Here is a 142,092-nt window from a genome sequence, read left to right on the forward strand (position 1 = left end):
CTGGAAGCAGGGGCTGGCCAAGGGGCCCTGTGGTCAGGGATTATTGCTCCCAGCAGCAAGTGTTTAATGGTTTTCATTTACTTGTATTTGGAAGAGGAAAGGCTGAGACTTCCTTACAATAGAGGCAGAGAAACAACGTGACTAGTTGGCCCATTTTACGGTCAAGAGGGAAACCAGAGCTCTCTCAGGGCACGCCCATCTTGAAATGGCTCTGTGCCCAAACAAGGGAGGCTTTCCTAAGTGCGTCTTGCGTCTTAAGTCAGAGTGCCCTGTGAGGTGGTGGCTGGCTTGTGAAGCTGGGCTCACAGCTGGTGTGACCGCGGGCATCACTGTAATGTAGCACCAGCTACTTACTGCTCTGTGGTCACGTTGGCACTGGCATCTGCTGGGATTCTTTAGTCAAATGCTCCTTTGAAAATTAGCAGTATGGTAGATGAGAAATATATAAGGATATGGAAGTACTGAAGGATCTATCTCCTTTCCTCCCTTGAAGAGAGTTTATACGTCTCTTTTCTAACATCGGTAGGCTCTTTGTGAAAATCCATCTGGTATCCATCAAAAAGAAACCCTCACATTTTAAAAGTTGAGTTTCTAAAGGCCACAGTCATGATTATAACCCAATAAAAACTAGAAATAAGTAAGACTAAGGGCATCTGGATGGGCTCAGTTGGTTAAGTGTCTCACTCTTGATTTCAGCTCAGGTCTTGATCTCAGGGTCATGAGTTTGAGCCCTGCTTTGGGCTCCATGTTGGGTGTGGAGCCTACTTTAAAAAAAAAAAAAAAAAGGCTAACTTCCTGCCCTTCGATCTTGACTATTTTGAAATTAAAAATGCATTCCTGGATAATTAACCCTATTAAGGAGGGAATCAAAAGGGGGATTTCTGTCTCAAAAGAAATGAAAAGGAGAACACTTTATACCAAACCTATGTGCCATAGCGAAAGAGACATCCAGAGGAAAGTATGTAGCCTGAAATAGCTTCATTATTAAAGGAGGTGGAAAATAAAGATGATTTTAAGAAGTTTGGAAAAAGTACAACAGATTAAGCCAAGAGGAAACAGAAAGCTGACTTTAATGAAATAGAAAATAAATGGAAAACATTAGGAATATAAATTTAAGTGCTACTCCTTGGAAAGTGCTAAACATAGAGGTTTACCACGTATCATCAGAAAGAAATGTCTGAGCAAGGATCTGCACCTTCACTCAACGGAATATGATGCGGTCATGACAGTTATTTTAAAAGCATTTGTAAGAGGATTTGAGTGAAATGTTCGTGTCCAGTGAAAAGTGCAGAATCAAAAATTTCATTTATAGAATGATTATAACTATGTGAATATAATCTCCCACCTCCCTCCTGTCCCCAAGTTGTGAAGAAAATTAAGTCTGGAAAGAATACATCATCCTAGCATGGTGCGAATGAGGTGTTGATGCTCATGACAACACAAAAGGACCTTGAAAACATTGTGCTTATCTGGAAGAAGCCAGTCACCGAAAGACCGTAGATCATAGGACTCCATTAATAGGAAATTTCGAGAGGCGGCAAATCTACAGAAATCTACAGAATTTTACAGAAAGTAAATTAGTGGTTGCCAGGGGCGGGGGTGGGGGGGTTGGGGGATTAAGGAGTGACAGCTTAAGGGTATGAGGTTTCTTTTTGGGGTGATGAAAATGTTCTAAAATTGAACGTGTGATGTTGCATGGCACTGAATATACTAAAAACCATTGAGTTGTGCACTTTAAGTGGGTGAATGGTATGGTATGTGAACTGTATCTGAAACTGCTACCAAAAAAAAAAAAATCGCAGTGGTTATCTTGGGGGATGGGACTATCAGTGATTTTTCCTTTTGTTTGTCCACCCTCTTCTGTAATTTCTAGATTTCCACGTTTTCCAGGTGTAATTCTACATTACTTGTATAAAGGAAATGGTAATAAGCTACAAAAACACTTTAAAGGAAGAATGTTAGCTTTTGGCCTTTTAGCAGAAAAGACAGTGATGGGAAATCTGCTAGCCTACCTTCTGAGAAGGTGCGGGGAGGTCTTGTAATCCTACAATCTGGAGATGGTGGAATTGTGAGCCGCCGTCCCAGACATAAAGTGGCGCGGGGCTATTCTTCTGTAAAGTCAAGGAAAATAAACCATCATTTGTCTGAGCTCTCTTGGGGGCGGGATCCCATCTCAGGGAAAAGGCGGGGCGGGGTGGGGGGGGCGCGGTCTGTGGAACCAGGGATGACGAAAGAGCCGGTTTCCAGCGCAGTATGCGAAGAGGTGTCAGCCTCGGCTATCTGAGTGCTGAATTAGAGAAAGCTGTTACTTCGGTAACTTCCTGTCATTGCCCAGCACTAGCTGGTGCTGAGAGCCGCCCTGTCCTCTCAGCCGAGCGGGGCGATCCACAGCCCTTCCCTGGCCCTTCCCTCCTTGTGACTGGTTCACATCTGCCTTTGGGCTTCGGGCACAGCGTCAGTCTTTTCAACTGACGCTGAGATGTCATTTTAAATAGCATCCTCTGTCGTCCTTTCTGAAGATGGGAAACTCTTATGCTGGACAGCTGAAGACGACGCGCTTCGAAGAGGTCCTGCACAACTCCATCGAGGCATCCCTGCGGTCCAGCAGCCTGGTGCCCCGGCCAGTCTTCTCCCAGCTCTATCTGGAAACAGAGCCGCAGCTCTCCGCCCTGGAAGGTAGGAGATACGCTGGGGTAGGTCCTGCGTCTGGTGCAACTCCTGTTGTAACAGAACAGGGAACTCGCTCCTCTCCCCTCTGTGTGGAAGAGTCTAGGAGAAAAGAATTATTAGAAAAAGAAAGGTGCACCTACCTTTTTCCTTGGCTAAGACTAAGTTTCGGCCATAAAGTTACAAGGAATGCAGTTATTCATTGGATAACAGGGGGAAGGAAGAGGGCTGCATTGGATTGTCGTGAACTGGTTGTTACTGATGCTCTCATTAGAAGGTTTGACTTTCTCATTTGGGTAAGTCAGAAATTTTAACATGCTTTGGCCCTTGGTGATATTTTTTTCTCTCTGTCCCAGGATTCATGGCCGTATCTTTGCAAAATAGTCTCTAGGTGGTTTCTCTTTGTGGTCGCAGATATAAGAGCCCTCTAGAAACTTTGAAAAAAACCAAGAACAAACCCTTATGAATTGAACGTGTGCCAGGAATGAATGAATCAATTATATTCAGGCATGAGGACAACTTTAGGATTTACTTAGCTATCCAGAGAGTAAAATGGTTGTGTTTTCAATCTTTAGTGTGTCTCTTTAATAGCCATGTGTTTTTTATGTCAGAAGTAACCCCACAGCAGTCCATGGAACTTTTGGTCAGTTTATGCCTTCCACTGGAAGTTCCCTGCAGACTTCACTTCGATATTGAAGGCAAAAAGTCCGTTGTTTGAAACAAAAATAAATCAATTAAGGCATGCATGCAGTATGGCAGATCCTGTATTGGGGTAGTCAGCATGTGTGTGGGTCAGTGTGTGTGTGTGTGTGTGTGTGTGTGTGTTGGCAGGGTGTGGGGATGGCTGGCTGGGAGGGTTGCACATAAGGGAAAATGAGGCACAGAGCTGCTTGTGTGGAATCTGATAGTTCCTTATTCTAGCAGGGACACACAGTTCCTTGTGTCCATCTTTGAAACATCGTTACAATGTTAACTTTACAAACAGCCACAGTAAAGACCTAAAAGAGCTGGATGAGGGTCTGGGAGAAACTGGACCATGCTCAAAAGCATGAATTAGGAAAACCAAGAATTCTCTCTTCATATCGAAAGCACATTTTCCAGCAGGGGAAGCGTCACTGCAACACAGGGAGGAGATGAGAAATGAGTGGGGCATACAGCCTGTGTTTTTGGCTAGCTGACAGACTTATGTAAAATGTATGCATTAAACAGTCAGCCTTAGCTACTTTCAGTACTGAAAGTCTTTGTTGCTAATGATAAATTAATGATGGTGACAATGATGACTTAGTCCATGTGAATGGCACTTTAAAATCTACAAAGTTCTTTCCACCTGCACCTACTAAAGTGATTAAACCCCATGATTTGGGACGCTGGGAGATGGGTTTGCTTGCAGGTTGCAGTGTCGAAGGAGTGCCCGAGTCAGGGAGTTGCACCCTTAGCTTTGGCAGCTCTGTGATAGAAAGGGGGCAGCAGGTGGTTAAGTAGGCGGGGTTGGAGGTGGTGTGGTGCTCACCTGTGGGGAGAGAGGGGGAGTGGAGAAAGCCCTGGGAGGTTCCCTGCCAGCTTTTCCTTCTGCCTAAGATCTCTGCGGACTACCTGGGAGGCTGCATCTCGAACATCCTGACTTGTTAGGATGCCTTCCCCTGCCAGTAGGGCATTGGGCATGTGGCACTTTCCGGGGACAGCTTTGAGGCATCCCCTTCTCATGCCTCCCGTGTTGAGTGCTGCAGGCGCCCCACCAGCTATTGGTGCAGCCCCCCTGTATGAAAACCAGAGCAGACCCTCCAGCTTTTCCTGTTCGTCCGCAAACAGAATAGAGAAATCCCGAGGGGCAGGAAGGACAAAGGAGGGGTCTGGTGGGAAGGGGAACACTCTCTTTTTTAGTTTGCTGGATGTCACCATGAACTGAACACACAGCTCTCCCCCTGGATTCTGTGTTATAAAACTTGGCGCCGATGGCTTGTCCTGGCCACACCTTGTTTTGTCTGTCTGTCTACCAGGGTCTCTTACTGCTGTCCTTCCTCAGACAATTACGTTAAAGATGGTTTTTATGGCCAGGCTGCTGGTATCCTAAACACCCCTGGGTCTGTTAACATCTTCCGTGTTCCCGAGCAGGGGCCTTATGACTTTGTTCCCTGGATTAGAGGTCTTACCACACCTCCTTCCAGGGGAAAAGGCTTTTAAGGGCTATTTACTTTTTTTTTTTAGTTTTTAGAGAAAGACCAAACAAAACAAACTCCACTCCAGCATTTTGAGATAAGTATTAATTAATTAAACAAGATGCGGTTAATTCTTGCAGCCTCACCCTCCTCAAAATGTCATGTGGTTTCTTCTTGTGGAAAGGAAAGAAAATTTAGCTCTGCAGAGTGAAGAAGTGGGACAGCATCTCTGGGCGTCTGTGTTTTCATGTTAAGGTTCTCAGCTTCAAATCCGGTTGGTCTTGTCTGACGCCGTGGTAATGCCCCCCCCACCCCCCCCCCCCCGCCGTCCCCCCGACCTTGGCCAGCAGTCTGGTCTGGTCTGCTCCTGGCTGTAATAAGTCTCCTCACCCTCGCCACTGCCTGACTGATCCCATCAAAGGCCCTGGGATGTCTGGTGTAGACCTTTGATCTTTGAGGTCTGCTTTCTCATCCACTGGATTCTGAGCTCTTTCTTTGACTTTCTGAGGCTGAAGGACCTCCTCTTTCATTCTTTCAGAGAGTCTGAATTCCTCTTCCATTTGGCTTTAGCAGAATAACTGCAGACAGGCATTCCTGTGTGCCCTCAGAGCTCCAGGGTCTCTGAGTTCTTGCTTCTTCTTACTCAGACTGTTGGGGTCTTTGCCCTTCCCTCCCAGCCTCTGGAGTCTCGGCTCCGGCAGGAGAGTGGGTGGTGCAGCCGAGCACTCTGTGCCGCCCACTCCGTAGGTGGCCGCAGGACAGTCCCAGCCCCCATGGGGCCCTGTGCTGCGTAGCTGGCGCCTGGGGTCTGGGCGGGACTCTGTCACTTAGGCTAAAGCCACTCTACGCCTGCATTTAATGGCAGGAAGGAAGCATCTGAAGGAAGCTCTGGAGTTTAGCCCCACCACCTCCTTGTGTGCTTCCTGGGTAATCTTTTTATGGTCTTCCTGCCACCTTGGTGTACTCTAGGCTCAGAAAGACGAGATACCAGGGTTCTTCACTTCCCGCTCTGACCTACCCAAGGTCATGGGCATGAGCTGGCTTAGAATGTTCAGTTTTTTCTGCCTCTTGTCTCATGGGCACCTTTAAAATGGTGGCCACTGTACTGATTAAATCACATCAGGAAGACTGCAACGCTGAGGGCTGTATTCCCCCACATAGACTATAGCAGCTCAAAGTGGCCCTATATAACCACCTCATTTTAAAGATGTGGGATCTGATGCACAGAGAGGTTAAGTAACTTTCCTGTGGCCACACAGACAATGGCAGGCTTGAGAACTGAAGCTTGAGTTCCCTGATTCCCAGCCCCTCTCTTTCCACTGCACACGATTCCATCACTAACCTAGAACCACTTAACCCACTGGATGGACGGAGGGTGCGAGAGCCGAGGAAGAGGAGGTAGGAGAAATGGGAACACAGAAACGAGCACTAAAACAGGAGGCAGAGAAACAAAAAAGAAGAAAAACTGTCTTCCAGCCCAGCCCATTTAAGGATGCTTGTAATGACCCTATTCCATGAAGAAGGTTGCATGCTAGTTACTAAATGACATTTAAACCTGGACAAGTTGTGAAGGATTTTGGCCAAAAATGTCTATTAAAAGGAGTTAGGATGATACTTCCATAGCTTGGGAAATTCATTTAGATGAACCCCCTTCTCGAGCAGTGCTGGGTAAACAGGGCCCGAGGGTGTATGCCCATATCAGCTGGGCATGGGTCTCCCGGGCACTGCCTCTGCACGAGCATTTTGTGGGGTGCCTGGGTCACAGAGATGAGCGAGGGCAGGGACCCCACTCTCTGGGAGCCGAGAGTTGCGGGGAACGACAAGAAGCTCTTTTACCGCCGCGATGGAGTAGGGAGCAGTGGGATTTCCACGGCCAATCCCTGGCTCTTCGGGCCAGTTCCATGTTTGCCAGGACTCCTAAAATGCGACTGCACTTAAAAAAAAAAAAAAAAAAGTTTCCTAAAGTCATAACATGCTTGGCCTTGTTCTGGAATGGCACTTTGTGTGTATGTGCCAGATTTGGGTGTGTTTGTATTTCTAGTCCTGTCTATGCATCCACTCTTCCCTTGGGGATAAATAGACACATAGAGTTTATATGACGGAGAGGCAGTTCACACTGTATTTTGTATTCTAAGTGAAGCCGGATAGTCAATGGCAGAACATCAGCCGCAGGACATGGGCCTCACATGCACCTGGGAACCTCCTGGCTGTGCTTCTTAGCAGGTCACCGAAGAGCTGTGGGCCAGTTATCGGGTCCCTCTCTGTAAAATGGTCTATATCTTAATCTTTGGCACCTCCCGCAGAAAGATTTTTGGAGTGCTTCATGTGCCATTCTTATCAACCAGTTATGTCTGTATTGAAGCCTCGTGCGTGAGCAGACTCAGGCAGCTCTGCTGGATGGAAAGAGAAGGAACCTGAATTTGAAGTCATGAGGCCAGGCTTGGAGCCTGAGTCCGTGACCTTGGGAAAGTCCTCTGACCTCAGCTGTCCCCTCTGAGCAGAGAGAGGCATGATGCCTGACTCCCAGCGTGTCTGTAGGGATGGGTTAATTATTAAATGGCTGAGACTTGCTGACCCCTTGCTTCTGCCTGTCTCCTCCCTCCCCTTTGCCACTTCTAGGTGGTAGCCGAGTGGACAATGAGGATGAGGAGGAAGAGGGAGAAGGGGGACTGGAGCCCAACTGTCCCCCAAATCCCTACCAGATGCACCCTCCACCTGAAGGCTGCTGTACCATGGACGGTAAGGCTGGCACCTGGGCTCCCCCGAAGCCCAGAGTCTGCAGCTGTGCACCGGTGGGTCCCCTGTGCCCCTGGCCCCTGGCTATACCACCCCGGGGACTGTCAGGCTCACCAACCCTCGGCGCTCTTTGGATAGCTCAACTTTACAAGTGGATTTGGGTCCAACGGTTCATTTTTCTACATTGGTTGTTTGGAAACTAGAATATATTTCCCAGTTCGGGTCTGCTTGTGCTGACGTTTCACTCAGACTGATTAGTAAGAATAATCTTTGTCCGCGATCGTAATTTACTATTGAAGAAGGCAGATATGTGTTCTCTCAGGAACCCTGTAGAATCAGTATGTTACTCCTGTTGCAGTGTTGAGGAACCAAGGCACAGAAATGCCAGGTGGGGGGGCACCTTGGTCTGATGATAAGAGCTCGTGCTCTGCACTCAGAGAAACTTGGAGTAAACCCCTGGCTCTGTCACTTACTAGCAGGACAGACTCTCTGAATGGTGTACGTTCATCTGCCCTGTCCCCATACCAGCTGAGTGATGTCACTAGTTAGTTAATTCACTAATGATTGGGGTCCCCACTCTGGAAATATGGAGATAAAAGGTACAAGAGCTCCCAGTTTAATGGAGCTATGTAGGTAAGCAGACACTTTGCACATGACGTGGAAAGTGCCGACAGGGTGGGCTGGGCAAGCAGGGGTGCCTGGGAGCACAGGAAAGGTTCCTTACGTGGGTGGAGAGTTTAGGGAAGGCTTCCTGGAGGAGGTGGCCTGTTATCTGGGTTTTGGAGGATTAGCAGGAGTCTGGGAGAGGGTTGGGGGAAATTGGGACATTCCAGACAGAGAAACAGCATGTGCAGAGGCTCAGGAGGGTGAGAATATAGGCCATCTGGGGAGTTGCTAGCAGCTTATTTAGGTAGGGGTCTGAGGTGTGGCTAGGCAGGGCTTGGTGCAGTGGTCAGATGGGGTGTAGAGGTCCCAGGTGCCCTGTGTGTGGGCCTGGACTTGACCTTGTGCAGGATGGCGGCGGGGGAGGCAGTCAGCCCTCACCGGGGCTACTGTTCCAGGGAGAGAGAAACCGGCACAATGGCTCTTCATGAGGTAGGACTTCTAGTGTCCACATGTTAAAAGGTCACCTAATTAAAGAAGGAAACCGTGAACTGTCCAGTGGTCATGATAGTGATTTTCAAAGAATTCTCCAAGTCAGTGTAGTAAACACTCTGTCCATGGCCTGTTTTCCTCCAGCTCTTCAGAAGGAAGGGCCCAGGCCATGTAGGTAGAAGGCCTGTAGGGTGTTTGACCTCAGCCTCAGGACTTTGCTTAGCTTCCCTAAGACAATGAAGGGGAACCACCCCAAGCTGAGGGGTGGACCTGGCTACATCCCGGCCCACCTCTTAGCAGCCTGAGCAAATCATGGAACCTCTCTGAGCCTCGATTTCCATCTCTGCAAACTGGGGGCTGAATCACTTCCCCAGAGGTGATGCAATGAGAGCTTTTGCAGAGCTTAACCTGGTCCAGTGCCTGGTGCACAGTGGATACTGGCTCCGGGCCTGCCAACCTCCCTGCCCCTCAGGGTCCCTTCGTGGCCCTCCCCCGGGGGCAGGTGGGAGACTCTGGACACAGGTGCTGTAGATGGTGAAGCAGGTGCATGCTGGCGGGGTCTGTTCACACTGTAGAGTGTTGGCAGGAAAGCCTTGGGACCGTCAGGGTCATGTTAACTCTCATTGTCTCAGTCGGTAACTAAGGATGGAACCGACCCAGGAGATGGGGCTGAAGGTGCCCTCATCCAGGAAGACCTGGGAGAGGACCCCTCCAAATAAATCTCAGCTGTTTCTTTCCTTTTATTTCCAGATATTTTAGGGCACTTATTATCCGAATGGGAAATATATTTAAAAACTCTAAAATACAAAATGTTCAAAAGGGTATAGAGTGCAAGCCTCCTTGATGATCACTCTCCTTGTGTCCTGGTCCCAGTCCCATCCCCAGAGACAGCCAGCATTACCAGGCTCTGGCTCTTCCTTTGTGACATTTGCCTATTCCTCATACATGTGAGAAATGCAGGGTGTAAAATATACCACGTTACTCACAATTTCTTACGGATTTATCTTGTATACATTTTAATTGACCACCACTTGTCTACCGTTTTTCCTGCTGAGTTTCACTTGTACATGAATATTATATGGTGACACAATATCTTCAGAGAAATTAACATGCAGCAAGTGTCCTGAGTAGATATGGTTATAATTTTATCTCTTGGAACTAATTTTAAAGTCAGCCGCACGCAGAGGTGAGGTTTGTTCCTGACAAGATCTGGAATGTCCTCCCTTTGCCCATGCAGAGCCTGGTTCTGGGGAAGCCCCTTGGCGCGCATGTGAGCCCTGTCCATTCCTCCTAGGGTTCTGCCAGGCGGGGAAGGACCTGCGTCTTGTCTCCATTTCCAGTGAGCCCATCGACGTCCCTGCAGGCTTTCTCCTCGTGGGGGCCAAGTCCCCCAGCCTGCCGGACCATCTCCTGGTGTGTGCCGTTGACAAAAGGTTCTTGCCCGATGATAATGGGCACAACGCTCTTCTTGGTAAGTCCCTTCTTTGTGGTTCCATCTGCATTTGGGGCAGGGACAAGGGAGGCCTTTGGGGATGGAGGAGCAGGCCGCCTTTGGGGGCCTCTTCATCAGCAGGTCCTGGCTGGCCCTGTTTGTGTTTTTCAGTTGGCTATTCCAATTCTGTGTGGAATTGGAATGTAAATGAGATTTATTTTAAAATGTGACGAACTTCCTATAGAGAACCTGTCCTTTAGAATTAACTTTTTTGGATGTTTGTTCGTCACACCTTTTCTAAGTGCCTACCTGTGTCAAGAATAGGATACAGACCTGTCCTGGGTGGTTTCAGAAGCCATCAGACATGAGGTGGAGGGAGAACAGGGCCCGAGTATGTGTTCCTGCTTGCAGAACAGTCATACCTTCTCCATAAAGTAGGGAGTGATTCCCACACGTGCTCTTGGCTGTTCGGCAGTCTGGCCCCTTCACCAGGCCTGGTGTCTCCTTTGGAGGAGGACCAGGCAGGTGGAAGGGCCGTAATGATCTGGTCCAGATGTAGCATCAGGAACAGTCTTCACTGTGGAACATTTAAATTTCGCGCTTGATCCAGCCCCCAAAGCTGAGTAGGTACATGCACGTCAGTGGTATTTATTAAGCACAGTTTATGTCTGAGGCATCACGTAAAGGACCCGAGGGGAGGAGAGACGGAGGGGAGGACAAGAATGGAGCCACAGAAAACAAAGAAATGGTTCCTGCCTCGAGGAGACGCGGCGGTGGGTTAATGCTGGGAAGCAAGGCAGGTGAATATGGGTTGCAGGGACACACACAGCTCTGGGACAGTGACCCGAGAGAGAAGAGGTTCAGGCCGGTGTGGGCTTATCGTCACTAGTTCTTGAAAACAAGAATAATCCCGGAAAATTCACTCCGCCCGAGAAGCTCATGGAGTCCTTCCATCTTAGGTTTAATTTGCTCATCGAGCCCACTCAGGATGCAGCCTGCTGGTAGGACAGTGCTGGTGACTTGGTCAGCGTTTGATCTGGTGGCAGCCGGGGCTCCAGCTGAATTCCACCACTTTGTGACTGTAAAGGAATTGTGAGGGCAGTAAATCAAGGAGGTTCTGGGTCTTGAAAGGTGGAGACAAGAATCTTTCAGTGCATTGGCCGCCAGCCCCCAAACAGCTCTAGCTCCTCAGGGGGCCAGTGCAGAGGAAGTGGGGTCTTTGTTAATTGCTCGCCAAAAAGCCATCGGAGGTAGGTAAGGAGGGCTGGTTGGTAATAACCGATGCTTTCTTCTTTTAAAATAACTTTATGCTCTCAGCTTGTACACTTAACACTGTTTAGGTTTCCTGCAATTAACCCTGATGGCTGCACAGGGCAGGGTGGCCCTGCAGCCCTCCCCGGGGCCTGGGCTCAGTGCTTTTTAGTGATCTATAAAATGGAAGCTGTGAAGCATCTTGGGGGAAGGAATGGCTTTAGCTCCTAATTTATAATCCCCCCCAATCTATAATGAAGGGTATCGTGTTTTAGTGACTTTGAATCAACCGAGGGATTTTTGTCTGAGAAGATGAAAATCTAGGTGTATGTTTCCAGTTGTTGACGGTAATTCATTGAAATTGGCTGACAGCTAAGACGGAAGAAAACACTGAACTAGAATGTTCATTTTTTTCCTTTTAGTGTAAATGAGTCCTGTGTTTATTCAGCAGGCAAAGCATTGAGCGTTCATGGAATGTAGACCCCGGATGGCAGGTGGGCTTTCAGTTCAGCCCCGGGGCCCCAAAGTCAAGTCCAACTGGCTCCTTCCCTGGGGGTTTGTCACCTGGTACGAAAGCTTCAGGCAGACAGGGACTCAGCTCAGAGAGCTGCAGAAATAAAGCTTAAACTACATCTCCGTGCCGCATGCTGTAGCTGGGGGGCTACGGAAGGGCGCACTGAGCCCCGGTGACGGGAAGGGTGTCTCCGAGGGTGTGGTGTTTAAGCTCGGCCCTGAAAAACCAGTGGAGTTTTGCCAGTCAGAGAATGATAGCAGCTAAACATTAATAGCAGCCACCTTACTGAGCACTGACCGTGTGTCAGAAACTGCTCAGTAGGATCACGTAAGCCGGCGCGGTGGGTACCTTATTATCTGGCATTTGTATATGAAGAAATAAAGGCACAGAGAGGTTAAGCGACTTGCTCAGGGTCACCCAGCTAGTAAATGGCAGGTCCTGAATTTGAATCCAGGTGCTCTGGCCCTGGTCTCATACTCCAGAGGACGGGGTGCTCTCGGGCAGGAGGGGGGGCCATGTGCATGAAGGAGGATGGTGTGCTGGAGAAACAGGGTGGAGACTGGGTATGGGGGCTGCTTGGGCCCCGCTTGCGAAAGGCTACGGTGCCCGGGAAGTCTTTTTTTTTTTTAAGATTTTATTTATTTATTTGAGAGGGGAGAGGGAGGAGGAGCAGAGGGAAAGGGACAAGCAGACTCCATGCTGAGCAGGGAGCCCTACACGGGGCTCGATCCCACAACCCTGAGATTATGACTTGAGCCGAAACCAAGAGTTGGATGCTTGACCAACTGAGCCACCCAGGTGCCCCAGGAAGTCATTTTTAAACTGTCGAAGTAGAGAGAAGACTATGATAGTATAATGTATTTGTTTTGTCTCTTCAGCAGTTACTAACACAGTTGCATTTCACTCCCTAACTCTCCCTTCTCTACGTTCTGAATTATTTGGAAGCAAATCCCGGACCTGTCATTTCATCTGTAAGCATTTCAGTGTGTATCTCTAAAAAGTAAGGGCTTTTTGTTAGAAATCCTGTACCATCATCATATCTAAAACATGTAACAATCATTCCATAACATCAGATATCCAGTGTGTTCAAATTTTGTCTTACAGTTTTTGTTTGTTTGTTTTTACAGTTGGTTTGTTTGAATCAAAATCCAAACAAGACTCTCCCAAAGCATTTGGTTGACCTGTCGATAATTTTCTCTTCTTGTATAAGCCCCTCCTTCCTAGTTTTCCCTTAACAGTTTCTATGTTTGGGAACGTTCAAATAAGATGATTGCTATGTTTTTAACTTGCATTTTAGAACGATCTCTTGGAGCTCACATGAGCAACTGATTTCTTCCCCCCACCCTTCCCAAGGGAGAACTAGAGGCTGGGGAAGTAGTTCTGAGCTTTATTGTAGGATTCTAGAGAATCCCGGGGTCTTGTTGGTTATGTTCCAAGCCTGCTAATGTACCATCAGCATTAGCCCATCTTTCCGTGCCCATCGTCCCCATTCTGTTCCTGTCTCATCTGAACCCCGACTCGGCCCTTAAGGCTTTGCCCGCCGCTCGGGTGTGGCATGTGCCCACCTATGAAGGCTCCATCCTTAAATAGAGCTCGGAGCCCCTCTTGAGGTCCGACCTCGCCTGCCAGGCCCCGTTGAGCCCTGCCTTGCCAGGAGGTCTTGCCACAGAAGGGAGAGCCTGGCTCCGTGTGCACGCACAGCAGCTGCCATCTGGGCAGACAAGCCCGGCTAGACGGGGACCTGTGGGGGCAGCGATGGTGCCACCGTGTGTGGTCACGAGAGACTCGATTTTATGGACTGTCTCTTGTGCTGTAGGACATCGAAGGAACCGTGTCTCTCGACTCTGGATGTTTGTGCCTGGGAGTCTGAGGATTCGGGCTGCATCCCATGCTCTCTGTCTTCTCAAGAGATTATCAACTCCCCAGTCCTGAGGCAGATTTCCAGAGAGAATGGCTCATTTTATGCATCCTTGTGAAAACTTTTATTGCCTTGCAGACAATGTTGTGAAAAATTAGAATTACCTCATGTGTTCAGCTGGGGTGATTTCAGCCATTTCCCCGGTCTCCTGGGACTGGTTGGGAAGCCGTCCTGCGGTTTTCTTGATCAGCCCCTTCCGTGGTCCCAGATCACCTCTCCGAAGAGCAGTCTATTCTCCTGGCCAGAAATTGTTGCCAAAGCAGGAGAACACTTTGCTTGCTGCCTCCCTAAATATTTGCTGGACCCGGTTCCCCCTTCTGAACCACAAGGAGGGGTTCCTGATGGTCTGTGTTTCCCAGCCCTGCGTCTGAAAGGGAGCCGAGGTTCCACAGCCCACGTTACTCATGGAACCAGGGCCTGACATCCGTGTAGCTGCTTCTGGATGCCCGTGCTGGCCTTGGCACGGCGCTCCTGGCATCCCACAGCCTTGCAGTCATTCTTGTCCACCCATCTTTTCAACACTTGGTGTTGGAAGATTTCTCGGGGCCTCATTCTTTGATGGCAGTTGAGCTGTGCATATCTTAAGGCATCCAGATTGGAGACAAAGGCATAAATAAAAAACAGTAGGTTATTATTTCAAAGAATATGCAGAAATCCTAAAGTGTTCACATGGATCGTTACGTTGTTTCTCCTGCCTTCCCTCCCGATATTTACTGACTGTCTACCATGTGCTGGACGCTAGTCTGTGCACATAAACGTACATGTACACACACAGCCCGCACCTACGTGCACTCACACCATGATGCCGGTGCTTTGGGGCTCAGGGATAGTTATGGGGGAAAAAGACGTGAATTTCGATAAATACAAAAGAAGCAGTTACCGTGGTCTTCTGAGCAGTATAAAGAGCATTAGGAGGTTGAGAACAGCAAGCTTCAGCCCTTTGGGTCAAGGAAAGCTCTGAAGAAGTGGACATTTGAGTTGGGCATTGGGTGACAGTGGGACACACACAGGTGGGGCTTCTGTAGGAAGGAGCATGAGCCTGGAGGCAGGAGGGTGGTGGGAGTGGGCAGGGGGGTCCAGTTGGCGATTTGGCAGAGCAGAGTGGGGAACAGGAGTGGAAGCTGGAGATGGGGGTTGGGTAGGATTCGGGGTGGCCTTGGATGTCATGTCTGTGGGTCTACACTCCGTTCTCGTGCTAGAATGGAGCGACACACTGTCTGCATCCACTTTGGACTCTTACATAACCTCTCTGGTTCTCAGGCTTCCCCAAAGAAGGTTTTGCTGTCCCGACTGACTAGTTGTTATGCCAGTAAAGCTGAGTGACCTGTCTAGAGGACAGCAGAGACCAGAATGTCCCTGGTTCTCTGTGCACGTTCATTCCCTTCCTGTCCCCTTAAAAACAAGTAAATGGAGAGCACGGTGTTTGACATTTCTTGGTGCCTTGTCTCTTTGCTCTGGTGCACAGAGAATGGATTCTGGAAGGTTTCAACCAACCTGTACCCATCCCGTGGCTCGACCAAGAGACTTGTCCTTCTTTCTAAGGCCTTTGAAGGAATATTAAATTTGCTTAGAGTAAAAGACATCAGAAAATCCAGTAAGTTTCTGTAACATAGATGTCTCGTTTCCCCGTGGAGATGTGGTGAACCTTCACTAACATGTTATTTTGAACGTTAGCCAGAGGCCTCGGGAATACCCTGTTTAAAAAAGCAGAGTTTGTGCACATGGCCATATGGCCCTCCTGGGCAAAGTCAGAGTGACCTTTGTAAACTTGCAGTCCCTGAATATGACAAAATAGATTAGTCTCAGCTTCAGGGGCTCCCCTACCAAAGGACTTTGTACCATAGAAACCAGACGCACCAGTGGGCGAAGCGAGGTCTTAAGGAAGGCTTTCTTGAGATGGTGGGTGTGAACACCAGCAGCTGTAGGGGGGAAAGGCAAATCAGCCCGTTTCTCCTCTGTGAGCCAGCGGTTCTGAGGATGGTTTGATTGGACTTGATAGTTCATAAAGCTCTTTTCATGCGTACTCGCTGGATTTTAACTGTTCATAGGAGGTAGTTTTGTCATGGGGCAGCCTTTCTGGAGCCTCACAGCTGGTGGGAACCTCAGTCCCTCCCCAGGAAGGCCCATTCGGGCCTCAGCAGCGGGACTCCAGCACGGTGACGGCCAAGCTCTTGCAGACGGTCTCCGCTCCCTTGGCTGCCGGGCCCCCAGCATTCCCTTGCCGCCATTCTGGCTGCACCATGGAGCTCTCCTCATTTCTTTTCAGCAACTCATGGGATCGGGGTGTGATCTGGGGCTCCCAGGAGGTCTCTCAGTGTATCCTAGGGTCGAGATTCCGTGACTGGAGATAGGGACGTACCACCTTGTTACAGGTACTTGATCAGTGTAGACAGTTGAACATGACAGTTCTTGTCTTGTAAAGTTTGCTCTGTGTAACAGGCTTTAAAATCTGCCCCTGGGGCAAGTTCAGTCTTCCAAGCTTGGCGGGGCGGGGCGGGGCGGGGCGGGGTGGGGGCGGGAGTTGTCCATGACTAAGTCTTCTTGGTCCTTCTTCTGTTTGAGTCGAGGTCATACTGACCCCTGGCCCAGCATAAGGTGCCAGGGACATTTGCCTTGTGGAATTTTCTGGTTGGTGGCACAGAATGAGGATAAGAGTTTCCATTTTTTTTTTTTTTAAGATTTTATTTATTTTCGACAGAGGGACAGAGTGTACAAGCAGGGGGAGAGGCAGGGGGAGAGGGAGAAGCAGACTCCCTGCTGAGCAGGGAGCCCGATGCGTGGCTCGATCCCAGGACCCTGGGATCATGACCTGAGCCGAAGGCAGACGCTTAACCGTCTGAGCCACCCAGGCGCCCCTCCATGAGGTCTGTATTATTTGAAGAGGATATTGAAGGTAAGTTGGAGACATTCATGGTTTGTTTCCTCCCCCAGGTTTCTCTGGGAATTGTGTTGGCTGTGGAAAGAAAGGCTTCTGTTACTTCACAGAATTTTCTAATCACATAAATCTTAAGTTGACCACTCAGCCCAAGAAGCAGAAACACCTGAAGTATTACCTGGTCCGCAGTGCACAAGGGACTCTCACCAAAGGACCTCTCATTTGTTGGAAAGGCTCAGGTGAGCGCTTGGGCTTTGAGCAGGGTTGGGTGGGTGAACCAGGGGGTAGGGGTGGGGGTCTTCCAATAGGGCCCAGGTGCCAGGCAGCAGGACTTTGAGGAGAGACTGCTCTGCAGTCATGATTGCAGGCCAAAGGTCAGCCCAGTTCCTGGGCTTCTCTCCTCCCTCCTGTCTCCCCGTATCACCCATGGCTAAGTCATCTATGGAGGGAAGAGGGCGGTGGTGGGGGGGATGGATTTTCAGAGGCCCAGCCATAGGTGGTCCCTGGTCCCTGAGATACCCCCCCTCACCCAGTTGTGGAGGGACATGTCCCAGGAGGGGTCTCTGCGAGAACCTTTTGTCCCTCACTTGTCTGCGTTGGCTTACTTCTGGTCGCCTGGCCTCCCCCAGCCAGCTGCTGTGAAGAGAAAGAAGGGCTTCATGAGGGGCTGGCTCTGGGCGTTCCTCCCCACCCCTCTCGTCTTCTTAACATCATTTGATAAGTATTTCTTGAGCTCCTGCTGTGTGTCAGTCATTTTCTAGGTCCTGGGAGGCAGTGGTTCTTCCACTGTGGGACCAGATAAGAGTCTGTGATCGCTTGCTGTGACCAAGTTCCTCATCAGCTAGATGCACCACACTGCTGGGGTCCATCTTTCCGGCAGAGGGTGACTTTCAGGATGGAGTGGGGGGAGCCGGGTGTTGGCTTTTCCTCTCCTTCTGAGTAATAGTCTGTTCTTTCCTTGGACTTGAAGGGCAGCGATGGGGTGACTCATTTGTGTCATCTCAGATGCTCACGATGCCTCCCACTCCTGATAATCAGAGCTGTCCCCCAGACAGATTCCCCTGGCCTTGGCACGGAGCACCCCTCCCTCCCCCTGAAGCAAAGCTAGGAAGGTGTTGGCACCATTTGAGTTATCTAGGTATCTAGCTCTCTTGTGGGACAAACTCCACTCTAGAAAGCATTTCAGAACCGGTGGGGAATTGGTTTTCACCCGTGCATCTTGCCCCCTTAGAGTTCAGAAGCCGGCAGACCTTGGCCAGTACTTGCTCGAGTTCCCTCTTCCCCCCCGTGGAGAGCTCCGGGCCTCTGGCTGCCTTCTCCAGTGAGCCCATTCCTGGACCGACGCCGAGCATCCCGATGGGAGCCCAGCCTGCAGGTGAGCGGTGGGCAGCGAAGCGCCAGAGGTGCTGGATCTGTGGGCCTGGCGTGTCCCCCCGCATGTCCCCGGTGTGTCCCCGGCATGGCGGCTCGATGAGGCAGCCACACATTCTTCAAGATAAATAAGAGGCGTGCTTTGTCTTCTTTCCCAAAGTGCCTTTGTGTTTCATCTTGAATTTGTAGTAGTTTCCGGCACAGCGTGCTATGTTTTTCATTTGGAAAGATGTCCTTCGTTCCTGTTGGCTACGGAAAGTGATTCCCTTGGTGGTTGTGTGGTCTGATCAGCATGATTCAGACACAGGGCAGCTTGCTTCAAAACCATGCTCTGAACCCCTTCATCATGCCACCTCACCCACAGGAAACGTTTTGTGCTACTCCCAACTCTGGAGTGCCTTCTAGACCATTCTGGCTGATGTGGGCATTTAAGCAGTGCAGTGAGGCTCAGAAGAGCAGTACCCCCAACTTCCCCCAGCATTATCCTCAGGCCCGGGGAGCCCCAGGCCCCGTGAGCATCCTGGAACTGGGTGACTGCAAGCCTGACAGGTTTCCTGAGCATGTTCGGTACAAGCCTGAGCTGGGAGGGTGAGGGGGAGGTAGGCAGAAGAGCCTTGTGTGCACCCGTGGGATTCAGGGGCCCCCCTGGCTCCTCAGGTCTCCCTGGTCCTGCTTTCACCCAGGCCGTGCTCATTAGAACAGGAGTGTGTGTGCGTGTGTTTGTGTGTTCTCAGCAGGCAGAATCACTTCTTGGCGTAAAGCTCGTTTATAAAAATGGAAGAAAAGTAATTTCCTGCTAGCTGGGCTCACGGAGCGTCCTGTGAACTGACTTTGCGCCCCCCCTTCTCTCTCTCTGCTGCCAGGACCAGCCTCTGAGCACCCCTCGCTAACGGCAGCTGTGGGTCCAGCTGTTCTCAACGGCAGAGATTCCCCGAAGCACCAACAGCTGGTGAAGAACGACCTGTCGGCCATGCCGCGGCCCTCGGCGCTAGGTGCCATTGCCTGTCCAGGGGGGTCACGTTTTCCTCCGGGCCAGGCTGTTGTAGGGGTTGCGGGAGCCACTGTGCTGGGGCCATGGCGCCTCCTGGAGTTGGTGTGGCATAGAGGGCGAGTCAGGACCAGCCAGCAGGTGCCTCCTGAGTCTTGGAGGCCATCCAGGCCCCGGTGCTGGGTGGGACCGCAGCTTCGGCCACCGACTTGGGTGATGGGTGTACGCCAGGAAGCAGTGGGTGGCCAGTCGCCTGTGGGCTACGCATCAGGAGGGCTGTAGAGTTCTGGAGAAATAGGGGGCAGCGTGGTGTCAAGGGAAGAATGTGGGCTCCCAAATCAGATAAATGTGAAATCGAAACTCAACCATGTCTCTTATTAGTTGGGGGATCTTGGACAAGCCTTCTGACAAATCGTTGCCTCATCTGGAGATAAGAATTATGCTCTTAGGGCAGCTGAGAGGGTCAGATGAGGGGCTGTATAGAAATTCAGGGCACCTCTGGAGGGCTTCCTGGAGGAGGACAGCTGAGCTACTACTTACAGTTGGGGAAGCAAGTGAGATGGTAAGGGAGGGAGCGTGGAAGAGGATGAGGAGGTGAACGAAGGGGTTAAGCAGACCTTCTGCTAGAGCTGAGGCCATGGAGTCTGACTCTGGGCTCTGTGCTTGCCCCTCCATGCTCGCGGGAGCCATTTAGTGAGCCAGGCTTCCCTCTCTCCTCCTCCATGCACACAGCTAAGTGGATTTGGGGATCCAAGACTATCCACTGGCAGCGCCCGTAGCAACTGTCCAGCCCCACACTCTGGTAGAAGAGGAACGTGAGGCCCAGAGAGGCAGCCCAGGCTCGCCCTGCTTCCGTTACGTGGCCAGCAGAGGACTTCCCTGGTGGGAGTCTCCCTCTTAGTTGAAGGACCAGTGTCTTTTCTGAATTGGACCTGAGACTCCCCAGTCCTAACCAGCGTGGGATCCAAGGTCAAGCCTTTGTCCCTCCTCCTGCAGAAGGAGCCCCAGGCAGGCCCCCACTTTTCTTCCTGTGACTGTGAGGTGCTGAATTTAGGGTGGCCAAGGACCAAGCCTCTGGGACTGTGACGGCAGACCTGACCTGTGACACCTGCCCTGCCCAACCTTCACCCAAGCAGCAGGGGACGAGGGCCTTGCTCTGGTGAATGAGGAGCGGTGTGGGAAGGAGAAAGCCCCCAGGTCCGTAGCAGCACTCCAGCCCTGCTGGAATCTGGCCCCAACCAACCTGTAGAACCTCATTCATTCCCTGCTGTTTCTGCTCAAGACCTCCATACTGGGGCTGTGTGGGAGGGTTCAGTGCCCTCCCTGTCCTGTCTCTACCCCCTGGCCATACATCATGATCTCCAAGCATTCTCCCCACCCCGCGGCTAACCGTGCCTTTCAGGACGTAGCTCAGGTGTCCCCTCCTGCAGGAGGGCTCCCTCCCTCTCTGGGATGCCCCAGGTGTCTGTCTCCCTTGCCTGGCCATGTGTGTCCTGCAGGTAGTGAAGTTCCCGAGAGCAGCGTCGGTATCCTCCCCATCTCGGGGCCCCTGGTGCCCGGCTGCCGTGGATGCTGACTGAATGGAGTTGTTTTAACAGCATAGCCAAAATGTCACAGGTCCTGGACCTTCCCGCCCGCTCTGGGGAGAGAGGAAATCAGGTTTAAGAAACTGTTTCTGAAACTACAAGAGGTCTTGAATATGGGCTTGAGGGCTGTGGCTCAGTGGTTCTCCGCGGAGAGGTACTGCCCCCTGGTGGGGGCTGTTGGCAGGTGCCCAGGATCCTTCCTTGGTGGTCCCACACTGGGGGTCCGGGTGCTCCGTGTCCTGCAGTGAGTGGTCTGCATAATGAAGAATTGCTCACCCAAAGTGCCAAGTAGTGACCCCCTCCCCAGTACCGGGAGCCACCGCGAGAAATGGTCCACATTGGGAGCGCAGGGACAGCTCCTGGGGCCATCACTTTGGCAGAGTTGATGAGCTGAGTCCACACTAGGGGCGGCTAGAACTTGTGTCCCAAAGGGGAAAATATGTGTAGACCTTCTGTCCTTAGTGTCGAGGCCCAGCGCCTCCTTGGTAGTTTAATGTGGTTTTCGGGGCGCTGGCATCTTCACGCCTGTGGGAGGGCTTCTGTTGGCACTGGAGGACGGATGTTCGGGCAGTAGAAGCTGTGGTCTGAACAGAACGGCCGTGATCATAGCTGCCTCCCGCATTGCCGGTGGGGGGTGGTCGACGGAGCCCACCTGCTTGAAAGCTCTGTGTAAACAAAGTACCTTGTATTTTAACTTTTTATTCACTTTATTCTTTTCTGATCAGTCTAAGGAAGAGGTGAGAATAACTTTATTACCTTGAAGAGACTCTAGAGCAATAACCCTCAAACCGCAGAGCACTCAGGCATAGCCAGGGCGCCCGGGAATAGTGGCAGTTTTCTCCCTCTTGTTTCCAGAGATCCGGTTCTATAGGTCAAGGCAGGGCCCAGGAGCGGGCAGTTTTAACGAGCCTCTGCTGCTTCCGTCCAGCTCCTTCTCAGACCACATTTACAGAAACGTTGCTCTAAACTGTGGTTTTCAACCCCGGTTGTGAGTTAGAGTCACCAGGGAGCTCGGGGCCCTCACGATGCCCGGGCTCCCCCAGGTGCTGGGTTTTGGTTTACTTGGGATGGATAGGCTTGCGTCCAGGCATGGAGAGATTTAAAGCTTTCCCAGGTGAGTTTATCATGCAGTCATAGTTGAATGTATAGCTCTAAACGTCGGGGAAATTTTGTGTTGGATTGCTAAAAAAAAATATGGTAACCAATCCTTGATGTTTTGAACATCAAGCACGAGTCACGCACATGCTGTTATCTAGAGTGGGCAGAAATGACTCGACAGCAGCAGCGAGCACCGAGCACCAGCTTCTGTTCCCCTTGATTTTTTTGGTCTGAGGCTAGCGGTCAAGGCTAGGGTGGGAGTCGAGCACAGATGGAGCAGTACTGCCCCCCAGTGGGGAAGCTGTGATGGTGGATTCAGTGGTTGGTTTGCAGAAACGCATCCTCTTACTGGAATGTTCAGAGGAGGACCCGGAGGAGGATGTGATCTTGGGGGCTGCCAGTCAGTGGGCCCAGACTCTGTGCTTTATATGCATGCTCTTTAGTCTTTATCAAACCACCTTTCACGGTCAGGTTTATGATCCCATTTTAAAGAATAGGGTGCCGAGGCTCAGAGATAATGCTCAGCACTTGGGTGGTTTGGAATGAAATGTTTACTGAAAGGGACAGGATGTTTCCTCACACCCAGATGCTTCACTAAAACAGCTAAGAACCATTGTAAAGCTCTGATGTTTAAAAATTGCAGATGTTCTCCAAATCAGGGGAATGTTTTGAAACTCGTCCTTAGTGACAGCCTAATCTGTACTCTGAATGTTGTCTAGGTATCTTATCAAACTCCGGGCCCCCCAAAAAACGCCACAAAGGGTGGTCTCCAGAATCTCCATCAGCTGCAGATGGTGGCTACTCCCAGGGTGGTGGGAACAGAGCTAAGTATGGTAAGTGACAGCGACCTTGCCAAAAATCCAAGACTCGGGGGCTGGTGGTGGTGCTGGTGCTGAGGCCCGGGGTGGGTGTGTGCACGTGCACGTGCACACCGTGTGAATTGGCGAGGATGTTCTAGGGGGCAGACTTGGGTATGACCGAAGGGTCTCTCATATGTTGGAGCTGCACAGCAGAGCCCAGGGTCCTTGTATAGCAGTAAGCTAGCTCCTTGACCCTAAAGAAATTTAAAAGGGGCTTGCCTGTCACGTGGCAGAGAGATTGAAGAGGAGACTGTTGTTTGGTGGGGAAGGTTGGATCAAGTGACCTTAAAGATGCTTTGACCTCAGGAATCTGTGATTCCAGGACTCAGGTGTTCCCCTAAGTAGGGGTAAACATCAGGCTGCAGCAGATGTGTAGGCTGGCCTGATGTCGGGTCTGCCAGAGACGGAGGCCCGTCCCACGCGTCTTCCTAACACTCTTGGCGTGTTTCTAGAGAGCGCAAGCATGTCCTGCGTGCCCCAGGTTGGCTTGGTGGGACCAGCTTCGGTCACGTTTCCTGTCATGGCCTCCGGAGAGCCGGTGTCCGTTCCTGACAACTTGCTGAAAATATGCAAGGCCAAGCCGGTGATATTTAAAGGCAAGTATAGCAGTGGGACAAGTGGTGGAGGTCGGGGAGCCTGGAGGAGTCCGCAAGGAACAGGCAACAGGCTGAGGCCAGGGGTGTCCTCCTGAGAAAGCTCTAAGACCCCGCCCAGGGCAATGAAAGTACAAAGCAGACCAGTCACTAGCGTAGCCCCTGATCAGATGCCAAGAGTTCTAGAGCTGGTCACGGTTTTCCACAACGAGCCCGGGAGAAATGATTCGGTTCCATGATGTCCATCTGTTCGTTCATTCACGCATTCATTCATTCAACCTCACTGAGCTGCTGCCCCATGAACAGGCCCAGTACGAAGCACCAGGGATCGGAGACGGATCCATCAGCCCCCTACTTCAAGGACCCCTGGTCGGGCAGATGGTCCTGTTGTCACCCTGGGCCACTGGTATATTTTGACTATGAAATCTGACTTTGGGAAAGGAATGTCTATGTTCACCCTGTGGAAGCATAAAAGAAAACTAGATTTGATCTGTTTTGTGACAGTTGGCGTCCAACGTATGCTGCGTGGAGGTAGATGTTTGGCTCAGCTAAGGAAGTCCCTCTCCAGTGAAGCAGGAGATCTTGAAATGTGAAGCTTGGGTGGGACTTGTTTGATGATGGTTTTCACTGGTCCCTCATGCTGGCCTATGATAACACACACGCGTGCATTCCGATCCTTAATTAAGTTAATACTGTATTTGGTATCGTGTTTGTAGGAAGAGAGGAGAGAGGGTGGTGGGAGAGTGGGAGAGAGATCTTACAGGCAGTTAAGAACTAACAGAGGCACTCCTTTTTCCTAAAAAACCAAAAGTGGACAGGGTATTTAGGAATAAGGGTGCAAATCTGGGTTTTGGACTGGGCATGAGACAGGGCCAATATCCCATTGGGCCCTATTAGCTGATTAAGGTGGAGGTCAGCATGCAGCAGCATTACCTGTGTTCTTCGCATGGCCATCTCGTGTACGTGGTAGGCCCTGAGAACACAGTGATGGGAAAACAGAGCACGGTGATATGGGCAGGACCTGCACCTGCACCTCCCCCGAGCCAGAAGCCCCAGGAAAGTCGGGGTGAGGGTCCAGCAGACCTGTGTCTAATGGCTAACGACCTCAGATGGAGACCATCCTCCTTGTTCCTCAAGTTCACTGCACTTCCTGGCGCAACTACTCTGTTCGAGCCATGAGCTCTTTGTAACATGCTTGCCTCCCTGGCTCTCCCCTCCCGCCCCCACCCACCACATGCCCAAACCCCACCTGTGCTTTAAGATCCACCCCCGTGCCTTCTCTGTGAGACTGCCTTAGTTTCTTTTTCACCTGGGCCCCCATACAGCTTGAATCATAATGTTGGTGAGCAGTGGCACCCCCTTTGTGGTCCCTGGTCCAGAGAACCAGCCCCCCCCCTCCCCAGGACCTATTAGAGGCGTGAACTCCCAGGAGCATCCCAGAATCACAGTCAGGCCCCATTCCTGAATCCTAAGCTGTATGGTAGGGTCCAGCACTCTGTGTCTTAGGCTGCCTTTCAGGGGATCCTCATGCACCCACAGGTTTGAGAAGCAATTCCTTGAGGGTGTGAACTGTCTCAGTCATGAGATTCTCCCTGGAGCCAAGCACGACGCCCGCACGTAGCATACAGCGGGCGTTCAGTAAGTGTGTGTTTGGTGCGTAAGTGTAGACCGCCTGAGTACAGGACAGCACACACGCATTTAGCACATCTGATCATCTCAGCAGCCCCACGGGGACTGCGTGTGTTCACCCCATTGTACAGATGTGGAGACTGAGGCTTAGCGATGTCACACTTCCTGCCCAGGGCCCCCCCCAGCTGGTGCACGGTGCGGAGGAGAGTCCAACCCAGCCGGGCTCTTCCGCCTCTGGGGGTTGTCATCAGAATGAATCTATAACGTGCGCTAAAGTGTTGGTCAAGTTCTGTCAGGGCCTGGAGCCTCTGGCCTGTACAGTGATTTATTTTCCTAACCCAGCTTGCTCAAGAGCCCCGGGAGGATGGGAATCAGTATCCCACGTCGGGGAGTCGGGGCGGTGGGGGGTGGCTGGTTGGCAGGCAGTCAGCAGAGAGCCAGAAGGTGCTGCTTCCACGAAGCGTTCTGTTGTCCGTGCTGAGGAGCGGCCCGGGGTGACGCTTCCGCCACAGGCCTGTCCCTCTGGGCCGCTCACGTGTGAGATAAGGCAGTGAACACATGCCATAGCCCTGGTCCGTTATCCGAGCCACTGCGCCAGCTCAGCAAGGGCCGGAAGTCCGAGGTCTCCCCAAAACGGGGCACGAGAGTTACCCCAGCGGCATCTGGCCTGCACTCTTTGGCCCCCTTGTGTTTGGAGATGCCACACGCTGTGCCCACTGCCAGCTGCCGAGCGGACGTGGCTTCTCCTTCCGCAGGCCACGGGAATTTCCCTTACCTCTGCGGGAACCTGAACGACGTGGTCGTGAGCCCTCTCCTGTACGCATGCTACCAGAACTCGCAGTCCATCTCTCGGGCGTATGAGCAGTATGGGGCCTCCACCATACAGCCCATCTCAGAGGAGACACAACTCCTGCTCACCGTCTACTATCTCGTGCAGCTGGGTGAGTCTCCCTCCCATTGCGCGGGAGTCGCTGGTACGCTAATCAGTGGAGTGGGAAATGCAGAAGCTGATCGTGGCCCGTCACCCGGAGCCCTTGTGAAGCCACGGGGCCTGTGGGGATGGAAGCCCGGGGAACGTGCTGATGCTGCAGTCAGATCAGCGCCCGGAGGGCCTGGGCAGGGCTTAAAGTGGGTCAGAACCTCTGGAGATAATCCAAAAACCATGCACCTGCCAATTCAGATGCGCAGAGGGATCAGGGAATAAAACAAAGGCTCTGCCCTCAGGAGAGTATATTCTAGTGGGAGAGGAGCCGTAAACAGGCAGAGCGTATGAGCAGGGAGAGGGAGCTGTGTGTGGGGGGGGATTGGCTCAGCGACACGGAGAAAGGCCTCTGTGACGAGATGGTGTTCAAGGGGCCCGAGGGGGAAGGGGGCCCAGAGGGACCCGTGAGGAGGTGGGGGAGGCAAGGGAGAGGCCCGTGAGGGCTGCGGGCCAGGCCTGGTGGCTGTAGCACAGGGGGGGGGGGGGTGCCGGCGGAGGGGCAGGGCCTCGGGGTATGGCCAAGAGTTTGCACTTTAGACACACTGACAGACGGCTCCGCGTCCGTCAGCTCCAGCTGCCCTAGCAGAGTGCCTCAGCCTGGGGGCTTAAACGGCAGACATTTATGCTTCAGGGTCTGGAGGCTGGATGCCCAACATTCAGGGTGCCAGACGGTCGGGTTCTGGGGAGGCTTCCCTTCCTGGCTTGCACACGGCACCTCCTCTGTGTGCCCCCGGGCCCTTCCTGGGCACATGCGTGTGGGGAGAGGGACAGAGGGTTCTGGTGTCTCTATTCATACCACCACCGGTCCCACTGGACCAGGGCCTCACCCTATGACCTCACTTAACGTCAGTCCCTCTTTAAAGGCCTTATCTCCAAAGACAGTCACAATGAGGGTTATGGCATCCACATATGAATTGGGGAGGGGGAACACAATTCAATCCGCAGCACCTCTGGAATGCATATGATCTGACCTTCACTTTCAGAAGACCACAGCGGCTGCTGCGTGGGGCTGGGTGGTGCAGGGGCTGTGTTGTCCCAGTGAAAGTGGGAGGTGGCTTTGACCACTAAGGGTCACGGGAGGGTGGTGCTGGATTTTTTTCTGAAGCTGTGAGGGCGGTAGCCGTCTGTCTGAGGGAAGGGAAGGAAAGGTGCAGCCTGGGTTCTGCCCTGAGTCCCCAGGTGGATGGTGGAGCCAGAGGGTGAGCATAAGTTCTGCCTTGGCTGTTTCGAGTTTGAGATGCCTGTGAGGCTGCCGAGGGGCGAGTTGCAGGATTTGGCTGGACAGGACTTGAGCCCCAGGGAGAAGGTACAGCTACAGGTGTCAGTTTGGGGAACACTGGCCCAGTGATGATCTGCACTGAAGCTGGGAGACTGGAAAAGAGCCCCTGGGAGAAAGGTGCCGATGTTTGAGCTCCGGGGCACCCCAGCAGTCAGAGATCTGGAGGAGGAGGTGGATGGGGAGCCGGGGAGGCACGTGGTTGGGCGGAACCTTGAGAATGTTGCCTGGAACGGTCAGGATTCTGGGAGAACATGGCGTGTGTCCTCATGATCCACAGTTCATGCATCAGTAAGCCCTGCTTCGTCCCAGACCCACCCTTGTCCATCGTCCCCATCAGGCCTTCCTTGCCAGGGAGCTGCTCTTATCACGTCTGTTACAAGTGTGAGTCTGATCGTATCTGTTCTCTGCTGGAGCCTGCCGAGCTTTCCTATCACACACTCAACCCACACTGGTTCCAGGGGCCACGTGACCGGCCTGCCTCCCGCAGTCCCTCCAGCCCTGCTGTCCTCCAGGCATACCAGTCTCCCCTGCTCTGGCTGTTCCTTTGCCGAGAAACGCGCCTGCCCAGGACATTTGCACGACTACTGCTTCATGGCCTCCGAGTTTTGGTTCGTATGTCATCTAGAGAGGCCTTCTCGTCACCGTATCTAAGACAGCGCCCCCTCCCCAGGCCCCCGTGGCTCTGTCTACTGTTTATCTTGTGTTTAGAGCACTAGCACCCCCAGAAATTACATGCCATGTGTATTTGTTTACTGTAGGTGCATGTCCCCCGCTTAGGATATAAGTGCTGTGAGATCAGGATGGTTGATTTCGTTCTCGTCTGTGTGTCCAGCAGTACCAGCCATGTAAAGTTGGCTCTCAGCACATGTTGAAGGAACAGTAGACACAGATGCAGAATCCCCTGAAAGCATTTCAGGAGAGGGACCAGCCCCCTGAGTCAGTGAGGCCAGGAGCGGAGTGAGGGCTCATTATTGGCCATTGGGTTTGGGTGTCTGGAAGCCATTGGCCCCCCTGATGATGAGTGTGTACGAGGAGTGTGGGGACAGAAGCTGTGCGTGCGCTGTGGGGGGTCGGAGAGAGGAGGTGAGGAAACAGGCGTGGTGAGGGTAGACAACTCTCCCAAGAGCTTTGCTTGGTGACGGTGATTCCACAAGGGGGTGTGGGCTCAGGGGCAAGATTTTAGAGATGGGAGGTCTAACAGCTAATCTAATAAAATCGTGGCCTAGCCAGATGAGGGGGTGGTGTGATCCCCGTCGTTCAGGTCAGGAACCAGTATCCTAGGATAGCTAGCTCTCGGTCTGAGCTGGTGCTGGGTAGAGCTGGGAGGGAGCACGTCTTCTGAATTGAAGTGGGGTGCTCTTTCCTCCAGCTCACCCAGGTACAAAATTTGGACAAATGCACCAGAAAATGTCTATAGGAAAGAAATGCTAGAAGTATTCAGTCTCACTAGGTATCTGAGAGGCACAAATGAACAAATCAAGTAATGTTTTTCCGTGAAATTAACACCAGCGATGGTATGGAGTGGATCTAAGGGTGCAGTAAACCCATGGTGGGTTGGCACACTTGGACCACCTGGAAAGAGCCCGATCATGTGTACTAGCTGGCTCTAGAAGCCCGGTTTTGAGAATTTAGGAAGTTAGTAGGGTCCATCCCTGAAGACGTGTGTTGTGGAGGTATTTATAGCAGAGTGGTTATTTGGAAGCAATAGAAGGATCAACAGTGGAGACACTGCTGAGTAAGTGGCGGTGAATCGCTCGAAGGGACCCGGTGTGCCCAGCGACAGTGCTGGTTCCGGAGACCGCAGACAGCGTGACACCCGGCTCTGCGCACAGGGGCGGGGAACGAGACAAGCCCTGAAGTCGGAGGCTTCAGTCCTTAGAGCGATTTAGAACCTGTCGCTGAAAACCAGACTGAGAGACGGGCAGGACGAGCTGCGGCGTGGTTAGGCTGGGGAGCGCGTGGCTGCTCGCGTGCCCTCCCGGTGCTCGCATCCCAGCCTCCCGGCCTCTGTAAGACGGTGGAGCCCGAGTGATGCGTGTTGGGTTACTGCCGAGCCCGCCCGCACGCACCTCCCCAGGCCCGCGCTCCGTGTTCGTGGGCGGGCGCTGAAGCCTCTCGGGCCGTCTTGTCGTTACCAGCAGCCGACCAGGTGCCCCTGATGGAGGACCTGGAGCAGATCTTCCTGCGCTCGTGGCGCGAGTCGCACCTGACGGAGATCCGGCAGTCCCAGCAGGCGCAGCCGCAGCGCTGCCCGCCCACGCCCGGTGCCGCGGCCCCGGTCAGCTCCGCGCAGCTGCCCTGGCTGGCGGGCCTGGCCGCTAGCTCCGGCAACAACAGCGTGCACATCATCGAGTGCACCTACTCCCTGGCCGAGGGCCTCTCGGAGATGTTCCGGCTGCTCATCGAGGGCAAACTCGCCAAGACCAACTACGTGGTGATCGTCCGCGCCTGCCGCAGTCCCGCCATCGACTCCTGCGTCGCGGTCACCGGTGAGCCCCGCGCCCGAGCGTGGCGGCTGCGGGAAGAGCAGCTGTGTCCTCTTCTTGCAGATCTGCGCACTTTTGCCTCTTGTGGCTGGGGTTTGTAGCAGCAGTCAGTTAGGGACTGCGGTCAGTGCCCTCCTGGTGCGAGGGGCGCGTGCGCTGGCTAGCGTGCCGAGGTAGGATTCGTTCCTCCTTCGAGTGGAGGGTGAGCATCCCCATTTCCCCCTAGAGAGCCTGGGCAACTCTGGAGCCCGGACAGACGGGGTGGAAAGCCCGGCTCCACGCACCTGGTGATGTGACTGGCCCCTCCCTGACTGTGGCCCTCCGTTGCTTCAACTAGCTAATGCAGAACAGCAACAACAGCGATCTTGTATGATGTAGATTAATGAGTCAATTAACTCAATTAACTAATAAATTATACAAGTACTTATTGAAGCCCTACTATGTGCAGCCGCTGTTCTAAGGGCTGGGGACACAGGCACAAAGACAGTGAGGTCCCTGCTTCCCCGGAGCGGACATTCTGGTGGGGGAGGCAGACGCCAGACACAGCGCAGAACATCTCGGGTGGAAGGGCCAGGGGATGGAGGATCCCATTTGGGAAGCTGGCTATTAAGAGGAGTCAGGAGAACCTATCGACAGAGGTGACGTTGGAGCAGGGGCCTGAGAGAAATGAGGAGGCAGGCGATGTTGCCACTGGGGACAGCTGTGGGGCTCCGCAAGACCATGTGGCAGCACTCTGTGCCTCCCACGTTGTAGGGAATCAGGAGGCCAGGGCAGAGGATGGGACTAGGCCGTTGTCTGGGGATAGGGAGAGAAAGAGAAAGAGAGCGGTGAGCACAGACTCTGCCATCAAGGGGCTCACGTGCTAATTCTAAGTGGAGGGGCCCAGTGAAAGTTGTTTGTTTTCCAGGAAAATACCAAGCCCGAATTCTTTCCGAGAGCCTTCTCACCCCAGCGGAGTACCAGAAAGAAGTCAATTATGAGCTGGTTACGGGGAAAGTGGACTCCTTGGGGGCCTTTTTTAGCACCCTCTGTCCAGGTAGGCTTGTAGTGAGACAGGTGTAAGTTCACAAGTGGGAGGGGTGGTCCTCTCGGAGCCCGTTCCCTAGGACCTGCTGAGGCCGGCCTTGGTTTGGATGTGCAGGGTGACCCCTTCATTCTCCGTGTTAGCATTTACGACCCTTTCTGTGGTGGTCTCTGGCTGGCCATCTTCCTGCACTGACTGGGTTCTCCTAGGTGGGGGGGGGGGCTTGGGGTTCCTGGTTTTTGGGGCACACGAGGGTCCTGTGCCTGTTCTCCTGTACCTCCCCAGCCCTGTGCACTGTGGCTCCCTACCTCCCCCTCTGAATTTCTTGAGTCTATATGTTCTATGCTGTGAATTCTGTGCCTTCCTCCCTTCTTTGCCTGGCTCCTCACCCCATTTCCTCCCAGAAACTTCTGCTGACCCCTCCTTCTCTAGGATGGGCTCGGACCCCTTCCTCCTGTCCTTCAGCACCTGGCTCTTCCTTCTGTCCTGGCACCTACCACCTCACAGTGCAATTTTCTCTGACATAATCGCCTTCGTTACTAGGCTATGGGCTCCTCGACTGGATGGGCCACGTCTTCTCTATTTCCATTACCCCAGTCCCGGGACAGTGCCTCATACGCAGGTGTCGCATGGAGGTTTGCTGAGTTTCACTGGGATGGAAAACCCATTTCTGTTGTTCTCTCTGTTTTGGGCAGAGGGTGACATTGACATTTTGCTGGACAAATTTCATCAGGAAAATCAAGGCCATATTCCGTCCTCACTTACTGCCTCCCCTGTCACCAAATCAGCATCCCTGGATGTTGGCGGAGCTCCGGCATGCACGAGTGAGTGATGTGGGGAGCCCGCGGCCAGGATCTGGGCTGACGAGACAGCACCCAGGGGGCGCCAGGGGGGCTATGAGGAAGCAAGGCAGGGCATTTTCTGAGCATCAAAGTGGACTGATAAATAATTTTTATTTTAGTCTTTAAAACACTAGTAGTCTCATCCTACCCTGAAATGGATGCTTGTACACTTTTCCAGAGATGGCATATTTCTCTGTGTAGATTTCCACCTTATCAGTGCATCATTGAAATACGTTATGTATCCCGAGTTCCCGAAGAGCTGCGATGGTCTCCCTCTCTTCCAGAGAACTCGCAGCCTCTTCCAAAGTCCTGTCTCAGGGTCAGCTTCCCTGGGATGCTGTCTTTGTCCCCTTCAGGTAGAGAAGGTCACCGCCTCTGTGCTCCCTGAGCACTGTTGATCCTTTTATTATTAAATTCTGAAAAGTATGAAATGTACATAGCCCAGAGTAGGCACTTGATAAATGTTGGTGTGATCCCCCTTTGGTCACTCTGTGCACTAGGCAGGGCCCTGCTGCTGGATTCCCTAGCAGACGTCCAGGGTGTTGGCCCTCTACATCTCACCTTTATGGGGGCTCTGGTTCCAGGTTACAGTCTGGAGCCCCACCACATCCGGCCCTTCCAGCTGGCCGTTGCTCAGAAGCTCCTCTCCCATGTGTGTTCAATTGCGGATTCCAGCACTCAAAATTTGGACTTAGGATCCTTTGAGAAGGTGGACTTTCTGATTTGTATTCCCCCCTCCGAAGTGACCTATCAGCAGACCCTGTTCCGTGTCTGGCATTCAGGTAAGGGGCATTTGGGGGGGCAGGTTGTGGTGTCTGTGTGGGAAAAGCTTTGATTCCCTTAATTTCAGATTTGGAATTGAAATACCAGTCTTTGCCTCTAAAGTAGGTAGGGCAAGGATTAATACCCCCATTTTATAGATCATGAAACAGATACTCAGAGATAGCAAATTGCCTAAGATTTTATAATCCATTAAAGCAAGAACCATGACTTGAATTTCCACTCTCCCCCACTCAGGTCAACAACCCATGTGTTGATATCCTGCTTCAACTTCATGTACTTTCCCTGTGCTTTCAAGGGGATGAAATATTAAAAACACAAAGAGTCAATGTCTTCACTCAGAGGATTTGTTTTAGGGTTCTGTAACCTACAGCTCCACGGCCTTCAGGCTGGGAGATGATTTTGCTGGGGATGGCGGGGAGGTCACACCAAGCCTAGGATCACCAGCCTCATGAAGCCAGCTTTGCTATACCCCCTGGGTGGGCCACTGTGCACACACCTCGATAGGAAACAGGCCCGCCTCTTCGCCCAACTCCTGCACAGACATACGTGTGATCACGGTTTGCATGGGGTCAGGTGCCCCAACTCCCCCACGTCTCACACATCCCCGTAGCTTTGGGGCCGGCCAGAATGCTAGCCAGATAGCAGGTGCTCACCAGGTGTCTGTTGAGTGAATGAGAAACTAGTAACAAGGATTTTACTTGTCATGGATTACTTGTGATGTATTTTTACCACGTTATAGGGGTTTTACTGGAGCTTGGCTTGGAAAAGGAGCGCATGACTAAGCAGAGGGTTGAACAGTATGTTTTGAAACTTGATGCCGAAGCGCAGACGAAATTTAAGTCCTTTCTGCAAAACTCCTTTCAGAACCCACATACGCTCTTTGTCCTAATCCATGACCATGCCCACTGGGATCTCGTGAGGTGAGAGCGGCTTTGGCATATGGCAGGGTTGACGGGTTCCTTCTCTGAATTAATATGTGGATGACACTCAGGCCTGTGGGTACAAGCCTTGACAAGATGAATGATGTTGGGGTTTTGGCATTTGTAAGCAGATGCCATGGATGTATTCCAGAATCTTAGAGCTGCAGATTATCTTGGGGGACATCTAGTGGAGCCTCTAAAAGGTGCTGTCATGATCTAAGGCTCAGGGTCACAGGGCTGGGGTGGGGGCAGGAGGGTGTTAGTACTGAGCCGGCCTAGAACTAGGGCCTCCTTTTCTGTACCCCACCTGGCGACAAGGTGCCCCCTGGTGCGGGGAGGGGATCCTGACTGGAATAACTCCCCTGCTGATGGAGACCCCACTGGCTTCAGTACCGAGGGTCGCAGCTGGTGTCACCCTTCTTTAGGGGCGATTTTATGGACTCAGTTCAAATGAATGTAAATCTAGATGCATTTTAGATGCTGTCAGGCTCGGAGTCTGGCAGGATTCCTGATTTACTAGGATCTGTCATCTCCCTAGACTGGCCCAAAGGTTGTGCATTTAGACATTACCACTGACTGGGTGGGGAGGGGTGAGGAGGGAAGGGAGATCCTGGGTCAGATCGCAGAGGAAGGCTTTGATTTCTCACGGATGCAGAAGCATAGGGCTGGCCAGAACCTCAGAGATCACCTATATGCAGGGCATGCGATATGAGGTCCCTGCATGGGCTCGGAGGTATTTGAACGTCCTGAGTTGTATAAAGAGCTATCTTGTGAATACTCATTTGGGGGGTAGGATTCTCAGAGTAGCTGCCTGCCGCCCAAAAGCCGAAGAGTTTTCTGTTCTGCTGGGTGGCTAGGACAGAAGGCTGAGGCCATGGCCTGCAGGGAACGGCTGAGCTGCGCTTGTATCCTGGGCCCCTGGTCCAAAATGCTTCCCCTTCCTGGTCCTGTACTTTTCAATTTAATATGGAATGTACCATTTTATATTCTGTGTGGATCGTTTCAGGTCAGAAGGAATTTAGGGGAAAGAATTTAAGGAGACAGGTACACACTCAGATGGGGCCAAAGGAGCATTCCTGGGTGAGAAGCCCTGCTCTACAGGACTGGGTGGATCGTGGACCTGGCTAAGTTTTTAATGAGCAACGAGGGTCAGGGGAGTCCCGGACAAGTGCCCGCAGTGTGGTCTTTTTTTTTTTCCTTAAATTTTCCTGGGCAGAGCCAGAAGCCTTGATTACTTGTGCATTTAGGGGTGGGGCTAGTTAGAAATGTATTCAACTGCTTGATCTTTGTAAAATTACAGAGCAGTATGCGTCATTCCACTCACTGTGTCTCCCCCGCCCCCTTTCCTCCCTCAGTAGCGCCGTTCATAATCTCTATTCCCAAAGTGACCCGGCCGTGGGATTGGTGGACAGATTGCTCAATTGCAGGGAGGTGAAGGAGGCCCCCAACATCGTGACGCTCCACGTGACTTCCTTCCCTTATGCGCTGCAGACGCAGCATACCCTCATCAGCCCTTACAACGAGATCCACTGGCCTGCATCCTACAGTAATGTGAGTGCCACGGGGCTGCTAGGCCTGGTGTCCCCGTGACCCTTGAGTCGGGAGAAATTCTGTTTAGTAAAAACCTTGATTAACTGGTGTAGTTGGGGGTCAAGAGGGTCTCCTGTTTCTTGGATCTTTGATGTGACCCAGAGTTAGATTTAAACCCTTCCTGGTCTTTAGACACTTTCCCAAAGGACATTAGTTATCTTCCCCATCTGAGGACATGTAATGTTTAGTCTAGAAGCCTTGGAAAGGTTCCTGCTTTTCCTCTCCCCACATCGTTAAGCTACAAGGCTCAAAATCCCCTTCCTCAAATGGAACAAACCTCCATAAAACCTGGTGAGGTTTTGGTTTATCCCCTGCCTTTTCTCATCAAAATAGAAGGCTACAGCTGATAATTTGAGACTTCTGAGAATAATTGGAGAATTCTGGGTGGTTGGATTCTACTTAATTATACAAGTAACAAGCAAACGTCAAATTCTAGACTTTTTGGGGGTGTCCCAGACTCATCTGAGGGACTTACAAAGATACGGATGCTTGGCTTCAGTCCAGCAGACTTGGAATCATTGGTGGTAATACCAAGTGTTTCTGTAGCACTTCCGTGAGCTAGGGAGGCACTGTTCTGAGTGCTTTATTGTATGAACTCCTATAGGGGGCAGAGGCTAGGATGATCTCTGATTTACAAATGGAGAAAATGAGGCAGAGGAGGGTTGAGCTAGGAATGTTAGGTCAATGGGAGTGAAATTGATTAGATAAATGCATTTCTTCCTGCTGATTTTAATAGCAAGCTGAACGCAAGATGGTTTATTGGCCTATTCCTAAAACTAGCTTAAAATTGTTGGAAAGAAGCCATTTTAACCAAGAAAGTTGTGGATTTAAAAAACAAGGCTGATGTGTTTCTTGGCAGAGACACTAGGGTCAGATGAATGGAAAAGTCTTGACTGATATGGATGCACCATCCTTTAAGTATAGAGTGCTCCGTGCTCTGGGTCTGCAGAGGGAAGTAATATATAAAACGTCAGCTGCAGGACTGCAGAGTCGGCACAATTTATTTTTATTTACAAGATTCTATTTATTAGAGAGAGAGCATGTGCGTGTGTATGCACATGAGCTGGGTGAGGAGAAGAAGGAGAGAGAGAATCTCAAGCAGACTCCATGATGAGCACGGAGCCTGACATGGGGCTCAATTTCTCGACCCTGAGATCATGACCTGAGCCGAGATCAAGAGTAGGATGCTTAACTGACTTGAGCCATCGAGGCTCCCCACATCAGCACAATTTAGATCAAGACGCCTGGGCCAGCCATCTACGTGCCCAGCGTGTGAATCTCTCCATCCCCGCAAATGCAGTGTTTGTGTGACTGATGTTCTTCTCTGTTTTAGGGAATGGACTTATATCCTGAGAATAAGAAGTACTTCGGGTTGTCAGAGTTCATTGAGTCCACCCTTTCGGGACACAGCCTCCCTTTGCTCAGATACGACAGTTCCTTTGAGGCCATGGTCACAGCATTAGGAAAAAGGTACACGTCTCTGTTGGAAGTTACTAAAATGCTCAGGAGTCGAGTGTAAGCTGAAGAGTGTGCAGCCAGAGAATTCCAGGAAGGGGGCCACCTTCCTCCTTTCTTGGGTGACTCTTTCCCTCCACTAAAGGGATCCTGGTTTATTTCTTGCCCTGCCTGTGGGGCCAGTGATATCTGTCATGCCGTTGTTCCAGAATGTTTTAGAGATGGGAATGGGCAGTGATATGTTGGAATGTGGGAGGGTGTGCTTGGGCTGCATGCAAATAGCTCTTAGGCCAAAAGGGGTTCCATGGTCAAATGTGTTTGAGAAACCTTACATTTAAGGTGTTCTTCTCCATGAGAGTTCTCCGAGCCTTCTGTTGCCACACGTGCTGTCAATCCTGAGGAGGAGGCTCGAATGGGCGGCATCTCTGGTGTGTGCCCTGGGATCAGTATTCCCCAGAATGCCTTTTGAGACGCTGAATCCCTTTCAGTTTGGGGATGCTGGTGGACTTAATCCGCTCTCCACCTCACACGTGGGCAGCTGGGCGCTCATACGCTTGCTCAGGGAAGGAGCCCTGCCTCTGCCTCTCTGCCCTGCTCTCCTCATGCAGCAGCTTCTGTTGGGTGCTTGGTGAGCTGTCACTTTGGGCCCAGTACTCGACGTTTATTGCCTAAAATATCCTCATGGCAGCACAGTGGAATAGGTACTGTTATCCCTGTGTGGCAGAGGAAGGAATGGACTTAAGTTGGGTCCCCTGTCCTAGGTCACGTGGGAGGTTGGTAGTGAAGCCAGACCTAATCCTTGTCACTTGACTCCAAAATAGTGGAACCACCAAGCCATATGGAGCAAGGTCTCATGGCCAGAAGGCCAGACTGGCCGCGGGACCATACATTCTGGCTTTACACTTAGGAAAATGTGAGTTTTAACCTTTGGCAAATCACTGAACCCATATGAACTTCCGTACCTTCACCTATGAACAAATCTACTTTTCTAGTGGCTTCTCATGAGAGTTTGATGAAACGGGAACACGTGCTGACTCAGGAATAGTTGTGTGCTGGGAGGTCAGGCTCCAGAATCACGCTTCCTGGGTTCGAGTCCTGGGTCTGTCACTTACCAGCTGGGAGACTTTAGGAATGTTTCTCATTCCTCTGTGGGGAGAATAATGTCTACCAGATGGGGATGTTATGAGGAATAAATGAATTAATACATACAAAACTTTTTTTTTTAAGATTTTTTTTATTCATTTGAGAGAGAGAGAGAGGCAGAGAGAGCACAAGCAGGGGGAGAGGCAGAGGCAGAGGGAGAAGCAGGCTCCCTGATGAACTGGTAGCCCGACGTGGGGCTCGATCCCAGGACCCTGGAGATCATGACCTGAGCCGAAGGCAGACGCTTAACCATCCGAGCCACCCAGGCGCCCCTAATACATACAAGACATTAAGAGCATGCCTGGCACACGTTATTACATGCTCACGGCAGCTGCAGCCAGCACCGACATGGCTTTGTCCCCACCATCACCGCTGTCACCATCGTCCTCACCACTGTCCTCTTCCTTTCTTGCCTCTCTCCCCCTCTGCTGACCAGGAAGTGTTGCGCAGAGATTAAGATTTCCATTTCACTAAGTGAGAATAGGATAGAAAACTCTGGAATGTTGAGTCCTGGAGACTCTTAGGACCGCCTAGGAATCATTTAACCCAGCCACCCCACCCCGTCTTATAATTGTGGGAATTGAGGTCCAGAGAGGGGAAGTGATTTGGCCAAGGGCACACATCCTGTTTGTGGCAACCTGGATTATAGCCAGGTTTGATGTTCTCTCCACTGTGCCATGCTGCCTTTCCCAGGAATCCTCTATCTGGAAATCTCTTGAAACAGGCAACTTGGACAGAAGGCACTAAAGGTAAGAACACATTGGTTACTGCCTCTTGTCACGATGTGCATGGCCAGCCTGTTGATTTGCCTTGTGTTGCACACAGACCCTAGCATGTGACTGGGAAGTCTGCTTGCAAGACCATGAACTTACTGGTATTTAAGAGATTTAGATACTTAACAACTCCCATTTTTATTCCAATATGTTTTCTGTGGAGCTTCCTATAGGGCCAACCACAAAGGCTTAGGGGTAGGCACATTCTACCTATACCTGCTATTTAGAGCTGGGCTAATCCCTGCCTCCCACACAGTAGTTCTTTTTCTCTTTTTTTTCTTTTTTTTTTTTTAAACAATAGCGTTAGTGAGGAATAACTGACATTCAGTAAACTGCAGATATTTAAAGTGTTCAATTTGGTGAGTTTTGACATATGTAAACACTGGCAAAACGTTCACCACAATTAAGATAATGAACAAGAGTTTCCTCCTACCCCTTGGTAATTATTCCTTCTTTCCGTTTCTCACTGTAGACTATTTGCATTTTTCTGGTGTTTTATATAAATGAAATTATGCAGTATATGTCAGTCGTTCACTCATTTCTCCAGTGACCGATGATGTTGAGCATCTTTTCATGTGTTATTTGTCATTTGTATGTCATCTTTGGTGAAATGTCTCTTGATGAATTGACTCCTTTATCATTATGAAATGACCCAAAGAATATTATTCTTTGTTCTAAAATCTACTTTCTCTGAAATTAATATAGCTACTCCAGCTTTCATTTGATTAGTGTTAGCGTAGTTTATAATTTTCCGTATTTTTACTTTTAACCCACTTCTGTCTATATTTAAAGTTGTTTTCGTATAGACAGTGTATAGTGGGGTCTTATTTATTTATTGCATCTGACAGTCTGTGACTTTTAATTGAGGTGTTTAGACCATTTACATTTAATGTAATTATTGATGTGGTTGTGTTTAAATCTACCATCTTACAATTTTTCTATTTGTTTCATCTGTTCTATGGACTCCCTTTTTCTGTCTTCTTTTGGATGAACTGAGCATTTGTGATTTCATTCTCTCCACCACTTGCTCATTAGCTGTAACTCGTACGTTCTTTTAGGTGTTGCTTTAGACTTTACAGTATATATTTTTAACCTATTTTCTACTTTCAAGTGATATTATACCATTTCATGGATAAGGATCTTACAGTAGTATATCTATTTCTCATCTCTCAGGCTTTGTGCATCTATGCTCGTACATTTTACTTCAATATGTTATAAACTCCACAATAAATTACTTTTGCTTTAGATAGTCAATTATCTTTCAGAGATATTTAAATAATAATAATTCTTAAAAACATCTTTTATATTTATGCACATAGTTACTACTTCCAGTGCTTTTCATTTCTTTGTGTGGATTTATCTGGTTTTGTTATCCTTTCTGAAGGACTTTTTTTCAACATCTGTAGGGAAGGTCTGCTGGTGATGCATTCTTTAAGCTTCTGTGTGTCTTTATTTTTACTCATTTTTGAAAGATATTTTCCCTAGGTATAAAATTTAGGTAGTTTTTTCTTTCAGTACATTAAAGATGTTGCTCTACCGTCTTCTGACTTGCACTGTTTCAAACAAAATCTGCCACCATCACACCTTTGTTTCTCTCTGTAATGTGCCCTCCCCTCCCAGCTCCTCCCATCCGCTGACCAGGCTGCTTTAAAAAATATTTTAATTTGTTACTGGTTTTAAGCAATTTAAGATATGATTTGGTATAATTTTCTTCATGTTTCTTGTACTTAAGTTAATTGAATTTTCATTACGTCTGAGGAAAAATTCAGTCATTATTTCTTCAAATATATTTTTCTACGTTCTCCTTCTCTCTGTTAGAGTAATCCAATAACACATATATTAAGCTGCTTGAAGTTGTTCCATAACTCTCTGATGTTATTGTTTTTGTTTCCCTTTGTTTCATTTTAGATAGTTTCTATTGCTATGTGTTTTCACATTTACTAATCTTTTTTTTCCTGCTGTGAGTCATATCCGGTTTGTTTGTTTATATATTTTTTTTTATAAAAGCAAAGGAGTCTTATATGACAGGAAGAAATTCTTCTCCTAAGAGAAGAAGTTGTCTTCTAAGAAAAGAAGAAAGACAATTTCAGGTAGCATATGCATGAATGTATATGCACATTGATGAATTGATGATAAACATTTACTTGTGTTTGTTTATTAATCAGGGTTCTACCTTGCAAGTGACAGAAACTCAACTTGAACTACCTTAAGAAAAGGAGAGAAATGTAGTGAGTCATGAAATAAAAGGAGAGGTTGAATAAATAAACCACAGAATGTCAGAGATGCAGCTGGTTTCAGGAGCAACTTAAGTTAGGTATTAAACACTGCTGTGACTGTGTTGTCTTGTCTTTGGTACCTCTCTTCGTGTTGGCTGTATTGTATCTCATTGCACTGGCTTCTTCCATGAAAACATCACCCCTCATTGCTGCTGAATTACACAGTCTTCAGCTTCTAGAGGGGGACTGATTGTTTTAAACATTGTTTGAAAAATTCCAAGAAAAGACTGATGACCTGTCCTGGGTCAGGTACCCATCCCTGAATGCATCTATTAATGCTGGCAGGGCAGGGCAAGTCCAAGTACCAAGATGGTAGCTCCCATGAGAATTCAGGGTCCAGTTCATCTTCTCTCTCAGGCTTTTTAGTTTTGATCTCTAGAATTTGAGTCTTTTTTATATCTCCACTTACCATTCTTAATCTTTCCTGTAGTTTCTTAAATGTATGGAATGTAGTTACAATAATTGTTTTAATGTTCTTATTTACTAATTCTATCATTTGTGTTATTTCTGAGTCAGTTTCTACTGATTGATTTTTCTCCCTCCTTATTAGGGGTTGTATTTTCTTCTTTAAATATCTGGTAATTTTTGAGAGGATTCCAGACATTGTAAATTTCACCTTGTCGGGGCTGGATGTATTTGTATTCCTATAAATCTTCAGCTTTGTTCTGGGATATAGTTAAGTTACTTGGTGATGGTTTAATCCTTTCAGGTCTTGCTTTAAGCTTTGAGCTTTGTTAGACAGGACCAGAGCAGTATTTAGTACAGGGCTTGGTCCCACTACCAAGGCAAAACTCTCTAAATATTCTATAATGTTCCACAAATTCTGAGGTCTTCCATGCTGGCAATGGGAACAGGAATTATTCTAAACCCTGTATGAGCTTGAGGCATTGTTCCTTTTAATTCTCTTGGATGATTTCTTTCTTGGCCTTGAGTAGTTTCCTCACCTATGTGCACTGATCACTACTCAACTGATGACTTGGGGGACACTCTGTAGCTCTCCTGAGTTCTCTCTTTGTGCAGCTTATTCCTCTCTGGTACTCTCCCCTGTGAACTCTTGCTACTCGATTTCCCTGGACTCCAGTGCCTTTCCTCAAGTCAGGGAGACCACTGATGCTTTGCCTCGGTTTCCCTTTCCTGAGCACATTCCAGAAACTTTTTCAAGGAAGAAGCTGGGGGTTCCTCCAATTTTTCCATTTCTAAGGATCACCGTCTTTCACTTCCTGATGCCCCATGTCTTGAAACACTCTTGTTTCATATATTTGTCCAGTTTTTTTGTCATTTCAGATGGGTAAATATGGTTCCTGTTCTGACTCTCCTTGTCCTTTGAACAGAGTTGAATGCTGGTACTTCCCACCATATCAGAGATGGGGAGAAAGTATGCTTCCTCCCAAATGACATCCTGCCCTTCTTCATCCCCCTTCATCCCACCTTGCTCAGGGTGACAAGGGGCCACCACAGTGCGGGCAGTACTGTAGGGCAGGGGAGACCATTCCTTTTCCACCCTGCTCTCTTCCTTTCTTCTTGGGCACTATTTGGCCAGTGCACCAGGGGCAGGGCAAAGCAGTCCTTGGACTGCTGAGTCCCCTTTGTGCCAGAATCTGCAGATCAGTCATGCCTTCCTGAGACAGCAAGCCAGCTCTCCAACTTATAGAATCCATGATGTAGTTGAAATGCTAAGGACAAAGAATGAAGAAAAGGAGGAGAATAGTAGACAAGAGAAGACCTCAGAAACTCTGTGGAAGGTGACTGATTGCCCTGATAGAACTCTCAGGGTGGCATGGCCATGGTAAGGGGCCAATCTTTGTAGATCGAGAAACTTTTTTTATCTTCGCCCCAAAAAGCCACTGTGTCAGGGGATACATTCCAGAGAAATAAACCCACAAGAGCATCATGTGTAAAGCAGATGTCAGTTTGTTCCTACAGAGAAACACAGTGGCCTCCGGGGATGGCCTCCAGATCTGTTTCTGATGTGTGGGTCAGAAGAGTGCCTGGAGGGCATGTGGTCTTGGCGGGGTCACCACTTTTTTGTGGAAACACAGATGGTAACAGTTTCTGAAGCCCAACTGGGGTTCTTGATTTGACTGAGTATGTTCTGATTTGTAATTCATCTGTGAAATCACATCTAGTTACATTTCTGATTACTCATTGTCCTTGAAACAGACGCAGAAGTGTGCCTTCGGATGGTCGCCCTCAATCTGGGGAATGTGATTGCTGCGCTTACATGCTGATCGCTAGTGGTTCTATTTTCAGTGGGAACTGGGGGCAGATTACTGTACAAATTAAGCTGATGAGAGATGAAACCATCGTTTGTTTCATTCACTCCTCTCTTTGTTCGTTGCACAAATATTTATTGAGCCGCTATGGTGCACCAGGTGCTGGAAAGCACAGAGAAACAGCAAACCTGTGCGCTTCTTTCCTAGCTGGAAGTGACAGAGCAATTTTTGATTTGACTTCTAAGGAAGGCTTCCCTTTCAGGTTTGAAACAACCAGCTTCGAAAGGAAACACAACCAGGATGCCACCTGGGGGTCACCGTGCCCGCATCGCTGGCTGTGTTGGGTCCCTCGTTTGCTGGGCGCAGGCCCTGCTCCTCCTCCCGGAGCACTCCGGGCGTCCTGGAGGTGGCCAGCAGCCCGGTCATGGCTCCGTGTCTCTGTTTGTTGCAGGTTCCCCCGCCTGCACAGCGCGGTGATCAGGACCTTTGTTCTCGTGCAGCACTACGCGGCCGCCATGATGGCTGTGAGCGGCCTCTCGCAGATGAAGGACTACACATCGGTGGAGACGCTGGAGATCACCCAGAACCTCATCAACTCCCCCAAACAGTGCCCCTGCGGCCACGGGCTCATGGTCCTGCTGCGGGTGCCCTGCTCGCCGCTGGCGGCCGTGGCCTATGAGCGGCTAGCCCACGTGCGGGCTCGCCTGGCCCTGGAGGAGCACTTCGAGATCATCCTGGGCAACCCCAGCTCTGGCATCACTGTCGGGAAGCACTTCGTGAAGCAGCTCAAGGTGGGCGCTGGGGGCAGGGACAGGAGGGGTGGAAGGTGCCTGGGAGAGTAGGGGGGAGGGGTGATGGTGTGGTGATAAGCACCTTGGCCCCCTCCATGCTTGGCCAACCCTCTGGCCGCCTCTCTTGCCCTGTCCCTACCTGCAGTACTAAATTACTTATAAATGTTGCCCCCCGCCCCCAATGCATTGTCTTGCTCTTTTTTTTTTTAATGATTTTATTTATTTGAGAGAGAGAAAGAGTGAGCGAGCACGAGTAGGGGGAGGGGTGGAGTGAGAAGCAGGCTCCCCGCTGAGCAGGGACCCGGATGCGGGGCTCACTCCCAGGACCCTGAGACCTTGACCTGAGCCGAAGGCAGATGCTTAACCGACTGAGCCACCCAGGCGCCCCTTGTCTTGCTCTTTTAAACTTCTGGGCTGCCGTGTGCCTTTCATTCTTCCTGGGAGTGCTTCTCCTCCTCCTTGGTTTAGCCAACGCTTATCGGCCTGCAGAACTCAGCTCCTGTGGGGCTGACGTGGTGCTCCCTGCCTGTTCTCTGGCTCTTTCTCCAGGCATTGGAGGGCAGGGACCACCCCCATAGTCCTCAGGCCCCCCCGCAGACTAGCACAGTGCCTGGCCCCCAGCTTCTCACTGAACCCACAGAGAGGTGAGGGAAAAAGTAGGAGGGTTACAAAGAATCCTGAGAGAAGAGGTGAGCAGGAACCGAGGGAGAGGCATGGCTGAGAAAGCACAGTAAAAAGGTTAGACCAATTGAGGATATGCACTTTTCTTCCCGAGGATCAGGCAGCACATATTCTGTGGATCACTAACACGTGCCAGGCAGTGTGGCTGGGAATGCAGCCGTGAAGCAGACGATGTGCTTATCTGTCCTTCTCACGAAACGCTTTCAGTCAGGAGGAGGACACCATAGATCTGTCAGAGCTGGGCTAGTCCGAAAGAAAGGAGTCTCCCCGCCTTATTGCTTTTTAATTATCTGCAGATGTGGCAGAAAATTGAGGACGCGGAGTGGAGGCCTCAGACCTACCTGGAGTTGGAGGGCCTGCCGTGCATCCTGATCTTCAGTGGGATGGACCCTCACGGGGAGTCCTTACCGAGGTCAGGGGAGGGGGCTGTGTGGCCCTGGGGGTCTTTGAAGAGCCAGCTGCCTGTACCCACAGCTCTGGGGGTGGTCGGGCCAGGCTTCCAGTGCCCAATGGCAGGTGGAGTCTTTACATTCAGAGTCATCATAGAGTTGTGCATTCACCATGACAGTTTCCCAGCCTGTGGCACTGAAATGTGTCTGAGGTCTGGGCAGCATTTCCTAATTCTCAGACAGGCACCATTTGGGCTCACGGGGTGGGATGGCTGTGGCTGGGCCTGGTGGGTGGAGGTCTTCCAGCTGGGGTTAGGGTTTGATGCCTCCCTCAGTTTCTCCCGTGAGGATCACCATGTGCATTGGGGATGACTGTTCTGTTTAGGAAAGTATCTGATCATCTTGGGGGTCAAGGCTCCACTTCTGGTATCTCGCTGCTGGGATAGCAGGGCCCTCCCGGTGTAGGAGGTGTTCTGGGAAGTGGGGAGGCAGCTGATGCCCCTTAGGAAGAGCTGGTTTCCACATACACAGCTGACTGTCTCAAAGGCTGTGTTCCTTTGGAGACCACGGCCACGGAGAAGTCAGCTGCAAGCCCCCTCAGTGTCTCCTGGGGTCTCTAGGCCGTCACACGGACAGGTAGACACTCAGGACAGAAGGTCACTGGGCCTCCAGTAAGGCAGTTCCTTGAATGGGTGGCAACAGGTTGGCTCCTGAAGATTTACTTAATACCATGGAGAAGAGCAGGTGGCCACGCACATCTTTCCGGGTATAACCAAAGAGTAAGAACTGACATTTATTGGGTTCCTGTCATGTGCTGGCACTGTACTGGATTCTTCTCATGTGCTGTATTTCATTTTACTCTCACTGCTATCACCCTGAGTGAAGGTAACATTTGTGTCCCCTTTGAGCAGTGAAGAAATGGGACTTACAGAGATTAAGCCTGGTGGACCATGGACTCTCGGCTGCCCGACTCCAAAGACGGGGATCCTTCCCCTGGGCCACCCCACACTTACACGAGGGCTACTGCACACGGTGTCCTCACAGGCTGGGTAAAGGTGACTTGATTGTCATCCTATCCCTAGCATCTAGCACAGTCCTGGCACATTTTAAGTGCTGATTGAATAATTAAATGTCCACTGACTGCATATAGTCTTCAAACAGTGCACTTAGATGGCTATTAATATTAATTCTCATCTTTCAGATGAAAATCTGAGTCTGAAAGAGGTTGCCCAGCTTGTGGAAGTTTCTGGCCCTAGAAGTAGCAGAGCTGGGGTTCAAGTCTGCTTTTCTTCTGGCCTGAAAATGCTCTCTCGATGACATGCAGGACAGGGCTGAATCCATAGCAGGTGCCCCAGGAGACTTACTGTTAAACTGACTTGGTTGCCAAGGGCTCACTGTACTGTGATCTGCTTTTCTGTTTGCACAAGTCCTAGGGCCCTAAAGAGGCGGCCGGGGGCTGGTCCCAATCCCCATTCCCCCCAGCGCTGGGAGTGGTGCCTCATTGTAGAAGACACTCAATAGATACCTTCTTGTTCCCTCCAGGTCTCTGAGGTACTGCGACCTGCGTCTGATAAACTCCTCCTGCTTGGTGAGAACAGCCCTGGAACAGGAGCTGGGCCTGGCTGCTTACTTCGTGAGCAATGAGGTTCCCTTGGAGAAGGGGGCTCGGCACGAGCCCTTAGAGAGCGACGCGGAAAAGCTGAGCAGCACAGACAACGAGGATGAGGAGCTGGTGACGGAAGGTGAGGGGTGGCAGGTCCACCTTGCCTGCTCATCTTGGGGGCAGCCTGCCCTTGTGTGGCCCTGGGGCCCGTCTCACGGTCAGCAGCTCCGATGAGCACTATCTGGATACGTCTTTGCAGGAGATGGCACATCCCTGATTGCATTCAGATTTTGCTCCCCCCCCAGTTTTGGTGGTATGAGAAAATGGAAACCCCGATTGGTTCTTCCTAGCTCTAGAATTCTTAGAGAATAGGAAGGAAAATTGCAATTTCTCAGGACTCCGTTTCCTACTCGGTTTGACTAGTCAGTGACTTTACTGCCCCATATAAGCTTTGCTCGCGTATTTCCTATGTGAACCAACAGGTTGGGTTTATTATGAAGTTTGATGAGAAAAGGCCGGTTTCATTCCAAGACATGAAAATCCAACACTGTATTTTAATAGGACACGTAAATCAGAGCAATGCAAGGCATCTGACTTGTCAACAGTGCAGCAAAAAAAAAGACAAAGCTGTTTATAAAAGCATGGGACGCGTTTGTGGGGTGTGATGCAGGGTCGGAAGACCCGCTTTCTCTTCCCGCTGCATCTGCTGGCTGTGTGACTTGGGACACGTCGTGCTTCCTTTACTGGCCTCAGATTGCTCACCTGTAAGACAGAGACTAAAAGGCCTCCGGGACAGACTCTGCTGGAGCTGTAGCAACCTTGCACAAACGTGATTGTGACCCTGACCTTAAGATGCCTCAATCTCCCCGTTGCCCGTGGGATGAATCCGCATTCCTGGCATTTTACAGCCTACCTCTCTAGTCTCACTGCTTCTCACGCAGTACCCCATGCTGTTAGTCACACTCAGCTCATCAGGGTTCCCTGGCTGTGCTCTGCTCTTGTCACCTCTGGGCCACACAGAGGCTCTCCCATGGCTTCAAGCTCCCCCTCCTTTGTGCTTCACTTAGAAACCCCTGCTGGCCCTTCAGGGCTCAGGTCGGGTCACTCCTTCCAGAAAGTCACCTGCTCTTGCCTTTCTGTGCCTGGCGGGAGCCTGGCCTCCAGGCTCCCAGGTCTCTCTCTGCACTCCTTACATCTGTAGCTGTGGTTTGTGAGAAGGGGCCTCCATGAGCCATGAATGCCTGACTGGCCTGCATTGCCCCCCTTCTGTCTCCTCGGGGCTCTGTCAGAGGCGGGTGCCTGCAAGATGGTAGCTGGGTGGCTCGCTGGATGGATGTATGCATGGATGCATGGATGGGTGGGTGCATGGATGGATGGATGCATGGATGGATGGATGCATGGATGGATGGATGCTAGGTGTGAACACACTTTGCAAACTCTGAAGTACTGGGCGAACATACGAGATGACGATTATGAGGCGTTTTCAGCATGTGTGTCTTGAAACAGGCTCCACTTCGGAGAAGAGGAGCCCGGTGAAGAGGGAGAGGTCCTGCTCCCACGATTCGGTGTCTTCGTCCCTCTCCTCTAAAGCATCCAGTAAGTCTCCAGGTGGGAAAGAGTGCACATCTGGATGTTTCTTTTGAGATTTCAGAGAATGAAAAGAGATCTTTATTTTCACCTAGAACTGGAAAGATAAGGGAATCTTTGAAGAACTGGAGCTTCTTAGAGATTGTGTTTCTGGATTGGGGTCTGGGATGTGAGGAGTTTGGGCAGGACGTCAGAGTTCCTGGGAGAAGATCATGGACTCTTGTCTCCCTCGGTGGCCTGTGCTGGGCAGTGTCCCCTTGCTGCTCCCCCGGCACCTGTTGGTTTAGGGAATCAGTGTGCCCTGGGGGAGGAGAGGGGCTGGGGTCAGGTGTTCTTGTCAAGTCTAAAGGCAGAGAGAAGTGGACACAGATTCCCTGGGAGAAAAGCAACAAAAGGTAACAGGTGGTCCCTGAGCCTGGGACCCAGACCACAGGGAAGTGTGGGTAAAATGCCCAGTCTCTGCCTAAGGGATGCTTGGTGTCTGGGAGCAGTCAGGACTGGCCCACGTGAAACAGCATTGCGGTCTTCCTGTGCAGCCATTACCGAGAACTGACTTGGTATCCGAGTCAGGGCAGAAAGATAGAGGAGCTACAAATCCGGCAGAAGGGAGACCTAGTCCTCGGCTCGGGGTAGTCAGAAAAGCCAAATGCTGTAGCCTCTGGTGTCGTCTGCCCCAAACAATATAGGGAGCTGGCGAATGGGTGAGTGAATGAATCTGTGCTATTCAGAATAGAGAGGAATCGTGCTTTGTTCTTCCCCAGTCCTGGTGGGACAGCTTTCTAGAAGGTTCTGGGGACACACTGGTCTGTGCAGCGTCTTCAGGAGTAGAATGTCCAGGCTATGAGCGAGGCTCTCTCCTTCTGCAGTTCTTCATTTAGGTGCGGTGACTTTCTTAGCCAGGACTCCTCGGAAGAAGGTCCTGAGGTCTTAGGGGTCTCTGACGAGATGCTTCTCATGGCCTCGGCTGCCATACATTTCAGAGATGCGGGAATGGAGGCCCAGGGAGGTGAGACTTGGCCGCAGCCACCGAGTCAGGGTGGAGACCTGGGTGAGGGTGGGTCTCATCTTTATAGACTGACAGTTTCCCTGGATTCAACTGGGGACAGACCAACTGAGGTTTGGGGGTGGACGGAGAGAAACGTCCATGTGGGTGTCCATCCTCAGGGTCCTACTGGGCTGGCCCTCACAACCTAGGGAAGCAGATGAAGGCATTGGGGTTCCCTTGGTCTACTTTTGGAATCTTGTGCCTCTTTGATGTCCTTCAGGCCCATCTGTCCCCCTTGTCCCAGGCCAGTGCCCGAGTCCCTCACAGCCTCCCCATATGTGCTCTTCGGGCTAGTCCATTGACACTGAGCCAGTCGCTTCAAGTGCCTTGCCCAAGCGCGGGGTATCTCAGCAGGAGCCTCCAGCCGAGGGGGACTGGCCAGTGCTGCATTTCCTCCTTCCGTGAGCCGTCTGGAAGGGCGCTAGATGCAGCCGTGGAGCCGAGTGGTAGGGCCCTTGGGGGGAGCTCAGATCCAGAGGGGAGGTTGCCTGAGCAGCGTGGTGCATGGGGTGCAGGCTGAGCCAAGTGCTGCAGGGTGGCCGGAAGGCCTTTCTGAGGCAGGCCTCCCTGGGTCTGTCTTCTGTCCACACCGTCTCCTGGGAAAGGACAGAGTTAAGACAACGATGCAGTGTCCCGTCTGCCCTGCTTTCTGCGGGCCTGAGCTCTGCAGGGCTGCCGTGAGCTGCCACGCGAGCCGCCACGCGAGCCCTGGTGCGTATGGCTGGGATGATATGAGAGAGCAGGGTGCTGCCCGGTATGTGGCCACACTCCCCGAGGCCTCAACGTGGTGCACGTCGGGGAGGGGAGGAAGGAAGTCCTGGTTTGGCTGGCTGCTCTGCGTTTCCTCCCCCGATCCTTCGAAAAGCAAGGTAATTCCAGCGTTTGGTTAAAGCCTCCTGAGTCCTGAGTCCCACGCGGCTCCCTGGCAGTTTGCACGAGAAGCTGCCACTGTGCTGGTGCAGAGGCTAGATGTGAACTCCCTGGTGAGGTGAGGGACAGCGGGGAGCGGCGTCCCGGGAACACCTGCACGGGGCGTGTGCGGAGCTTGAGCCCGGTGCTGTGGAACAGATTGGGTCGGGGCTTGCAACGGAGAGGTTTTGAGGCCGTGTGCAGGGTGCCGGGGTGAGTGTGGGGTGAAGTCTCGCCCCGTGACACCGGCTCGCTTTCTTCAGCAAGTCGTGGCTCTGTCCTAAGACAAAAGTTTCTGTGTACCCAGAGGGGGGATTTCGTTTTCGTTCGTGGAAGTTCCCAGTGATTGTCAAGTACGGGTACTTTGTGTCACAGGAACAGGAGTGGTGGGCGGTTTGGCGAGGGTCCTCCCTGGGGCGTGACTGACAGGTGCATCCCTCCCCAGGCTCGGCGCTGTGCGGCGAGTCCTCGGCTCAGCCCGGGCCACCGTCGCAGGGGGAGCGGGCCAGGTCGCCACAGCCCTGCGGCCCCTCAGAGGAGGGCAGGGCCCCCGGGGAGAGACAGAGGCCCCAAGCGAGCCGGGGGCCACCGGCGGTCATCAGCAGGCACAGCCCTGGGCTGGCCCCCCAGCCGGACTCCGGCCTGAGAGCCAGCCAGAGGAGCGTCCAGGTGTCGGTCACGCCGTCGTCCTCCCAGCTCTCCTCCTCGGGCTCCTCCTCCTCGTCCGTGACCCCCGCGGCCGGCACGCTCGTCCTGCAGGCCTCCCAGTGCTCCATGACCAAGGCCTGCCGGCAGCCCCCCATCGTCTTCCTGCCCAAGCTGGTGTACGACATGGTCACGGCCACCGACAGCAGCGGCCTGCCCAAGGCCGCCTCACTCCTGCCCTCCCACTCGGTCATGTGGGCCAGCTCCTTCCGCCCCCTGCTCAGCAAGACGATGACGTCCACAGAGCAGTCCCTCTACTACCGGCAGTGGACGGTGCCCCGGCCCAACCACATGGACTACGGCAACCGCGCCGAGGGCCGCGTGGACGGCTTCCACCCGCGCAGGCTCCTGCTCAGCGGGCCCCCCCAGGTGGGTGCTGCCTGGCTGGGGCCTGGGCTGCGTGGGGGTTCTCGTGTTCACGCCCGCGGGGGCCGGTTTGGGGCTGACAGCACCCCCTTAGTCACATCTTGCCATTCTGATGGCTGACCCCACAGTGGGCGGGGGCTTGGGGGTCGGGACCCGCCTGCCACCCACGGCTGGCTCACGTCCAGCCTCGGACCGCAGGTGCTTGCCTCGTGGGATGTGGGGGCGGAGAGCTTCTCTGTGGGTGCTCCTTCAGACCCTGACTCTGCTCTTCCCACATTAGTTCATTTGGTCCCCACGGCCAGTCTGTGCCAATTAGAACCCACCCGGGGTTCTGCACCGGAAGGTTTTGGTGAAACGTATTGGGGAGGCAGGAGGCCTGTCCCTATCCCAACCTCTCACCTCACTGTATTTTCCTAACAACAAAAGACGTTGCAGTTGTCAAAATGGGAGACATCTGCCAAGTGCTGGGAGCGTGTGAAGATGACCGTGTCAGGTCTTGGAAGGGGCTTTGTCAGAACAGTGCAGAGGTGGGAGGTGGGCTCCGGAGTGGGCTCGAATTCTGCCTCAGACAACACCTGGCACCCTGGGCAGGATCCAGCCTTCTCTGTGCCTCAGTGTCCTCTCCGAGAATGAGGAAAAGAGTAGCACCTGAGTCAGAGATGTGAGCAGTAAATGAGAGAATAACCACAGGGCGCCTGGAGTACAGCCTGACCATAGAGAGCAGGTAACTGTGGGGTCAGTTACTGCTGTTTTCATCCCCCATCAATACCGTCCTGTCCCGTTTCATGATGGCTGCCTTTGGACTCAGCCTGTTAATTTCCTTACAGTCTGCTCCAAGAAATGCAAACCCGCAAAAACATGTACAAGAATTTTCATTTTAGGATTGTTTACAATAGTCAAAAACCAAACTGGAAACAACTGAAGTTCCATTGGTCAAGGTCGGTTGAATAAATTTGGGCACGACTGTATCACACAGTTCAGTCATAGAAAGTTGGAGGTAGATCTCTAGATACTGACACTGAAATTGCTCTAAGGTTTTAAATTGAAAAATTTGAAATTGAAATTGAAAAAAATCAAGTTACAGAGTAATATATACACAGTGTAATATCAATTAGGAAAATAAGTATTGGTGTGTATGTATATGTCTCTGTGTGCGGAAATACCAAAAAGAAATCCCTGGCGGAATTGCCACTGAAGAGGGTGTGGGCTTTGTAAACATTCTTCTTCACCATCACTCTGTATTTTTCTTTTTTAATTTTTTTTAAAGATTTTATTTATTTGCGAGAGAGAGAATGAGAGACAGAGAGCATGAGAGGGAGGAGGGTTAGAGGGAGAAGCAGACTCCCTGCTGAGCAGGGAGCCCAATGTGGGACTCGATCCCAGGACTCCAGGATCATGACCTGAGCCGAAGGCAGTTGCTTAACCAACTGAGCCACCCAGGCGCCCGTCACTCTGTATTTCTTGAATGTTTAAATGAATGAGCATATATTAACTTTTTATAAATTTGAAAAAGGGGATCCAGGTTTCTCCATACTGTCATATGTTATTGAATGTTATCTTAAAAAATTTCACCCATTTGATAGGTGAAAAATAGTATATTATAGTTTTATTAAGGTTGAATATATATACTTATGGGTCACTGCTACGACTTTCACAGTGATTTTTCTGGTGTGTTTCTCTTATTTACTTTTCCTTTAGGCATTTGACCTTTTTCTCTTGCTTTGCAGGAGCCCTTTAGAGATTATAGATGTTAATCCTTTGTCTATTATTACATGTATGGCAAGTATTTTCTCTGAACGTTCACCCGGTCTTATTTCATATTTTCTTTTCTAAAGTTAGTTATTTCTGTTCATCCACATTTGTTGAGTACAGAGTATGAGCCAGGCATTGAGCTGAGAACTTAGAAAGCACATTCCCAGAGTAACAGGGTGGGAGGTTAGCCCACAGGTGCCCGTTTAACCACCTGTGACCAAAGTGAACTAAGACTCAATAGTGTCCTAGCCTGGTGTGTGGCTGAGGGAGCGAGGAACTCTAAGATACAAGAAGAAAAAGCAGGAAGAGAAGAAAAATCATTTTCTTTTCCTGGCCTTAGGAGGAGAGAAATGAGATGCCAGACTTTTAAGTCTTGCACAACAGATTTTGTTCTCTTATTAGAGACCTATCGATTAACGCAAGATTAGCAATCTAATTATGCAAGATTCTTTTTTTTTTTTTTTTTGAGAGAAAGAGTGCAAGTGCATGGGGGGGAGGGGCAGCAGGAGAGGGAGAGAGCAAATCTCAAGCCGGCTCCATGCCCCGCACAGAGCCAGATGCGGGGCTTGATCTCACGACCCTGAGATCCTGACCTGAACCGAAATCAAGAGTTGGACTCTTCACCGACTGAGCCACCCAGGTGCCCCCATACAAGATTCTTCTAAGACATTATTACGCTTTATATTGTCAATTCATCTTTTGAAGCAACCTTTCTTCAGCTTGCTATTAAAGTCCTATTTCTAACAGCTTAGAAAATGTGGCCAATTAAAAGTAGAGATGCATTGCCATGATTTATAAGCAGGCAGGTCTGCTGCTCACGGGAGTCCCTCTGTGGCCTGCCATCCTTCTTTAGGTCACATTTCCCCTCAAATGGCTTTGCATCCCCCTGGCTCTTGCTTTAATGAGGTGAGGTCTTGGAAAGAGATAGGTGACACAGAGCCTGTCCGGTGCTCCAGCTGGTGCCTGCACGTAGACAGGCCATACTGAGCGTTGGCTCCAACTCCAATGTCTTCACAGATTGGGAAGACAGGTGCCTACCTGCAGTTCCTCAGTATTTTGTCCAGAATGCTCATCCGGCTGACGGAAGTGGATGTTTATGATGAAGAGGAGATCAATATCAGTGAGTTATGCATTGGTGACACGTGGGCTTAGAATCCTCTTTAATCAGTTTCTCGGGTGACTTGATGTCTTTTCCCATCTAGATGGAATTTTCAGATCAGTGATCCCACTCATCCCGGGGGCCTTGAGGGGTGCTTTTATCTCTCCCTTGTTTGCCGTTGTTTTGCTCAATATCAGAATAGCGCTGGGAGGCCTTTGTGGAGATAACACATTGCTACACTGAAAATAGCTGCTGTTTACTGCATATCTTCCAAGTGTCCGGCACTGTGCTGGATACTTTACATAAATTGTCGCATTTAACTTTCTGCACATCCCAGTGAGAGTAATTGCTTATTTCCTGATAAGTAACATGCTCAGGCGCCCAGCTGGGAGATGGCAGAGCTGGAGCTGAACCGGATTTGGTAGCTGCTTCTAGAAAGCAGGGTTATCCATCAGGGGAATTTCCCACTCAGGCAGCTGAGTGCATAGGTCCACATCTTAGGGCAAAATGGAAGTATATGATATGTGGCGAAAAGCCATTTCTCCTTATTCAGGGAACAGAATTTGCCCTGATTAAGGTAAGACTCCCTTTGAACAGGTGTTTGATGCTCCACTACCTCCTTGTGTGGCCTCCAGTGGCTCATCCACTTGGTCTGGTAAATGAATCTGTTGCTTTGGGAATTAAAATTTGCGTGAGGAGGCCTGTCTGTGTTGCAAAGAAAGGGAATGAGTAGATTGCACTGAGCATCTAAATAGCACTTGTCTTTATTTTTATTGTATACATTTGAAGTGTACAACTTGATGATTTGATATGTGTATAACATGGTGAAATCACCACGACGATCAAGCTAATTGACATGTTCATAGTTACCATGTTCACTGCAGTGTTATTCACTGTAGGCAAGATACACAACACAACCATGTGTTGTCCGTTGATGGATAAATGTCCATCAGCAGATGGATGGATAAAGAAAAGCGTGGTATATACACCCAATGGAATATCATTCAGCCTTAAAAGAGATGAAAGTCCTGCCATTTGCAAAGACATTTCTTTAGATGTTCTTGACTGTGTTTGAGTTTTGACTTGGAGAAAATTTGGAACCAAGGAGGCTCATCCATAACTTAGTCTTTCCTTTGAAGGAAAGAGGAGGGAGGCTCTTCATCCAAGCTCTGAGCTTTCACACCTCCCCCCTCACAGTTTGGAACTGAATTTCAGATGAAAATCAGACCTGTTGAGTCTCTGTGTCCTCAGTTTCTTGGATATCCCAATGACAAAGACAGGATTTGAGCCCAGTTTGTTCAACTTCAAAGCCCATTTTCTCAGAAACTCTCCTATTGCCTTGGTTTTCTCTTTGGGAAAGCATGGATAATTGCTGTTTTAAGGGGTGTTGTGAAGATTAAGATACATATGAAGCACTGAGCACTTATTACACACGCAATAAACATGCCTCTCCCTCTTCTTTGTTTGTTTCTTCTCTGATGGACACGCACTCTGCCCATGTGTACATACCATGGCTATAAAGATCAATACATTATGTAATTTTAGTTGGACCGTCTAGATATTTTTACTTTTTTAGCCAACCAGCACTGAATGAGCATCATAGATTATACCAGTTATGAGGTAAGATGTAAGATAGAATTTGGGCCATGAGTAGTGTTAGCATTCAGAAGGGAGAAACCAGTGGGCTTGAACACTTAGGCTTTCTAGAGGTGCATGAGGAGTTGGCCATATGGCTGTGTAGCATTTAGATGTAAGACAAGAACGAGAACTATGTTAGGTTCCATTGGCAGTGGGAACCAGTATGCTGCATATGGGGTGGGGCTTGCTGGGGGGATGTGCAGAGCAAGCAGTAGGTATATTGGGAGGAGCTGAAGTCAACATGGGAGCCAGAAATGCAAACCCATCCCACAGGAAACACAGCACAGGCCATGGATAAGAGGTAGACCCAAAGGCACCTCTTGCTTCCTTGGAACAATCCTGAGAATGCGGTATGTTCCAGGAGCCTTCCAGATACAGTAGCATCCCCTGGTAACCCACAGACTCAGCAACAGCTCTCCCGCAAGCATCACCCGTGTACACATTTAAAAATCAATCATTCTCACTTCCTAGTTTGTCACCTGTGTTTCTACCAATCTTACAGATCTCAGAGAGGAATCAGATTGGCATTACCTCCAGCTCAGTGACCCCTGGCCAGACCTGGAGCTGTTCAAGAAGTTGCCTTTTGACTACATTATTCATGACCCGAAGTATGAAGATGCCAGTCTGATTTGCTCCCACCTTCAGAGCATAAAGAGCGAAGGTCAGCCCCATAAACCTCCACCTTCTTCCAGAGTATGTAGGAAGAGCCTCTTAAAGGGCTGCGCTGAACTGTGTTGGCGATGAGCTCAGTTGTCTGGTGGTGGGAAATAACCAGCGGTGCCTGGCAGAAAACTGAGGTCACTGCCTCAGTGGACAAGGACGGGCTCTTCCCGAGAAGGCAGGCTGGCGGCTCCGCACATGCGGACAGTGATGAGCGCGCTCCTGGGGGTGTGTCATGGTCAGAATATCCTCAAGGTCCTGGTTAATAGGGGATACGAGACATGGATGTTAATGTATGAATTGGGGTTGTCCTAATGAAGCACACATATTTCCCTCTCTAGCCTCAGTGTCTTGTTTTCCCCCTCCTCCTTCAGGGACCACTGACTTTCAGGGTATTAGCACCCTGCAGGGCTTCAGGGTCACCGTCAGCAAACACCGGATATGAGTGGGCTAGTATGATTTTAAGTGCAGGCTAGGAAAGTTGGGTGAGTGGAAAGGGAAGGAGGATACTCACCAGTCTCCATGTCACACCAAGAATTCTACCTTCTCTCTATCTGAAGCACTTTCACTGACCAATCCTTCACATAGACCAGTCTCTAATCCAGGTTTAGGGTTAAAATCTTCATCTGGCTAAGTCATTTTGGCAAACCAGAGGCGATTCATCTGCAAAACGGTATCTGCATCCGAGGTTGGCAGTCCATGTGCATTGTCCTGGAGCGCATCCTTGAATCTGTGTCTAAGACATTTGTAGGTCCGTCAGGAAGACCCCGTGTGAACAGAGTCTGTCGGCTTCTCCCGCGGAGTCTCGGCTGTCTCGGACCGGGTGCAGTCACGGGAAGCCCTATTACAGCACCTCCGTTCCTTGCGATCGGAAGAGCAGCGCGGAGGGCAGGCTTGCTCCGCTTGCAGCCACCCTGTGACGCTGGCGTTTCCTGCAGACAGGGGCACGTCCCGGAAGCCCGAGGAGCTCTACGTGCGGCGTCAGACGGCGCGGATGAGGCTGTCCAAGTACGCGGCGTACAACACATACCACCACTGTGAACAATGCCAGCAGTACATGGGCTTTCACCCCCGCTACCAGGTAGGCCGCGGGGCCTGGGCCCGAGTCTCCAGGAGCCCTGGAGCGGGCAGCTCTCCCGCACGCTGCGTTTTGGCCGACACCCTTGGTTCTCTCTCCTCCTGATGTTTTCAGTTTTCATTCCAGAGCAGGGTGTGGAACGTTCTGGAAGCCTTTGCTTCCCGGTCTACGTGTATCTCCAGGTCCCTTCAGTAATCTCCAGAGTTATTGCTGACAGCACAGAAACAGTGATTCTCCTGGGATTACACGTTTACTAGTGGCAGAGTTAACTGACTGTGCATGTCTTCATTTTCTTGATGTTCTAGCAGTTTCTGAAGTGAGTTCAGTGCAGCAGACTGAGTGCTGATGTACCAGTCAGAGAGATGAATAAACTCTGTCCCCGTAGTCAAGACTCACAGTCTGGGGATGGAGAGATGCACGGGCACAAAACCTCAGAACAATGAGGGGCTGGCAGGAAAGGCAGTACTGATGAAGCACAGAAATTAGGTAGAGAAGGCGAGCAGTGTGCACTTACTGAGCACCTACTGCATGCCAGGCAACGTGCTAGGCACTTTTGATATGTCAGTACTTCCTCTAACCTTTTTACGTGCTAGAAAATGATACTTTAGACACTCAGGTAAATGGATAAGGCTACTGACCCCGGGCTCTGGCTGGTCACCTGGAGGTGTCCGTGTTTAAGCTACACCTTCACCCATTCAACACCCACCGGAGAGGAAACTCTCCTGTCTGGTTTCTTACTTAATTCCCACTAAAACCCTGCAAGCCAATAACATTATCCCCATTTTATAAATGAAGATACCGTCTTGGGCGGGGAGCAGAGGAGAGGGTTTTGAAGAATCAGTAAGGATTTGTCAAGGGATGGAGGCAGATAAGAGAGGGAACCCTTGTCACCAGTAGAGGGGAGACATGGGGTCTCTGGGGGAATTAGAAGTGATTTTAGTCGGGCATCGCTGGACCCTAAAGTGCAAGGGGTGGGTGGTCCCAGGAGAGGACACTGGGAAGGTGGGCCAAGAGAGTACACCACAAAAGGCATCAGGTTCAGTCAGAGAAGGACAAATACATATGATCTCACTCCTATGTGGAACTGAAGAAACAAAACAGATGAACGTAGTGGGGGAAGGGAAGGAAAAAAAAAAAAAACACACAGAGGGAGGCAAACCATAAGAGACTCTTAACTCTAGGAAACAAACTGAGGGTTGCTGGAGGGGAGGTGGGTGGGGGGAGGGGGTAATGGGGGCTGGGCATTAAGGCGGGTACATGATGGAATGAGCACTGGGTATTGTACGCAGTGGGCAAATCACTAAATTCTACCCCCAAAACTAATAATACATTCTATATGTTAACTAAATTGAATTTAAATAAAGCATTTTAAGAAAAGACATCAGGTGCTGTGGGGAAGGCGGAATGGGGACATTTTCAGGGAGAACTCCAAGGAGTGGCCTAATGTGGGCAAAGCTGCATTTTGCAAGTTCACGGAGGGCCTGTGAGGCCGGTCATGAAGAAACAGATAGCAGGCAGGATTTTACAGTTAGTGTTTCATTTCGGACCTAAGTAAGGGAAAGGGGAGGAAGGAGCAGCTGGGGCAGCTGGAGGTGGTGGGAGCCATTCAGACACCTACAAAGCCCCCAGGGGTGTGCAGGATAGCTCACGCCCTTGGCTGCTTCCAGAAGGCTCTGCGGCAGCCTGAGCACGGGCTTGCCAGCTCTGTCCCTTTTGCAGAGGGGAACAGCAGATAGTGGCTTTAATTTTCCCAAGTTTGCCCGGCCTGGAGCTCAGCTCTCACTGAAGTAGCATCAAGACTGATTTTTTTTAAACTATTCAGTTGTACTGGAGACAAAATTAGAAAATGCATATGAGCAGTTTTTTAAAGAATTAAAAATAGTAATTCTGTTTGTTCCAGATAAGCTGTCCGAACATTTCCTCCTTGGAGATGAAATTTTTCTTTCAAAGCAGAGAAAATATAAGTGAAAACGTTCTCTTAGTTTTGAAATTTAAAGAACTGGAGGAGGCTCATGGGTTTTAGTCACGGTCACTTCGGTCGGTGTCCAGAGTGAATTAACAGAACCGAGCTCTGGAGACCCTGGGCTCCGGCTGGACTGCGCCCCCGTGTCCAGGGGTGCTCAGATCTGGGGGCCACGGTCGCAGGGGGCTCAGAACCAGGCCACGTGAGGAGTGCTGAAGGGCACACGCCCGCTCCCTGCTGGCCTTTCCAGCCTCAGTTCCCCCTGCTGTCTTTCCCCCTCTCTCAAGCCTCCCTGATCTTTTTAATGAAGCTTCCTCAGTTACATCCCCCTTTGCTCCCTCCCCAAGTCAAAATCTATTTCTGTCTCCTCTCTGCTCCCAAAGGGCTCTGTGGTTCTAGTGGAGCCACAGTAGGAGTTTATAGTTGGGGTGTCGTGTGTGGCCTGCCTTCTCCAGGCCTTGGGGATTCTCAGGAGTGCGGCGCACATGCTAGTTGCCAGTCTGGGGAGGGGCTGTCCACTGGAGGCGGAGGGGGGTCAGGGAAGGAGGCTTGGGCAGAGCCATGTGGCACGGGGGTGGGGGGGTGTCACACCAGGGGGCAGTGCAGGCAGACAAGGGATGAGGGGATGGGCGGGTAGGCCTGGGGATAGGAGTGAACCCAAGATCTCTGAGTGTCAGTTTCCACATCCATACAGTGGGAATGGGGACGGTACCTGCTTCATAGGATTGTTCGTTACGGCACCATAGGGATGGAAGGGGGCCCAGACAGAGTGAGGGTGACAGAAGTCTACAAGTGTATGCACTCACCGACACGGTTTTATTAATATGTTGCTATGCATAATGCCTGTGATGGAAAAATACATTTACTAGAATTAAAAAATGAGATCTATGGTGTGAAAGCTTTTGTTGGTAACCTAGCATGCCTCTGGGTCAAATCCAGAGTCCAGAAGGGGTTGGCGTCTACAGGGGCGTCACTGGGTGAAGCACGATCAGAATTAAAGATGGGAAGGTCTCCGTCTGAGTGGGTGTGGGCTCCACTGTGTCTGCCCAGTAACGAGGCCTGGGTGTCCACACTTTGTACCGGACTCAACCTGTGGTGGGTTTCTCGTGCTGTGGGGCGGTGGCAATGAGCTTTGTGTTGTCATGCCCGCGATGGGCCTGGGTTCTTCTGGGAAGTAACACCGGACTCTGATGACAAGCTCTGTCCTTTCCCCTCACACCTCAGCTCTATGAGTCCACCCTGCACGCCTTTGCCTTCTCTTACTCCATGCTAGGAGAGGAAATCCAACTCCACTTCATCATCCCCAAGTCCAAGGAGCACCACTTTGTCTTCAGCCAACCCGGAGGCCAGCTGGAGAGCATGCGGCTGCCCCTTGTCACAGACAAGGTACTGGCTCTGAGTCCAGGGGGTGACATCACAGTGGCTGTGAGTGACCGTGGAGCAGGAGACCGGAGCTGCCTGATGAGTCAGGGGCAGGTGGGGCAGGTGGGGCTGGATACGGTGATTGGACTTGGAGGAGGCTGGGGAGCGCTTGGGCTTTAGGGTCACTCCGACTCCAGTTTGAACCTCGCTCTACCACTTTTGAGTTGTGTTATTTGAACCTGTCCCCGAATACTGCTGAGCCTCAGCTCCCTTATCTGTGAACTTGGGCAGTAGTAATTCTTGCAGGAGCTTCCGGTGAGCATGATTTGGAATGACCGACGTAGGACACCTGCACAGTGCCTGGATGATGACAGGTGCTCCGTCGATGTTCATCCCTTCCCCACCTTGTCTTTACTGCTGTCACAGAACATTTGAAACAGGCCAAGGTAGTAGAATAGTGTAGTGGTCCCTGCAGGCCTGTTACCTAGCCGATACTACTAGCCTAGAGTCTCACAGCCAGCCTCGATCCGTCTGTCCTTCTGCCTTCCTCTGTTATTTGGAAGCGAATCCCAGATGGTGCATCACGTCATCCATAAAAGATGAATTTTCTCTCTTTTGAAGAGGGTGTTCTTCATAACTCATTGTCTCTGTGACCGGTATCCTTAGGGACGCTCCTCCTAGGGGTGCCTGCTTTGGCAGATCAGCCCGACACTCTCAGGGTCAGCTTGCTGCCCTCCCACCAGCCCCAGCCAGTGTCAGCCTTGTGTGGAACGCTGCTTTTCCTTCTCTGGGTGAGAGGGCCAGTATGATGGGGTTTGAATTGCCTTTCAGACCCAGCAGGCTTCTACCGAGCGTTGAAAACATTTGTAAACAACCAGTGGGGCCTTTATTATAGGGTGTCTCCTACTCCGTGGGCTGGGGTGGGCTGTTGCCCTGGTGGAGGATTTCTCTGTTACCCCCCTCACTTTTCCAGCCAGTGCCCACCAGAACTTCTGGGCACCAGCTACATCACAGCCTTGTAGTGGGTGCTCTGAGGAACTCAGAAGGAGTAGAAGACCTAGCTCGGCCAGACTGGAAGAAAACCTAGTTATTTATATAAAAGATTCACAACCCGAGTGTATAAGGAGCTAGACTGTATGGATAAGGGATTGAGGGATTTAAATCATCCAGAATAACATATACTCAGCACATAGTCGATGCTCATTTGGCAGGGTAATGCATTTGGGTAATTGATAGATGCTAGTTTGGGTTGCATAAGAAAACCATTCCCAAATGAGTACTTACTTAGCTTCTGATTCTCTGGGCTAGCAGCTTGGGCTTGGTCCCGCCGTGTGGTGACCCTGGCTTGGATGCGCTCACTCATGTCTGTGCTTAGCTGCCAGGTCGGCTGGGGGATGGCCGGGGAGGGTGGTTACCGTGGGGTGCCCATCCCGTCTCTGCTCCCTGTGGTCTCTCCTCCTCCAGCCGCCAGCCCAGCTCATCCGTGAGAGGGTTCTAAGAGAGGGCAGAATGTGTCCGTCCTCTGGAGGCCAGGCTTGGAACTGGCATACCATCATTTTCACTGTTTTTTTTGGTAAAAGCAAGTCCCAAGGCTAACCTGGATTCTAGCCTCCATCATTTGATGGAAGAGGCTGCAGAGTCACTTTTCAAAGGGAGGGGAGTGATTGTGACCATATTTACAAACACTTCCCCTCATTATTCCTGTGTTTTCCAGAGTCACGAATGTATAAAAAGTCCGACATTCACTCCAACCACTGGCCGTCACGAACATGGACTCTTTAATCTGTACCACGCTATGGATGGTGCCAGCCATTTGCATGTGCTGGTTGTCAAGGAATATGAAATGGCTATTTACAAGAAATACTGGCCCAACCACATCATGCTGGTGCTCCCCAGTATCTTCAACAGTGCTGGAGTTGGTAGGCATTGTTTAACTTGCCCTACTTGGTAAAATTTCTGTGAAGGGAGGCTCGGGAGAATATTCTGGAGATGAACATGCTTAACATTTTTCATCAAGCTTTTTGATTTTTAACGCTGCTTTGATCTGCTGGAATATTCTTTCTTCTTTGATGTTTGGTTATTGGCTTAATTCACATTCTCTGTGATCAGCAAGGAGAAGCAGACAGGTGTGTGTGCAGGTTGGTGACGGAGATGAGAACCATCGGGAGCTGGCTGGTCTCAGGGTGGGCCTTGATGAGCCGCTCTAATTCTCACCGGGGCTCTGGTCCTGTGTGGGTGTCCCCGGAGGACAGACCGGAGAGTGGGAGTGGTTTTGCCCATTTCAGGTGCTGCCCATTTCCTGATCAAGGAGCTGTCTTACCACAACCTGGAGCTGGAGCGGAACCGGCAGGAGGAGCTCGGGATCAAGCCACAGGACATCTGGCCTTTCATCGTGATCTCCGACGACTCCTGCGTGATGTGGAACGTGGTGGACGTCGACTGTGGTGGGGAGAGAAGCAGGTGAGACGCCTCCCCCGACCCTGTTCCTTTTCAGTGGGGGAATCTCAGCCACCATCTGAGGACCACAGCAGGGACACCTCATCTTAGAAGGCATGGTGTGTGGTGGACAGGGCCCTGCATGGGGCAGGCTCCTGTTCCAAGCCCAGCTTTATTTTGAGTTTTTAATTGTGTTGATGTATCATCAATACAGAAAATCACACAATGTATAGTCACTATATGTACCTACGGGGTTGTCTGGGTGGCTCAGTGCATTAAGCATCTGACTCTTGATTTCGGCTTAGGTCACAATCTCAGGGTCGTGAGATCGAGCCCCATGACGGGCTCCCCGTTCAGTGGGGAGTCTGCTTCTCTCCCTCTCCCTCTGCTCCGCCCCTCCCCTCCTTCTCTTCAGGCACATGAGCACTCTCTCTCTCAAATAAATCAATCAATCTTAAAAAAAATAAAGTATCCACAAAAAATGAAAGTATGATACATATCCAGAAATTTTCACACACTGGACACCCATTTAACCAATTCCTGTGTAAAGAAATGGAACATCACGAGTGCCCTAGAAATTCCCTCCTGTAGCCTTCCAGACCCTGCCCCCTACCCCTAGCCTAACTCGTAAGGCCCAGGTGTATTTTCATTTGCTGTGTGACATTAGGGTAACAACTGAACTCTTTTTGGGTTCTAGTTTCCTCATCTTTTGAAGGGCACTAAGACCTGTGCTGGAAGTTTGTCGTGAGGGTAACTTAGACTCTGAACGGCATGCCTGGAGGTGGGCAGGAGGGCAGCATGGGTGGAAAAGGCTCGGTAGATAGACTCCCAACATCACTGGTAAAATAGTTCCTTTTGTGATTTTGCCACATGAATATTTCAGTTTAGTGTTGCCTGATTATTTTTGGCTTTTTTTTTTTTTAATGTTTTTAAAGATTTTATTTATTTATTTGAGAGAGAAAGAGAAAAAGGAACAGGGGAAGGAGCAGAGGGAGAAGGAGAAGCAAACTCCCCCCTGAGCAGGGAGCCCAGTGAGGGGCTTGATCCCAGGACTCCAGGATCATGACCTGAGCCGAAGGCAGACATTTAACCGACTGAGTCACCCAGGTGCCCTTTGTTGTTGTTTTCTTTTTAAGAGACATTAGGTTCGTTTACTTCTTTTATGTTACTGATATCCTAATGAAACAATGACCACTGATCGCTGTTTTTCTAGAAAAAGGTGTTTTCTGAATGATAGAGCTACATGTGGCTTATGGGAGTAGCAATTCCGCTTTGCTTCCAATATTCTCCCAGACATTCTTCCAAAGGCAAGAGCTTGGCCAAGGGCTGAGATGGGGAGAGAACTGGCTTTCATTCTGCCTTCCTGAATTCCATTCTGAAGCAGCAGTTAACGTCCTGGGGTTTGGGGCTGGCCAGGGCCCTGGGGAGTTTATTGAAGCCCCTTGGTGGGGGAAAAGCAAGCTGGGGTCCAGAAGAGTTGAGCCGCGTGCCTGGGCCCAACTCCTCGCCCTGGAGCCCCTGCCGTCAGCCCCCTCCCTGTTGTCTTCACGGACCACAGACACTGGCAGTCCAGTTGGGGTGGGCGTTGGTGCACTGCCTTCTTCCTTCCCATCCCCTCCCTGGAACGCATGGTGGAAAGCTTGGCGCTCTCCCCACCGCTTGACCTTCAGGTCTGCAAACCAGAAATGCAAAGCGTTTTAGCACGGGATGGGAAGAAGGGCTTCGGAGACAGCATTGTTTGAATCCAAGTCCTGTCGAGTCACACGGGGCAAGTTACTCAGAGCCTCTTTTCCTCATTGGTAAAATGGGGGTGATATGTCCATGGCATGAGATTGCCGTGAGGATAAATGATAGTAGATGTGACGTGCCCGGGATGGCGCCTGGCACTCGGGGGTGGTCGTGACAGATTCCAGCCAACCCCCCCTACCTACCCACACATAAGCTCCCGTTGGAAAGCAGCCCCCAGGCCGGAGCCAGAGGGCCTTGCTGCTCTTGGCGCCTCAACCCAGGGACGTCAATCTTCCTCTTTCGAGCAGGGAATTTTCCTGGTCAGAAAGAAACGTGTCTTTGAAGCACATCATGCAGCATATCGAGGCGTCCCCCAACATCACCCACTACGCCCTGATTGGCATGCGGAAGTGGTCCAGCAAGACGGGGAGCGGTGAGGTGCGTGAGCCCTTCTCCCGCTGCCACGTGCACGACTTCATCATCCTGAACGTGGACCTGACCCAGAATGTGCAGTACAACCAGAATCGGTGAGTCCTGCCCGGCTGCGGCCATCAGCACAGCCCGCGGGCCCAGGCCCTCCAGCCCATAGCATTGGTCTGGCCCTGCTTTCAGCCCTCAGGTTTAAAAAAAATTTTGCATCGTATAATTTTGTGGAGGGGAGATTTGCATAAGATCATGCAATTTCCTTCCTCAGTCCACGTGATACTTTAGTGACAACATATGTGCTACATTGTTTCTCTTGCTTTTTTGTCTCCTTCTTGGAATACATTGCTTTAAAACTGAAAAGTAACTTCCGTGTGATACTCTCTCCAGGTCTAGTCACAGAAGCGCTCACATCTGAAGCATAACCCACTTGCTAACACTTATCAGGCGTCTCCGTAGGCCAGGCGGTGGGCACACAGCCAAGATGGCCCTTGTAGGAGCGTCGATCTGGAAGCCAGGCCGCCCTGCTGGGAATCTGGGTTCTGCCACTTACCAGCTTTGCATTTTAGGCACAGGCCTTCCATCTCTGAGCTTTGTTTTCCTTGGCTGTAAAAAGTGGCTCCTGTTTTTATTCCGGGCAGTTTGTTGTTTTCTCTTTAAGTGGTAGATGAAAACCAGTGTCTGTGGAGTCCCTCGCGCAGGGCCTGGAGCATCGGGTCAGCCCATGGGCGTGCTTCTGTCCTCTTAGCCTTGGGTATATGCTGCCTGCCCTGGTGCAGACAAGCTACAGCTGGGCCTGCTCTCTTTGTTTGTTTTGCCTTATTCACATGCCTCTGTACGGGAGGAAGGAGCCTACCCCACCACTGGACGCCCCCCCTCCACAGGGGCACACCCTCCACGTGGCTGGTGGGGTGTGTGGGGGGTGGGCGGCTGCATCCAGTCCTATCCGCTCCCTCCTTTGCTTCTGAGCAGGTTCATGTGTGACGATGTGGACTTCAACCTGCGCGTGCACAGCGCTGGCCTCCTGCTCTGCCGATTCAACCGCTTTAGTGTGATGAAGAAGCAGATTGCAGTGGGTGGGCAGAGGTCCTTCCACATCACGTCCAAGGTGAGTGCACCCACCGAGTCTGCTGCCAGGGCTGCCGTGGTGTGCAAACAGGCTGGGAGCTGGGGGGAGGCCGGTCCGTGGCGTGGGCTTGATCGCTGGCTGGTGTGAGTAAAGGGTTTTAATTGGGAGCCTCGGGAAGGGAAACATGCTGTCGGGTTTCTCTTGAACTCAGGTTCTCATCAGCACCTAGTACACATCCCGCCCGCACTCCCACCGCCGACCTAGCTGTCCTGTCACTGTGCTCTGTGCTCACTGGTCTGGCTTCCCTGTTGGACAGAGCTCCTGGGGGCGCGGGGCGCCATGCTCATCAGCGGGCACCCGGACAGGGCCTGGCCAAATAACCGAGCGCACCAACAGGCTGGCTCAGTAGCTGTGCTGTCTGTGCATGAGCCAGCCTCCTGGTGGGGAGAAACGTGGTCTGATTATGGCCGTGCTAGCTGCAGAATTTGAGGTGCAAAGTCGCAGCAAACCCTCAGAGGTCTGTGTCTTCCAGGAAGCCATATGGGGCTGGCATGCCTCTCTGATCCCTGGGCCAGAGCCCCATTCTCTGCTTTTTCCTTCCATCTAACTTGAATGTTGCCCTGATGCTGGACATCAGCCGGTCCCAGTGCCACCCGCCTCCTCCCAGCCTCTGTCCTTCCTTGTCTCCACTAAATCCTTATGTGGTGGCTTACTTATCCTGAGCTGGGCCAGGTCTGAATTCGGATACCAGTCCCCAACCCCTACCCATCTGCCCCTTCCGATCAGCAGGGAGTGAAGCCTTCTTTGAAAGGGAAAGTCCATGCTCATTTCTCTTAAAAAGTAGCAAGACATTTAAATAAAAGGTCCGTACCTCCAGAAGAACTTGAGAATCATTAAGTCCTACCCACCCCCACCACTAAGATTTCTTACTGAAATCTTAAATTATAAATTAAATTATAATTTATATATAAATCTTAGATTTATAAGTTTAATTTTTAAAATTCTGATCTTTGTCACATTAAGTCTATCAAAGAGCCTGATGTGCTTTTTTTTGAAGATTTTATTTATTTGAGAGAGATCGACAGAAAGAGAGATCACGAACAGTGGGGAGGGGCAGAGGGAAAATCAGACTCCCCGCTGAGCAAGGAGCCTAATGAGGGGCTTGATCCCAGGACCCTGAGATCATGACCTGAGCTGAAGGCAGACGCTTAACTGACTGAGCCACCCAGGCACCTGGAGCCTGTTATGCTTTTCAAACCAATTTTTCTTTATATTCCTCAGTATCATTTTTTAGCTTATATATTTTATCTTCATTCCTATTTTGAGCATCATCTTCTTTTCCATTGGGTTTAGTTGCATGTTGATATATATAGGAGAGCTGGGAACATTTGGTAATCATTCATCTGAATGAAATAACTTATTTTCATTTACTCATTAAGTATTTACTGAACACACCGTCCCTTCAATCAGGAGTGTAGAGCCTTGCAGCTGAGGCAGATGTTAAGTAGGTAGCGAGGTGTCCTTGTGATAAGCACTGCTGGGGTGATGTTTGTCACAGGGAGACTTCCCTGTGTGAAGGGTGGGGGTGGGAGTCTGTGTGAGTGTCCCTGAGAAAGTGACATTAAAGCAGAGACCCGGGGGTGGGGGGCTGGTGAGAAACGGCTTCATATCCAGGTTCAGGGAAGAATCTGGGCGAAGGAGCTGAGCGGCTGGGGCGAGGAGGTGAGTGTGGAAGAAACATAACGGGCAGGGAGAGTGGCAGAGATGGGCTGAAGAGAGTAGGCAGGGCCTTAACAGCCATGGGAACGTTCTGGACTTTCTGTAGGAGTAATGAGAAACCACTGATGGGTGTCCAGCGGAGGATTTGATGAGTTTGATTTATGTCGACAGTCCGTCTGGCTGCAGCCTGGAAAGCGTGTTGGCTCTGGAGTAGGAGGTGGTGGGAGAGGATTGGCAGGGGTTAGCAGGAAGTGCAGTGGGGGTGGGTGGGAGGCGGATACGATCTGGGGGCCAGGAGGAGGCCGAACCTGCCCAGAAGTTTGCATCCTTGGATTTGGGGGAGAGTTCCCAAGCTCCATGGGTTCTCTCGATTTTTCTAGACCAGACGGCCGGTTTTCTGCATGGAGTGATCACTGTAGCAGTTCTTCCTGATCACATTCATTAGTTTCACACGTCCCACTTGGGGAAAAGCCCTATTTTTCTTAATAGAGAATTTTATGGTTGAAGGTTGGGTTCTCCCCTGCCAGCCCTACCCTGCGACTGAGTCTTCCCGGCCGGGGCCACTCCCCCCACCCCCAGAATCCTGGCTGGGGGGAGTGGCTGGGAGCGGCTGACCCCACGCCTCCCCGCACAGGTGTCTGACAACCCCGTGCCCATCGTGCCGGCCCAGTACATCTGCGCCCCGGACAGCAAGCACACATTCCTCGCGGCCCCCGCACAGCTGCTGCTGGAGAAGTTTCTGCAGCACCACAGCCACCGCTTCTTCCCGCTCTCCCTGAAGAACCACAGCCACCCTGTGCTCTCGGTCGACTGCTACCTTAACCTGGGATCTCAGGTGACTTTCAGAACCACCACCCCCGCCGCCCGCCCCCGGCTGAGCCCACGAGTCCACCATGTTCCTAAAACAGATGCGCCACCGTCCAGGACTCGGACTTGTAACTGCTACTGAGTTCCTTTGCCTCTGGTGTTTACCTCGCTTTATAGCTGAGAGAGTTTAAATGCTTAGCCCCCGATATCATAAATTAGGAATGAAAGCCGACTCTGATGCCAAAACACTTCTGATGCTCGGATGAATTAGTGAGTAGATAATCGGGAGAAATTTCCTGGAATTGATTTTTAGGATTTAGATTTGAAAATAACACTAAATATCGTCTCTGCACCTGCCCCCCTCCCCCCGCCGCCAGCAGCCTTGAGCTTGACCAAGCAGTTAGTCTTTGTTGGATGCAAAGCCCTAGCGTTATGTGGTTGAGAATTTCAGGGAAAACAATGGTTTCTCTTGGATTTCTTCTTTTTCAGATTTCTGTGTGCTATGTGAGCTCCAGGCCCCACTCTCGAAACATCAGCTGCTCTGACTTCATGTTTAGTGGACTCCTGCTGTACCTCTGTGATTCTTTTGTGGGAGCTAGCTTTTTGAAAAAGTTTCATTTTCTGAAAGGTAACTGCTCATACCTTTTACTCTGGACCTTGATTTGAATGCCTTTCATTACCCAGTGCATCTGAGGAGATGACTTCTGGTCCTCATCCTTATTTGCCTGTGGGTAAACGGAGGCTCAGAGAGGAAATATGACTGCCCCAATTATCCAGGAAAGTACAAGAAGGCTGGGATGCAATCCCAGGGTGACTCTCATTCCCTTGTACCTGCCTTGGTAGAGACCAGACACATCCCCTTTCTTTTAGGCAAAGAGATAGTTTCACCTTCTGTGTTCCTCTTCAGCCCAGATTCTTAGCATCAGCACCCAGTTCCCTCAGTTCCTTCCTCCTGGTACCCGAGTTCTTCCTCCTCGTCTCGGCGGTGTTGCCTACTCTTTGCCTTTTACTCTGACCTCCCTCCTTCTGTAGCTGTTGTCATGCTAGAGGTGTTGAGAGTGACAGACATTGATTCTATAGGACATAAAAAAATGGTTTCCAGGCAGCTGGGATCCCTCACCGATCTGCACTTAACCCTGGGCGTCTTCACTCTGACTTTCTCGAGCAGGTGTTTCCTGAGCACCAATGCTCTATAAGGCTTGGGAAGTAATAAGAGGTTTCTAACACAGTCTTTGCCTTCGGGAAACATTTTGTGTAACAGGAGGACAGGATGTGTGGGTAGGAGGGAGACAGACCAACAGAATGAACGGATGAACAAGCCAGAGTGATGGATCGATGATTCGAGAAGTGGAGAGGAGGGAGAATTCCCAAGGCTGGGCGGGGAGCGGGGGTTGCTGCGTCGGGCCTGGATGCAGGCAGCTTGCGTGGGATGAGAAGGTGGGGTCCCGCCGGGAGGCGGGCTAGCACAGGGCAGTTCACACAGGGCTGGAGCTGGGACCACTTGGTTTGTGATCAGACCCATGTGTCTGCTTCTGGTTCTCTCCCCTTCCTTCCCCCTACTTCTTTCTGGACTTTCTTCTGGCCTCCCCAACTAACAATCGCACTGTGTGTCCTGTTAAGATTATGAAGCGTTCCAAAAGTCACAGGAGGCCACCTGGTGGTCTGGTCCTTTCCTCCCAAGCAGCATCGTGTTTCCTTATTGCAAGTAGAGTGCAGGCGGTCGCTTGCATTTGGATAAACTCACCTGTTTTCTTCAACGCCTCTGCCGTTGCTCGTGCTTGTAGGTGCCACCCTGTGCGTCATCTGCCAGGACCGGAACTCCCTGCGGCAGACGGTGGTCCGCCTCGAGCTGGAAGACGAGTGGCAGTTCCGGCTGAGGGACGAATTCCAGACCGCCAACGCCAAGGAAGACCGGCCGCTCTTCTTTCTGACGGGGCGGCACATCTGAGGGCGACAGCAGCGGGTTCTCTGCAAGAGTGGAGCCTTCAGAACCTCATGCGCTTGAGGCTACAGGAGATCTGAGATCCCTGGGTGCTCGAACTGGAACGGCCCCGGGACTGGTGTGCTGCCCCCTTGTGCTGTGTGCTGGGAACCCTGGGCCGGGACGTGCACGGAGTCTTAGCGAGAGCAACGAGGAGGAGTTGGTGGTGAGCAGGAGCGCAAACCCATGCCTGCCGGTTACCGGGCCAGACCACGTGGCCCTGGGCTCTGTTGAAGCTTGTTTCATGAAGAACAAACTGTTGCCTGCTGTCATGTCATCCATGTGCTTCCATGGACAAACCTGACTTTTCTCTTAGTGCTAAAGGATCGCTCTTGGATTTTCTCACAGAGGTGCCAGTATTTTGGGTGAAGGATAGGATTTTGGCTATGTGGGTTTCCTTATCGCCTACTACAAAGCAATATTCCAGAAGAACATTTTAAGTACAAAGGTTGGAGATAGGAAGAAACTAAGGTCATTTCCTAAGAATTATGTAATTGCCTACAAGTTTGCTCTTCTAGAAGCTAGCCCAAAGGCATCAACTCTAATAAAGTAAAGCAAATGGTTTTACGTCAGAGCACATATGATTCTATTAAAATAAAATAGTATAGGGTCAATACCCTACCTCTTAGGGCAAAAGTGAAAAGAAACTTTCTTTAAAACAAAAAGGGTTTCAGAAAGGAAATTAGGGTTGCTGAGGTTGACCTGAAGAGACAGACTTTGCCTTACAAAGGAAAGAGGACCAAATCGCTTGCTTTGAAACAACAAACACAACCAAAGCGACATAGAAAATAGTTGGTAAGAGCTAAACTTCTGACTGTAATTTACTGAAGCTCAGTTTTTCGTTCCTTAAATAGCTTGTTTTCTCTTATGAGTTCTTGGCCCCAATCAGAGTGGAAGGGGGCAGAGCAGAGAAGACAGCAGGAATGTTCCATGATGCTCACCGGTCCATTTGTCTGCCAGAATATGTATCAAGCCAGCGCGTTAGAGTCTCCAACCACAGGCCACGCGTTGGACCATGTGCTTTTACAGTTAGGATCCTGCTTAGTCCTTCCAACAGCCCGCGTGGGTGCAGTTATTCTCCACTTGGAAGACGAGAGGGTTCAGATGCAGAGGGCATATACCTCTCTAAGATCACAGTGCAGGAGAGGAGCAGAAGGATGGACGAGTAGACTCCTGCATCCTGGACCAGAGTCTGTCTTGCCCTGCACCACAGTGCTTTTGGAGTGTCCCTAACTGAAGAAAGAATTTAAAGATATTTAGAAATGAACCATCAGAAGGCATTCCGACACATCCACCTCAGACATTTATAAGCACTCTAATGGATAATCGTCCAAGAAGAAATTATTTTAAAAGATGATGCCAAAGAGTTACTTTTTTTTTCCCCTAAGGAAAAAAAAAAAAAGCCCACGAGTATAAAAGATTAGTTCAATGTTTATAAAACGATCACTTTGTATATGCCATTATTCCTATCTTGGAATAAAAACTTACCTTCTTTAGTTATATTTGTCTTTTGTGAATAGCAGCTTCTGTGCTACTCTTCCCATTTTTTTAATTTAAACTTGAAAAAAAAACCCAAAATATTCTTGTTTGTTCCAGCCTTATAAATAAAACATAGAGTGCACTTATGGTTTCTTTGGTAAGTATTAATTGCATTATTTTGAGAGGAAATAGTGTGGCTAGTGATCTCCAGGGGCTCCCTGTTAAAATCTCAGAAAAGACAGTTTTGGAAAGGAAATGATAAATCCATAAAAATAAACATATATTCACATGTGGGGGAATCCCTGAAAGAGAAAAGCAGACAAAATTAGGTGTACAGAAGAGCAGAAATGAAGGAAAGCACAGCTCAGACCATGCAGAGAAACCTGCATGGGAAGATGGGGTCAGGGGTGCTGTGTGCTTCAGAGTGGCTAAGGAAGCTGGAAGGGGGCCTGGGGCATTTGTCAGGGTGATTATAGTTTAGGGCAGCTGGGCTATTCGATTCCTTCCAGCTCTTCTGCAACACTTACAGATGCCACCAACGTGGGCTGAGCAGGTGGCTGTTGCTAAGGCAGAGTGTGGAGCCTCAAGGAGGAGGGCATGGGGGTCCAGACTTTTGTGAAGACAAGCTTTTGGCACACCTCTCTCCAGGGCATTGTCCTGTCCCCCACAGTCATGTGGGGGCAGTTTATAGTAAACAAAATAAGCAAACAGGAACTCTCTAGTCTGGAAATCAACAAAAAACTAAGACTCCTGAAAAAGTAAATGTTATATAGTGAAGGGTGATAACCTCAATAAAGAGTCAATAAAGCAAACAGAATCCTATAAAACAAGTGTGATTAAGATCAGAACACAGTGAAATTACATGGTATCCAGAACAAAAAAGATGGATTATAGATCTTGGAAATCAAAACTAAAACCTCAGTAGGCAGATGAAATAACCAGACAAGCTCAAGAGTAAAGTAGCCGGAAGGTGCAGCTGAGGCGTGGGGATGGTGTCTCTGAGAAGGCAGTAAACAGGAATGTTGCTGATCTGTGCTAACATTTGACTGTTCCCCTTGCTCACGGCACATTAGCCATCTGGCTCTCCTGGCCCACTTGGCCACTCCCAGGCAAGTACCCACCTCAGGTCTGTTGCTTCCTCTGCTCAGAACGCTTCTTCCCTTCACATCACTCAGATCCTCATAGGTCCCCTCCTTAATGAGGTCGTCCCCAATAGAATACATTTTGTTTAGTGTTTTATTTGTCTTTCCCCATGGAAGTAGGAACTTTGTAAGACAAATTCACTGCTGTGTCCTTGAAGACTTGAATATGCCCAGCAAATGGTAGTGCTTGTGCCCATCAATGGGCTCTTTTCTGTCTTAGGTGCTTCCAACATGGGAGCTGGGAGTGGGAGTGGCTGGTGATGGAGGAACTGATAAGTGAAATTGAGTTAAAATTCTTGATTTAATGGGATGGGATTGATTAACATGTTAGCAGAAAAGAAACATTTAAATACATGTTAAAAAAAACAACGGTAATCTCTGGATGTCCAACATCTAAAAAGTAAAGGGAGAGCGACACCAAAAAAACCCAGTGTATGTGGTACAAGGGAAGAACAGGCTGGGGAGGGGAGAGAGAAGAAACTTGGTAAATAAAGTAGTTGACAGAAACACATCCAAATGTATCCCTCATCACAATAAACATAAATGGATTAAATTCACCTAATAGCAGCTGGAAGCTCTGAGACTGGGTTAGGAAAGCTAACAGAATGGGCTTCAAAATTGTGTTATATGCAAACAATGAATCATGGAACACTACATCAAAAACTAATGATGTAATGTATGGTAATTAACATAATAAAATAAAATTAAAAAAATCCCTTTTGAAAGATAAAAAAATTTTTTTTAGAAAATTAAATGGGTGAAGAGATACTTTAAAGTTCAAAGTTAAACCCAAAGAGATGATAATGGTCACAAAACTTTGTAGTTATGCCAGCACTGCTGTGAAATCTAGAAAGCCAGAACAGGAAAAGAATAGGGTAATAATGGAATAGTTGCATAACCATGATTGGAGACTAGTGCATCTCTCCAGAAATACAGACAGAAGACCAATAGAAATGAGAGTCGACTGACACAGCAACATGTGTGATTTAAAGTCATTAACCTCCAAAGAGGAGAGAATTCCTGTGGAATAGAAATTCCAGGAAACGTTCTGGAACCAGACAGAGGTGATGGTTGCATTACATTGTGAATGTGCTAAATGACACTAATGGTAAATTTTACCTGTATTTTGCCATAATAAAATTAAAACTTCCAGAGCATTGGAAGATACTGAAATCTGTACTTCTGCAAGACCAGAAATAATAATCACCCTCAAACCAGATAAGAATAATAAATACACAGACGGTGGCTCTTTTTTCCTGAATACTTCCAGCAATTTGAGAACTCTTGCAGTAAAGGAAGAGAAATTGGGCTGTAAGAACAACGTTCACATGGATGTCAGAGTTCTCCCGGCAGATGTGGCAGAGAGAGGGCATGGAATTTGAAACCCAGAGACTTGGTTTCATGCCTTGATTCCTTTGCCAGGTCACCTGGCCCCCTGGAGAATGTGTTAGCTCTGAAATGAGTAACAGTTGGTAGCAAACATTTTTGAACACCTACTATGTGCCAGGCATTTAACTAGGTGACTGACTGCTTATTATTTAATCAACAATACTCTGAAGTAGATACCAATGGGAACGTCTTCAGATGAAAAAGCTATGGCTCAGCGAGTTTGAATGACTTGTCTAAGATCACACAGCTATCAAGTGACAGAACAAATCTAGATTCATGCCTACAGGTGTAAGCATCGTTCCACTAACATCACAGCTGCTTTCCATCTTGAGTAATTTACTTCCACCAAATGTCACATATTAGAAAGGCACTGTTGGCTTCAAAGGCTCTCTGTACGATAAAAGTATGGATCCAAAATTCTTTCATTGGGAGAGGTGTTGGGTTGCCTGTGGGAGGTAGTGCTGGATGCCAGCATATAGCCAATATATTACATTATGTACCATCCTGAGTCTGGGCAATCTCAGGATTAATGTTTAGAAACGTTTTAATAACAAGATTTGCATTAAACCTTCCAGATCTGGCTTTAGAGTCTGCAACAGCTCTTTAAGGAAGACATGAACCAAGGGCACGTCCAATGTCAATGGCTTTCGTTTCTTTTTTAGTCTACTTGCTTAGGCAGACTTCCCAGCTCAGAAGGAATTAGCATTTTAATTAACAAAACAGTTGGAAAGCCAGTGCAGTTTTCAAGCCCTTCATGTCTAGAGAAGAAACAAGAATCCATGACTACATTTGTCATTCACTGAATATACTGTCCCAGTTTCCCTTTGCCTTTCTTTAAATTTCTCTCTCTTGGGATCTCTGGCCACTCTAACTCTGGTTCTTGCTCTATAAAAGGATCTTTCCCAAGGGTGGCAGTCCACCCTACTAAGAAGGGTGGGTTTGGTTGCTGTTTTGGGTTGAATCACATCCCCGAAAATATATCCAGGTCCTAACCCTGGATACTTAAGAATGTGATCTTATTTGGAAATAAGGTTGTTGCTCATGTAATTAGTTGAGATGAAGTCATACTGGAATAAAGTGGGCTCCTAATCCAGTATGGCTGGTGTCTTAAGAAGAGAGTGAGTAGCAGAGGAAGGCTGCCATGTAACCATCAAGACAGAGGTCGGAATGATGAACCGGCAAGCCAAGGATTGCTGGGAACCACCAGAAGCTAGAAGAAGCAAGGAAGGATTCTATTCTCAAGCCTTTGGGGAGCATGGCCCTGCTGACACCTTGATTTCGAACTTGTAGCTTTGAGAACTGTGAGAGAATAGATTTCTGTTGTTCTAAGCCACATACTTTGCAGTGCTAGGAAACTCATACAGGTGGGCAGTGCATCCTTCATCTTTCAAAGTTTGGTGGAAGTGTCCTAAAATTCTGGCACTGATGGGAAGTCATGGCTGTAAGACTAAGGCTGATGAAAGGAACACCTTTGGGGTCTCTTGATCTTAGCCAAGCAAGCCAACGGTCCAGCCAACCACACAAACAGCTTAAGTTGTTTAAATACAGAATTAGAAAGATAATTTGCATTTGGTGACCAAGAGCTTCCTTTATATTAATGACAGCCACTACTAACCGAGCTCTTTCTGGTGCTAGGTACTACACTTTCAAACATTTTTTCATATTTATGATACCATTTAATTCTTGAAACCCAGGGGATAATTGTTACGATGTCTATTTCACAGACTCGACATGAGGCCCAAGCAGGTGAAGGAACTTAAGTCACACAACTAATAAGTGACGGAGGATCCATCCCACACTCTGGGCTCTCTGGACGATAGGGGGAACTTAATTTCTACTTGAAATTTGTTATTTAGATATACAAACAATATTATACCAACAAATTAGAGGAAAACAATCCAGGTTTCCCCGCCCTTCACCAGACATCTGAGTGTCTGCTGCATGGCAGGCATCATTAGGTTCAGATCCTGGCATGAAGAGAACAGAAACCACCCCTGTCCTCGGGTCACTCGTGCCTCCTTAGCAAACCCACCATTTTCACTAAGGGCTTCTTCATTCTAGACCTTTTCTCTGCATCTGAATGATTTCTACATAATATCATCATGTATTTTTGTATCATGTTCTTTTTTAATAGTACAACCATAATGTTTATGTTGCTGAATAAGATTTATACTTATTATTTAATGGTGGCCTGACAAATAGAATTTGTGGAGTGGATTATCATGATTCACTCAGTTCCTTCATGTTGAGCCTTTTGTTTCTGTTGTCCTTTGGCCATCAGACTCTTGGGAAGCAGCAGGATGCACTGGTGAGCCTTATCGCTCTCTCCCAAGCCTGGCCTTCGGTCCCTGAGTTACTAAGTAGTGGCAGAAGAACCTTCCTTAACTTCTCTTTGCTCTTGTTTTCCCACATAGAAGGTGGCAGTGGTCATGAGCGTATTCCCAGGATCCCCAGAATAAATAGTAGTTTGGCACCCTCCTGCTTCCAGGTCAGTCACACATCTGTCCCCCCGCCCAGGGTGGTCCCAATGCCTGGCGTCAGGCAGTCATGCTGGCCTGAGGCCAGGGGAGGGGAGTGGGTGCCCCCAGGCCCTCCCATGGCTCATGGAGTCCTGCTGGGCAAGACTGGAGAAGGTTACTACAGCTCATGTGACGTGACAATGCAGTAAGCTTCTGGAGCACTGTCCTTTGTCATTTGCGGAAATTCTTAGGACATCTGAGCACACCACTGATGAGCATAAAGCTACAGGAGAATGTGGTGGACATCCAGGAGAGTGAAAAACAGCAATAATAAGAACAGTAACAATGATGACAAAAATATGCCAGTCAACATTTATTATTTATTATGCACTAGGCACTGTGCTAAACACTTTAATCTTCAAACAACTCTAAGAGCTGGGTACTGTTCATCTCCATCACACAGAGGGGAAGACCGAGGCTCAGCGTGTAAGCGACTGGCCTGCAGATGCACAGCTGATAAGTGGCGGGGCCGGGGGTCCAGGTGAGTGCATCTGACTGCAGAGCTTGAGTTACTTATGGTAACATTGCTTGTCTGAATGCTAGATGACTGAGCGGTCAGTCACTGTTTGCTTCGTTCATTCTTCTGTTTCATCCAGGTCAGCGTGCCTGGGGGATCCCCGGAGCCCGAAGCTGGGTCCATTCAGGGGGGCTCCGGGGCTCCCTGGGGTCATGGCTCCATGCGGTGGTGCTCTCGACACAGGGAGCCTAGGGCTTTCAGGAAGAGTTTTCTGAAGGAGGACGATACGACGTTGTACAGGACAGGGGTCACCGCTGAACTGACGTAGAAGAGCGTGTTTGTCACCAGGTAGAAGTAGTGATAGAAATTGTAGAGTGTCCTGGAAGAGAAACCCGGGAGGTGTGTTAGAGGACCTGCACCTCCTCACAGGGTCCACCCCTTTCTTCTAGAGAAAGCATCTCTCCTCCAAAGGGCCAGGTGAGGAAGGCCTGTTTTCTGCTACTGGGAAGCATGGTGTGAATTCGATAAACGGTCCATCAACACCAGCTGCCCTTGGCAGGTGCGCTCCACCCAGCCTCTGAGTCCCCGTTCCCCGTGCAGTTCTCGGTGCCCTGCGCAGTGAAGGGTGCACCTCGTGATTGACAGGGGCTGTCTCCTAGCCCGCTGGGACGCCAGGAGCCTTGTGCTGCTGGGGGTGGTCCAGGAGACGTGGCTTCCCTAAGAAGTGAACGTCTTTCTGAGAAGCCATGTTCCTCGCCACAAGGATTCTCAGCTGTGGGGTGGGCTTTGCATATGCATTTGAATGTAAGGGGCACTAGTTGCCCTCGAGGATGAGGCATCTGTTGACACAGCCATTTCCTTGGAGACTACATGGATCTCTCTTCTCTTGGATGTTTGCTTTCCACTTAGGATCAGAGGCATAGTGATTTCCCAAAGGAAGACAGTAGATTCTCTCCTCTTTTCCAGTTGTGTCCCAAAAGGCATACGTGGTCTGGTCTCTGTCTAAGGGGCCCTTGTTAGCTCATGGACTCAGGGAGGCTCTGAGGCTTCCTTCCCTCTCCTTGCAATAGCAAGGCCCTCCCCCTGCTCCCCCACCCGAGGGCCTCTCCATCTTGTGGTCAGGATGCCCATAGCCCTGGTCACCACTGAGACTTCGCACTCACATGACCTTATCAGTTCGGTGAAGTTGCTAGAAAACGCCCCGTTCCCCACCCCCAGCTCAGAGCGTTTGAGGGCACAGACTGGGCAGGACCAGCTAGAATGGAGGCCAGAGTTCCCAAAGACCCAGCAACTGGGAATCCCTGTGGAGAGCATAGAAAGTCCCAGGCCCAACCCAGTGGCCCTTTGCCTACATTCTTGGATCCCTCCGCTGCACCTACCCAGTCCACCCGTCATCGGAAACGTAGCAGTACATGAGCCTGCGGACGTGATACGGCATCCAGCAGAAGACATACACAGCCACAATGGCTCCTGCAGAACAGGTCGGGAGGGACAGAGCGACAGAGAGCAAACGTTCCCACTTATGCCATCTCCAGGGAGGAAGATGCCAAGGTGACCACAGCATCTCCCTGGAATTTGTTCCCACAATCCAGGGGTTGGGAGGGAACTTCGAGGCTATCTGACATTCTGCTCTGAATCTGAAGCCAAACCTGATGTTACCCTGATGTCTGGGTGAATGCCCACTTTAACCCCCACCTGTACACCAACATGCTTCTAGAAACTTCTAAAACCTCTCTAACCTCCTTCTGACCACCAGAATATACTCTAGAAACCAGGGCTAGATGTTCCCACCTGATTGGTGTCTAACGGCAGAGACGGCTGAACTTAAATGTCCTTCTGCCTCATGAAGCCTCTTCTGTTCCTTTTTCTGATTGACTGATGGTCCACAATCCATCTGGCTCTCAAGTCATAAGCCAGATAGTCTGTTGACTTTTCCATCACTCCCAGATCCAATCGATTAAAAAGCTCTTCCTTAGCATCCCTTGATTCCGCCCTCCTCACCTCTACGGCCCCACCCTAGGGGCTCATATCTCCCGTCCACTGGACTGTGACAGCACTTTCCGAATTGGCCCCTTTGTCCCTACCCTTATACCCCTCCCATTCCCTCCCCTACACCTGCCCTGCCTGGCAAATCCATTCTGTAATCCTGTGTGGCCTCTGGACCAGGGCATCAACATCAACTGGGGACTTGGTAGAAATGCAGAGTCTCGGGCCCACCCAGAGCTACTGAATCAGAATCTCTGGACTGGGGCCCTGTAGCCTGTGTTTTCACAACTCTCCACACTGTTCTCACGCGCACAGAAGCGGAGAAGCATAGCCTGCACTCCAGAGACTGATGAGTGAAACCTATCTCCAAAGCAAATCTCCCTGCATTCTTGGGCATTGACTCTCTATGCTGCCCGTTTTCTATAGAGGAAAGTCCACGCACGTCATGGGCTGCCTCTGTTCTCGTCACATCACATGACATTTATCTCTTGCATTGCCATCCTATGGACGACACTGGGGGCATTGATGAGAGCAGACCCTGATCTCTTATTCAATCTTCCTAGACCTTAGTGAGTGCCTGCATTACAGTAGGTGTTTGGAGAGGCCTGTTTTCCTGTGCCTCTTAATGTTTCCCCTACAAGGCCAAGTTGACCTAGATACTTAGAAAAACCAACCAACAATCAATGTTGTATCAGGGAAAGCAGGGAGTTGGTGGGGAACTGGGCTGGGGACCCAGCGGGTATGAGTCTTCCAGTCCTGGGCAGCAGTTCCCTAACTATAGCTGCTCCTTGTATCCATCCATAGGCTGGACTCCCTGAAAAGTAACCGGGTATCTGCTTGTCTTTATGCATTACTCCCTGGAGCAGATGGGGGTTTCATGTACAGAATTCCCATTCTAGCCTTTAATCATACCACCAAACCCTGTGGTCATACAATTCCCCTGGGGCATAGAGAAAAAAATGAGGCCTGGAGAGAGGTAGTAACTTGCTCAGGGTCACTTGGCCAGGGGCTAGGGGAGGCATCCTTGGAGCCCCAACTCTTCCACTCAGGGCAGTGTTACTGAGTACTTAACTGAGAACCTGGACGCTGTGCTGGAGACGGCGGAGCCGGCAGGAGTCCTTGTGTCTCACCAGGCTGGCCTGGCCCCCCAGGGGGGGTGTCCTCCTCTCCTCACTCGTTAGCTCCACGTGGCTGGGGGTGGGGCTGCCCGGGGCAGAAGTGGATGGCACCTGGGAGCAGAGGGCCACCAGGTGGCTCACAGTGACCCCGTTCAGGAAGGCAGTTAATGCCAAGGGGAGCACGAAGGATACCAGCACATTCACCTGTAAAGGTAATTCCATGGCTTATGGTGGTGGCACCAAGGCTCTGTGATGCTCTGGTCATCAGGCTGTGCCCAGGGCCCAGGAATCTGCAGCAGCAGGAGGGGGGAGGGCGACAGCAGGGCTACAAGATAAGGTTGAGAAGCTTCTCAGAAAGATGGAAAAAAGCAATAAAAATAGGAGAGACAACAAGAACATTTGGGATTAGTTGAGGGCACTCATCGTCTACGTAATAGTGGGTTCTAGAAAGCAAATAGAGAAAACAGAGGGGAGGAAATAGTTTTTCAAAATAAACCACATTGAAGAAAGTTTTTCTAAGAGAGAGATATAAGCTTCCAGATTGAACGGCTGCTTGGGGGCCCAGAACCATGGATGAAAATAAGCCCACATCGAGGCCTGTTCTTACGACTTTTAGCATGCTGTGAGTAAAGAGAACCTTGAAAACTTCCAGAGGGATAAGACAGGGCACATACAAAGGTTGGGAACCAGAATGGCATTGGACTTCTTTAAGGCAACGGTGGGAGCTGGAAAACCGTGGAGTGATGCTTTACAACTTGTGAGGAATTCTGTGCCCGGCCATCTTATAGTCCATAATCTGGAACATTTTCAGACATGCAAAATTGCACTTTTTTTTTTAAACCTTCTGTGGAACTTTTCTCAGGTCACAGGAGGTTACAGGAGAATATATTCCATCAAGATAAGGTTGTAAAGCAATAAAGAGGGAGACCCAGGATCCAAAAATAGTGTATGTGGCAGAAGAGCAGAGTGATGGAAGATGCTGCTGCACATCCAGTTAGATTGGAGCAGGAGAGGGGGCTCCAGGGGCGACTGGAGGATGCAACTGACTGTTGACTGGATGGGTCTGGACATACTGAAATAGTATTTATGCTTCTAGTAGAGGAGTAAAACATGCCTGAGAAATAGATCACAGGAAACTAAGCCAATTGAAAAAAAAAGACCATTATTGATGGCAAGGAAGCAAAGGTAACATTGGGAAGGAAATATAATAAAATATATGACATGGTTCATTTGTGAAGAACGTTTAGCATAGTTGCAGTACGTAAGTACTGAGCGTAAGACGAACCTTATTATTATTGCACTGGAGGAGCCGTGAGAAGTGTGTGTGGATGCGGGACGAGGAGGGTAGGGATGCAGTGCAAGAGAGCAGAATGCTCTTTCTCTCCAGTTAGAAGACACTGCATGAAGTGTAAAAACTGCAAAATCAAGCAGGCATGTTCTTTAGAAATATGTAGGCAAAGAGCAGCAAAAGCTAAGGGTGGACGGTAGCTGCCCCTCAACAAGAGAATATAAATCAAAGTGTGAAAGGGCGGTAAGGGAACAGCGTTTTATGTTACAAGCCTTGTGACGTAATTATTGGTTGATATTTTTTGACTTTTGAAAAACAAGCTTTTTATATAATACCTTGTTTTTTAAATGTTTAATTTTTTAAAATTCTAGGTATATGGGGTGCCTGGGTGGCTCAGTCGGTTGAACGTCCGACTCTTGGTTTCAGCTTAGGTCATGATCTTGGGGTCGTGGGATTGGGTCCCATGTCAGGCTCTGCACTGAGTGCAGAGTCTGCTTGAGATTCTTCCCCCTCTGCTCCTCCCTGTGCTCATGCTCTCTCTCTCAAATAAACAAATAAATAAAATCTTAAAAAATATTCAAAATCTATGTGTTATAAGGTTTTTCTTTATTGGTTCTGTGTGAACATTTTGTTTTAAACTGAACATTTTAAGTTTTTGTTTTTTTAAAGGATTATTTATTTGTGCGGGGAGCAGGGGTAGGGGCAGAGGGAGAGAGAGAGAGAGAAGCCTCAAGCAGATTTTGTGCTGAGTATAGGACCCCACACGAGGCTTGATCCCAGGACCCCAGGATCACAACCTGAGCTGAAATCGAGAGTCCAACCCTTAATCGACTGAGCCACCCAGGTGCCCCTAAACCGAACATTTTATTCTTTTACTTTTTTTCTGTTTTTTTTTAAAAGATTATTTATTTATTCATTTGAGACACAGAGATACAGAGAGAGAGAGAGATCATGAGCAGGGGGAGAGGCAGAGGGAGAAGGAGAAGCAGGCTCCCCGCTGAGCAAGGAGCCCAATGCAGGGCTTGATCCCAGGACTCTGGGATCATGACCTGAGCCAAAGGCAGACACTTAACCCTCTGAGCCACCCAGGTGCCCCTTTCTGTTTTTTTTTTTTTTTAAGATTTTATTTATTTATTTGAGAGAGAGAGAGAGTGAGCGAGCCAGAGAGAAGGAGCAGGGGAGAGGGAGGGAGAAGCAGACTCCCCACTGAGCAGGGAGCCTGATGCAGGGCTCAATCCCAGGACTCTGGGATCATAACCTGAGCTGAAGGCAGATGCTTATCTGAACCACCCAGACACCCCTAAACTGAACATTTTAATAACATTTTAAAATCAGTACAAAATATCTGGGTTAAGTGCTGTACCTTTTTAAGGAGTTATCACTCAGTGCTTTTTTCTTAACGCATGCTCACAAATCAGCAGCATCAAGAGAAAAATAGAACACTAAGTGACAGTCATTTTAGTTTGTTGCAGAGCCAAGCAGGGTTTTATCAGCAACAACATACTTATTAACAAATTGTAACTTTGATGCCCATCAAGACAGAAATCTAAGGTAAAAATATATTCATCAGTTAGTAATTAATCTTTGGGAGCTTTGAAATACTAGACAATTTTTTGTACTTTCAAAAACTATGAGCAATTTTTTTGTGGTCAAAAAGCACTGATAAATATGGACAGCGAGCGATGAGACACTAAAAAGGAAGGTGGACTGAGATAATCCTAATTTGAGTTTGGTTATTTTGTTGTGTTAACATAGACTGTATGTCTCAAGTTAAATATTTTTTAATATACCATTTGTTGAATAATGCTGTTACTGTGAAGGAATTCACTACGCATAATGTCAAAAGTTTGCCCCTGGCACATTTCACGGTTTCTATTGCATTGGTCAGTTTGCACCACATAATGTAAACTATGCAAGCAGTGTATTCACAGCACAGACCTTGCTTGGCTCTCTCCCTGCCCTAAGCCCAACTCCAAAATAGCTGCAGCCTGGAAGCTACCACCCTAGTCTGTGAAAACTGGTGGACCTTGGCTACCACGCCTTTTGAGCATGTGGTTCCTGGTTCATTGCCACAGCCATACCAGGGTGCAGAAGGGAGCTACACAGTCAGACCTAAGGCAGGAGCTCCAGTGCTCTGACTATTCAGCTAGATCATTCTGCTGCAACTCAGAATCTGCATGGAGGCTGCTGGGACTCGATGGGTGCTCTAGATACGTGGCTCTGTGGCTGTGATGTGCTTGGGCCGGCATGGCGGAAGGCAACGTGCGGACTGGACCGATGGGGTCTCAGGGCATGATTAGTCCACCTGACGTGGTAGGAGCAGCCCACTATTGTCAATGGGGCCCCTCCTTCTGACTGCGGTCTAGAGTCCCTGCATGACCAGTTTCGTTAGTGTCATTACTGTTCTGCTTGCTGGTGTGTTTCTGCTTTTGTTTTTGTCTTCTTTATCATCAGGTCCAGATTTGGGTAAGGAATGTGACAACCCACAAACATGTCTGATATAGGAAGTGGATTTTTAAAAATTAGCGATCCTACCTTGTTGCTTCTGAGTAATTCTCCATAGTGACCATAGTAAGCAACTTCTGAAGCCAAGTGGAATGTTTCCTAATCAGGTTTAACTTTATATTTTTCCAAATTCTTGTTAAGGCTACAATTAATATATGTATTTCTTCTGAAATCATTAATATTGAATATTCAGGCTTTGCTTTTATATCTCCACAAAATCCCATTAAACTGGATATCTCTGCAGTGAGGCTGAATGAAGATGGTTAGTTTTGATGATAAGGAAGTAAAAGGCTGGAGTGGATTATGAAATCTATATTTTTACAGCACCCCTCCCCCACAATTCTTATGCCCAGTGACGTTTGGTCATCACTCTTGCACCACTGGGAAGAGCGCAGACTTTCAGAATTAGTTTTGAATTCAAATCTGGACTTCTCTTAATGCCTCATCTTTGCCAGGCCTCTCCGCAAGTCCTCTGTAAAATGGAGCAGTGAGACCCAAATTTTCGGAGTCGGGGGCGGTCGCGAGTATTAGAAGTGAAAACACCGGCCCTTTAGCAACCCCCCCCCCCCGCCCCCTTACCTGAATGAAGACCCGGAGCGTGGCGCGGCTCACCAGCACGGTGCACACTCGCGAGGCGGGCTCCGGCTCCCCGTCAGCCGTCTCCAGCTCGTACTTCTGCCCCATGATGATCGCCATGGGCAGGGCGAGGCCGAGCGAGGCGGCCCAGACGAGCGACAGCAGGCGGCGGGTCCGGCGCGGCGACAGCAGGCGGCGGGCGCGCAGGGGCTGGCACACGGCCAGGCAGCGCTCGGCGCTCAGGCTGGCTACGCTGAGCACCGTGGTGTAGGCGCACAGCTCGCGCACGAAGTAGTAAGCGCGGCAGCCCAGGTCGCCGAACGCCCAGGGGTAGTGGAACCACACGAAGTTGTAGAGCTCCACGGGGACGCTGACCAGCAGCAGCAGCAGCCCGGAGAGAGCCAGGCTGAGCACGTGGTAGCGCAGGCGCCCCGGGGGCCCGGCGCGCCCCTTCAGCACCACGTGCGCGGACAGCGCATTGCCCGCCGTGCCCAGCGCGAAGATGAGCGCGTAGAGAGCGGTGAACAGCACCTTGGCCCAGAGGCGCGTGTCCACGCCCAGCCGGGCGTCCAGGCTCAGCGCGGGGCTCGGGCTGGGCCTCGGGGGCTGCGGGTTGCTGCTCTCCATCCCGCTCCCGCGGCCGGCGCTCCCTCCCTCTCACTGCGCGGAGACCGGGCGAGCTGCCCAGAGAGGAGAGCGAGCGCCTCCTCCTCCCCGGGAACCTCCAGGGTGGGAGGACCCGCCCCCCCCGCCCCCCCCACCCCACCCCCCCAACGGTGCCCCTGAGCAAACGCCGGGCGGGATGGGACAGCGAATGTGAGCCTGTTGGCTGCGTTTACATTTCTCCGTTCAGTTCAACCCACAGAGGCGCTGGGTGCTGGATGGAAGGTGATACAGGGGCGTTGGGCCTGACTTACCAGCTGTGTGAACTTGGGCAAGTTTTTTAACCTCTCAACCCACTTCTGCATTTAAAAACTATTGTCTACATTGCAGAATCTCTGTGAAGATTAAATGAGCCAATCTGTGAGAAAGCTCCAAGCCTTCAGCATAAATAGGCAACCCGTGGGTACCAGGCACCTGGCCCGCTTGCACGGTGCTGCTATGTGCATGTGGTCCCAGAAACAGCTGGTCAAGGACTTGCCAGAACGTTGGCACTTTGCTGTTACTCTGCTTGCTAAAGGGCTGTTTGAACGCCACACTAACATCCTCCAGGGATTCCTTTGTCACTGGTAGATGCATCCTCAGGGTATCAGGCTTTCCAGGCTTTTAGGATGTCATTCCCATGGAGCAGGGTGAGGAAGTGAAAAGGGTGTGTTAACATGCTTTAAAACCTTTCATTGGTCTCTTTCCTTAACCCTTGTAAATGCCAGAACTTTAGAGTTAAAAGGCCCTTGATTATCTTGCACTTAGAACCCCTGATCCTTACTAGAGCCAAACACAGGTCTCCTGATTTTTTGTCTTTGGCAAAGTTGTATGCCCCACTGGTAGTTTAATCTTCCATCCAGATATATAACCTTACAGTCACATTGTGGGCTAAGGATGCAACAAGTGGATTTTGGGGGGACACGATTCAGTCCACAACAAGGATTCCATACATGAGTTTTAGACTAATTTTCTTTGAAGCAAAAATCCTATATTAATAAATTTTTTACTCTTTACTGGGTTTCATGTAGCTCAGTAAGGCCTGTCGGATCTGGAAAAAGGCAAGTTGCTGCTTCCCTTTGGAAGACTTCTCCAAGTACTCAATCTCCCAAGGTCTAGACTGGAACGGTGGAGAGGACAGGAAGCTTGGGCTCAGGAGAGGTGGATAGGAGCCTCGGCTCTGCCATTCACTAGCTGTATGTCTCTGGCGAGCCATCAGCCTCTTACTTTAGTGTGTTAGAGCACTGAGCAGATAGGAGTCTTCAGGACTGGAGTCCCTGGGCTGTCACTACGGGAGTTCAACCTTAACTCCTACATGGTAGGGAAGTTCAAAGACAAAGGGAGTATTTCCTGGTTTTTCACTTGTGGCCCTTGTGGGAGTGTCTAAGAGGTGAAGGAGGTATTGTTGTCTTTTTAGGACAGCTCTCGGTAAGCATCCTCTGTCATGTAAGAGGAAAGTTTCCTCCGTGGCTTTGATGGATGAGCCTCTCCAGCCTGGTCAGAGGCAGCCTGCAAAATGCAGTTACTGTGGAAGTGAGGAAGGATCAGCCCCATTGACTCACCCCGTGGGTTCCCCCTGTGACCATGTCAGAGGGCTCACAAGTTCTCTCTTCACCTAGGGGACCACAACAGAGTGACCAACGTGCCTTGTGTTTGTAAATCTCATTTGCAGTCCTTCTAAGCTGAAAGTCTACTCAGAGAGTGTATCCACTCTCTGGATGCTCTGGGCCTATAGCTTGCTTCTTCCATCCCCATATGAACCTAATTTTGCCTTAGAATAAAAACAAAACATCACTTGTGTTAAGACTGGTTTCAGTCTATATTGGAAGACTGATCTCTGATATCCTCCACTGTCTATGTTAGCATCAAAATCTTGGCTCTCCCGTTGAACCACATGCCAGGCTAAATGATTCCACCTCTAATTATGCCACATATAACTCAGAACCACTCAGTGCTAGAGGGATTCCCCAGGTGTGGGCAGCTGTAGAAGTACAGCAGTTCTGAGTCCAGGGATGCCAGAGATGGAGAGATGCTGTTTTGGGCTGTTGGGTCAATCATGTAAAGTATTAATGAGGCATCCTGGCCAGGGCCAGGGGGTCTCTGAGGCCAGGACCCTTTGCTTGCTTTGTGTGCCCGGATTCCTGACCTTCTTGCCTGTTATATGCAAGATATAATCAAAAGGGCGGCTGCTATGGACTGCTTTGTGTCTCCCTTCCCCAACTCGTATGCTGAAGCCTACGCCCTAGTGTGGCTGTATTAGGAGTAAGGAAGTAATTAGGATTAAATGAGGTCAGAGGGTGGGGCCCTGATCCCATAGGATTAGTGTCCTTACAAGTGGAGGTACCAGAGAGCTCCCTTTCTCTCTGCTGTCTGAGGACATGGCGAGAAGGAAACTGCCTGTCAGGAAGAGAGTTCTCAGCAGGGGCCAAATCAGCTGGTGCCCTAATCTTGGACTTCCAGCCTCCAAAACTGTGAGCAACTGAATTTCTATTGTTGGAGCCTCCCAGTTCGTGGTACTTTGTTGCACTAACACAGCTTCCAATCCCTATGCAGCTTTGGATCCTGGTGCCAACCGATGACCTGGAGAGATTATTTGCTACTTGAACCTTGAAAAAAAAAAAAAGAGTTGGGCGCCTGGGTGGCTCAGTTGGTTAAGCGACTGCCTTCGGCTCAGGTCATGATCCTGGAGTCCCGGGATCGAGTCCCGCATCGGGCTCCCTGCTCGGCGGGGAGTCTGCTTCTCCCTCTAACCCTCCTCCCTCTCATGCTCTCTGTCTCTCATTCTCTCTCTCTCAAATAAATAAATAAAATCTTTAAAAAAAAAATAAAAAAAAAATAAAAAAAAAGAAAAAAAGAGTTAATGCCTGTTTCCCTCACTCCAGGATTGAGTTATGGTAGGAATTTCTGACTCAGATAAACAGAGTTTACCTTCACAGCAACCACAGGGTGTATGTGTGCGTGCACGCACACGTGTGTGTGTGTGTGTGAGAGAGAGAGAGAGAGAGAGATAGGCAGGCATGTGCACGCACACACACACATCTTCCCTTCATTATGCATTGCCATATCTGTTCTTTATTCTTCTCCGCTCTGCCCAGGGTTCTCTGGCTTCCACGTGGGTTCAGCTCGTGGTGGACAATGAGAAAGTGGGAGGAGAGAGTTGAAGGTTTTGTTCCTTTCACTTCCTCCCTGCTGGATTACCATGGATTGGCCCCAACCCTTGGCACCCTCCACCAAAGCCCCTGCAGTGGTCTCCTCCAGCTACTTCGCGAACTAGCCTTCGATGTCTGCTGTCATAAATGACAGTAAACTGGGTGGCTGCAGACAATGCAAAGTAAGTACCTTACAGTTCAGTAGGTCAGAGGTACAGGTCTGGCGGGGCTACCACCAAGGTGTTGGCAGGGTAGGGTGTGTTCCTTCCGGAAGCCCTAGCGAGAACCTGTGTCCTTGCCTTCCGGTTGCTGCAGGCTGCCAGTGTCACTGCCTTGTGGTCTCCTCCTTCTCCAAGTCAGCTAGGTCGTGCCAGATCGCTCCCGTGCTGCCATTTCTGCTTCTCTCCTGCCTCCTCCTCCTTCTTTTAAAGACCCTGTGATTATATTGGGCCCACCTGATACACACAGCAAGGATAGAGACTGCAGTGACAGGCAGTGGTGATGGGCGTGCTCCAAGCTTTGCAGCGGCAAAGCAGGAGGAGGGTTCGGGGCGACTAGTCAGGTGATTGTTTGGAGATAATCCAGAACAGTCTCCCCATTTTAAGCCCAGCCAACCAGCAACCTTAATTCCACTGCAGTCTTAATTTCCCTTTGCCGTGTAATGTGACCTCCAGGATGTGACATGGACACAGGTTCTGGGGATTAGGATGTGGACACCGTTGGGGGCTGATACCCTGCCCCCTACACCTGGGCTCAGGCCACTGCCCCCTCTTCTTTTCCCCAGCCCAGGCTGGCCTTGGCCCCTCCTCTGGCTGATGCTGGTCTTGTCACAGCCCCCTGGCAGTCTTCCTCAACTCTGCCCATATCCTGTCAAAGGTTTCTTTAATAGGTTTCCTTAAGGACTCAGCTCAGGTGTCCCATCTGTTTTCTACTGGGACCTTGACGGATCTAGTGTGTACATGATAAAGGACTCTTATCCAAAATACACACAGAACTCTTCAAGCTCAACTATAAGAAAACCAAGAACTCGATTAAAAAATGAGCCAAAGACCTTCGCAGACACCTCAACAAAGAAGACACACAGGTGACAAGTAAACATATGAAAAGATGCTCCACATCATAAGGCATCAGGGAGATGCAAATTAAAACAACCACGAGGTACCACGATGCACCTATCAGAATGGAGAAAATCTGGAATACTGACAATGCCCAATGCTGGCGAGGATGCGGAGCGGCAGGAACGCTCACTCACCACTGGTGGGGGCGCAGAACGGTGCAGCCACTTTGGAAGACAGTTTGGAGGTTTCTTACAAAACTAAACATGCTCTTCCCAGACAATCCAGAGATTGTGCTCCTTGGCCTTTACCCGAAGGAGTTGGAAACTTATGCCCACACACAAACCGCATGTGCGGACAGATGTTTGTAGCAGCTGCATTCATAATTGCCAAAACTTGGAAGCAACCCAGATATTCTTCCGTAGGTAAATGGATGAACCAGCTGTGGTCCATCCAGATAATGGAATAACAGCTCTAAAAAGACATGAGCTATCAGACCAAGAAAGGACACGGAGGGCAGGAGGGGTGAATAGGTGGGGCGCAGAGGATTTTTAGAGCAGTGAAACACTTGTGTGATACTAAAAAGGTAGATACATGGTAGTACACGTTTGTCGAAACCATAGACCATACCGCACCAGTAATGAACCCTAATGTCAACCGTGGACTTCGAGTGATATTGATGTGATATTGATGTCAGTACAACGGTTCATCAGTGGTAAGAATTGTACTACTCAGGTGCCAGGATGATGGTAGTGGGGAAAGTGTGCATATATGGGAACACAGTATATGAGAACTCTCTATACTTTCAGATCAAATTTGCAGATCAACCTAAACTACTCTAGAAAAATTAAGTTTATTAGAGAAAAAAACCCTACCTGACATGACTTTTTTCCTGTTCTGTGTCCTTGCCACTGTGTGAAGGATTGTTGGAGCCAAAGAGGAGTAAGGCCCGTTGAGGGGTCTCCACAGTAGTCGGGATGATGCAACACAGACTCACAGGTAAGTCACCTCCCTGGCACGCTCTAAGTGTTGGATGAGGAGGACTCTCTCCACTTCTTCCTGGCCAGGGGAGCCTCCCTGAGCCTGTCTCCTCTTCTGGGAAAAAGCAAACCTTGATTGATTAGAGGTGGCATGTGTGAGCAAACACTAGGCACCTGGAAAGGGCTCAGAAATGTCCATTTTGACCTCATCCTTTCCCTCAAACATCAAAGGATGGAGGACTCATTATGGGGTGGACAGATCCAGGAAGGCTCCATGGAGGAAGGAGGTCTGACATGAGCCCAGAAAGTGGACAAATTTGAAAAGAAAGAGAGGAGGGGAAGGGCATTCCAGGAAGAGGTCAGAGCATGAGCTAAGGGGAAATGGGAATGGAAAAATCCAGTGTTCTTGGGGAGTTAGCAGGTGCCTCGCAGACTCTGGCCTGGCAGCCGGGGGATTCTTCATAGCTGGGGGGCACACGGCCGGGCAGGTGTCTCAGGGGAAATTCAGCTTGGTCCTGGCCACGGCCACTTGGGGCACTGATGGAGTCTCGGGAGCTGTAGAGCAGGAAATGATGGAGAGTCAACAGCTGACAGAAGCCCCTAATAAACACAGGCTCAGTTTCTTCTTCTGTAAAATGGAGCTATTAATGCCTACATCAACGTTATTGTGAGGATTAATAGTTGCTACTTTTTTTTGAGAGTCTAACCCACGCCAGGTAGGCATTGTGTCAAGGACTCTCCACACATGGCCTCAAGTGTCCCCACAAGAACCCGAGGAAGGAGGGACTTTATTTTTATCCCTGTGTTTCCCAGATAAGGAGACAAAGGCTCTTAGAGGCTGAGGGAATTGCCTTGAGTCAGCACTGCTGCTAAGGGGAGGGTCAGAGCCAGAGCCCAGGTCTGTGTGACTCAGGTTGTGAGGCCTGCGCGTCATCTGTGGCTCCTGGGCGCCCCTTCAGTGCTCACGTCCCCACTTCCAGGCGGACCGGCCAAACCAGGGCTGGCCAGCAGCCAGGGCGTGAGCCTGCCTGGGCTCGGAGCTCTGAGGACCCCGCTCTGGCTCGTCCCTCCGGGAGCGTCCACAGGGCTGCGTCCTCCGAATCGATGCCGTGACATCGGCCTGCCGTGTTCAGAGTAACTTCTAGTCTGTGCAGGCCGTACCTCCACCAGGTTTCCGGCTAAACGCTGAACACGATCAGGTGTAATGACTCCCAATCTTATCACTCGTTGGTCATGAGGTTCTTAAAATATCTTGACAGGATGAATTAAAAATAGTAAGAGTGGTGGTGACCCAGCTCAGTAAAAGTGTTTTAAAGTGTGATTCTCTCCCTTATAGTAAATGACACTCAGGGTGTTCAGACTATGGGCGGTGGCAGGGGTGGGGGCGGGGGTGGGCACCCGGCTCTGAGGCTGTGCACATTGGTCCCTTGCTAGCACTCTCTGTGCTTCTCTGGGTGAGCAGGGCCAGGGGCACCAGGGTGGCCAGGACTGTGGTGACCTGGAGGCCTGGGATTGAGTCCCTCCCTGCTCCTCCCCGGATGCAGCACCCGGGGAAGCCACTGCCCCCAGAACCTGTAAAGGGAGGGGCACTTTCACCCCTCGCATTAGATAGGACACACCTTTCCTTTGTTCTAAACTTCACTCGCCCTACCAGCCCAGGGGGGCTCGGGCTCTGGGTCAGGTCCTCTCTGGAGGGAAGGAGAAAGAGCCGTGAAGAGTGAAGCCAGAGAAGGCTTGGCCTGGGAGGAGTTGCAGAAGTGGGGTTGAAAGACATCAGGAGGTGGCTGGCCTTAGTGTCAGGGTCCCCCGTCCCCCGTTGCAGGGACATGAGGAGGAGCAGAGCATGGAGGGCGAGGTCCTCTCTCGAAAGAGTTGAGTCAGGGAGCCTGACTTGTCACTATTCTAAAGCCCCTTCCTTTGCCCTGCTGTGCTCTCAGGGGGCCACCCTCTCCCTCTGGGTGGGATCTCGAGGTGCTTGTCAAACCAGGTCAAAGCCCCTGCACCTGCCCGTGCAGCACGCCCTCCGCCCCCAGCCTTGCCCAGGAGCTGCCCCCATTTTATGCCCGCCCTCGCACCCTGCTGCAGGTCCCGCCAAGCCTGGGGCTCCCGTGAGCCCAGCCCATCAGCACGGATGCAGGGCTCCTGGTAGGATTAGAGCTACACTTGCAGCACCGTATTTGAAGTCAGGCTGGCTCTGCTCTGCCACTGCCCGCTTTGTGACCCAAGGCCGTTCTTCAAGCTCCCATGTTGCGTCTGTAGCCCTATAGGGTGGCTGTGTCCAATATATACCAGAATGCGGTTGGAGTACTTAGCTTGGCGGGGGTGGGGGGAGGGGGAGGTATTCGAAACAGGTGAGCTGTCGCCGTGCCTGATGCTGCTGCGTGTGATGGAGGGGACAGCGGTGGCCTCTGGGGGAGGGTTCCAGAAACCCAGGCTTCCTGACTCCCCGAGGTGTGCCCAGGCAACTCACAGGAACGGGATTGGAGGAACAGAGAGAAAGGATCCCCGGGGCGGGGGTGGGATCCAGTGGTGGAGGGGAACGTGAACACTCTGCTCCCTGCACTGCGGGAAGCACGGGAGGCAGTCTCTCCAGCATCTGCTGCCCTCAGCCCCCCACCTCGGCCCCTTAGAGCTGTGTGCCCTGGGGGGACTTAGTCCATCTCACTGACCGGAGCTGGGGTCAGGGCTCCCGCCCCTATTCCACCGAGCTCACGCAGACTGGCGTGTGTGGGGAATCTCTGCATCCTTCAGGAAACAGGAGGTGTCTCGGGTTGTTTGCTAGCCAGTCCCCAGGTGGGAGAGGATTTGCAATTCAACACTCTGCTCTTTTCCTGAGCCTTGTGACTTGGCCGGGCTCCTGGCTGTAAAGGGAAGCTGTCTGCTCTGGGCTCCCTCCGCCCCCCCCCCCCCCCCCCCCAGCCTCCCAGCTCTGGAGGGGGTGAAATCAGCCTCGTTGGGTCACTGATCTCTGGAGCTGGGCAAGTAGACAGCTAGCATCCTGCGGGCCGGGCCATGGAGGAGCAGGACCGTGGCGGGTCTACCTGGGAGCCCCCGCAGGGCAAGAGCTCCCCGGATTCACCTTGGTCGTGGGTAAGGGCCAGGGCTTGGCCGGTTTTGCACTGCGGGGGGGCCCCCTCCCCCCCCCGCTGGGAGCGCTGGTGGGGCCGCGGGGGACCGGGCTGTGCCCAGAGGCACTCACTTAGGATTGAGGCAGTCACATTTCTCCAAATAAGAGGTGGGACCAGCTGCTCCCCAGGGGCTCCTATGACGTGGAGATGGCATTTATAGAGGAGGTTTTAGAATTTACTCAAGAATTTAAAGGCTTTTTTTCTGTGCCTTGGATGGAAAATGAACAGTGATTGCTTCGATCATCAAGACAGGGGCGCAGGGTGTTTTGCGGGCTTCCTGCCCGCCAAGCAGAGAGCTGGGCACTCATGCTGCCTTCCGTGTGCGTGCGGATGAGGAGGAGAGGCCCCGAGTGTTGAAGTGACCTGCCCTCGTGCAGTCATGTAACCATGGTGTCCCAGAGGCTGTGATGTGTGTGCTGTAGGCCCCCACCAACCTCCAAAGCCAGAGGTAGTACTGTCCTGCCCTTTTGGAGCTCACCCTAGATGCCAGGGCTTCAGTTCAGAAGTAGATATTTTCAGTTTAAGCCCCAAAGCAGTAGAGGGTGATCAGATAACCCCAAGTAGAAGTGGGCACTGGGCTGTGGCTTTGGTGAGAATTCATGACTTGCTGTTTCTTCCAGAGGCCGGGGGGTTTGGTTGCCGTGAAGATAATGTGTGAACACCACCCCCACCCCGAATGGTATCTGGGATGCCCATGACTCTCTGCTTCTTGTCTTTAGCTGCACAAGGCTGGGGTTGTGCTGGAAGTTTCTGCGTGACTTGGAAGCAGAGAGAACTGGGGCTTTCTGCCTCTGAGGGAAATAGAGTGAGGGGTGTGGCATGCACAAGGCTGTGGGTTCCCCAAAGCACCTGTCACTTCAGTCACGTGCATCCTCAGGGTGGTTCCTTCCCCTCCAGGGGCAACAGGCCCTGTTGGGAAGTTGCTGTGGGTGATCAGGCTGAAATGCAGTGGTTGCTGGACCGAGAAAGGGGGCCCGGGGTTCTGCTCCCACCTTGGCCACCATTTGCAGCTGGCCCCTTGGGCGAATATTTTCTATCCAGGAGTGGACAGATGCTGGCAGAAGAGTTCCCCGAGGCTGATCACTGACCCTCTCTCAAGAGGCATGCTGAGGACAGGAATGGGACCACCCCCAAGGAGTGCGGTGTGGACCAACAGCACCCACACTCTGATTAACTAGACTGGTTCTGTGGGTAGTTGGGGAGCAAGATGGCCGGGTCTTGTTTCCATTCCTGGAATGGCTCTCTCACCCAGAGCAGCCCCGTCTTCTGCGAGGCACGAGGGCAGCACTGCTCCCCCATAGTGCTCGCCCACATCCATGATGGGGACACCTAGTCTCTGCCGCCCTGGGTCACAGGTCTTATTATTGTGGGCATCTCTCTTGTACGGCCCATGCAGACACTGTCATTCCCATTTGACAGTCGAGGAAACCAGCTGTGAATTTGGGACTTGCCCACAGGAGCTCAGGGGCTGCTGGGAGGTGGGGACAGGAAGCGGGTCCCCTGGGGCCAGCACAGGCCCTGTTATCGAATCCTGGGCACTCTATAGATGCTGTGATCTGGGGACGCTCTGACAGTATCCGTTCTTTATTTGTACGTTTTGGTTATTAGTTATATTTCCTGATTATAAAAGCATGTTCATTATAGGAGAGTAAATAAGATAACGAAATGCCAATCATCCACTGCTCGGGGAGCCTAGGAACTTTGTAAACAGAGGTCACGCTTCAGCTCCCTAAAGGCTCATTCTAGTTAAGCCACAGAAAGGATTTCAAGTCCACCTCTTGTCCTTTTTTATTCTATAACTCTCTTAGCCCCCACCCTGCCCTGAGCGCTTGATGCAAAAGCCCCAAGCCGCATGGCACCTGCTGTGTGACTTTCTGCCTGGGGTGGGGCGGGGGAAGCTGGGGAGGCCTCTCTGGCAGGAGAGAGTGATGGGCCGGGCCGGTGGACGCTGGAGCCGCTGCCCTGGCTCCTGCAGGGTCTCCGCCCCCAGACGCAGGGTCTGCAGGGGTCTGGGAGAATCTGACCTGCGGTGCGGAGGACGGCAGCTCCAGTGAGAGGGCTGGCCTCCTGCTGCTGCTGGGGGCAGTGGTCCCGGACTAGCCCGTGGAGGGCAGGGGAGGGCCAAGTCCAAAGTCAGGCTGCAGCGAAGCAGAACTGGAACGCAAAGCAGGAAGTTGAGGCAGACACTCAGGTGGACTGACTGCAGTGCGGGAAGGCTGAGGAGGAGGCTGCAGTCTGGAGAGCCGGCCAAGCAGGGCGGGCGAGACTGGAGCTGTCGCTGCCAGGGCCGGGAGCCCAGGCTGGGCTGGTTGCTTCTGGAAAGGGTAAAAGTGGCCCAGCCATAGTGGAGTGCTTTCATTCCTGGGGCTGGAGAAGGGCAGCTGATAGAGTTCTGAGCCCTCGGGGACACCTGTTAACTTGGCACCATCTACCTGTGGCATTGGCCGTTAGCATTCCCAGGGACTGTGGGCTTCATCTCCAGGCCCTGAGCATATGCAGAGCCCTATGGGGTGCAGAGGGATGGGTGAGACCTGGTCTCTGCCGGCAGGAGGTCAAGGCAGAATGTGAGTGGGTGGGCCTGCTCTCCACCAGCTGCCAAGTTCACAGGAGCACAGATCAGGAGCAATTCCAACTGGCAGGGCCAGGGAAGGCGACTCAGAAGCTGACATTGGAGCCAGGCCTTGGAGGAGAGTAGGGTTTCAATAAACAGAGCACAGGGGGTGGGGTGGGGGGGCTGGAGGGATGGAGCCTTCTAAACTGAGCGTGAAAAGAAGGCTGGGTTTTGAGAGGACAGGGTGTTCTCCTCAAGCTAAGGCTGCAGGTTTTGTTCCTCAGGCCATTGGGGAGTTTATTACTCCTTAGCAGGGGCGTGCATGGTGCTTTTCATCTTGGTCAGGCGCCCAGGCTGTGAAAGTAAGCAAGCAGTGGCCAAATATGTGGGACCCAATGTGCAACCAGTGTGTGGGGGGGTTGTACAGGAGCCATAGGGTCTGGGCTCAAGCCCCAGTTTTGTCACTTACAAGTTTTGATTTCCTGGAGACTTAGTTTTCTCATCTGTATAATGGGGTGTATGCAACCTAATAATATAATACTCACAGGTACTTGGTAAATGGAACTATTACTAGTAATGACACTAAACCTGAAAAAAGAGCCTGTAGTTATAGGTTGGGCTGAAGTATCATGTTGAAGAGAAATCAGATCAGTTACACTTGGATCGTTGGTCTTAGTAAGCGATGTAAGGAGGAAGGACACAAATCCAGACACTTTGTCTCCTAATATGGAGAATCTGGAGTGCAGTCTTCATTCCAGGTGTTTTAGCTCGGCATTCAAGGCTTCCCCAAAGCTGGCCCCCCCTTCCTTCTCTTGGCCATGTTCTCTGTTCTCAAGTGCTGCCCACCAAGTGCCTTTCTTCAGAGGTGCTGAGCCAGTGGAGTTAGCTGGGTCTTCAGGGAGGTGACCCTCAGGAACCCAGACCCATCTTGCCACCTCCAGCCCCTGTAGACCTGGGGCTGGGATCTGGGTCTCAACTGCCACAGTATGTTTGCTGCCTGGACTTCTTTGACAATGCTGACTGGAGACCTAGGCAGAGGCCAGACAGTACCCCCAAGGGCTCCTTTTTTCCGGGACTTCTGGGGCCCAAGCCCCTGACCGTGGTGGGGACATAGGAAGACGGACTCAGGGAAAGGGTCCACCTCTCCCCAAAGCCCCAGATGACCTGAAACACTTGCTAACCCACTCAAGAGCCTTGGGTGGGCCTGAACCCTCCCAGCCTGGTGTGTGTGGATGGGGGAGAGGGGCAGAGAGGAAAAACTGTAGGAAGCGATCCTCATAGCCCTCCCTCCTGGGAAGCAGAGTTCTGGCCGCCTTGCCCCTCCTCTCAGGGTCCGGGGCACCCCTCCATCCCTCCTTCAGGTGGAGCGGTAGGGGTTTCGGAGCGCCCCCTGGAGGCAGTACTCTGCCATTACAAACAGCCAAACCGCCAACCCTCCTGTAATACAGCCCAGCGTGAGGCCCATGTGACTTACTTGTGAAGATTCAGAAGTTAGGATGAACATGGTAACTCAGTGGTGCACAAAGCCAGCAATCACTGGGTCCAATCTGAATTCCGCACCATCATATTTTTTTTGTGATTTACCTCCTTGCTGCAAACTGCTGTCAGCATACGCTCTGCATCTCGCACAGAGACAGGGACCGTCCCTCCTCTTTCTCAGCCCACTGCCGTCCGACTCATCCTTTGAGCCCCAGTGCCGACGCCACGATCTCTGAAAAATTTCATGTAGCCGTTGAGGCTGCCCCCCCTTGCGTTAGGTAGCAACTGCATTTTATTTACCCATGTTCTGCATGTTTCTGATGGAGACTGATTTGTTTCCTTTTATGAAATCAGATTCGCAGGGTGACAGGCCCCAGACATTGCTTTTAAAATCTGCCTGCAGCTAGCACCTTCCCCTCTCTGCCGGTTATGTTCAGTACTTATTTACCCACTCTTACCCACTCCTTCCCGCTGAGCTGGGAGCTCCCCAGGGCAGCGAGGGTGTCTCTGTCTTGGTGTCCCCACAGCACCGAGTGCAGAGCTGGTGTCAGCCTGGGTCAATCGGGTTCGAATCTGTTGTTCTGATGTAATTATGTATTGTACCCCCTTTTGCTCTCAGAAGTGTCTGGAATGGAATGATCACCCTGCCTGGCACGTACCTGTAAGACCACACCTGTGCCTGGCTTTGCTGCAGTCCCTTAACCCACAGCTCATTCCGAAAAGTCCTTGCTCACTGTCACTCAGGGGTGCCAGTCGCCTCCCCCACCCCTCTGGTCAGGGCTGGAGCTGGGTGGGGGCTTTGTATGGTGGGTGACGTGTTTCATGCAAAGATTAGCATCTCAAGTCAGTGCAACAGGCAGAAACTGTGCGTGGTCCAAGTCTGTTAGGATGTGGGTCCCCTGCAGCCGCCATCCCTGGGCACGTCAGCAATGATGTTTGGGGGAGGAGATTAAACGGACTCCCTGTTCGGGTTCACAGCCTAGCTCTCGAGCCTGCTGGCTGGTGACTGACCTTCCGTAGCCTCATTTCTTCATCTGCAAAATGGATTTCCTGAGACTAAGTGGGTTAAAATCTGTGAAGCACTCAGTATGCACGTAACTGGTGTTGTCTCTTATCAGATGCAACACGGGCATGTTTTCTGGAGCCTTGGAACAGATTTCTGTTCCTTCTGCGAAGCCTGGCACGGGGGCTTTTTGGCACAACATGATCTCTCTCCTTGAGCGTTCTACTCACATCAGGAGGGTGAGCTATTTACTCTATGAGACCCACCGAGGAAGTGAGACAGTTGGGGAAACAGCAGCTCTATACTTTCTATTCCAGACCTTTCTGGGGAATTACCCCCAGGAGTGAAAACCGCAAGAAGAATCACCATGCACTCTTGAAATTATTACTATTTTTCTTTCCCTCCCTCTCTATTTTGCCAACGGTATAAATAACTAAATGCATTTAAATTGAAAGTATGTGTATGATGAGGGCTCCACTCTTTGCCAACAAGAAATGTATTTTTTTTTTGCCCATGTATATGCACTATTGAGAAGCAATATGCCGAGATGCTCAAGAGCCATAGAGTTTGGAAAACCGGGGTGCAACCCTAGCATTCCAAATGACTAGATATGTGACCTTGGATAAGGTCACTTCATTAGAGACTCAGTTTCCCCGCCCTGCCTGGTCCTGTGAGGCTCAAATGAGTTATGTGAGTCACAGAACGTTGCCAACTGTGGAGCTCCTACAGATACAGTTTAACCGTCGGGGGTCTGCCATGCGTGCTCTCAGCCCCGTGCACGCTATAGAAGAAGAGCAGATGGGGTCGAATTTAAAGGCGAGGCAGCGAGCTGAGAACTACATGAACTAATGTGCATCATGTTATGTGAATCACGTCTGTTTTTGTGTTCTGATCCGTTAAAACGTGAAACAATGGGACTGAAAGCCCGAGAGAAGGGGCTGAGCAGGCACGCCCCACACGGTGAGGTCGGGACACAGAGGGCTGGTGCATGCAGAGCCGGGAGCCGCCGAGGCGAGGCAGCTCAGGAGGCCGGCTTGTGGTGGCAGGTGGGCCTGGAGCTGAGCCGCAGGGGTGGGAATGGGGGCTGGGAAGAAAGAAGGAGCCACAGGTGCACACGTCCAGCTCTGCGGAGGAGGGAAGACCCAGGCAGGGCCGCCTCTCCAAGTGTACCTATCACCTGCCCCCCATCGCCCCTTCCTGCCTTGACGAAGCTGCTCTCAGCCTCCCCGCTCATCCCTGAGCCCCCACCCAGCTCCAGCCCTGACCAGAGGGGTAGGGGAGACCACTGGCACCCCTTAAGTGGCCGTGAGCAAGGACCTCTGGGAACAAAAGTTTCTTCATCTTTACCCTTGGGCTAACAACCCTGCTTTGCTAGCTTATTGTGCGGGTAGAGGGGGTGGGGTTTGGACCATCTTCTTAGTGTCCTCTCAGCAGCTACATGACAAAGATATTGGAAGGAGCTGTGCAGAAAGTATAAATGCCCTGACAACTCAGTGGGGACGGAACAGCCTGTGAGCCACAGGCTGGGGTCACGCTGGCCCTCAGTGACCTGAGTGGTGGCCCTGGATCTGAGCCGCTGTCCTGAGCTGGAACTCCTGCCTTTTTCCAGAGCCAAGAATGCCTCTGACGTCAGCAGGCCTGTCTGCGGGAGCAAGGGCCGGGTCGGGGCACATGACCGTCTTGTCTTTTTGCTCAGGGAAGAGCCACTGTGACGCAGAGCTGGGGCGGGTGAGGCGGGGCTGGTGCCAAAGTTTTCAGTGGTGCTCGGTGAAAAAAGAGCAGGACAATGTTGATGTGACTTTTTCTTGGGAAAGATTATTACTTATTGTGAGAGAATGTGTATCCCATTTGGGGGATGTTAAGGTATCTTTCTTTTATGAAAAAGATTATAATAGTATATGCATTTTCCTTCCTTTTTTTTTTTAAGAGAGACAGTGGGGAGTGGGAGGGGGATAGGGGGAGAGAGAGAGAGAATCCCATGCAGGTTCCATGCCCAGTGCAGAGCCTGATGTGGGGCTCGATCTCACAACCCTGTGATCACAACCTGAGCTGAAACCAAGAGTCGGACGCTCAACCAACTGAGCCACCCAGGTGCCCCTCCTTCCTTCCTTCTTTTTTTTTGAAGATTTTATTTATTTATTTGAGAACAAGAATGAGAGAGAGAGAGAGAGCATGAGAGGGGGAGGGTCAGAGGGAGAAGCAGACTCCCCGCCGAGCAGGGAGCCCGACGCGGGACTCGATCCCGGGCCTCCAGGATCATGACCTGAGCCGAAGGCAGTCGCTTAACCAACTGAGCCACCCAGGCGCCCCTCCTTCCTTCCTTCTTAAGATAAGAAGTTGACAACTCTGTCAATTGTGGTCCCCTGGACAAAAAAAGTAAAAGATTATTGTCTTTTTGTTCCGTTGTTCATTCTGGTAATGAATATTCATTAGGTTTCTGCTATGTTTCTAGGCATTAGACGTGGAGCAGTAGATGAACCAACAAATATCCCTGCCCTCCTGGGGCTGACATTCCAGGTAGAGGAGAAAAGAATGAGCAAATGAATAAGTAAAACATGTAGCAGATGGAGAGGGGGTGATGGGGGGGACTTGAGCAAGGGGAGGGGGACAAGATGGGAGAAGGATGTGGCTTTAAGGGAGAGGTCAGGGCAGACCCCCCCTGGGAAGGTGACACTCGAGCACAGCCTGGAAGCAGGTGAGGGAGTGAGCGGAGCGCACAGTAGGTGTCCAGGCCCTGGGGCGGAAGCTTCTAGGCCCATTTGAGGAACTGCAAGGAAGCCAGTGTGGTTGGAGCAGAAAGGAGGAGCTCATGTCAAGGTCCTCCCCCCATCTGAGCTGTGCATCATAGGGTGTTGGGCTTGATCCAATGAGACAGGATGGCATGGGGGACTTGGGGCTGCCTTGGACTGTGCACATGATGGGGACCAGGCTCCTGGCCCTTGGCTGGTGGGACCATTTCCGAGGCTGTTGTGATAATCACAGTGGTTGCAGGGGAGGGGTGAGAAGGGTTTGGAGTGGAAGCCAGGGAAGGTCTAGGCTAGAAATGTAATTTCAGTCTTTGAAATAGAGAGTTTAAGAACCCCAGACCTGGTGTAGTCCCTCATTTTGCAGATGGGGAAACTGAACCCTCCAGAGGGCTCTTGGCATGTTTTCTAAGACTAAAATCCTAGTTTCTTGACCTTCCATGCAGGAAAAGTACATAAATTCACTTTGAACTTCTCTTTGCACTTGTGTTTGGAAGACACTTGGTCTTGTTGCTCTTTCCAGATCTTTCCCTTCTCTTACTCCTTTCGTTCCTTGAGTTTTCTCCCCATGCCTCTGCTTATCTAACCCTGTTTCTTCATTCATGGTTTATGCTCAGCTAGTAGAGAACCTGGAGGAGGGATCACCACCACTGGTGGCCTCCTGACCCTTCAAGGTCTTGTCCAAATGCAGCTTTGCCTTGAAACCCCAGCTGGGAGTGGTGCTTCCATTCTCAACCATCAGCTTCCTTTTGGAACTTGGCATGCATTAAGTTTCACTGGAGTTATCCAAGACTGGTTCCCCTCCCCTCCGCGTGCGCGCCCCCCCCCCCTCCCCAGGCATACAGCAAGTGCTTGGCATTAGTGGAAGGAAGGTGAATGAACGAAATGACAAGGTGAGCACATCCGAGTCCTTATCATTTGATGGTGAGCTTTTGCTTGGTCTGGTCTTCATTTATGTGCCCAGACCCCCCCCCCCCCGCCTATCCCATTTTAGCTCTGAAATCATCCACAGCCATCAGCCTGCCCTTTGGGGACTCACTGCCCATTGTGGGTGGGCTGCACTTGGAAAAGGAGGAGACACAGTTCACGTAGGCCCCAGGAGGAGCCCAGAGATGGCTCTGGAGTTAGTCCCAAATGGGAGCTGAAGACCAGAATATTAGGACAGATAGACTCTGGGAAAGAGGCAGGCTGGTGCCAGATTGTCTGGCCCAGATGAGTTACTCCCTAATGCCTGAGGCTGGTGGATATTGGCCGGAGGACAAGTGTTGTGTGGTGTGTTTTATGGGTGAGATGGTCTGATTTAAAGGCACAGGATTGGGGTGGATGATCACTGCCCGGGCGCCCTGAGCAGAGCGCATGCCCGCCAGGAAGAGCATACCCATCCCATGCGGGTGAACGAGAAGATGCCTGTGCCCGAGGCTCCATGGGCTCAGATGCCATCCTCCTGTTATTGTCTGCCCTGTGTGAGGCCCCACAAATACATGCCTCACGGGGTGTGTGGTTGGAAGTTGTATCTGTGCGGACGAACTGGTATGGCTCTTGCAACAGAGAACCTTGTTACTCATCTTTCCCCTTTGGCCCTGGTAGCCGGGGGCCGAGTTGTGTTCAGTGCTCAACTGCACGATTATGTAGAGTCTAGATTTCAGGAATAATTCCCTCTGTTCCCTCCCCTTCTTCTAAATCCTGCTCCATCTCACCGCTTTTGATCTGTTTTCAAACAGTTCTATTACTTGATGTTTTTTTCTTTCTAAGCTGCTCGAGATCCTTTTTGGATTTGATAACAGATGTAAGCCATTCATAACCAAAAGTTTGGAATAAAATTACCTATTTTTAAAAATTTTATTTAGACAGGACTGACATGAAAGCAGGGTGTTACTGGACGTTACGGGGACGTGACTGCTGAGGTCCCGGGTCGGGGGTCTGGAGCCGGGGCTCAGGAGGGGCAGAAAGATGTGATGTCTCCTGTAGCACCCCTGCCAGGTGGGACAGGAGGGGGTTGCCCGTGAACTTCTCAAGACTTTATTGTTACTGGAATGAAGACAGAGGAGAATCGTATTCAGCAGGAGAGGAGCATTGAGAATTTGAACAGTCTGGGGGTCCGGGTTCTAGGCTCGCCGTATGGCTCTGGGCAGGGCTGCTCTCATTCTAGGGCAGTGACCGCCCCCCCCCCCCCCCCCCCCCGGTGCCGGGGGCTGTCTGCAGCTTACAGAAGACACTGCATGCGCAATCGCAGGCGTGGGGTGCCCTCTCTAAGGCAGTAGCCTCGCTGACTGTCACTGGCGGGGGAGGCTGCATTCATCAGGCACTTTTGGAAAACGAGGGCGAGGCAGGGCTGCCGCAGAGTATCCTGAGGTCTGTGGGCTGTCCGGTGCACGGGCTGAGGGGCACGTGGGGGCTGAAAGCCGACCTCCGCTTTGCTCCCCAAGCCTGCGGGGCTCTGGGACTGAGGCTGGCTGGCACCGTCCGGAGGAAGGACACCTTTGCGAAATCTGTTCATCCAGAGGGGTCCTTCTCGTTCACTCTGCCGAGGGGCTCGGGTGCACTGTGGCCCGGGAAGCGGCCTGACCATGATTTCCAGCACTGGCACTCCCCCACCTGGAACGCTTGTGGGCAATGAGAATATCTGCAGACGGCTCCCTGAACTTGGAATAAACATGGGGCACCTGGTGAGGCTGCAAAGATGGTGAGCTTGGGGCCCTCCCATCTCAAGTTCCCTGGCCTCTCCCCACACCAACAGCCTCCTGCTCAGCCCCGCCCTCCCTCCCTCCACGGCCACCCCCGGGCTCCATGAAAACGCTGGAGACCAGCTTGACCACTCTGAAATCGCAGGCTGGAATTGTTTTTTGGTTTTTTTTTGTTGTTGTTGTTTTTGTTTTTAAGTAAGCTCCACAGAGCCCAGCACAGGGCTTGAACTCACAATGACCATGAGATCGAGACCTGACCTGAGATTCGAGAGTAGGTTGCTTAACTGACTGAGCCAGCCAGGCGCCCCATCACAGGCTGGACTAACAGTGTGCAGTCTTCAGATTGGTGGACCGAGCCTTGCCGCATGGGCATGGCTGGGAGGACCCTGTTTCCATGCCCTGTTACATCCTTCAGGCCCTGTTTTTCCTCATTTACCCCCTAAAAGAGCAGCCCTTTGTAGGGAACATTGAATTGCTGTCAGCTGGTGGCCCAGAAAGACCCCCCCCCCGTCCCCCAGAGGGCGCTGTCACACTGGGGTCCCGGGACGGGCACTTGGGCAAGGATCAGGTCTCCTCTGCCCCATTCAAGTGGGGGGCAAATGAGAAGTGAGTTACTACATAAAACATTTTCTGCCAACAATGGGAGAGTTTTGTTGAAATTCTTGAGTGAATTCTCTTTATCTAAGGACACGGTGATTTGAATTTCAAAGTTATTCAAAATAAAGGCAATGGGGACTTGGCGAGTTGGTGTCTTCCCCTGATTTGACCTAAGCAGAAATTGAGTTTATTAATAGCCGTTTGATAGACACTTCACAATTAATGGTGAAGCAAGACGGGATCAGGTTTCTGGTTTTTATCCGATTAGAAATGCCCAATGGGTTAGAGGTCACCAGATGGAAAGAGAGAGAACAGTAAGTCTTGCATGGTGAACACTGAATAGCTGCCTGGTGTAATAGCATTTTGCAAACATATGAGTTATTCCCAGTTTATAGGTAAATGAAAGTGCTTTCACGGTGATAAGTGTCCAGGTGTATCATTGTTGTTAACTGAGTGCTTTTTATATGCTAGGCACCTGTGAGGCGTCTTCCCTTTTGTCTTATCAATCCTCCTCCTAATAATAATAATAATAATAATAATAATAGTAATAATAATCAGTGGATTATTAGCCTCAGTTTACACACAGGGGAGCTTAGAGAGATTATAACCAGCAGCGAAACCGAAATTCCAGCACGGGCGTCCTGCTAAAAAGACCCTGGTCTCTCCACCAGGAAGGCTGCCTCCCTGGTTTTCTGGGGAGAACATTTGTAGGAATGAACTCTGACCGTCTTGGGAGCCAGTTCTCCTGGCCCACATGTCTCTGCTTAGCCCTGATGCCCCGGGCTGGAGCGTGATTCTCCAGCAGGGGCCATCTCACTTGAAGGCTGGTCACTTTCCAATGAAGCCTAGTGCCCGGTGCCTCTTCAATGTGATGGTGAATGGGGTGGGGACTAGCAGAGAGACACTGCTCTCCATGGGCCCCATCCTTGGAAACTTTTTGATGAAGGAAGAGCCTCGAATGTTGGATTGGAAGAGGCCTTGCTGGCTGGTCATCTGATCTAGCCTCCCATGCAAAGCTGGCCTCACACGAGTCTTGAAGTTGCTCTCAGTCCCGGACATCAGAGTCATGGGCTTCCCAAATAATGCAGAATCCGAACCTGCGGAGTTGGGTCCAGGCATCTCTGTTTTTCTTAGAAGTTCTGCTGGTAATTGTGCTGGGGGCTGAGACATAATCCCATCACATTGGGCTCTCAGGCTTTCACCTTCTGCCCCCTTGTTCATGACATTCCCTCCCCAGCTTTGTCCAGAGAGTTCTTACTTGTCCTTCAAGGTCCAATTTCCTCTTCTGCCTTTGGAGACCAAATGAATCTGACGTTCCTCTGCTGCCTGTTGTCATTTGTGTCTGTCAGTCTACGTACGGGCTGACTTACTTCGTTGTATTGATTGATTCTACAGTTTTTTTTTCCTCTACTAGAGTATGAACTTCTTAAGAACAGAAACGGTGCCGTGCAGATCTCTAGTCTCCCGGCACCTAACAGGTTCTGGGCGGGAGAAGAGGCTCAGTAAATGGAAGTGGGAGGTTGAGCATTGTCAACTCATGATCTTAGCTGGACCCTCTGATGCTCTCCAGAATCAGCTCTCTCTCTCTCTCTTTCTAATACATAAAATGTATATTAAAAAAATAAATACATCTAATGTAATGTAGTAAAATACATGTAAATATAATAAATACATAAACACATGTAATATATACTTAATATATAATTTATACATTATATTATTATATAATAAATGGAAATATATATATATGCATAATTTTTTAGGTGACTATGTCCTTCTAAGATATGCAGACAATATTCATGACCCTACTATGTCTTTTCTTCTCCAGACTACATATGCCCAGTTCCTTCCACTGGCTAATTGTCATGAGATAGATTTCTGGTTCTATTGATATCCATTTGCACTCTTTGGGAGGACTCTAGCTGCTCAGTGTTCTTCTTAAAGCTTTATCTGACCAGTGCAATGGCTAATGAATGGCCTCTGGTCTTCTTTGTTCTGGATCTCATACATCTCTTTCTGTTTTCTAAGATCAAAGCATTCGTAGTTAACTGCTGGTGGGTAGGGCTTTCTTATCTAGTAGTTATACAGTTGACTTTTTGAGACTTACTATATCTGCCTTAAATATCATTTCACCGATTTTAGACCTGTGAAAGTCCTTTTGTGCTTTAATTTTGTTCTCCAACATACTGATTTTATTACATCTGAAAATCTGCTTTCCTTTCCTGACTTCTATTGAATTGATAATTGAAAAAATATACTTTTTCCATTCTGTTTTCCATTTTTCCTCAGAAGATTTCATGACTATACATTGAATTCCCATTCTTTTAGTGATTCTCCTTAATTTTTGGATACACCCACTTAACTTATTGTTGAATGTAGTTTAAAATTATTTGTTATTTCTTTTTTAAAAGATTTTATTTATTTATTTGAGAGAGAGAGAGAAAGAGAGCACGTGCACACGCATGAGGTGGGGGGAGGGGCACAAAGAGAGGGAGAAGCAGGTTCCCAGCTGAATAGGGAGCCCGATGCAGGGCTCAATCTCAGGACCCTGGGATCATGACCCGAGCCAAAGGCAGTCACTTAACCGACTGCACCCAGGCACCCCTAAAATTATTTGTTCTTTCTATTCTGCCAAATATCACCTAGACCTTACCTTACTTTAACCACTACTGAATGCACTCTCCTCTTGCTACTTTTGTTCAAGGCTTTGGTTTTTGCCTAAAAGAAATTCTAAAAATTTTAATTATTTTTCAGTATAAAATTTAATAATGAAAATTTCCAACCTCTTGGGTCCATATGTGTGCTTCCTGCTATTTCTTGTATCTCACACCTGCCATCTGGATTCACTTTTCCTTTTGCTGGTGTACATCACTTGACTGTTCTTTTAATGCAGGTTTATAGGAGATAAATTCCTTTAGTTTTTGTATACTGAAGGTGTCTTGCTTGAATAGTAGTTTAGCTGAATATAAAATTCTACGTTGATAGGTTGACAGTTGTTTTCCTTTGGTATGGTATTTAAAAAATACTAGTCTTCCGTGAGACTTTTAAAGTTTATCCTTTGCCTTTTATGTTCTGCTGTGTCACTACAACATGTGTAGAATTATTTTTATCTGTCCGTCTCAGTGCTCAGAGTCTAGTGTCACTCATCACTCAGGTCTTTCATCAATTTTGGAAGAATATCAGACATCTCTTCAAAAGCCTCTCCTCTGTGATTTCCTTATTCTGTTTTCTGGAACACTTCTTAGACACAAACGGTAGCCTCTCACTGTATCCTCCATCCCCTTCCTGCTCTTTTCTTTCTTTCTTTTTCTCTTTGATGTGCAGTGCTGGTTGAGTTCTTCCTTACTATATTCTAATTCCTTATTTCCCTCTTTTACTGGCTTTTTCTTTTTAAGATTTATTTGATTGATTTATGAGAGTGTGCGAGTTGGGGGGAGGAGCAGAGAGAGAGGGAGAGAGAGAACCTCAAGCTGACCCCTTGCTGAGAGCGGAGCCCAACTCTGGGCTCCATCCCAGGACCTGAGATCATGACCTGAGTGGAAACCAAGAGTCAGAGGCTTAACAGACTGCACCATCCAGGTGTACCTTTTAATGTTAATTTCAGTGACTATATTTTTCATTTCCAAGACTTCTAATGGGTCCTAGCTACTGGTTTTGGCTGAATTTTCATATCTTCCTGTTTCACAATTTCTCTTTTTAATGTAAGTTATTCCTCAACTGGTATCTTTAAGCCTTATGCTTATTTAAAGTCATTGTGAGGCTGTTCAATGAAATGAATTTGGTGTGAATCCATATTCTTAATGGTTTTTGGTTTGTTTTTGTACTTTTGGCTCTCCTTCTTAGCATTATATTTCCTCATAAGTATCAGAAGTTTTGTTTTGGGGCTCAGTTTGGATGACTTCATTTTTATTTTTTCTAATTTTTAATTTTTATTTTTTTTGCTTTTTTAAAAATTATTATGTTATGTTAATCACCATACATTACATCATTAGTTTTTGATGTAGTGTTCCATGATTCATTGTTTGCGTATAACACCCCGTGCTCCATGCAGAACGTGCCCTCCTTAATACCCATCACCAGACTAACCCGTCCCCCCATGAACTCTCAGTTTGTTTCATTTTTAAATTTGTTATTGTTTCCTTTCCTCTCATACCCGCCGCCCTCCCCAGTTTGTTCTCCAGCATCAGGGCTGGGTGACTTGAGAGGCACACCCTCAGTCTGGCACCCTGGACACACCCTTGACTAGTTTTCTCCCAGGCCCCAGGGGCACAACCCAGAGCCAGGCCTCATAACAGCATTGCAGAGCTCCTTTCTCATGGTGCTACTGGGGACATTTTAGACAGACGCTGAGCCAGACAGCCACTCAGTTTGATTCCTGTTTGAAAAGTTATGTCATCGTCCTCCCACTGCCCTCCATAGCCTTGGCCCAAAGCAGTTAGGCTACAGAAATGTTCAAGTCTCTTTTGCCAACAGTGGGGACTGAGTCCCAGGACAGGCTTCAGTATGGCTCCCATGTCCCATCCCACATGACCCTTTGCAGGGGCTGGCCACACGCTCTGCTTCAGGACCAGTGCCTCGTGGACCTGCGGCTTTCCATTTTTAATCTGTCTGTGATTCATGAAAACACTTTCTTTGTTTTTGAGCCTCTCTGTGTGATTTTGCTTTATCCTTTGATATACTTGGGTTTGGATCGGAGGGTGGGATCATTCAGAGTACAAACTCACCGTACTATCTTGACTATAAATTATAGACATGCTTTCGGTCTCAACCCAACACTGATAAAATGTTTAAGCAGGAAAGGGCAAGGCTAGAGCCAGTGGTATGACATTCGCGGTCTCCAGCCAAGCTGATTTTCACGCTCCCCAGGAATGTCAGTGTACGTAGCTGTAAGTATTAAAATATTACCCAACCCAAGTTATCCAATCTATCCTTCCGTGTATCATGAAAGATGTTATCAAATGCCTTGTTGAAACCATTACATGTCCGTGTGTGTGTGTGTGTGTGTGTGAGATATTCCCCTGATTTGCCACCGTAACTATCCTAGGGAAACTAAAATGCATTTTCTTTACCAGCGCTGCTCCCTGGGAATTCTGGTGGTGGCTGCTACTGTCTTACAGGTTGTCAATATCCCTGGCTTCCCGACACTGAGAGTGACTCACTTGGAGCACGCAAGGTCAAGTCCACACGGTGAACATGCCCTAAATGGGAACATTGCCTCACTATGTATCCCAAGGAAACACTGGCATATTCAAAGCAAAAAGTCACCAGCTCTTACTCTCCCCGGGGATTTTGAATATTTTTACTTCCTATGAAAATGCCACTGGAAAGTTGGGTCCCAGTTCCTTCTCTTTGCCTTTGCTCTGGCGCCTACAGGCTGCGTGACGTGATTTAATAAGTCCCTCTGTACCTGAATGGCCTGCTGGGAGGGCAATGCAGGGCTTCCCAAATGCCCCAGTCCCTGGGGAGCTCTGAAGAGTTCCTGAGTTCTGCCTCTAGAGATTCTGACTCATCAGGGTCAGGTGGGGCCCGGGACCAAGTAATGTTAGTGAGCTCCCCAGTCGATTCTAATCAGCAAGCAGGCTTAGATCCTGAGTCGTAATGTTTTTTTTTTTTTTTTAAAGGTTTTATTTATTTATTTGAGAGAGAGAGAATGAGAGACAGAGAGCATGAGAGGGAGGAGGGTCAGAGGGAGAAGCAGACTCCCTGCCGAGCAGGGAGCCCGATGCGGGACTCGATCCCGGGACTCCAGGATCATGACCTGAGCCGAAGGCAGTCACTTAACCAACTGAGCCACCCAGGCGCCCGAGTTGTAATGTTTGTAAAGTGCTCAGCGGACAGCCCTTGGACACAGCCAATGCTCTGCAGGGGTCTCCCTGTCGCTTCCCTTCTCCCACATTTCCACCTCTCCTCCCCCAGGCCCACAGCGCTCAGGTGTTGCCCACTTGGTGTCCCAGAGGAAAACCACAGGACAACTGGTTTAAATTGCTCTCCTCCAGATGTTTTCCTTTGATAAAAATAGTCAGGGGAAAGGGCAGTGCTTAACACAGTTTTCATTTAAATTCCACCACCACTGATTTGGTCTATAATCTGTACCCTTTATGAAGCCCCGTGGTACATAGACAAGTAGGACTCTGGCTCCGCCCTTGAGATCTTGGGATTATATTGCCGCCTGAGAAATTTAAGGCATCGAGTCTGGCTAATGTGGGAGACAAGTCTTATTTATATTTTATTTTGTTTTGTTTTACTTTATTTTATTTTATTTATCTTCTCTTATTTGATTTTATTTTAATGTTTGAGAAGTCTTATTTTGGGTTAGGGGCCTGCCTTCCTTATACGCTTAAATCAAACCCTAGAGGCTTTCTCAGGTCTCGTGTCCAGTTGAGGATAAAGTCAAGATGGGTACAGTAGGTGGAGCTAGAGAGTCAGAGAAATAGAGAATGCAGAGAGCCTGTCCTGGGGGGGTCTCAGGAAGGCCAGGTAGGCAGTCATCTTCCAAAACGGCTGTGCACCAGAATCCCTGAGCAATTTGTTTAAAAACAAACAAACAAACAAACAAACAAACAAACAAACAAACAAACAAATAAGACTACAAAATTCCAGGTCCCATCCCTATGAAATAAAATTTCTGGCATTGAGCCTTGGTCACGTTTAACACGTTGCCCATCTGACTGATGTGCAGTCAGGTTTGGGAAGCACTGATCTAGAGATTCTAGAATAATCTAAATGTGAGCCAGGCTCTCTGCTGAATGATCTGGTCAGCGGTCTGAGCTAGTTTGAATCTATAGTCCTGTGCTTTTCAAAGTGTGGTCCTCAGACCAGCATCTGCATCAGCATCACCTGGGAGCTAATCAGAAATGCAAACTTTCAGACCCCACCCAAGACTATCAAATCAGAATCTGCAATCTTTCTTTTTAAAGATTTTATTTATTTATCTATTAGAGAGAGAGGGGAGAGAGAGCAGGGGGAGGGGCAGAGGGAGAGAGAGAATCTCAAGCAGACTCTGCACTAAGTGGAGAGTCCAACATGGGGCTCAATCCCATGACCCTGAAATCATGACCCCAGCTGAAACCAAAAGTGGGACACTTAACTGACTGAGCCACCCAGGCACCCCAGAATCTGCATTCTTAACAAGCGCCCCCAGCTGACTCAGGCGATCCGGTGTGTGAGAGGTCGTGAGATCCGTGCCTCTTGTTCACGTTGGCTCCATCCCTGGAATGGGAGCGCCCCGAGGCAGGGGTTGTGTTTGATCCTTGACACCCCTCTGAGCCTGTTTCCTCCTCTTTGCTGTATTTCCTTCTCAAGGTTGTCAGAGGAACTCATGCCAGACTCCCATATTACATTGTGAATTCTTTGAGGCAAGGGCCGTATAGTTTTAAAATTTCTGCATGCCCAATGCCGAGCATTGAATGACTTCGCCATTTTGGCACAGAGAATTATAGAATCCTTGAAGCAGAAAAGACTTTGTAGAGTGTCTAGAACGAACCACTCAGTGAATGGGTGAAGAAATTATGGTCAAGTGACCTTTCAAAAGATGCTGTTATCCTCGCATAAGCCTACATGAGGGGTTCACGTGAGGATTCAGAGACAGCGCCCCGCGACAGCTCCCACTCTCTGTGAGGTCCTTCTACTCTTGGAACTGAGCTCAGCTCTCAGTCTTTGTGAAGGTCCTCCAGCCTCTCTGACCACAGCCATCTCCGGGTCCTCTGAACTTCCATACCAGCGAGTGTGTGTACCACTCGTCTGCCATGAATCCTGAACTGGCTTCCTCCCATGTTCCATCCTTGCTGTGTATTGTTCTAGAGGTTACGGTGTTCTCACACTGTGCGTATCAGGCTCTTGGAGGACAGAACCACAGCTCTCTGTGCTCCCCATCTGCTTCCCAGCCCAGCATCTAACACGGGATGAGCACATAATAGGAATGGCTAAGTTTTTGAATATCGATTAAGTTTTTAAAAATAGGAAACCTTTTATATATACAAAAGTTATGGAGATTACTGTAATGAAGACCTGCATCCCTACTACTTCCTTCACCGATAAAAAAAGATTATTATAGTTGAAATGTTCTAGGTACCACTTTCCAGTCATTTTCTCAGCCTCTGTGAATTTCCATGACAGCTCATCATCTGTGACACCATGGAGTTTCTTTGGTGTTCCTGCCCATAAAATAAGGATCCTAAAACCAAGGTGCAAGGCAATCATGAGGCTGTAATTCATTCAATTCAGTTGCTCAGTATTTATTGAGAGCCTATCATATGGCAAGTACTGGCTAGAAACTTGGGATGCATCAGTGAACAAACCTGGCCAAAACAAAGCAAATAAAAAATAAAGCCCTGGCCTCATGGGGTTCACATTCTGGACAGTCCATCAGCAAGAAGTATAATAAATATGTCAGTTACATAATGTGTTAGAGGTTAAAAGTGCAATGAAACTGGGTACAAGGCTCAGGGATTCTGAAGTGGGAGGGCAGACTATGGTCAGGAATGGCCTTGGTAAGAAGGTATTAGCTGAGCAAAGATTTGAAGGCGTTGAGGAGCTGGTCATTTGATTTTGAGGGAAAGGTGTTCCAGGTAAAGTGAATAACAAACCAGTGCAAGGACCCTGAGGTGGAGCATGGCTGAGAGGAGCATCAGGGGAGGGTAGCAGACGATGAAGGTCGGAGGTGGAGGGAGCATATAGGGCTCTGCAGGCCATTGTGAAGACTTCGGCTTATACTCTGAGCCCTTGCAGGGTGTGGGCCAAGCAGTGATGTTTTCTGACCTCTTTGGCTACAGTGTGGAGAGTAGTTTATAGGACGAGAAGCAGGAAGTCCAGTTGGGAATAAACCAAGAAGTAAATTGCAGTTAACCAGAATGGTTACCATTGCAGTAAACCCAAAGAGGGTTAACCATTGCAGTAAACCAGAAGAGAGAGAAGGGGGTCAGCCTAAGGTGAGAGCTGGGGAGGTGGTGATACGTGGCCAGATTCTGGACATGCCTTGAAGACAGAGCCATCAAGATTTCCTGAGGAATTAGGCGTTGGCGTGAAAGAAGGAGTGAGTTTGCTCCAAGGTTTTTGGCCTGAGCATCTGGACCCTGCAGGTAGAACAGTGTGGGGGTCAGCTGAAGTTTGGACTTACTGAGTTTGAGACACCTGCCAGATACCATAAATGGAGATGTCAAGTAGGCCGTGGGTACATGAATCTGGAGTTTGGAGAGAAATCATACACACGGGAGTATATGTTTGGGAGTCATGAGCCTTTGGAAGGTATTTAAAACCATGAGACTGGATAGATCGCCAAGGACTCACTGTAGGTGGAGAAGAACAGAGACCCAGAGAGTCTGATATCCTGGAAGCCAGGTGAAGAAAATACTTCAAGAAAGAGGGAGTGAGAAATTGTGTCAAATGGATCAAAAGCAAGGTTGTGGGCCGAGGATTTCCTACTGGATCGAGCAACATGGATGCTGTTGGTGATGTTGCTGGGGACCGTTCTGGTGGGGTGGCAGGGGCGGGGGCAGACCCCTGACTGAGGGGGATCAAGAGGGAACAAGAAGAGTGGAATTGAAGAAACGAAATCGAGCAGACAACCCTTTAGAGGAGATTGCTGGAAAGGCAAACAGGCGGACAGAGGATCAGGTCACGAGATGGTCTGGGATATGCAACAAACAAAACAAAGCAAGAGGATTTTGTGGTTGACTGGATTAGTCCGGTAGAGAGGGGCGAATCGGTGCTGTATTGAGAGGCCGGCTGTGATGAACAGAGTGCTTCGCCCCACGCCTCGTGCAGGGAAGGCAGGCTGAATTTCTAAGTCGTGAAACGCAGATTCCTGCAGGCCAAAGGAGGGAGAAGGAGGACCAAGCCCGACTTCTAGCTTTATCCACACCACTATTAGCCCAGAGTGGCCCCAGGGCACCTCTTCTTGGCCCTGCCTTGGGTCCCAGGCCTCCAGGAGCTGCTACTCTGAGCTTCGGCACCCTGGGGCCCTCTCCAGCGATTCAGCTGCCTTCCCTGGGCAGCCTCCTGAATCCTGATTCGCCTTCCCAACTGAGCTCAGCTGTGCTCCCCTGGGCCACCCTCCCTGGGCTCCTGCTACACCGTGCTCCCTTTCCCGAAGTTCTCCAGGTCAGCATCTCCAGCCTCTGGCCCCGACAAGGTGTTTGCTCCCGAGAATGGAGCTGCGTCTCGTGGGAACAGCCGCAGAGGCCCCTAGGGTCCCAAGAAGGATGATGCCCATTTCTGTGGAGCTCTGGCTTATTCCTTCTTTGCTTTTTAAGCAGTGCTGTCATTCACATAGGCAGCGCTGAAACCGGAGGCGAGCCTCCTGCCTCTTCCAGAAAGCTCACCCAGCTCACGTGTTTGAGGCAGCCCTGAGCCCTGCTCCAAGCCAGGCTAGGGCAGCAGTAGCCCCTGGAGGCCTGTGGCCGACGCAGGGGCCAGGCAGGAGCACCCCTGACCCTTCTGGGCTGGTATGGGCTTTGGCCGGAAAGCCCGCAGCCGGCCTGAGAGGGTGCATCAGGACTCAGGAATTCCTCCTGCCTCCCCCGTCCTGGCAAGCTGTGTTTGCTGAACCCTGGGGACTTGTGTTTCCTTCCTTGCCTGCTGAGGCCTGGGGACAAGGAAAGGCCACTGTTCAGGGGTGGGGTGAGTAGAGAAGGGTTTGGTTGGTTGCCGTGCTGGCTGAAAACCTGACTCCCACCTAATTAGGTCAGCCTTGCTGGCTGTGGGCCCCGGAGGAGCTGGGTACCAAGGCCCCTTTCACGGGGCCAGGAGCAAGCCCCACCTCACGCCACAAGGCAGTGAGACGAGAGGGCAGGCCCGGCTTGTCGTGCTTCCCTCAGCTTTGGGTGATTCGCCAACCCAGGAGCTCCTGGCTTTGCTTGCCGTCCTGGCTGGCTGAAGGCAGGCCAGTGGTGGTCAGAGGGTGTCACTGTGTTCAGCACTGACCACAGTGACAGACAGCCTGTCCCTCTCACATGCCACTCCCCACGGCCCTGAGTCAGTGGGGACGTGGCTGGCCGTGGGCTGATCAGCTGAGCTCCGGGGTGTTGGGGCGAGCCTGGAGGAGTGGGGGCACGCTGTGTCCTGCCGAGTCCTGATTCCTCTGAGGTCACGGCCTCTTGTTTGCGGCCTGATCTCCAACTTGGCCAGCGTCCAGCTTCACAGCAGCTCTCAGGAGACCAGATGCTTTCGTAGAAGGGACTGGATGTACTCCAGGTTGGGGGCTTCCTCAGTTCTTTATAAAAGTCCCTCCCAGAATCCGGGCTGCTGTGACTGGCTCCCGGACACCCTCCTCTTCTGAGAAATTCGAGAACACTATCGAGTGGATCAGATATCTATCTCCAGATGCAGCAATTTCCTCATGTTCAAGTTTATTGTTTCCATAGGGAAACCCACCCACTTTGGGGCTGATATTCATGCTCAAAGCTCAGCTCTTCATGTGCCTGATGCTCTACATCCAAAGCCAGGGACATGGGCAGAATTCCTCTCTCCTCTTGTTCGGAAATGCCCTGTGCTCTTCAGCGGGATGGCTGCTGGCTCTTTTTTTATTTTTTATTTTTTTTATTTTTTTATTTATTTTTTTAATTCTTATGTTAATCCCCATACATTACATCATTAGTTTTAGATGAAGTGTTCCATGATTCATTGTTTGTGCATAACACCCAGTGCTCCATGCAGAACGTGCCCTCTTTAATACCCGTCACCAGGCTAACCCATCCTCCCACCCCCCTCCCCTCTAGAACCCTCAGTTTGTTTTTCAGAGTCCATCGTCTCTCATGGTTCGTCTACCCCTCCGATTTCCCCCGCCTCATTCTTCCCCTCCCGCTACCTTCCTCTTCCTCCTCTTCTTTTTTCTTAACATATATTGCACTATTTGTTTCAGAGGTACAGATCTGAGATTCAACAGTCTTGCACAATTCACAGCGCTTACCAGAGCACATACCCTCCCCAGTGTCTATCACCCAGTCACCCCATCCTTCCCACCCCACCCCCCACTCCAGCAACCCTCAGTTTGTTTCCTGAGATTAAGAATTCCTCATATCAGTGAGATCATATGATACATGTCTTTCTCTGTTTGACTTATTTCACTCAACATAATACCCTCCAGTTCCATCCACGTCGTTGCAAATGGCAAGATCTCATTCCTTTTGATGGCTGCATAATATTCCATTGTATATATATACCACATCTTCTTTATCCATTCATCTGTCGATGGACATCTTGGCTCTTTCCACAGTTTGGCTATTGTGGACATGCTGCTGGCTCTTTTTAAAGGGAATAAACCTCGTTTATGAGGATCCTTCTCACGTGAAACCTCGTTTATGAGGATCCTTCTCACGGGATATTCTGGACAGCGCCAGGGCTTTGCGCATTTTGTGCACAGAGCTTTGTCACGACTGTAGATGCTGGATGTGAGCCGCTAATTTGGGGTATCAGCTACGTGCCCAAGTTCATACTCTCCCCACACACTCTGAGCCTCCTTTAAGTCACATTCATGCATAGGTGGTCCTCAGACACCTTTGAACCCTTGTGTACATGCAAAACACTGTGTCGTCTGTATCTCTTTCTAAAAATGCATCCATAAAGACCTTTTTAGGGAGAACTTCCTTCCTGAGACCAAGTTATTATACGTAGCTGAAAAGAATGAAGTGCGTTATTCTACCAAGTTCAACTTGGTGTGAATTAAGATTTGACTCAATGGCCCACGTGGCTTCCAAGCCTTTGGGGAAGTCCTGTCAGGGTGGGGCCACACCACAGACTCAGCCACCTTCCTGACGTAAGGGGGTCTGGAGTCCCTGGAGGGTGTTTAGGAGAAAGATGGCAGCATAGGGAGGAAACAATCCAGACCTTCACGCCACTTCCTGGGGCTGCTTCTTACCTTCTCCTGAAGCTCCGACTCGTGTGAAATGCCGAGCCCTCAGGTGGGCCCTCTCAGGCACGTTGGGAACCTGTAGGCTTATGGTCTGTAAGCTCTAAGTGTAGTCTGCCTGCTGGCTGACCATGCCACGGTCACGTTACTCACCCGTCCTGCCGTTCATGCACCTGTCATTCAGCTACTGGTCACCGAGCGGCCACGGTGTGCCAGGCTCTAAAGAACAGGAAGACTGAGGCTGGTGGCCGCTCTTGGGGGATCCCCTAGTGTGGTGGGGGACAGGCCGGCCAAGCGGTGTGACAAGCACCAGCACTGAGGTGTGAGCAAGGTGATGTGAGACGCTGATGAGGACCTGACTGGTCCCACCTGCGGGAGGTGGCCGGGCGTCCCGAAGGAGACGCAGGGTGAGTAGGAGCCGGCCAGCCGAATGAGGGTTTAGGGTGGAAAGGGCACGTCAGCTGTGTGGTCTTGGGGAAAAATTACGCAACCTTTCCGAAACTCAGCGTCTCCAGTACAAACCAGGACGGTAGTATCCACAGCGAGGAGAGAGGAATGATGGGGAATGATAGGGATTGAATATGGGAGCTCTGGGCACACGGTGGGTGTGTGTTCTTATTTCACACTGAGGAGGCTGAAGGTGTGGCTGCTGGCCGCCACCTTGACGCACAGGATGAAGTCCCTCTAAGTGTAGCTTCTAAGGGTCACCATGCGTCAGGTGTGACTTGGGTGCTGGGGGTTTGTTGTCTAGAGGTCACCTGCAGTTCAGTTCATTCTCCCCCAAGTGTGGCCCCCAGCATCTGCTCAAGGGCAGAAACACAGTGCTGCATCGGGGGGTCCCCGTAGGCTTGACCAACCTCCGTCAGGTGGCATAGTGCACGGGGGTCTCTCCTTGCTTGGGTGGCCTTCCCAGGCTCTCCTCCTGACCTCTGTCCCATCGTGTGCTCTCTCTGGCCTGGCCCACTGCCGCCCCTTCGTGCCCTCCCCATAGGCCACTGCAGCGGCCCCCCTGGCCCCTCTGGATGCACTCGGTGGAGAGGGAAGAGCAGAGGCTTTGGGGTTGGACAGACTTGGGTTCATTCACCCCTTGGCCACTGCCATCACGTGTGACCTTGGGCAGGTCATAGAAAGCTGGTTGGAGCCTCAGCTTCTTCATTTTTAGGTTGATGCTGATGAAACTCTCTCACAGGGAGCTGGTGAGGCTTCCAGAGACCCAGCACGGCTCTCAGCGCCAGGTGGGCACGCACCCGGGGGGGTGGCTGTCCGTAGGGGCCGACTCCCTGCTCCCAGAGCCGTTGCGCATTCCTGGGCGTCCAGGCCGACCCTCTGCAGCCTCGGCTGGTCTCACATGGTCACTTAGGGCCAAACGCCTCAGGGACACCCTGTTTCCTTCCGTGTCAGTCCTCAGCTCCTCTTCCTGAATTCCAGAGTCCGTGCTGTTGCTTAGCTCCGCTTTCCACGCTCACTCTGTGTTCTTGGCCCCCCACTGGCTTGCAACAATGCTAGTATTTGTGTGTCTGTGTGACCGCACCTTCCTTTCTGCTTGCCATATCCTCCCTCGTTCGCCTCGCGAACTCCTGATTGATCATCAATGCCCAGCTCTTCTGCGATGACTCCCGACCCTCCCTCATCTTTCCTTAGGCGATTTGCCTCCCTTGGGGCTACCCCAGCGCTTGGTTTCGGCCTCCACGATAGCACCCATTAGGTTGGGTTACTCAGATGCATTTCTGCACCAGTTTTTCCTCCAGACTATGAATAACTCAGGTGATCGGGTCTTAGTCATCTTGTAATTGCTCCAGTGATGAGCTCAGTACTTAGCACAGGGCATGGCATGTAGCATGTGCTTGATTAATGTAGGAGCGGACTTGCCTAATCCAGTCCTCACTGGTTTCTCTACATTCAAGTTTGTCCACAGCACCTGGCCCAGGTGGCACACAGTGGACTCTCAATAAGAATGAGTAACTGCGGGACGCCTTGGTGGCTCAGTTGGTTAAACGTCTGCCTTCCACTCAGGTCACGATCCCGGGGTCCTGGGATTGAGCCCCACATCGGGCTCCCTGCTCAGCGGGGAGCCTGCTTCTCCCTCTCCCACTCCCCCTGCTTGTGTGCTCGCTCGCTCTCTCTCTCTGACAAAAAAATAAACAAAATCTTAAAAAAAAAATGAGTAACTGCATCATACCTTTAGTTACACCATTTGCTTATAGGTAGTAGTAGTAGTAATAATAATGATAATAATAATAAAATACGGCATTTATTGAATGCATAATACATAAAGGTTTCTGTGTTAAGTGGTTTAACTTCATCCATATTTCATCCTCATAATTACAATATATTCTGATGCCCATTTTATAGCTGAAAAGCTTGAAGGACATAAAAGTTAAATGACTAGATTAAAAAAAAGACTAGATCAAGGCTACACATTTAGTTCGTGAGGGGTCTAGGATTTGAGCTCAAGCCTGTCAGAGTGTAGAGTCTATATTGTGGTCCCCCGATGCAAAGTTACCTGTATCCCTCATTGGTGCATCCAGGGCTGATGTGCCGGCCTGCTTTCATCAGTGGCTATGCTAAAGCTGTTCCTTAACTATTTTGTGCAACCTCCCCTCCCCCACCCCCAACCGAGATGTCACTGCCTCGAGGTTATCAGGGCTGTTTCTGCTGAGTTTCACCTTCTGGTCTTGCGGCATCGGGATGACAAATATTTTAAGTGTACCCAAGAGCTATTTTACTCAGGTATGTAAGACACACGGACACGGAAATGACTGGCATGAAGGAAGAATTTGAGAATACTCACAGAGCCCTAGAAACAGGAAGCATGACACCACCCACACAGGGCCGCCCGTGGAAGCACCAGGCGGGTGAAGAAGCGCAGAGAACAAGAAGAAAAATGTGGGCAGGAGCCTTTACTGTGGTTTCCAAGGGAAGGAATCGACAGGCAGGACTGACTAGTGTGAATGATTTCTGCAGGCTCTGGGCCTTAGGGCTGTTCCTGGTGGTCTGGAAGCTGGCCCTGCCATGAACAGGGCAGGTGGCTGGCCACCAAGTGGGTGAGTGTCTCATCAAGGAGGTGGTTGAGTTATGGGCTCTGGATTGGTTGGTTTGTATAGGAAAGGCTTGCTCATAAATGTCATCAAGCTCTGGGACCCAGAGAAGCCAGCCACGGAAAGCAGGATTTCATCTGAGTCACTAGTAAAGAGTTTTTTATTTTTTTATTTTTTTGAGATTTATTTATTTATTTGAGAGAGAGCACTCGCACGCCACGTGAGTGGGGGAAGGGGCAGAGGGAGACGATCTCAAGCAGACGCCCTGCTGAGCATGGAGCCACTCTCAGGGCTCGATCTCACCACCTGAGATCATGACCTGAGCCAAAACCAAGTGTCAGACACTTAACCGACTGTACCCCCACTAGGTGCCCCCCAAAGTTTTTTATTCTTAAGAAAATAAATAAAAATGGCTGATATTTCTTTTTAATCCTAAGAGTAAGTGTTCTGTGGTATGGAGATGGCGCTGGTTTCTCTCCTCGGCTAGCCTGGAGGGGCAGTCTCCCCATGGTCAGCAAGGCCCTAAATATTCAAGCAACGAAATACGGGAAATAAAAGACATGGTTAATACACCAAGGAATGCGGATGCTTGAGAAAGATAGGCCTTGGCTTACTTGGCCTGGCCTAGCTCAGAGGGGGACCCTGGTGTGTGCTCAGCATCTCTGCAGGAAGAACTGTGTGAGGAGTGTGCTGGGGGGTTATCGGGGGGTGGGGGGCTGGGTCAGCCTCCTTCCCTCTGGCCTCAGTTCAGAAACATTCACACCTGTTTTGCTGTTTATTTTACCCCTTCCCTCACCCCCCCCACCCTCCCCCTCGTTTCTCCCGTGAGTCTCCCCATTCAGACTTGGATTTCTGGAAACTGCTACGTTAACCTCCACTGGTGGGGGGCAGTGGTCGATGGAGTTGGGAAGGGTGGGTGAATGACCCCCAGGGTTGGACCCAACACCTGTTATTTCTGCAGCATCATTTCTCCAAAGTAAGTTACCTGACTTACGAAAACCACCATTTGTTCAGTGAAAAGGGGGTTTCAAGATTATGTGGTTTGGGGAAATGCTACATTCTAATTCCCTCGTGGAGACTGGTGATGTACAGGGATGTTGTAAGGGCACTGAGAAGCTCTGAAAGAAGATCGTCTTTATCTCGATTTTCTCTAATGTTTCCAAGTCTGTCTCTCCACCATGGAGCTGATTTTGCACAACGCTCACTACCGTCCCCTGAGAAGCCGTTGGGGACTGGGGCCCGGCTGGGCGATGGCGTGGCCCCAAGCTGCCCGCTCGCAGACTCAGGCTGAGCGATCTTCCAGACTCGGGAGGCCAGGGCTTCGGGGGCTCAAGAAGCCTTGCGTGATTGCCCTGAGAACCCTGGGGTCTAACCTTGGCCTGACCCTCCCCGGCGTCTTCCCTGCGCCCCTGGCCCTGCCCAGAGCATTGTACTGGCTCTTCCTTGCTTCTGGATGCCTAGCTCCTGGCATAGTGCCTGGCAAACAGCAGGTACTCAGTGATAGCTTATATTCATTGAATTTAAATTAAATTTCCCATTAGAGTCCTCTAATGAGAGGCTCCTTTCTTGTTTTCCAATCAATCCTCTCCTAATAGAGACACATACACATGTGCATACGTTTATGGTCTATGTGGGTTCTTTCCATAAACAGGCAAGGACACACTCAAATATGGGATTAGATTTCACGCAGAGGAGCCCACCTCATAAACGCACGCCCACACACCCATGCGCACGCACACCTACACATCGAACACACAGAAACGCAAACTGTGTAGACACAAGCAAACACAGACACACTGGCAGAAACGGGCCCAATCCCTCACTGGCCGCAGATACGCAGATGCCATTTTATACATAAACACACAGAGAAGTGCAAGACAGACCCCCTGTCCCCCAAGGCACATGCCCTGTTCTGGTCATTTATTCCTCCAGACCACAATGCCTCAAAGCCTAACAGCTTAAAACAACTACTTTCTCAGATTGAATGAGTTCATGGGGCCAGATTAGGGCAGGACTTGGCTGGATGATCCTTGGGCTCCCGTGTGTTCCTGAGCCGATCCGCTGGAGCCTGACTGCTGTGTGGCCTGGTCAGGTGGTGATGGAGGCTTCCCTCACGTGGCTGGAAGGCCCGGCTCAGCGGGACTGCAGACTGGGCAGGCTAACCTTTTACGTGGCAGCCGCGTCCCCCAGAAAGAGCCTGCGGAAGATTGAGGGGGACACGGAAAGTCTTCGTACGACCCAGCCTCTGGAGTTGTAAAGCTTCACCTGTCCTGCATCTTGTTGAGCACGCAGGGCCCTCAGGCTAGCCCAGATGGGAGGGCCGGGCTGTTGGACTGGGCCTGCGGCGGGCGGGGCAGCGAGAATCCGAGGCCGTCTGCAATCTGATGCACACACGAGCGTGCAGGGATGCAGCCTACACATCCCAGGTGAGGCTGGAGCCTTCCTTACTGAGCACCCTCCTGGGCGTGGCATCTGGGCCCAAGGTGGTGGCAGTGGCGAGGGCCGTGACCTTGACAGAGCTGGGCAGTGTGCCACCTCCTTTACTTGTCTTTCCAGTGCGTGTGATGGAGAGCGAGGCTTGGGGAAGAGCCTGTGATGGGTCACATCTTTCTGGGGAGGGATTTCTATCTGGGAAGTTCACGTCTTTCTGGGGAGGGATTTCTATCTGGGAAGTTAAATTGGGTCCCTTTTTCAGGTCCCTGTACGGGGTGTGCTCAGAGTCTGGAGTCACAGACCATACCGTGGATGCCCAGGAGAACACAGAATGTCAGAGCAGGAAGGGGACATATCCTGTCCACTCCAGCCCCCTCGTTGTACACACAGGGATACTGAGGCCAATGGAAGGGGCCAAACTGGTCATGGTCATGCAGCTGGGATCCCACAGTCCTGGGTCCTCTGAGCCCTGGCTCCCCATTGCAGGCCTGTAATCCATGCGGTTTCCTCTGCCCGGGCCCCAGGGGCTGAGCACCCTCCAGAGACAGGTGCACCTCTGTGTTAAATGTCTGGGTGAACACTGGGCCCTGGGACAGGGCAGCCACTGCTGGTCAATGGTGAGGCCTGGGGGAGCTCAGCTCTCACACACATGGCCAGGAGGACGTGCCAGGAACAGGTGAAAGCTTCCCCTTAGTGATCCAAGACATAAAGCCACTGGAGAGCTTCAGGGACCAACACTGCCTTCCTCTTTCCCTTAGGAAAAGTACAAAAATCAGGCCGCGCGTAGCCCCCATCCACACCAGTAGCCTGAAATGCGGATGGAGTGATGCCCTGGCTTTGAAGTCAGTCAAACCTGGGTCACATCCCGGCTCACATACCCTCGATTGCTAGCTCTGTGACCTTGGCTAAGTCCCTTGACCTTCTGAGCTCCAGTGTCCTCATGTGTCTATGGAGAAAATCATGCTTTTATTCTTCCATTCAGCAAGTATTTATTGAATAGCTACTATGTGCCAGACACTGCTGGGGATACGATGATAAGGACAACAGGCACTGCCCCTTATGGAGGGAGCTGTCATTAGCTGAACAGTTAGGCAAACAAATGTAGCTTTACAAACTGCGTTAAATGCTATGGAGAAGTGATAAGGGTGCTGTGAGGGGGTGCAGTTATGATGTGATCAAGTTGAGGTGGCCAGGGACAGCCTCTCTGAGGAGGTGACACTTGGCTGTGGTCTGCTCTGGCAGTGAGTAGTAGCCAACCAGCTGAAATGTGTCTCAGGCAGAGGAAATGGCACATGCAAAGGCCCTGTGGCTGGAGGGAGTAGGTTGAATAGGAGGGGTTAAAAGGCCAGTGTGACGGGTCAGAGAGATCACAAGGAGCAAGTGGGAGATGACACTGGACAGGCGGGTGGGAACTTTGTTCACCAAGTTAAGGAAGGGTTTAAAACGTTGTATATATTTTATATATTTACTTGAATGGTTTTAAGTGACAGAATCAGATTGTCAAAAAGATGACCATGGCTGCAGCATGGAGATTGAACGGCAGGATGGCAAACAGGGATGTGGGTGATCCCATTAGGAGGCTGTGCCAGATAAAATAATAGTGGTCCCTCAAAGATATCCATGTCCTAAGCCTTGGAACTGTGAACATATTAATTACATGGAGAAAAAGAACTAAGGTTGCAGTTGGAATTAAAGTTACTCATCACTGACCTTAAAATAGGGAGATTATCCTGGATTATCCGAGTGGGCCCAGTGTAATCCCATGAGTTCAGAGAGTGGGTCAGAGAGCCGGGACTTTGGAAACACTTGACATGCCCTTGCTACTTTGAAGGTGGAGGAAGTAGTCTTTCCCTCATTTTATAATTGAGGGGGAAAGGAATTTCGAAGACACAAAGTGATCCAGTCAACACCCAGCATTATTAAATGTTGTATCCAGGGCTTAGATCCAATCCCCTTGACTACAGACGCTCTTACCATTGCTGGGGGGCCCAGGCTGGGGCCTGACTCGGTCTAATTTCAGCACTGCCTGCAGCGAACCCTCCCCCCCAACCAGAACAAACCGTCTTCTTTTACTTCAGGTTGTATTGACCGAGAAAAGAAAGGGGAATGTGTCGTTGGAATCATGATGTAGGAGGGCAGGCGCATTTGGACTTACAGAGTTTTGGAGATAAAAAAGAGCGTAGGAGTCGCCTAGTACAACTCCATCTTGTGACTGCTGGAAAAATTGAGACCCAGAGAAGGAAGTGTCTCGCCCAAGCCTCTCCGACCTCCCCGCTGCAAGTGAGAAACAGAACTAAAGCCGGAATTGCCCGATCCCCAGAGCGATCGTCCTTCCATTGTTTCCCGGACGGGTCCCTTGTGTTCCTGGAAACTTCGGTGGGAGTTTGAATGACTTTTCCCATAAAAGTAGGCTTTCTACAAGGAACTTGGTGCCCCTAAGACTCCAGCTGTAAGGGGTGCTGTGCATTCCTCTGCCTTCCCTTCCCTGGAAAAGTGAACTCACTTTGATAGGACCGTTTCAGGGTGAGAATGTTATTCTCTACTCCAAAATAAGTTCACAAATGAACTTCAGCATGCCCCATTTGTAAACTGGAAACAGCCTGGACCATCGCTGTGGACTCTCCGCCTGGTAATCTGGAAGCATTTCTGTCTGAAGACTACCCGCCCCCCCCGCCCCCCCGCCCCGCCCTTTTCCCCTCTGCGCTTGTGGGAACCTACTGTCCAAATGTTTGTGCATCAGTGCAAGTGCAGCAAGACCTCTGGAGACACACAGAGCTGAAGTTGAACTTGGACCCGGGTCCCATAAGTGGGAACTCCAGCAAATGGTGGGCCAGGGTTGGAGCACTGAGCCAGGGACTTGGATTTCAATCTTCATACAGACGCAACTGAGATTCAAATTCAGCTTTCACTACGTACATAGTACGTGCTGGTCACCTCCAAGTACACCTCTCAGTAGACTCTCCTAGCAGCCCCGGGGGAGGTAGCACGGTGTCGGTGCTTTATTTATTTATTTTAAAGATTTTATTTATTTATTTGAGAGAGAAAGAGAGCGTCAGCTGGAGGGAGAGGGAGAGAGAATCTGAAGCAGACTCCACGCTGAGCACAGAGCCGGATGTGGGACTCGATCTTCTGACCTGAGATCACGACCTGAGTTGAAACCAAGAGTTGGATGCTCAATGGACTGAGCCACCCAGGTGCCACCATGTTGGCTCTTTAGAAGAGGGAACTTCCCATATGATCCCACCTCTAAGTGGCAGAGGCACTGACCAGACCATGACCAGTCTTTGTGGTTCTCTCTCAAGTGCTCTTTACTCTGTGCCCATCAGCATGGTCAAGTGAGCAAGCAAAACAACCCAGCATAAAATGAAAATACAATAGGAAAGTGTCTTCCCATCTTCTGTTCGTCGATCCACGTTTACTATGTTCATTCCCCAAGCATTTTCCCATTTTTCTATATCTATCTGTCTACCTATTTCTCTGTCAGTCATCTACATATGCTTTACTGTATATAACCATGGACAAGAGATGATTCGAAACATAACAGGACCTTTGTCCGTCGGCTCAGGCTGCTATTACAAAAATAGGCTGGGTGCCTTACATGACAGACATTTATTTCTCGAAGCTCTGGAGGCTGGATGTCCAAAATCGGGTTGCCAACGTGGTTGGGTTTTGTTGGAACTTCTTGGCTTATAGATAGCCACCTTCCTAATGTGTGCTCACACAGCAGAGAGATATCTCTCTGCTGTCTCTTCTTAGAAAGCGCTAACCCCTTTCACAAGGGCTCTACCCTAATGACCTTATTACATGGCATTATCTCTTGATTCTTACATCAGCTCCGGGGTAACCATTTTACTGTTCTCTCTTTACAGATGAGAATACTGAGGCTTACAAAGGTAGAATTCCATGCTGAAGGCTACATAGCTCTTAGGGGGAGAACTGGGGTTCAAACCCAAGTTCATTTTTGGTATCCACCCTAACTGCTCCCTGTTTGGTGTGCGGGTTCCGAAGGCTGGGCTTCAAATTCTGTGTTAAGAATTTTGAATGTTGGGCGTCTGGGTGGCTCAGTGGGTTAAGCGACTGCCTTCGGCTCAGGTCATGATCCTGGAGTCCCTGGATCGAGTCCTGCATCGGGCTCCCTGCTCGGCGGAGAGTCTGCTTCTTCCTCTGACCCTCCCCCCTCTCATGTGCTTTCTCTCTCTCTCTCTCAAATAAATAAATAAAATCTTAAAAAAAAAAAAGAATTTTGAATGACAACAGACAAATCGTTGCGGGGTGGAATGAGATTATTTTCTTCTTGACTTTGAGAGAAATTCTTGTTGCAATACATAAGTTCACCATTTTGGGTGTTCTTGTGTTTATATTTAATCTCTGAAATCAAACCAAACCCTCGGAGGGTTCAGAGTTCCCCTGGCAGCAAAATATATATTTGGTATTTGATTCAAAACTTGATTTTTAATCGGGATCAAATGCAAGCATTGTGGATTTAAACTGCTACCAGCCTTCCTAGCCGGCCTCGTGAGTGTGAAATGAGTACAACCATTGTACCCAGCGCATGCTTGTGCCCCAGGAGGAATTTGAGTTGGATGGTCTAGAACATCTGTATCCAAGCCGCATGATTTTTTATAGCATGCTCTAATATTCCACAGGAGCTGAAATGGGGGCAGTAACTGGATTCCAAGAAGTGTTTCAAATGCATCATTCTGTTGAAACCAGGACTGAATTAATGGCCATATGAAGCAGTTCATAGATGAAGAACCCGCTCTGTTTGTCCCACTTTCCCAACAAAGATTCAGACTTGGGTGGGATCCCTTGACTCCCAGCTGCTGCCTTTCCAGGGCCTGTTGTAGGAAACTCTAATCATCTTATTCCAGATGTGGTTTCCAGGATACTAGAATGGTCCTCCTGGAATTTATCCTTCCGGTTTTCCTCATTTAGTTAATGATACCATCATCTACCTAGTCACCCAGGCCACAGACTTCAGTCATCCTCAGCCTCTCTCTCTTCGCCCACCCAGCCAATCCACATCACTCACCACGCCCAGGTGATTCCACCACGAGGACATGCCCCCAGCCTCCCCTTCCTCGTTACCTCCCCTGTTCCCTCCCCCTTTCCCACCTTGGCTTGCCTCCTGGCCATCCTTTGCTAGAATAGCCTTTAAATTCACTCCTCTGCTTCTAATACGAGACGTCGGAATGATCCTGTAAAACACAGGTCTGCTCATCCCACTTTGCTGCACCTCCCACTGTGCCCAGCGACAGTTCTCAAACTGGGTTCTCTGGAACCTCAGGGTTCTGCAACCAACACCAGGAACAGCCAACACTGTGGCAGTTCCCTTCTGTCTGTTTACATAGGGCCTCCTAAAAGATCTTGTTTGAGGAAGGCATTGTTCTGAAAAAGAGAATGGCCCTACTTTACCCACATCTCCTGACCATGGCCCCACCAAAGCTCCCTCCCACTGTCCCTCGGGCATGGGGCCCTCCGTGCTGTTCTCCAAATACACACGTGATGCCTTTGTTTCTTTGAGCATGATCTCTGCTCTGTTTGGAAAGGCCTTTCTCCCTCCTCTCTCCTCTGAGAGCCCCACTTATCCTTAGGAAGCAGCTCAGACATCACCTTCTGTGGATGGCACAGAATTCCTTGTATTCCCTGCCGGAAAACAGTTGGCTCCCTCCTGTGCTCCCAGGGGGCCCTGGTCATGTCTCAATGGTCGCCCTGGAAATGACACACTTGTCTACCTGTCTTCCTGCCCAACCCTGGCTCGATTGTGAGTGACTCAATGCAGGATTTACATTTCACCCATCTGTGCATTCCGTCTACCCACCTAAGTACCTGACCCCTGAGAGAAACTCAATAAATAACGATTTAAGTAACACATCAGCCAATCAACAACATGGGCTGGAAAAGCTACATGCAACCAATGCGTAGCAGGTACGGTGACAGGTGAGGGGGTGACAGGACAAGGGAAACAGGCATAAGGGGCTTCCAAGGTTGTTGATTCTGGGCTGCCGTAGTTGAACTCGGAGCATATATATTTTTGAGTATGACTTAGGTAGAATTTGAGGCCTACAAAAACTTAGCATGTTGGGGCACCTGGGTGGCTCAGTCGGTTAAGTGTCTGCCTTCTGCTCAGGTCATGATCCCAGGGTCCTGGGATTGAGCCCCACATTGGGCTCCTGGCTCAGCGGGAGGCCTGCTTCTCCCTCTCTCCCTGATCATGCTCTCTCTCTCTGTATCTCTGTGTCTCAAATGAATAAATAAAATCTTTAAAAAAAAAATCATACAAAAAAACCCCTCAGCAAATCCCTTAGGCCAGGCTACACCAGCGTGGGAGCGGCATTTTGGGGGCTCTACCTGGGGCACCTGTAGGAAAAGTGGATGGCACAGGCCCCCCTGGCTTGGGTGGGGCCACACCAGCAGTCTGACCAGCTTGTCCATGTGCTAGGCTTTACCCTTCCTCCCGAATGGACTCCATCAGTGCTCACAATGCACCTGTCAGCTCTGGGGTTACTGTTATACCCATTTTACAGCTAGGAAAACAAGCCTTGTGCAGTCACAGCTAAGACACTAGAGAGGCAGCGCTGGAAGGCATGACTTCTGACTCCAAACCCCATGGTTTCTCTACGTTGCCCCGCATGCGCTTTGGGAAGGAGAGAAGTGGAGACAGGGCAGGGATGGGGGGAGATTTACGACTCATAATGTGCCCCGGGTAACCCAGACCTCACGCTCTCTGTAAACACGCTCGGAGAAAACTCAGCACGTCCTCCTCTTATTTAATTTCTTTTCTTTGAGATATAAATACGTACCATAAAATTCGCTGTGTTCGAGGGTACAGTGCAGTGGGGCTTAGCATCTTCACAAGGTTGTGCAATCATGATCACTGTCTATTTCCAGAACATTTCTATTCGTTAATTTCTCGTGGTTTTCTTTTTCAGATTCCAATGATGAGAGACCCTGGCTGGATTAGAAATGTGTGGCCTTCGAACATTAATGTGAGTGATGTTGCTGTGAATGTGCCATTTTACCTTTATATTCCGAGGTGAGAGCAAATGCTCTGACGAACTGTCACGTTCTGCTATGGATCTACGCAGTCTCCAAACCAGGTCTCCGCCCCTCCCCCCGATGCTGGCGGAGTTGGCCCGCAGCTCTTTCTGAGGGCTCGAGAAGCCCGGCATGGAGCTAAGAACATTTGGCTAGTTTCTAACCTCTTCTGCCTGGATCCATCCTCCCGCGGAGCACAGAAATGATTTTGTTGCCTCCCTGATTTAAAAAGCCTTCCATGGCTGCCTAGTGCCCATGGGAAAAGGTTCACATTGGTACCCGAGCCATTTGTTGGTTGCCCCTAGCGGACGGTCCTTAGTGTGTGTGGTCACATGGATCTAACAAAAGCCCCCAGGCCCCCCAAGGCCCTCTGCAGATTCTGCTTCCTCCTCCTGCGGCCTTTGGTTCCTTTGCCCTCCCGCGTCAGTCCTACTTCCCCGTGTGGTCCCCAAACCTTAGGCCAGGCCCTGCAGATTTTCCCTGTGACTGTATTTTGTACTTTGCGGTCCAGGGACGCTTCCTTTGGGATCTCCCGAGACTGCATGTCCCGCAGTCTGAGGGCCAGCCCCATCCTCCGCCCCCTTGCCCATTCTGGCTTCTGGACTCGTCCTGGATCTGGCTCGCGGAGCCTCTGTGCCTGGGGAGGGGATTTCTGCTGCAGCACTCAGGTGGTGGGCCCAAACTTCATCTCTAGTTCCTGTTTCATAGTGCCCTCACCTTGCCCCAGAACTGTACCGTAAGCTTCAGCAACATCATACGACCTGCTGTATACCCCTGTGGGTCTTAAACCTGAACTCTTTTCCTGTGGAGGATAGACTTGAGGGAATAAGTTAGGGGGTGGCGAGGCTCAAGAAAAGGCTTTTGGAATGATCCAGGGAAGAAGAGATAAAGCCTGAACACTCATTTGTCCCTGGGTGGCCTGTCCTAAGCCTTGGGGATGCAGAACAGGGGTAGCCTGTAGTCTCTGCTCCCAAGGAGCTCCCAGTCTGGAGAGGGACCCAGGCACAAAATGTGGACCAGCATGGGGACTCAGAAGGCCCAGTGTGTTGCTGGCCAGAGGGAGAGGTTCTCCCGGGAGTTGAATGCACAGGCTCTGGTTGAATGAATGAAGAAGGCAGCTGAGGGAGGCCTTGCCCCAGGGATTCGGTGAGGAGCAGGTCTGTTTCCGAGGGGATTGGCACGGACAAGGCCCAGTCAGAGGCCCGGAATCCTGACCAATGGGCAGTTAGTGGCAGTTGAGCCCCGAGTGAGGGGAGCCATCCTCCACGGAGGAGAGTGGAGGCAGGAAGTCCTGGTAAGTGAGCCTCTCTTCTTGTTGGGGGCCTTGCAGGCTGGTGGTCACAAGGCAGTCTGAGGCTGCTTCCTAGGGTCAAGTTCCCATTCCGTAGCCCGGGAGCAGGAACCCATGGCCACCAGGTTTCCCGCCCCAGCCTCTGGCCATGCACAGTGCCGCGACAACGGTATACAAGAGCGGGAGGCAAGGAGAGGCAAGCCACTGGGCCTCTCCCACAGGCCCTGCACTGCCCTCCACACGGCTCATCTAGAAACAGATCAGAAGCAGTGGACAGGAGATGCGAAGTAGGAAGTTTCTGTCTTGAGTCTCGACCGTCTAAGGCAGGGGAACTGGATTAGGAGGATACGTCCTGCCCTTGGACCCTAAGCCCAGCCACTTAAGAGTATGCGTGTCATCGAGCACGTTTGCTTGCTTCTCTGAGGTTCAACGTGTGCATGTGGGGAGTTCATTCAATCATAAACATAACGTGCTTGCCGTTTAGCCCAAGGCACCGTGCAGAAGAGAAGAGGGGTTTGGAACTCAGCTAGGGTGGGTGGAGAGTTTAGAAGCAATTCAGAAGAAAGGCTTCTAGGACAAAGCGAGTCTTATGCAGAGTCTTGAAAGAACTGTAAGTTAGCCAGGCATGGAGGTGACATACAGCACGCTGAGTCTGGGCACCTGGGGCCTGTGGTAGGACCAGGTGAGCAGCGGGAAATGCAAGTGGAGGAGAGCAAGAAGCAGGGGTGCCAATGGCGGGGGATGGGGGGCAGCGTCTGCCTTCCCGATGACCTTGGACTTTACCCTAGAGGTAATGGTAATGGGGGCGGGTGGCATGGAAGGTCCTAAAGCAGGCGATGCCCCCTCAGATTGGCAGCCCCGTTAGAGGCCGGTCATGGGGTGGGCTTAGAGGCAGGGAGACCAGTTAGGAGTTCATTGTTGGCCTCGTTGAGTGTGAAGTGTTTGTGGACCATCTGGAGGTGTCCAGCGGGTAGTTGGATGTAAGGTCTGGAGCTGGGGGCAAGGTGTGGACTGGAAATGCTGAACTGTGTGTGGCTGCTGTCTCCAAGGGGAGCCTCTCCACATCTGTCCTGTCTCTCCGGCTCTGGCTCTGTCCTACTTGCTGTGCAGATGGGCTGGGTACCCGGGAGTCAGTGATGAGCGTGTCACGGTTAGGCTTTTGGTTCAAGGGCTCACCAGCCATTAGAAGAGGTGGCAGAATACAAAATGGCACAGTGACAATGCTCTGTGACATGTGCCATCTTGGGGTTACATGTGGCTCATTAGTACAGAGAAGTCAGTGACTGATTCTTCATGGACCTCAGGACGTCCCCACGAGGTCTAGCTCTCTGTTTGGATGAAGTAGCTCTGGGAAGCAGAAACCCAAAGAAATACACATGCACCGCCATGCCTCCCACCTCCATCGCCACGTGCACACACCCACACACAGATTCATTCAAGACAGACAGCCTTGAACTCTGGGGGGACATTCAAGCAATGAAATGTTCACCCAAACGGCTTAACCCATCTTGCTCAGCAAAGGGGAAGGAATGTGTGGAGCAGTTTGTTATATGAAGCCTCGCTTATCTTTCCTGTTGTGTTCATTATGAGCAGTATGTACTTGAAAACACCTCCTTCTTAGCCAGCCTGTGGTTGGATTGCAACATTTCTTGTAAGAGCAGCAATTCTCAGAATTCTGGGTTACCCTGCTCCAGTTGCTTGAAACTTGTTGCTATAGGTTTGAAAAGTTTGTCTTCCTTGCTGCCTGTAAGTTGAAAAAGGACTGGATTTAAAATGTAGTCTTCTTGGAGGGAGCATATTTTGGCATGGGGGGTGGGTAGGTGGGTGGGAAGTGATTCTGTCTAGATTTAAATTTATTTTTGAAACATTTCATCAAAGCGCTCCATGTGCCTGGTTTCTAGAAAATCAGCTAGGAAATACCAGCCATGGTACACAGCCACAGTCTCGTGGTCCTACCTCTGGTCTATTTCCCTGTCCCCTCTGCACATCATCCTGGGACTTCCGCTCTGCTGGAGGAGAACGTAGCTGATTCTCACAGAACACCAGGGACAAATGCATTCTCCTTTCTTATACTCCGCCATTTATGTATAATCTCACCCTGTTTTAGTTTGTTCTGTGTTCAGATTCTGCCTTTCTTATATATGGAGTTTTTCCCCCCACTGTGTTCTTCCTGGGGGAGGTGTGTTTTTCCTGGGGGTCTTTTCCTCATTAGGGGGAAAACATAAGCTTCCCATTCTCTGCCCCCTGCTTCCCGCCCCCTCCCCCCCCGCCACTGTCCTTAAGCTTTTCCCTTAGTCTGCCACTTGGAAACCTTCACATTCATTATTTTTAAGCCCTTACTTGCTTAAAAATATATTTAATGTAAGCTTTAAAAAGTACATTTAATATGTACTTAAAATGTATTTAAATTTTAAATTTATATAATTTTATTTTAAATATTTCAAACCATTTTAAACATATCTTAAACAGTTTTAAACATATTTTAAAACAGGAACTTGCTTTAATTGGGATCTGTCTTTTCTAATTGGATGACCATGATTTTCATATAGTTCGTTGGTTTTCCTATGTATTTAACAAACCTTTATATGGTCCTTATGTGACAGGTTCTTGTCTACAACTGTTATACACATTCACTCATTTAACTCCTCTCGGCAGCTCTATAAGTTGGTCCTATTACTGGCTCTGTTTGAGAGATGTTGAGGCTGAGAGGTTGAGCCACTTGCCCAAGGTCACATAGCCTGTAAGGGCCAAGGTTAGGATTTGAACCCACACCTTTGGCTCCAGAGTCTTTGTTCCTAAGCACTATAAGATGCTGCTCCATAAGAAGTTTCTCTGTTGAGCAGTTTTGAATTTTTGTCATTTGTTCTTTGCATTTAGTACCTTCAGTCTGTACTCTGGCTTCCCACACTCTTAGCTGCGTGTAGATGCGCTTTTCGCCCCTCTCTCCAGGAGACTTCCTTCCTCCTGCTTGCTCTTATATCCTGCGTCAGAGCTGTGATGTTGGGGGGCCCTCCCGAGGTCCACTGCTACCCAGACAAACATGCATTTATTTTCCCTTTACTTCCACATGTCGCATTAAATTTCAAGGAAACTTCAGAAGCTCACATTCCCAGGGGAGGGAGCAAGGGGAGGAGAAAGTATCGGGTAGGATGTTATCTATTTTTTTTTAAAGATTTTATTTATTTATTTGAGAGAGAATAAGATAGAGAGAGCATGGGGGGGGGAGGGTCAGAGGGAGAAGCAGACCCCCCGCCGAGCAGGGAGCCCAATGCGGGACTCGATCCCGGGACTCCAGGATCATGACCTGAGCCGAAGGCAGTTGCTCAACCAACTGAGCCACTCAGGCGCCCGGATATTATCTATTTTAAAATTAAAGTGAATTCCCATCTATTTCTTCTTTTGAAACTATCTCCGTATCCTTTGACATGATTAGAGATGAGGGGTGCCACGGACCCTGGATTGACAGTGACGCCTGTGTGTGTCTGGGGGGGATGGGTGGGCAGGGCTGGTGATGCAAGATTATCTGTACCCCCATGAAGTCACATTGCAGACAGGTCAGAGCTGATGATCTTCCATCTCCACTTCCTCGCTTTCCAGTGTAGAGACTGAGGTCTTGAGGTGACACATGCAGGGTCTCATAAGTGACAGAGAGCACAGACTGGAATATCCAGGTCTTCACTTCCCCAGAGCCACGCCCTACCTAGGACACCCCAGCTTCCAGAAGGACCTATGGGATTTTTTTTTTTTTTTAAATATCCTCACTGTTCTGGGAGGAAAAGATAGAGTTTCCCTCTGGGGACTTGGGTTAGTTACAGCTAGAACCTGGGATCTGGTTCAGGGGGAGATCTGGAACTCTTTTGAGACCAGCTTATTTTCAGGATCGCTTTATTTATTGTTTGAGAGAGGGTAAGGGAGAGGGGCAGAAAGAGAGGGAGAGAGAGAATCGTAAACAGGCTCCATGCCCAGCATGGAGCCTGACGTGGGGCTTGGTCTCATGACCCTGAGATCACAACTTGAACCAAAATCTACAGTCAGACACTTAACTGAGACACCCAGGCGCCCCTCTTAGGATCCCTTTAGACAGAGTTCTCTTGTCTCTTCTCTCCTCTTGGGGCAGAAGCCTCAGTGGGCTTCTGTGCTCCCAAACACCCAGGTCATCTTCTGAGGGGAGTGTATGTGTGTGAGGGGAGAGCAGCTAAGCTCAATCCAGCAGAATCCGAGGGCAGTGTTCCCACCTCGACTTGCCTGTTTCCACACAGACCACCATTCCTCTGTGCATTGCTCTGGTGCAGTACAGCGAAGTCTAAGCCAGAATTCTTTTATGTTTTTCATTAAGATATGTGTTTTTATTTTTTACTTTATTTTTTATTAAATTTTTCATTTTAATCCCAGTGTAGCTAACGTAAAGTGTTATATTGGTTTCAGGTGTACAATATAGTGATTCAGCAATTCTGTACATTACTTAGCGCTCATCACGACAAGTGTCCTCCTTCATCCGCATCACCTGCTTCCCCCACCTCTCCTCCCCCCTCTGGCAACCATCAGTTTGTTCTCTATAGTTAAGAGTCTGTTTCTTGATGTGTCCCTTTCTCTTTTCTTCCTTTGCTCATTTGTTTCTCAAATTCCCCATATGAATGAAATCATATGGTATCTGTCTTTCTCTGACTGAATTTGCTTAGCACTATATACTCTCTAGCTCCATCCACGTTGTTGCAAGTGGTAAGAGTTCCTTCTTTTTTATGGATGAGTAATATTCCGTTGTATATATACCACATCTTCCTTATCCATTCGTCTATCCATGGACACTTGGCTGCTTCCATAATTTGGTGATTGCAGATAATGCTTCTAGAAACATAGGGGCGCATGTATCCTCTGGAATTAGTGTTTTCATGTTTCTTTGCTAACCTAGAATTCTCCCATTAGTTTTTCAAAAGACACAGCGGTTCCCTCTGGAAGACAGGGAGGAGGAGAGAGGAAGCAGTGGGGATTCTAGTTCAACTTGTTGCCTCATGTTTGGGGAAACTTGCACAGCCCCTTTCCGACTGGGGGTCCGGCTAGGAACTCCTGGGCTCCAGACACAGTGCAGGTTGTCTGCACGGGTCTGACCTGTCTTCTTAGGTCCTTTTCATTACCATCACAGATTGTCTACGATCTACAGACAAACATAATTGCATTCTTGCATGTCAGCCCTTGATATTAGGTCCCCATTTCTCCATGTCCCACTCCCTGCACGGGGCTTTTCTGCAGTTTACACGGCTTTGGTTATTATTAAACACTTGGAGAGTGGTTCGGCTTTCCCTTTCATGCTGGATCGTCCTCTTCCAATTGGCCCGCTGCCGTCCTTATGGCTCTCAGGTCTGATGGTCAGCACTGGATGTGGTTTTGCAGGTGTGGTCTGACCTGCAGAGAAGACTAGCAAAAATTACTTCCTTTGTTTGAGGCTAACAGGCATATATCCGTGCAGCCTGATATCACAAGGTTGGAAATATGCAAAGCTACATGATCTTATTCTACGGAGGCTGGCAGGTTGTTACATGAGCTGAAGTCTCGGGGCCCGTTGAACATCCCTTCTGGTCTCCGTAGAATATCGCACACTGGTGTACACTTTTGAAGAGGAGGATCACAATTTAAGAAGCAAGTGAATATTGTTTAGCCCCCAGATTTTCATAAGGAAGGGTTGGCAAGATCTGAAGAAACTAGAGAAAAGACTAGTAAAATAAAATAAAATGATAAAAAAAAAAAGACTAGTATTTAGTGGAAAGGACTTGTAGATATTTTAGGAACTGCTGTTTCCAGTTGCATTCTCTTATCCAGGACAGCTGAACGTGCTACATTTGCACGAATTACTGAACGGTGCTGCGTTGCATAATGACAAGTCAACAAAGCAATGTACAAATCCCGGGCAGTTACTAGAACCTACCACCCAGCCTTCTGACGTTTGAGCATTCTTTTTAGGACTCTGCAGTGACCACGAATCTATCTAAGGCACCATGAGCTAGAGACGAAAGAAAAAAAAATTCTCTTCCTTATAAGAACTGGTTTTTCAAATGTACCTTTTCCATGGGGATTCAAAATCCCCATCCAAAGATGTGGGAAGGGGTTAGCATGTTTCATGTGTCTGGAAGACTGAGGGCTGGCTCCAATTCTGGATTTTCCCAAAGAATGAGGTGGCCCATGGTTCATGAATGGGTATTTTCAAATTTCACCTTCGACTCTGATGCATAGCATTTGGTAGTAAGCATTCTCACCATGCCCCAAAACTGCTTGTGAGAAGATAAGCCCATTCCAATCTTGGGGACCCAGGGTCACATCTGAGCAGGCTAATTTTTTAAAAAGATTTTATTTATTTATTATTTGAGAGAGAGAGATTGTGTCCACGTGTGGGCAAGCGAACATGAGTGGGGGCAAGGGCAGGAGGGAAAGAGAGGGAGAGGTAGAGAATCTCAAGAAGACTCCCCACTGAGCATGGAACCCAATGCGGGGTTTGATCTCATGACCCTGAGATCATGACCTGAGCTGAAACCAAGAGTAGGACGCTCAACAGACTGAGCCACCTAGGTGCCCCCTGAGCAAAGACTTTAGATGCTTGTGCAGAAGTAACTGCCTTATTTTAAAGGATTCCATTCTGATCATAGAATAATCTTCCATTTTTATCACCAGTTTAAAACTATTTTTAGTTGATTGGACAACAATTCAGCAATTGTATCTTATAGCTACTCATTTCCCCCTGTGACTTAGGCTTCATATGACTTAAGAGTTCATATGTAGCCTTAAATTTCTTGGAATTGATGCTTTTTTTGGCAATAACATCCATTACAGAAATCTCTTGATCAAAGACACAATACATAACACCAGATTTCCATGCTTGGTAAAAAAGAGATAAGTCAGGTTCCTCCCTCAACATTTCTTCAATTTGTTGGGGGACAGCTTTCTGGATTAAAAATCCCCTCTACTTAGCCTGTTGTGAATTCAAAAATCAGCAATGCAAAATCCGACTTTGTGAAGGGATTTGGTCATGCTGTACTCCAAGCTTCCTATTAGCCCCACTGTGGACCAGGTTCTGCTCTGAATCCAGTGCTGGGCTCAAACTAGCCCCATGCAGCAGCCTTACTTAGTCCTCATTCATCTTTCTTCTCTCTCAGGGCACCACCAAGTACTGACATCACAAGCCCAGGGGGGTGGTCACAATACTGCCACCCAACGATGAGCTTTTCCTGGACCCCCTGCAGAGGAAAGGATGATGAGGAAGGAGAGAAAATGGGAAGGGGTGCTGAGGGGCAAGATCAAGAGAAAGAGAGAAGGGCAAGACCAGGAAGGAGCCAGCCATGCCTATTCTAATGATGGCCAGTAAGTGGTGGCCAAGCCAGCTGAGAACTAGACAACCAGGAGAATGAGGAAGGTTGACCAGCAGGCCAAAGCTCCCGTGAACAGGGACTCCCATGCGAAGTTAATGGAAGGTGAATGGGGTCCTGCCAATATGCCCTCCAAATGAGGGAGACTAGGCTTTCCTCCAGCATCTAAGGTAAATGGCAGGCAGGGAGGGTGGAGCACAATGAGGTTTTAAATTCTTCCCTATGTTGTATGTCAAAATCTCCCCATGCTGGCTTCTCAGGCACAGAACTCACTGGAGAATGGAATCAATGACTGACATTTGGGAACACTAAAGCCTATTACAAGGCTCTTGGAGTTTTGATTCTACCTTCTGTTAGTTGGTTTGCTCTGGGCTTTTATAAAAGTCTCTTTATCTATTAAGTATAATTGATTGCCTTCTAGTGGAGTCCTTTTAAGAATGCTGACCCTGGGGGTGCCTGGGTGGCTCAGTTGTTAAGCGTCTGCCTTCCACTCGGGTCGTGATCCCGGGGTCCTGGGATCGAGCCCCGCGTCGGGCTCCCTGCTCGGCGGGGAGCCTGCTTCTCCCTCTCCCGCTCCCCCTGCTTGTGTTCCCTCTCTCGCTGTGTCTCTCTCTGTCAAATAAATAAAAATCTTAAAAAAAAAAAAAAGAATGCTAACCCTGGCCATAAATGGCCATATTATAAAATTCTAATTTATACAAATGATTTTTTCCAATATTTTATCTCATTAACATGGAAAATGCAAGGAAAATACCATTTAGATGTATGTACCAGCAACTGACATTGAGCATATTTTCAGGGAATTCTCCAGGTTGGTGCCTCACTGGAATCTCCAGAGTGTGATTCGCATTAGAAGGACAAGAGGCAGTAGGGGCGGGAATTTCCATCCCCAGACCAGGATCCAAGGAGCCCACAGCACCCTTGGGAAGTAGGTGAAATTTGCCTTTGGCTCCTCTCTCTGGTTCCCTGCACCTCCCTCCCCACCAGCTCCCTCCTCTTTCCTTCTTCTATTCCATAGAGCAGAGGTATTTGTTGTACTGAGAGTAATTACTCATGCAATAGTAATAAGCAAACAAATACTTAAAGGAAGTTCAATTTCATTGGGATTTTAAGACCGTCATTTTTTTCTTTGTTTTGTTTCTGAATTGGGATGGTGTGGGAGTCAGAGACTTCTCAAAGCAGGCAGTCTCTATAGACGGATGCTTACACAAGGGCCCCTGGCAGGGATAAATGTGACCCTGGTTCCCGAAACACTTTTTTTCTTTCTGGATCTTTGGCCCTTCTTTAATGGATAGTTGGGGAAACAAATGAAGAATCAGTTTTCCCACAACCAAAAAGGACTTCACTGGGGGGTGGTGTATAAGGACTCTCATTTCATAGCATGGAGTCAGCACTGCAGAGATGCTCCTGCATCTCACCCTGAACCTGGGTGGTGACTGGCAGTATTATTTTCCTGGAGCTCTCCATTTACACAGACTTAGAAATGGGTAAATTTGGAAATGCGCTGCCCCTTTATCAATTCTCCATGTTTGCAATCAGCTCCTGATGACATCTTGACCCTGTAACTGGATATGTAGACCATCATAGAAGTTGTCTACCTAAATTGTCTTCTGCTGCCCACCCCATGTGGTCTGCCCACCATGGCCAAGTTCATTTTCATAAAATGGAGGTTTCATAATGTTTTACTCCCTACTTATAAAAGCTTTTAGTGGCTCTCCAGGGCCTTTAGGATAAAGCACTAACTTCTTTGGCTGCCATTTGAGGCCATGATGTGTTGGTTTCAGCCTGCCTTTCCATACTAATCACTCAACAAACCCATAAGGGCATTTTCTCTTTGGTAACCTGCACAGTGAATACCGAACACATTTTGGATTTTACCACTGCCAAACCTTTGATAAACTTGCTGTTCCGTCTCTACCCCCGGACCTGACCCAAATCTCTTCTCTACTCATTTCTACTGGTTGTCATACGATGATCCTTCAAGGTCTGGATCAGAACCACCCCCTCTTCATAAGTCAAGACTGTGTCCTCTTTTCCCATCGAGAACTCACCGTGCTCTTTCTCCCAGACTCCTTGGGCCTTTGGGTCTTTACTAATCATTTGATACTAAGAGTAGGTGACAATATTGAACCAGTGATCCATTTTTTTTTTAAACTAAGCTGCAAAATTTATCCAGATTCTACCAATTTTTCTACCAATTCATTTTCCTGTTCCAGGATCAAATCCAGGATCCTCAACGGCATTGAATTGTCCAGTCTCCTCCAGTCTGTGACTGTTCCTCAGTCCCCTTTGTTTCATGATCTTGACACTGCTGAAGAGTGGTTAGAGGGTCCCTTGATTTGGGTTTGTCTAATGTTTTCTCATGATCACATTGAAGTTGTTATGGTATTGAGGAAAAGGCAACAGAGCCGATGTGTCGCCCCAGTACTTTCTACGGGGGGGTGGGTGGGTGGTTTCACTGTGCATCCCCAAGATGTTAACCTCAATGGCCCGGTTAAGGCCATGTCTGCCTGGACTTTTCACTCTGACTTCCCTTTGTAATTACTAAATGTTTTGAAACCTTGGAAATATTCTGTTTCTGCTTTTACCTTTGTGCACTAACCTTAGCTTCCATCAGTGGATCCTGCCCATGACAATTATTACTGGTTATATAATGGTGATTTTTCTGCTTCCCTCATTCTTTCTTTTTAATTGGAATTTTTCAAGGAAGAGCTGCGTTTTCATTATTCACTTCTTTATTCGGTTATTTTTTATTTCCATATGGATTCATGAATTTTTTTGTTATTTGGGTTGTAATCTAATAATGCTATTTTGTTGGACAAGTTCCGAATTTGGTCATTGGGAGGTGTTTCAGGTCAGCTTCTGTACTCTTTCAACATGCTTGCCCATCTCCTTCCTTCCTCCATCCCTCCCTCCCTCTCTCCCTCTCTCTCTCCCTTTGTTCGTTCGTTCGTTCCTTCCTTCCTCCCTCCCTCCTCTCTCTTTCCCTTCCTTCCTCCTCCTCCTCCTTCTTCTTCTTTGGCACTTCTTTACTTTGTGGTACCACAAGATCTTCTGGGTTCATCTGGTACTTCCCCTGTTCAGTCCCTGGAATCAGTTCTTCAGTGAACCCTAGTTTCCCTTATTGGAAAATGATATTTAAAAACCAAGATGTGTGTGTGTGTGTGTGTGTGTGTGTATTCACTACTACTGGAGTGTCACTGCTTCTAGTCCCTCTCAGTGGAAAGAGATAAACATATATGTGTGTATAGTAACCTACCTATGCATAGACAGACATGTATGTTGACTGATCTATCTTA

The 142,092-nt window shown here is 50.0% G+C and overlaps 2 protein-coding genes across 2 annotated transcripts; one reads left to right on the plus strand and one right to left on the minus strand.

Annotated features, from left to right (window-relative positions):
- Positions 1–2,519: 2,519 nt before the first annotated feature.
- On the plus strand, positions 2,520–70,293 carry GREB1 (growth regulating estrogen receptor binding 1). The gene is made up of 32 exons (XM_021697573.1): positions 2,520–2,676; positions 7,443–7,562; positions 9,949–10,125; positions 16,701–16,883; positions 17,876–18,019; positions 18,879–19,007; positions 22,407–22,520; positions 23,000–23,143; positions 25,525–25,710; positions 29,169–29,519; positions 30,424–30,552; positions 31,236–31,364; positions 31,967–32,164; positions 32,905–33,085; positions 34,441–34,636; positions 36,009–36,145; positions 42,987–43,326; positions 44,304–44,419; positions 45,939–46,138; positions 47,506–47,595; positions 49,986–50,614; positions 53,381–53,483; positions 55,603–55,761; positions 56,699–56,841; positions 60,026–60,187; positions 61,878–62,082; positions 62,449–62,623; positions 64,636–64,854; positions 65,723–65,858; positions 68,173–68,373; positions 68,835–68,973; positions 70,130–70,293. The coding sequence occupies exons 1-32, from the start codon at positions 2,520–2,522 to the stop codon at positions 70,291–70,293; spliced, it is 5,856 nt and encodes a 1,951-aa protein (XP_021553248.1).
- Positions 70,294–77,450: 7,157 nt separating this feature from the next.
- NTSR2 (neurotensin receptor 2) lies at positions 77,451–85,412 on the minus strand. The gene is made up of 4 exons (XM_021697669.1): positions 84,789–85,412; positions 80,371–80,620; positions 78,692–78,782; positions 77,451–77,691 (listed from the first exon to the last, which is right to left on the minus strand). The coding sequence occupies exons 1-4, from the start codon at positions 85,410–85,412 to the stop codon at positions 77,523–77,525; spliced, it is 1,134 nt and encodes a 377-aa protein (XP_021553344.1). The 3' UTR covers positions 77,451–77,522.
- Between the last annotated feature and the right edge of the window lie 56,680 nt (positions 85,413–142,092).

This window comes from Neomonachus schauinslandi, chromosome 10 (assembly GCF_002201575.2).
Source record: "Neomonachus schauinslandi chromosome 10, ASM220157v2, whole genome shotgun sequence".
Lineage (NCBI taxonomy): Eukaryota > Metazoa > Chordata > Mammalia > Carnivora > Phocidae > Neomonachus > Neomonachus schauinslandi.

Bases quoted from the DNA above. Each gene is read 5' to 3' on its own strand.
- NTSR2 (XM_021697669.1), bottom strand. From the start codon at position 85,412: ATGGAGAGCAGCAACCCGCAGCCCCCGAGGCCCAGCCCGAGCCCCGCG. The intron at 80,621-84,788 runs GTAAGGGGGCGG...TTACCTTTACAG, and splicing joins CGCTCCGGGTCTTCATTCAG to GTGAATGTGCTGGTATCCTT. The intron at 77,692-78,691 runs GTAGGTGCAGCG...TTTCTCTTCCAG, and splicing joins TCCGATGACGGGTGGACTGG to GACACTCTACAATTTCTATC.
- GREB1 (XM_021697573.1), top strand. From the start codon at position 2,520: ATGGGAAACTCTTATGCTGGACAGCTGAAGACGACGCGCTTCGAAGAG. The intron at 29,520-30,423 runs GTGAGCCCCGCG...TTTGTTTTCCAG, and splicing joins CTCCTGCGTCGCGGTCACCG to GAAAATACCAAGCCCGAATT. The intron at 53,484-55,602 runs GTGAGTTATGCA...CCAATCTTACAG, and splicing joins TGAAGAGGAGATCAATATCA to ATCTCAGAGAGGAATCAGAT.